Source organism: Aulonocara sp. 'chitande type north' Nkhata Bay, linkage group LG20, assembly GCF_057382095.1.
Source record: "Aulonocara sp. 'chitande type north' Nkhata Bay isolate Kocher_YH1m ecotype deep benthic linkage group LG20, A_spYH_male_GT1.1, whole genome shotgun sequence".
Taxonomy (NCBI): Eukaryota; Metazoa; Chordata; class Actinopteri; order Cichliformes; family Cichlidae; genus Aulonocara; species Aulonocara sp. 'chitande type north' Nkhata Bay.
The window spans coordinates 31,668,681-31,807,729 of NC_141363.1; the positions used below are offsets into that span (position 1 = coordinate 31,668,681).

General features: G+C 40.3%; 12 protein-coding genes across 32 annotated transcripts in view; 4 read left to right on the top strand and 8 right to left on the bottom strand.

Moving 5' to 3' along the window:
- The first annotated feature begins 669 nt into the window (after window positions 1-669).
- Window positions 670-37,689, top strand: LOC147305970 (prickle-like protein 2). Its single transcript, XM_086277117.1, has 9 exons — window positions 670-1,104; window positions 26,276-26,460; window positions 31,391-31,504; window positions 31,616-31,753; window positions 32,041-32,244; window positions 32,859-33,045; window positions 33,633-33,787; window positions 33,918-34,719; window positions 34,810-37,689. Exons 2-9 carry the CDS (start codon window positions 26,329-26,331, stop codon window positions 35,763-35,765), a joined length of 2,688 nt encoding a protein of 895 aa, XP_086133243.1. The 5' UTR covers window positions 670-1,104; window positions 26,276-26,328; the 3' UTR covers window positions 35,766-37,689.
- On the bottom strand, window positions 37,495-46,696 carry LOC147305971 (uncharacterized). Of its 2 annotated transcripts, XM_086277120.1 has the most exons (8): window positions 46,208-46,696; window positions 45,364-45,447; window positions 45,165-45,268; window positions 44,850-45,067; window positions 42,991-43,061; window positions 41,609-41,686; window positions 41,038-41,181; window positions 37,495-40,272 (listed from the first exon to the last, which is right to left on the bottom strand). In XM_086277120.1, exons 1-8 carry the CDS (start codon window positions 46,244-46,246, stop codon window positions 40,090-40,092), a joined length of 921 nt encoding a protein of 306 aa, XP_086133246.1. In that variant the 5' UTR covers window positions 46,247-46,696; the 3' UTR covers window positions 37,495-40,089. The 2 variants fall into 2 exon arrangements, with proteins under 2 accessions (XP_086133246.1, XP_086133245.1); XM_086277119.1 differs by lacking the exon at window positions 41,609-41,686 and having other exon boundaries at window positions 37,497-40,272; window positions 43,003-43,061; window positions 46,208-46,607.
- Window positions 46,697-47,553: 857 nt separating this feature from the next.
- Window positions 47,554-52,014, top strand: LOC147305972 (receptor-type tyrosine-protein phosphatase V-like). Of its 3 annotated transcripts, none has more exons than XM_086276858.1 (11): window positions 47,554-48,129; window positions 48,537-48,616; window positions 48,937-49,036; window positions 49,120-49,210; window positions 49,301-49,377; window positions 49,466-49,600; window positions 50,224-50,346; window positions 50,471-50,631; window positions 50,727-50,857; window positions 51,262-51,323; window positions 51,398-51,598. In XM_086276858.1, the coding sequence occupies exons 2-11, from the start codon at window positions 48,612-48,614 to the stop codon at window positions 51,455-51,457; spliced, it is 945 nt and encodes a 314-aa protein (XP_086132984.1). In that variant the 5' UTR covers window positions 47,554-48,129; window positions 48,537-48,611; the 3' UTR covers window positions 51,458-51,598. The 3 variants fall into 3 exon arrangements, with proteins under 3 accessions (XP_086132984.1, XP_086132982.1, XP_086132983.1); XM_086276856.1 differs by having other exon boundaries at window positions 47,564-48,129; window positions 50,722-50,857; window positions 51,398-52,014; XM_086276857.1 differs by lacking the exon at window positions 47,554-48,129 and adding an exon at window positions 48,145-48,451 and having other exon boundaries at window positions 50,722-50,857; window positions 51,398-52,014.
- On the bottom strand, window positions 49,853-63,683 carry LOC147305973 (transcriptional regulator QRICH1-like). Of its 2 annotated transcripts, none has more exons than XM_086276853.1 (12): window positions 63,457-63,683; window positions 61,614-61,889; window positions 61,439-61,534; window positions 61,211-61,351; window positions 60,346-61,125; window positions 60,076-60,253; window positions 59,800-59,954; window positions 59,565-59,679; window positions 55,189-55,297; window positions 54,811-54,959; window positions 54,620-54,710; window positions 49,853-53,350 (listed from the first exon to the last, which is right to left on the bottom strand). In XM_086276853.1, the coding sequence occupies exons 2-12, from the start codon at window positions 61,866-61,868 to the stop codon at window positions 53,164-53,166; spliced, it is 2,256 nt and encodes a 751-aa protein (XP_086132979.1). In that variant the 5' UTR covers window positions 61,869-61,889; window positions 63,457-63,683; the 3' UTR covers window positions 49,853-53,163. The 2 variants fall into 2 exon arrangements, with proteins under 2 accessions (XP_086132979.1, XP_086132980.1); XM_086276854.1 differs by having other exon boundaries at window positions 49,858-53,350; window positions 60,358-61,125; window positions 63,457-63,682.
- A 1,371-nt stretch (window positions 63,684-65,054) lies between these two features.
- Window positions 65,055-79,202, bottom strand: qars1 (glutaminyl-tRNA synthetase 1). The gene is made up of 24 exons (XM_086277230.1): window positions 79,094-79,202; window positions 78,156-78,363; window positions 77,658-77,808; window positions 72,596-72,705; window positions 72,439-72,514; window positions 72,280-72,344; window positions 72,114-72,167; window positions 71,474-71,537; window positions 71,322-71,396; window positions 70,903-70,988; window positions 70,720-70,806; window positions 70,533-70,632; window positions 70,363-70,441; window positions 70,053-70,292; window positions 69,882-69,974; window positions 69,633-69,770; window positions 67,223-67,310; window positions 66,987-67,133; window positions 66,791-66,892; window positions 66,588-66,680; window positions 66,170-66,297; window positions 66,010-66,076; window positions 65,792-65,917; window positions 65,055-65,622 (listed from the first exon to the last, which is right to left on the bottom strand). The coding sequence occupies exons 2-24, from the start codon at window positions 78,264-78,266 to the stop codon at window positions 65,572-65,574; spliced, it is 2,331 nt and encodes a 776-aa protein (XP_086133356.1). The 5' UTR covers window positions 78,267-78,363; window positions 79,094-79,202; the 3' UTR covers window positions 65,055-65,571.
- On the top strand, window positions 78,534-81,772 carry ogg1 (8-oxoguanine DNA glycosylase). The gene is made up of 7 exons (XM_086277231.1): window positions 78,534-79,014; window positions 79,109-79,473; window positions 79,598-79,777; window positions 80,664-80,842; window positions 80,932-81,079; window positions 81,170-81,219; window positions 81,297-81,772. Exons 1-7 carry the CDS (start codon window positions 78,905-78,907, stop codon window positions 81,510-81,512), a joined length of 1,248 nt encoding a protein of 415 aa, XP_086133357.1. The 5' UTR covers window positions 78,534-78,904; the 3' UTR covers window positions 81,513-81,772.
- A 5,674-nt stretch (window positions 81,773-87,446) lies between these two features.
- LOC147305976 (uncharacterized) lies at window positions 87,447-103,694 on the top strand. 2 transcript variants are annotated; one of them, XM_086276565.1, is made up of 4 exons: window positions 87,447-88,118; window positions 94,678-95,599; window positions 95,803-96,105; window positions 99,427-103,694. In XM_086276565.1, the coding sequence occupies exons 2-4, from the start codon at window positions 94,756-94,758 to the stop codon at window positions 101,445-101,447; spliced, it is 3,168 nt and encodes a 1,055-aa protein (XP_086132691.1). In that variant the 5' UTR covers window positions 87,447-88,118; window positions 94,678-94,755; the 3' UTR covers window positions 101,448-103,694. The 2 variants fall into 2 exon arrangements, with proteins under 2 accessions (XP_086132691.1, XP_086132690.1); XM_086276564.1 differs by having other exon boundaries at window positions 94,681-95,599.
- Window positions 103,695-103,712: 18 nt separating this feature from the next.
- On the bottom strand, window positions 103,713-110,814 carry LOC147305977 (cytosolic sulfotransferase 2-like). Of its 4 annotated transcripts, none has more exons than XM_086276581.1 (8): window positions 110,719-110,814; window positions 108,290-108,428; window positions 108,056-108,184; window positions 104,639-104,739; window positions 104,428-104,554; window positions 104,239-104,336; window positions 103,976-104,150; window positions 103,713-103,895 (listed from the first exon to the last, which is right to left on the bottom strand). In XM_086276581.1, the coding sequence occupies exons 2-8, from the start codon at window positions 108,426-108,428 to the stop codon at window positions 103,783-103,785; spliced, it is 882 nt and encodes a 293-aa protein (XP_086132707.1). In that variant the 5' UTR covers window positions 110,719-110,814; the 3' UTR covers window positions 103,713-103,782. The 4 variants fall into 4 exon arrangements, with proteins under 4 accessions (XP_086132707.1, XP_086132709.1, XP_086132708.1 ...); XM_086276583.1 differs by lacking the exon at window positions 110,719-110,814 and adding an exon at window positions 110,204-110,302; XM_086276582.1 differs by lacking the exon at window positions 110,719-110,814 and adding an exon at window positions 109,617-110,063.
- Window positions 110,815-112,226: 1,412 nt separating this feature from the next.
- On the bottom strand, window positions 112,227-118,144 carry LOC147305978 (cytosolic sulfotransferase 2-like). 6 transcript variants are annotated; one of them, XM_086276572.1, is made up of 9 exons: window positions 117,336-118,144; window positions 116,530-116,624; window positions 115,878-116,016; window positions 115,621-115,749; window positions 115,138-115,238; window positions 114,405-114,531; window positions 114,206-114,303; window positions 113,074-113,248; window positions 112,227-112,967 (listed from the first exon to the last, which is right to left on the bottom strand). In XM_086276572.1, exons 1-9 carry the CDS (start codon window positions 117,412-117,414, stop codon window positions 112,855-112,857), a joined length of 1,056 nt encoding a protein of 351 aa, XP_086132698.1. In that variant the 5' UTR covers window positions 117,415-118,144; the 3' UTR covers window positions 112,227-112,854. The 6 variants fall into 6 exon arrangements, with proteins under 6 accessions (XP_086132698.1, XP_086132704.1, XP_086132699.1 ...); XM_086276578.1 differs by having other exon boundaries at window positions 117,493-117,853; XM_086276573.1 differs by having other exon boundaries at window positions 116,530-116,631; window positions 117,493-117,853.
- A 2,114-nt stretch (window positions 118,145-120,258) lies between these two features.
- On the bottom strand, window positions 120,259-124,581 carry LOC147305979 (cytosolic sulfotransferase 3-like). Of its 5 annotated transcripts, none has more exons than XM_086276568.1 (8): window positions 124,470-124,581; window positions 122,675-122,813; window positions 122,244-122,372; window positions 122,048-122,148; window positions 121,838-121,964; window positions 121,652-121,749; window positions 120,653-120,827; window positions 120,261-120,546 (listed from the first exon to the last, which is right to left on the bottom strand). In XM_086276568.1, exons 2-8 carry the CDS (start codon window positions 122,811-122,813, stop codon window positions 120,434-120,436), a joined length of 882 nt encoding a protein of 293 aa, XP_086132694.1. In that variant the 5' UTR covers window positions 124,470-124,581; the 3' UTR covers window positions 120,261-120,433. The 5 variants fall into 5 exon arrangements, with proteins under 5 accessions (XP_086132692.1, XP_086132694.1, XP_086132697.1 ...); XM_086276571.1 differs by having other exon boundaries at window positions 122,675-122,831; window positions 124,470-124,491; XM_086276569.1 differs by lacking the exon at window positions 124,470-124,581 and adding an exon at window positions 124,220-124,398 and having other exon boundaries at window positions 122,675-122,831.
- Window positions 124,582-125,139: 558 nt separating this feature from the next.
- Window positions 125,140-130,120, bottom strand: LOC147305980 (cytosolic sulfotransferase 3-like). Its single transcript, XM_086276579.1, has 8 exons — window positions 129,976-130,120; window positions 128,948-129,086; window positions 128,584-128,712; window positions 128,130-128,230; window positions 127,919-128,045; window positions 127,730-127,827; window positions 126,230-126,404; window positions 125,140-125,836 (listed from the first exon to the last, which is right to left on the bottom strand). Exons 1-8 carry the CDS (start codon window positions 129,976-129,978, stop codon window positions 125,724-125,726), a joined length of 885 nt encoding a protein of 294 aa, XP_086132705.1. The 5' UTR covers window positions 129,979-130,120; the 3' UTR covers window positions 125,140-125,723.
- Window positions 130,121-134,737: 4,617 nt separating this feature from the next.
- LOC147305981 (cytosolic sulfotransferase 3-like) overlaps window positions 134,738-139,049 on the bottom strand; it is a 7,313-nt gene continuing 3,001 nt past the window's right edge. For 2 of the 4 annotated variants that reach the window (XM_086277062.1, XM_086277064.1), the window contains exons 2-8: window positions 138,842-138,988; window positions 138,464-138,592; window positions 137,963-138,063; window positions 137,751-137,877; window positions 137,572-137,669; window positions 135,971-136,145; window positions 134,738-135,863 (exon numbers count right to left, since the gene is read on the bottom strand). In XM_086277062.1, the coding sequence (XP_086133188.1) occupies window positions 135,739-135,863; window positions 135,971-136,145; window positions 137,572-137,669; window positions 137,751-137,877; window positions 137,963-138,063; window positions 138,464-138,592; window positions 138,842-138,980 (894 nt within the window). In that variant the 5' untranslated portion in view covers window positions 138,981-138,988 and the 3' untranslated portion in view covers window positions 134,738-135,738. The remainder of the gene's footprint in view (window positions 135,864-135,970; window positions 136,146-137,571; window positions 137,670-137,750; window positions 137,878-137,962; window positions 138,064-138,463; window positions 138,593-138,841; window positions 138,989-139,049) is intronic. The other 2 variants (XM_086277061.1, XM_086277063.1) reach the window with 1 other exon arrangement.

The window sequence follows — 139,049 nt, forward strand, 5'->3', positions numbered from 1 at the left end:
TAGAACGGCAATTTTGTGCTTGGTTTTAGCCTTTTTTTCCTCACTTTACAAGGAAAGTTGCCAGGGTCAGACCTTCTTTTACTCAGATGTGTCTGCAGCCTTGATTGAATGAATCATATGCCACAGTGACTCACATCTCACAAGTGATGCAGTTATGATCATTGTACCCTTTTATTATATTTCCAATCGTATATTATATTCATGCCGTATTTCTTTGTAAGCTACTAAAGGAGGTGATGGACTGCACATGTTTAGCGCATATATAACATGACAACGACAAATATATTATTATATATTATTACAAAAATCAATAAATAAACTTTAGCGATTTTCTGTCATCATCCCCACTGAGAGCAAAGTATGCCAGACAATTCTCCATGTCATTTCCATCTTCTTAAAGCAGGAGTGCATAAATACTCCTGTTATTCTTATCGGAGGCTGTGTGCCACTGTGTGATTGGCTGATAGCTGATGACTCATTTCAACAGGCTGGTGTGGGGCTGGCAAAGGAGCGGAGGGTAGGTGGTGGTGAAAAGGGGGAGCAGGAGGTGGGAGTAAAGCTTTCTCCCACTGCGTGTACGCTTATGTGCAGTGCTGTTGTACAGCGCGCCGTTTCGCACAAAAGCACACAACATAAATACTTGCAAACGGAGTCAACTTCATCTATACACTTACTCACTGTGTTTTCTGCTCATCTCTTCAGCCGCGGTTGCCTGTAGCCATACTTGAGGAGAGACATAGAGCCGGAAGGAGAGAGAGAGAGAGAGAGAGGAGGGAGAAAGAGAGAGTGAGAGAGAGGAGGGAGAAAGAGAGAGTGAGAGAGAGGAGGGAGACTTGTGTTGATCAGAGAGTCTGCAGCCCCCCAGCCTTCCCTCTGTTGCTGCTACAGTACGTGTGAAAGGAAGAGGGAGAGGCAGCAGAAGCAGATCTGCTGTTTGACTCTGAGACTCAGAGGGAAGAGCAGAGCGCTGTGAGCTGTGCAGTGCAGAGCAGAGCCAGTCAGTCTTCTGGTATGTGTCCAGTGTGAGCAACTCAGCCGAGTCCCTGCGCACTTCTGTCTGAGCTGCCTCGCACCCCAGGACTCTGAAACCAGCTACACAAACAGGTGAGTGTCAACAGAATCATGACAAAATACTCGACTCACTAAAGACTGCACTGGATGTATCCATGTGATTATCATTATTATTATTATGATTTCCACCAGTCTGTGTTTATTTTACTGTAATGTATGCATGTTACTATTTGAATATTGTAGTATATACAGGAATGATTTCACAAATGCCAAAAGTTCTTCTTAAGAAATGAGGTGTATCCACCTTTGGTTTTGTGCGCGTCGATGTGACAGGTGGGGGTGTTTTCACATATATGTTCGCGCAAACGTTAGTTTGTATGAAGGCTTGTTTACCTTCTCGCTGACAGGTGAGAAAGACCGCTGGGACTTGGGGAAAGCGTTGCCTCTGGAAGGAGTAAATGCATTTGATTTCATCCCTGTTTCCCCATGTGTCCATGTGTCCCTGCTAGAGAGAGTGGGTGGAGTGGAAACTGTTTCTGCCACTGCTCTCTCAGTGTAGTTTAGAAACAGGGGAGAAAAAACAAGATACCCCCCCCCCCCAAAAAAAAAAAAAACAACAACACAAGATGAAGACAGTTTCATCCCAGAAGCTGTGCTTTAGGCGGACTACAGTATTTGATGGAATGCAGATTGCGCCTCCGTTCCAGCCCGCAATTTGTCCGTGTGGACACAGTAGTTTATCAACAACTGTCGGGAATATCTGCAGGAGTTTACACTTCAGATTTACGCTGTTTTTCTTGAGCTTAGCGTGAGCCTTTCGTCTCAACTGCGCAAGAGAACGACTGCATCCATCCCTAATTATTGTAGCATTGGTAGAATGCGATCGCTGTAGTCTAAGACTGTAGCAATATTCTCGCTTTAACATCTAATCTGTTACATAATAAGGTTCTCAGCATACTGGCTTGGTTTCAAAAATAGAGCTGACATCAAATCAAAGATCTCTCTAATGGGCCAGATCATGCATGCCTTTTTTCTGTGGCGTTATATGCAGCAAACAGTCTGCTGTTAATTTGGAATAAGGTTTTTTTTTTGGCTCACATGTCCACTTTTCTCCTGTCTGTGTTAGTGTATCATATCAGTGCTGATTTCTTTATTTGTTTTGCCCTGATTGAGCCCAAACGTAATTATTTGTACTGTGTTGCAAAGCTGGATTCCTCTTTAGCACCTTCTCCTCCATATTGGTGTGTAACACTCGTCACTTGTACTGCATCCTGGGATGTAATTACGTGTAATGGCAGCTCATGAATGTTTACCGCAGGGAATCAGCAGGTTGGTCTAGAATTATTTTCTCCACTGCAGAACTTGCTGAATGGACTTTAGTTCTTTTGAAGTTTGTCTTTGAACTAAGCCTGAATCTGACCAACTTCAAGCCTGTATGATTTGCTTAAAGAGAGGACAGAGAAATACAATCCTTTGAATAAAAGCATATGGCTGAATGAGATTTCACAGAGACACATTGTCAGTGTTTAGATGGTTTAAACCCCTGAGCCATGACCGTGATCTGGGCTGCCATTGACAGCGAAAATTCCCCTCGGTGTTTGCTGCTGTTGTTTGCCTCCAACTGTCAATCTGTCACTGCTGTGATGTTGAAAAAACAGCCCAAGCTCCCCATTGACTGTGCCACCTCCTTTTTTCACCCAACCTCCAGTATATATGTACCGACATCCATCCATCCATCCATCCATGTTTCTCCCACCAGGTTTGAAATTGTCTCTTCACTTTTACCATGCGCCTCCCTCCACCCCTCTCCGCTCTGGTCGCCACAGAAACGGCTGATTCAGGAAGGGTGGGCGGGTGTCTCAGAGCTCTTGCTGCTCTGCCCCATGCGGCGCTTTCACAGTACATTTCTGCTTCTGTGCTGCTTTTATGGCCCTGATATGCTGACAGTTCAGGTGGCTCAGTCAGATGTTATACAATTGTATCAGCTACACAAAGCCTGTTTGTTCACTTCCCTCAAAGGACATGTTCAGAATTTAGACTTGCATTGCCATTCATGTTCAGTTTTTATTCTAACAATGGATCACAAGGAAGCCTCTTGATTGCCCGCTGACAAATCACTAGTGGTGGCAGATTTCTTTTTTAATGGTTTGTTTGTTAAATTTGTGCAGACATTATTTGTGGTTATGAAGTGAGCGGCTGTCTTTTTATGGTCTTCTAATTAAGTGATCCAGGGAGATTGCAGATCTGTTTTATGTGGCACCTGGGTCAGAATCAGAGTCACACTGTGTGTGTTTAGAGACTATACTGAGGTGATTAATAATGTAATATACCATGACTGAGGCGTTAAATAATAGATATTCTATGACCTTTCTCTTACATAAGGTTGATAAAATAGAATAAGAGTGATGGAGTGAAGGATTGCCATGAGTAGGTAGATCTGCAGACTTTTAATTTTTTGGTATGAATTACTTATTTATTTAATTTACACATGTATTGCAGTTGACCTCCCACTCAAACACCAAATAAAAGATTAGCTCCTGTAATTGCAGGCGTATTAAACAGAAGTGTTTTTTTTGTTTTGTGTTGTGGTTTTAACCATTTTTGTTGCATTTTTCCAGATAGCTCTGGTTGCCATGGTGATAATTTGTACAGTAGCTTAAAAACGCCACCCTTTGGAAAAGGCTTCCAAACAGGAAATGAAACTAGTGTTTTTACTGCAGTCAATTCCAAGCAGGACCCCATGAGTTCATCCTGCTGTGCCTGATTAAATTAAAATGGGAATTGTATTCACTTAGGAGATAATGGTGGAGAGAAGCTTCGTGAAAATCGAGCTTTTGATGCTTTTATGTTCGCTGTACAAGCATATTATTGATTACCGAGTCACAGCCTTTCTGTGGCATATCGCTGACGATGTAGCTACTGAGGGAAAAAAAAGTTATTTGCCGTTCATCTTATTTTGCTTTTCAAAATGCAAGAAGAGCACAGTGTAGCCATCTATTTAGTCATTAATTTGTGATTTATAGCACTATTTGGTCGGGTTCTGTTTTTTATTTTCTTCTTTTAGAGCTACAAAATTCATGCAGGTTAAAGTGTTTTTTCCACCCTGCAGTGTTCAGCTATTACAGTCAGTGGTGACGCAGCCCGAGACTCATACAGCACACTGCAGAGCCGTCACGAGACACAGCCAGAACAAAGAGCGCACACTGTCATCTAAGAGAAGAACTCAACACAGAAGCAGCCTGTTGAGGCACCAAAGTGTGACATACAATACAGCAGGACACCATGTGCTGAGACCTAACTGACTCATTCGGCTACCTTGTGGCACTAAAGGTCTCAGGTGGGACCTTGTTAGTTCACTGTTGAATATATTGCTCTTCCTTATTCTCATAAACATGAAAACAAATGGGCACGCAGAAGTTCACAGATGAAACAGTGGTACCAGGCACTTTAATCATGTGTGTCTCCACCCTGATTCCCCAAGCGCATAGCTACAGATTTGCAAAAGCAAAAGCAAACAATCGTGGAAATATTTATTACCAAATAACTCAAATATCTTGAAAAGAAACACAAGTACAGTAAAATTGATTATTATGGGTTTTTTTTGCTGTGTACAGACAAGTTTATGAATACAGTCAATTACCACAAAAAATGTGGACCAACTTAGTCCAAGAACCCACTACCACACATAACAGTGATGCTTCAAATGTTCCCTACAACATACAAAACCAGTGAGTGAACATGAGAAGGAAGTGAGTCCTGAATGCCTTCTGAAGGCAAAGCTTAAAAAGGTGGTTTTACTTCAAAGGTCACATGGCTTTTTAAAGTCACCACAGCCAAGACAACTTGCTTGAGTACAAACCAAACATCAGAATGGGGAAGAAAGGTGATTTAAGTGACAGAAGAACATCTGTGAACACATTTGAATGTGGCATGGTTGTAGGTGCCAGACAGGCTGGCTAAGGATTTCAAAAACTGCTGATCTGCTGAGACCATCTCTGAGTTTTAATGAGCTGCAATTCTCTGGGTGAAAATGTTTTGTTGATGCTAGACGTCAGAGGAGAATGGCTAGACTGCTTGAATCTAATAGGAAGGCAACGGATCACCGCTATGGTATGCAGAAGTGCATCTATCAATGCATAATACTTCAAACATTGAACAAGATTGGCTCACAGAAGATCACACAGCCTGTCAGCTAAGAACAAGAAACCCAGGCTACAGTTCACACGGGTTCACCAATGCTGGTGGACAGCAGATGGATAAAAAACACCTGAGTCTTAATTTTTGCAGCAACATTCAATGGTAGGACCAGAATCCATTTTACTTTGTATCAGTGGTTCAGGCTGGTGGTGTTGTAACGGTGTGGGAGATATTTTCTTGGCACATTGTGAGCCCCTTAGTCCAAATAAGGATTACTTAAATAGCACAGCTTACCAAAGTATTGATGCTGACCATATCTATCCTTTATGACTGCAGACTGCCCATTTTCTGATGGCTGCTTCCAGCAGGATAAAAAAACATGTTAGAAAGCATAGATCACCTCAAACTGGTTTCTTGATTTCAAATGACCCGCACAGTCACCAGATCTCGATCCAGGAACGCACTTTTGGGATGTTGTTGAACCGGAGATTCTCATCATGGATGTGCAACTGTATGATGCTATCATGTCATCATCACGTTAAATCTATGATGAGAAAAATTAACTCAGTTCTGAAGCCAAAAGAGGTTTCGACTTGTATGAGGAACGTTTACCAAATGAAGTGTCTAGTAAGTCTATATGTCCGTGTAGGAAGATTATACTCCTTTGCTTTCATGAGTAGGTTAACTATTATTGGAGATTCTGTGTTGTAATTTCAGGAGCAGGACCACGCCTCCAAACACGCTCCTTTCGGCTGTCATCTATATAAGTTCCCCCAGTTCTGCAAGCTGATCATTCTCGTTTACGTGCCCCACCCTCCCTCCCTCCTTGTTCTCCATTCTTCAACTTCTTCACTTCTATTTAGTACATGGGGATCTGCCAGGCCCGGGAGCCGTCGCCAGTCCCCTTCAAGGCCTTCCCCAAACCGCAGCTCACTTCATGTCAAAGCATTCACTTTTACCTACTAAAACGCTGTCAAACCTAAAATGAGTGTTGCTTTTTTAATTGTAGTAGCTTTACTTTTACTACATACAGCTTTTACCAAGACTTATTTATTTTTTGATAGGTTTCCCACCACCTTTTTACCTGGTCTGTCTTTTTGAAAGACAGGCTGCCTGATGAGATAGGAGACTCAGTGGATGTTGATGTTCACAGAAAACATTGTGGTCTGCAGTGAGATTAGGGAATGGGTGGAACAGAGCCGGGGAAAGTGGAGGTATGCTCTGGAGAAAGGAGTAAGTCAGTAGAAGCAAGAGAGAATACATGGATGTGAAAGAGAGGCATAACACTGAAGATGCAGGAGTAGAGGAAGTGAAAATAGTTTAAATACTTGGGATCAACCATCCAAAGCAACAGACAAAAGAGTTAAAGAAGCAAGTTCATGGACCAACTCCACCCTACCTGACCCACCTGATCTGTGACAGAAGGATAGCAGCAAGAGAGGAAGATGCTAAGATCTTCATTTGAAGTGAACAAAGGGAAACAGGGTTAGAAATTAGTATGTCAGAGGGACAGCTTAGGTTGAGCCGTTTGGAAACAAAGTTAGAGAGGCACGGCTGAGATGGTATGAGCATATGCAGAGGAGGCATAGTGAATATACCGAACAAAAGGTGTTGAAGGTGGAGCTGGGAGACCACAGAGAAAGTGGGTGGGTGGGTGGGTGTAGAGAAAGAAGACGTACAGAGGGTTGGTGTGACAGAGGAGGATTCTAGGGATAGGGTGAGATTGCGATAGATGATTTGCTGCGGTGACCCCTAAAGGGAGTAGCCAAATAAAGCCAAAGAAGAAGCTTAATAAAAATGTAGTAGAACATCCAAAAGATGATCTTAGAAAAAGAAAATAGAAGGTAGGTTTCAATACCTGACTGCTAAAAGGAGAATACACAGTAAGGAAATCATGTGAATCATGTTCCTTATAATGTCTGACTTAGAGAAAAAAGTGATTTTATTTCCATGTGGAATGAAAGGTGAATATTTACCCTCAAACTAGTCGTTAATCAAGCTCCTCTTCAAGTGCACCTTCGATGATTCCCTGTGGTTGCCTGCTGTCTGATGACTAATGTTCTCCCAAGCTTCATATTACAGCACTTTAATTGGTTTGAATAAACCAATCATTAACTTGCTCATTAAAGCTTATTGTAGCGCTGAGACCATTGTGAATTGATCAGACCAAACTTCTGTAATTGTTCCCAAAGCTTCATCGTGGTCCTGTTTGCCCTAGTTACTCAACACCAACATCCTGACTCACTGGTTCTTTAAAGATTCCTTAGCACTTAGTGTCAGTATGCTCCTGCACCAGCTTCGCTCATCTGGCCAAAGCTTCCCATCTGGACCCACTCTTCCTGCCATCTGCTCTTCTGTTTTGCTATTGGCCATTTGTGATGCTTCTAGTTCAAACAGCCCCCGCATACTTTTATTGGACGAAAAGAAGTAAGAAGATGGAAGAAGTAAGGAACAGACAAGGAGGACAGAGAGGCAGAAAGATTTGTACAGCTTGGGGTTTAAGCTCGATTCACCACTATGTGTTTCTTCAGTGCGGCGCCACTTTGCATCTCAGCAGTTTCCATCCAGTCAGTGTGTATCCTGCAAAATGCTGACTGGCATACAATAGGGATCACTAAGAGAACAACTCGCAGTTTGTGCTTAGTCAGAGAAAGGCTGTTTCCCTGAAATTAATAGTTACAGAGAGAATAAGGGACAAACAGAGGCTGCAGTCGTAGTGCAGGTGTATGGATTACTGCCCGGGGAGAGTGACAGCATGATGTAAATGCTGCCGCCGGTGTTACTGTTGTAGATGGTGGTGCAAGTTTGACCTGACTAACTGATGGATATGAGAAACGTTAACTCGAGGGGAATCATCTGTGGTTATGCTGTGGCCTGAGGTTTAATACTCACTCTATACTCATATTAATGGCATCATCATTGGTCTTCTGAAATAGCATTTTTATGTTTATGAAAATGCCTTTGAACACACACGGACCCATGGAGCACATTTTAACATCCAAAATATCTCAAATGGTCATAAAATGCCAGTGAAAGCATATTCAATCAGCCTGGGTGAGAAGTCTATGCACTCATGGCTCTATGATGGTAAACGACATGGATATTTAAAGTACTTCATGCTTAGCTTAAAGTTTCTTAAAGTTAATTAATTTTACGATATTTAAAAGTGAATATCGCAAATGCCACAAAATTACATCTTTATTTTAAGCACTATTTGAAGAACTAAACATGACTTATATACACAACAAATGACTTAAGTGTCTTAGAAATGTAATTTGATTGAGTTGAACAGTATAAAAATATATGTTGATATGATGTGATGAGCCAGGGCCCATATAACAGAGATATTTAGTCAAAGTCAAAGTAAACTATATTGTCATCTCTGCTATATACAGTACAGTATATAGAGAGATGAGATGATGAGGCTCCAGTTCCATTCAGTGCAAAAAACAACAATAAATATAAGAAGAGTAAGAAATAAATATATACTTGAAGACTAAGGTAAATATAAAAGGAATAAATATACACTTTAAAATTAAGGTAAAAAAAAATATCAATAACAGTCTAAATGTACAATTTACAGTTGAATATTTAATGTGACCTTGAAGTGGTTTAAAATGACCAGCGTTGCAGCTTTACAGTATGACACTGAAGTCATGTTTTAAAATATGCTGAAGTTTGAACTGAGCATAAAAATTGGATATAAAGGTGATTTAAAGGAATTTCAATGTAGACAAAAGAGAAATTATCCAACGAGCAGCAGATTTCTTGGAGAAAATGTCTTTTTGATATAAAAAATCAGGGGAGAATGGTCAGACAGTAACTCACAATAACCACTTGTTACAACCGAGGTATGCAGAAGAGCATCTCTGAATGCACAACACATCAAACCTTAAAGCTAATTGGCTATTGCAGCAGAAGACCGTAGCCTATTTGCTATGGTCTTCTGCTGTAGTAAATCGGTTACAGCAATTTGCTGTATTTCTGACAGCTAATAACAGGAAAATGAGGCTAGAGTTTGCACAGACTCACTAAAATCAGACAACAGAAGGCCACAAAGCCATTTCTTGGTCTGATGACTTTTGATTAATGATGTGAAATTCAGATGGTGGGTTCACAGTTTAGCATAAACAACATAAAGGCATGGGCCCATCCTGCATTGTATTAGTGGTTCCAACTACAACCACTACAGTGGTTCAAGTGGTGTAATAGTGTTAGGGATATTTTCTTGGCACACTTTAGCCCCCTTGATGTCAAATGAACATTGTTTAAATGCCACGGCCTTCATGAGTATTCCTTTAAGATCTTCTACGGCTAATTCCAACAGGACAATGCGCCATGCCACAAAGCTCACATCATCTCAGTCTGGTTTCTTGAACATGAACAGTCACCTGATCGCAGTCCAGTACAGCACCTTTCTAGGGATGTTGTGCATCAGGAGAATCATATCATGAATGTGCAGCCAACAACACTGTGTAATCCTTTCATGTAATTATGGACCAAAATCTTTGAAGAATGTTTCCGGCACCTTGTTAAATTTGTGCCATTAGGAATTAAGGCAGTTCTGTCTAACTTGGTAATGGCAAGATGAAAGATAACTTCAAACATAATTTCTACATTCACAAATTGAACCATTAAATAAATGTTAATATATAAACAGTGAATTATCTGAAATAAATAAAATTATATAAAATATTTTCACTAAATTTTTGGATCTTGATATTAATTCAGTCTTAGTTTTTTTTTGCTTTTGCTTGACTTCATTTTAAATAATGCATACTAGATTTTTAAAAATGCATAGGATGCGGTTCTTGCTCCAAGGTCTTCTGTGCTCTTTGTCAGTACCCAAAGGCATTTTTTTTTACTGATTGGCAGTTCTCACTTGATACCCAGGTTGCAGAGAAGGGAGAAAAATGCATAAAAAGCAGACAGAAATCCCATCACCCAAACACCCTCGATCTAAATCCAGAGACCTTTGCTATTCTATGTCACCTCCCCATTCCATGAATTTTAGCTGTCGTCTTAAGAAAATATCTAAATTCAGACTTTTCCTCTTATTTTATCTTTTTCACTTTCCCATTTCTCTCCTCAAATCTCATCTCATGAACTCATATTATACCCCCTTCAACTCCAATACGATTTAGATTGTATAAAAACAGTGTGAACCATATTTCTTCTTATATTTGCATTTTCACTCTATGATTTGGGAAGTTTGGCCAATAAAGTGATCTCTTCTCTCTTCTGTTGGCTGAAGGAGGGTTTCTCAGGAGGTTTAGGATTCAGTTTCATTCAGACAATTTCAACCAGGAGAAGGTGATTATATTGTAGCTGAGTTTTGATTATAGTTGCCAGTTTAGGGTAGCTAAACTGTCCCAATAGTCACACCACAGCTCTGCAAGGCTGTACTTCTGTTTTTTTTTTTTTAATAGAGATGCTATGAGATAAATCCTAATGTCAGGTAAAAGCATTTTTAGCATGTTCACAGTCCTATTCTAACACATGCATAATGCCAAGAAATTTTGACTTCCCCATGGTTGCTAGAAGTGAATAAAATTCATCCTGAGCGGAACAGGGCATGTCTGTATCAAATATCGTGGCAATCCATCCAATAGACATGTTTTATGCAGCCCAGGGGTTCATCAGAGGCATTGGGAAAGCCCTTTTAGAGACTAAATGGATATCCACAAATCATGTTGTGCAGGTAAATGTAAAACTATACTGAAATCAAACACCTTTCATTTTTGTGAAGCTGCAGGATAATTACTTCACAGATAAAATCTTTGGTTTCCTCCTATGAGCTCTGCATCAATGTGGACAGCTTTGACAACACGAGAACATAATGCGGGCAAAGTTGTTAGCTATTATGCCTCCCTTTGTAAAAACCACTCAAACTCAAATACTTCTGACCAACAAATCTGCTCCAAAGCTGCAGCACCTGCCTCTCATCAACCCCCTCATCAAGCAAAATAAGATCACTGTTAATCCACTTGTCTCAGCCCAACAGTGCTTTCTCTGCAGGCTCAACCATTCCCTCTGGGACTCCTGGAAGCCAAGAAGAGTATAGAAAGGTGCTCACAGCCTACACGCTCACTTTCTTTTTCCATCTTTTTATTAACGCCTTCATTTAGGTTTTTAACTTAATGCAGTTAGTGGACAAGTGGTATTCACTTAAAATACGTAGAAGTACTTAAAAGTACTTAAAATATTACCTTATTTGAGTATTTATATTTTCTACTTGGCTATGATACATTTTTAAGATTAAATTAAGGTTTTCCTTGCATTTTGCATATTTTTGCTTTTGCTAAAAATAATAATTACATTAAATTAAATGTGTTATTTGTTAGCAGGTCTACAGATGCAATAATGCTATACTAAAACTTAAATAGAATTTCTGAAACTGTATTTCCATATTGGAACAACAATGATTGCATCTCTGATTTGGCCATTATAATGAGAAATGAAGGATTTTGAATACTGATGACTTTTACCGAAGTAAATGTCAGAGTACCTGTAAAAAAACAAAAAAACAAGCGCTTTCTATTTTTGAATCAAACTTTATTTGGTGTTATTTGGTCAAAAACTAATCGTACCTCATCATTTTGGACTTCATTTATATTTATTTACTTGCTGTCCCCCGCTAACGCCCCCAAATGTTTCTCTGACTCCTTCTGCTTGTGTTGATCCCTGATGGCAGCTGCTAATGCTGGCCCTCTCATCTGGCAGGGGAGATCACAAAGGTGGAGGAGTTACGGGAGTTATTTTGGCTGCAAAGTCCTCCAGAGCACCATCAGGGGAGATCCAGTAACGAGGAAGTAATTGAATTTGAGGTTTCGGCTAATGATTTTTCCAACAGCAGGATGCTCCCCCATTCTCAGGGCTCGCAGCGTCATGCATGGTCTCCGCAGAGCGTTGCTCAGGCAAGCCCTAAATCATCCATTAATGACTTTAGAGAAGCTAAGTACCTCTTACTCTTTTAACAGACATGATTTAATGGCACTTGTTAATCCAACAACATACAGAGCTTTCCATTTTGCGTCGCTTTATAGGCTTCGCTGAACAGATGTTGTAGTAGATTTATTGCCTTTGGACAAGAGCAGTACTGTTAAAAGCCAATTAGACTGTAAAAATCTCAACCAGATCAGGATGTTTTATTATACCTTTGCATTTCAATTTGTTTGTTTTCTGGCTTGGATCGTTGTGTCTGTAAGGGAATTTGTTTAACCAGTCTGCTAATTTCTACCTTTTGCTCCACACCTATGGATTTCTAATGATCTTTTAGCAGAAGAGTGAGTTGCTCACTTTGTATAACTTTGCAGTTGTAGTTATCATTTTGACACCTCAGATTACAAGGTTACATTAATAGTCAGCTTTCACATCTGTAAGAGTATATCAGTGGCAAGATAAGTGTAACAAATTTCCCACGTGTGGGACTAATAAAGGTTATCTTATCTTATCTTATCTTATCTTAATGTAGTCTAAGTACAAACTCTGTTAGACATCATTCTTTCACCAGACAGATTGACAGATTTAAAGCTCTTAAATCTGAAACTTGGCAACTTCGAGGCTGATTGGGCTCCATTTGTAGTTCAGTCAGGAACGGAGACTTCTCCCCTTGGACCCCTTGTCTCCTCACCTCTGTTGGTATCATTTTTATCCTTTTTATCCTACCCTGCATAATCTCCATCTCACTGTCTGCCTTTTCTTACACCAAACCTTATTCAGTTATCTACCCTCTATTAAGGTGCTTGATATATTTATTTTTCTTTCCGTCTGGGAAGCCGCTCTTATCACAAAATGAGGTATCATAATTGTTCCTCTTATTTCACCCTTTGTAAGCCCAACGGTTGCTCTCTCTCACACACACCAACACGCGCACTCACTATATTTGTCCCCGGTGCTATAACCCATTTAAGTCCGACGTCTTGTCACTGCCCTTCAGCTGCAGAATCCCGGCTAATGGCCACCAGGTTTTTCTCATTAGTTAATTATGTTTTGTGATAATGTCTACAGCTTTGAGCTGCTAGCTGAATGGCTTTTAGGCTAATGGTAACTGATCGCCTCGGTACACGGATCAAGATTGGCCTCCTTTTTTATTATTCAAGCAATGTCACAGCCATCTTTTATTCTTCATTTAGCCACACAGACTAGCTGGTGTTGGTCTTATTGTGCTGCATCATATCGCTTGTGACTAAAGGTCATAAGTTAATAAAAAAAAAAGGCTCTATCAGAAATAATGGTAGCCACTGCTGGTCTATATGTAGTCATATTTTTTTTTTCTCTCAGCAAGTTTTTCATTCATGCGAGGGTTAACAGATTTGCATTTTCACTGGGAACACCTGTAGCACCGTTAGACCATCTCACCCCGGTTTTGTCTGGCTCTACTGAGAGCTAATAAATTTGTCTCATCTTGTTGTGTGCTTCTTTTGTCCTGTCACAGTCAACTTGCATTTTTTGTTTGCTGGCGTGAGTCATTACATGAGGTCCATTGTTGAGTCGCTCCACAAAGCATGGGTTTTGGGAAAGTGCTACAGCAATGACAGAGGGTGTCAAATGAATCATGCCTCTATTGGCTACTTTCTCCAATCTTTTGATTTTGGGTAATTTATATATTCAGTTCTGTGTTTCCTTTGTGTAAAACCCGGGTCCAGCGGGGAGCAAATGTTGCTAGTGCACATTGCTATCTGCACAGAGGTCTCTGTTGCTTGCTTTTTGTTTACAGCAAAAATGATGCATCTACTACTACCTCAGTGGACCACCAACTATTTGCTAGAAAGCTGTGTGAAAAGATGTGATTTATTCTCCGTTGTACCACTTATACTTAACTAATCACGGCTGCACTGGGAAGGTGATCCAAAACGTTGCAAAGCACTCACACAACTAAGCCCTGGTCTGAACATGAAAAGACGACTCTTCGTATGGACAGCACTTTACACATGCACTGTGAGAAGTAAATCCTTCCCATATGGCAGCATCCACACATTCATCAGCCCTTCTGCGTCGGTTTAAAAAAAAACATTGCGGCTAGTTCGCTGCCAGTAAAAGGGAGATTATGGAAATATATTGAGATTTTTAACATTATTTCTGGAGGGAGCGATGAGATTGTGAAATTCATAGAGTGCCGTAGCATCATAACCAACCAGTTTCAGAAAAAGAAAAGGGTTTTCTTTCTTGGCCTTAAACATATTTCATCTTATATAATTCATCCCTTTAGGGGTGCACATATACTGGTGTTTCATATGTGTGCAATTGTCAGCGCCGGTCGTAACCCAATGAGCATAGCTGTAGGTTGTATAATAACACTGGGTAATTACACAGGAAAGAAGTAACACGATGAAATTGCTTTTTTTAAGGGAACTACAATTAAATCAGTATACCCCTATGTCAAGTTCCTCTCTGAGTTGTGTTTAATCTGCAGTGTTGCACCGTTTTATCTGAACTTATTGTTAAAGCCAATAAAGCTGCTGTCCAAATGTGCCCCATTTCATTTAGCTCTGGCACATTTACTGCCCTCCCAACAAAATAAATGACAGCGTCAGTCATTTGAGGGAGAAAAACATTACCAAAAACCAAAACTGAAAAAAAACTCTAGAAGGAATAGAGACAGGTGCAAAGGAGTGAAACTCTGCAAAGGGAAGGGGCTGAGGAGAGGAGATTGGCAGAGAAAAAATAAAAGGAGAAAAAAAATAATAAAAAAATAAAAAAAAATAAAAAATAAAAGTTTAACAAAGGTGACCAGCCCTAACTGCATTATCTTAATTGTAACCAAACCAATTATCTGAACTCTAATTTAAACAAAAAAAACCCAAGAAAACTTGCTTATTTGAGAAGCAACAACATTTGTTTTCTTCATGGAAACTTTGCACATCGCTTTGTTTACAGTCAGTGGGAGAAAGGACAATTGTTTCAGTCATACATGCACCTAGTTTGTAAATCGTTACGTAAATCAGAACTTACATAATAGCCAATATAACATTACTCCCCACCTTAGGTTTAACCGCAAAATTACATACTGCCTTGACTCAACAATAAAACACAGCAGTGACTTCCTCATTGCTCTGACCCTGGAATCCTTTGTAGTAATGGAGCAATCCGGCAAAACAACAAGCAATTTAAAGGGGTTCGAGCCCTATTCCCTCACAGCATCAAGACGGCTCTGGGATCTGGCCGACCTCTGATGCTCCGCTGAAGCTCTCCGTGCTTTTGTGGCTAAAATGTTGTTGTATCACAGGAAAATGGCCCAGCTATGTGTGTTCATCTTCTCTCTGCCATGATTTTTCATGTGAAGAGACCAGTGGGAGGATGTGTAAAAGTGCATAGCAACAGACTCTTTCTCTCGTGTTCTCTCGCTCTCTCTCGTTCTCACATACTCGCACAGGCACATTAACACACACACATGCACAGACAAACAAATACAAGGCAGCACAGATATAGCGCACATGTACCCTCTACCCCACCAGCAACACAAGGTGCTGTGGAATAATAACGGTCCCATATTAAAGAGTACACCCTCAGGCAAATGATGTAAATGGCATCACACACAGGAATTAGCCTCAGTTTATGAATCACCAGCAGCTGTTGAGGGAAAACATGCGCCGTTGCCCGCCCAGCTGCCCCACTTGCACAGGTCACAGGCTCGGTCTGGAGACTGATTCACTTTGTGTGTTTATATGTATATATATATATATATATATATATCACAACTTCAGATAGAGTCACTGCGCCTGTGGCAGCCCATCGCTCCTCAGAGCTCTGCTTGTCATCGTACCCGATCGCACCTGTCTGTCTGATCATTCGTTAAAATTCCAACAAATACGAGGATGCGGGCAGTATCCATTTCCATTCCCCGAGTCGCCGGATGGTGCCTGTGCAGCGGTGTAGAGTGTGATTCGCCTGTTGAAACCCTGCAATTCTATTTCAGGCCATCCCACACACAGTGGGAGAGGAGCAGAAATGTGTCACCCTTTAATTACAGCTTTTCAGGTTCTTGTGAAATTTTGTGCATCTGTAGGTAAAAGAGTCCTACTTTGGATTTCAGAAACACACCTCCAGCAATTAGCACATCAAGAAAATGAACAGTGTGTGTGTGTGTGAGAGAGAGAGAGAAAGAGAGAGAGAGAGAGAAAGGGACAGCGATAGAGAGAGTGCTTTATTTGCTTTAATTTTAAGCATTTTGGTCTAGTCGCCTGTACTTTTTAGGATCCAAAGCTTCGGCACATGAAAATCCTGTCCCTCCAGCTATTGATGACAACACTGCGTGAAAAATGCAAACAGCCAGTCTGAGTGTGTGTTATGTTCCCAATTATATCACCAGTATTGTCACTTACTCAGAGCTTTTCTCAGTCTGTTCTGCCAGCTGAACTGCAGAACATTATTCCTATAGGGTCAGCCCCTTTCAATTAATTTCTTGTTAGTCCTGATCCAAATAAGCTGCAGTAAGAATTTAATCCTCATAACTGGATTATGAGCTGATTGGCACTACAAGAGCCGATTGTTATTGAAATGAAGGGTTATATAATTGTGGATGGATGACAAATTGACAGCCACCAATCGTTCATGTGTAAAATCATAAACTTCTCTTCAAGATTTCTAGCTTCTATCCGGAGATGAGAATTAGCAGTGTGTTGGCTGTTTTTTATGAGCGTCCTTGATAATGATTCTTCACGCAGGCCTCAGAGAGCCGTTGAACACACAAACACGCACACACACCTCCCCGTCTGTGCGTGTGTGGTTTAAGAAACAAGATGGAGGAATGAAGGATGCTGAAATAACTTGAAAGATTGCATTTTCAAGATTTATTCCCAGTAAAAGCTAATCTGAAATTTTTTGCCTTCTTGTCATCCTATTCATCTGTGTATCTACGTTTAGAAAAACAAAGAACACATTTCCTGTGAAGCCTCTTGCCCAGTTGCCATGCTGTTGCAGAGGCTTTCCTTTTCATTGAGTGTATACATCTAAGAGTTTCTGTATTTGCACAGCCACACTTACCTTGTGACAACCTGTTGCCGTGCCATTATCCCCTATGGAAGGTAACTGTGCTCTGGCACACTTGCTTCCTGCTGCTTCAGATAATTCCGTCTGTCGTTGGGTGACAGGTTGGAAAGGCTGTGCGTTCAAGAATCTCAAATGTGTGCGAGCAGACTGTGCATGTGTTTATAACCCTTTATTATTAATCAGGGATAACAGTGAGGTCAGCAGGGGAGGGGAAAGAGGCCAAGGGTTGACATTTTGGGCTGTTGTTAGTCCAGCAGGGAGGCTCACACACACCAGCGTCAGTGGAGCAGTAGGTTACTATTTCAGTCCTGCCAAAAGTGCTTTGTTGTGTCACCATGAATCTGTCTGAGTACAGTTAAGTGTTTGTGAAAGGACATCACGTCGTGGCTGATTTCAACACGAGTAAGAGTTCTTCTTGCGTCTTTGAGTGTAACCGAACACGCTCAGTCAGTGCCAAACCAAACTATACCTGCCGAGCCGCTGAAAAGCCATTTGCATGAGGAAGCCGGTCGAGGTGAGGAGGACGATACCAGATTTCATCCATCTGTGGTCCCGTGAAATTGATTATATCAGCTGATTACGCAAGCGAGGAGTGAGATGAGCAACCAAATTAGTTTCACAGTGCAGCACCGGGTGCAAGTTCGTAGGATCCGGATGTCAATGGATGAAACCAACAAACTGACAGCATAGTTTATTTAACTACTTTTTTACTTTTTAAATTTATAACTACATTCTACTGTCCAGTTCCTACACCTCCATGTTTTAAACCTAGACATGTAAGGGCCTTGGGCAGATAATTACCAAAGAACTCTGAGAATGAGGGTCACTAGAAAGTCACTAGAAAATTATTAGTGACACAAAGAGACGCCATCTTTGGATGTCCTCCTCATCGCGTATGATGAAAGAGCTAAGACGAGATGTCTGAAGTAGGAAAATAACAGCGAAGCTGTTTAAGAAAATTTGCACAACTACTTAACAAATATGAGCAAAGTAAGCCAGTGGTTCTTTATCAGTTTTCCATTTTGCATTTTGATCACTCGGTATCTGCATAATTGTGCCACCTTAGCAGTATCCGTCTAATGAATGGGTAAATGAATGAGGCCTGGCTGAGATGTTTAATTGCTGGTCATCAAAACCAGCTACTTTGTATTTTTCCTTACAGCTCCACTGAAGCCAAAAAGCAAATGTGTTTCAGATTTTCCATAACTGGCTTCTACTGCGTATAGCATGCCAATTTGTGTATTTGTGTACCAAGCCCTTCCCAGGGTATTGTCTTATGCATGTAGAAAGAGGCTAACTAAACCACTACCCATTCTTTAACATATGTATAGCTAGTATATATACACAGCAGAAAATGTGTGAGCAGCAAGCTTCAAACCTCCCACTGTACTCTGCCCTTTAATATTTAATCGGATGTGCTGAGTCTTTGAGAACGTGATGCTGTTGAAAGTGGCAAAGTGCTGCCATTACCAATAGAGAGGAGAGGATATGTTGCATCTGATTTTACTGATTGTTTCAAGCACATATTTAGAGGTTTAACATTGTTCCTAAACCCTGAACAGTTTGCTGAAACACTGCAGCAGAAGCCACAACAGGCAAAAGTGATTAATTACTTTATGCTGGGATTATAATTCTGCACACTGTTTGTTTACAATGACATAATTGTCTGCATACAGCACTGATGGTAGCTGACAATCAAGATGCTGTTGAGACAGTTACAAGCCTCTTTTGTCCTGATTTTGTGTAGTAAGGGAGTGATTGCATTCACTTTAAGACAGTTTTTTCAGATTGTAAGATCTAATATTCAGACTAATGTCTTGAATATGAAGAGCTCCATTAAAAGCTTGTTGTTTTAAAGAGAGGATTGTAAACGCAAAGAGGCAGGGAATTTGTTAGCTAATGTAACATTGTAATTACTTTTGGCATTCTGTACATCGGGAACAGATAAAGAGATTAAAAGTCAGCTTAGCATCTTTCTCGCCGGCATGGAGGTAGTCCATTTTAATTGGCATTTCTCTGACCGCGAAGGGTTAACAGAGCTTCGGTCAGGCTCTGTGCTTCAGCCGAGCACCTTCTCTCATGTCAGCTTTTACATAAATAAGAGCTTTTTCTCTCCATCACTCCCTCTCCTTCTCTTTCTCTCATGCACACCCACACAGAGCCTGTCAGAGGCACATGAGGATGGGAGGAGGAAGGAGGGAGGTGGGTGAAGCATGACACGTGAAAAAGGAAAAGCATTGCTCTTAACGCTGCATCTACAGCCCTTTATCTATTGTTTCTTTGTATCTTGCCTCTTTCCTTCGGTTTCCCGATAACGTATGCTTTCAAGAGTCGCTTCTCTCAATAATATTGGAGCTATTGTGCGTCGAGCCTCTTCTCTTTGTTCTCAAAATTACCCAATTTGTTGTGAGGATCTTCTGTCCTCTGGCAAAGAGATGTGGATTAATCTCGATTAATTTATGTGTAAATGAAGGCTCCGCTAATTGGATTCGAGTGAAGAAGAGGCAAATTATAGAAAAACTAAATTCAGGTTCAGAGATTATTTAAGAGTGAAACACAGTGTGCCTTGTCCATTATTTAATAATGTCAACATAGTTAAGAGAAAATATAGTGAAGGGGGAGATTCTCCATCTTTGTACGTTATAATTAAATCAATAAAATCATGGGCCTACATTTCTACAGGCACGCATTGGATGGGTGTTGTTGAAGACTTTGCACACCAATTGGTTGCTATGGCAACTTGCAGAGTTTTTCCAAATGACCTACAGTTGGCTGACTGCAGCCTCTCTGTGGTACACTTCAACTGAGTTGTCTTCTCTTCTGTATACTTGCCGCTGCACCTGGTTAAAATAACATTCGTCAGTATCTGATATTTCTATTTCTATGTATCATTGCCAGTATAGCCCCCCCCCCCTCCACACACACACGCACACACACACACACTTTTAAGTTTAACAACATTTAATACATGTGGAATTAAGTTCCCTTTTTTAGATCACTGTGATAATATCTCTGCTTAATTATCCCAATTAATTACCAATAAGAAACACTTGTTTGCATTTGTGTTCCCCGTATTTATTATGAAGCTCCAAATGAGCACAGATGCAGCCACCAGATTTTAGATGCCATATAATTAGTTGTGGGTGCCAAGGTGTGTCAGTCTGATATAGTCCACAATAAATCTGACAAGCTCAAGTGAGGTCATGGATACAAGAACATTTCCAGCTCAGTGAACCTCCCTAAATAAATTATTTAGAAATGAAAGGATTACACTCAGCTGTAGTTCTGCACAAGGCAGGCTGTCCTCACAAACTCAGTGACCTTTTAAGAAGAAGACCAGCGACGGAGGTCACCAAGAGACCTGAAATGACTCTGAACGGCTCTGTTTGGCCTGGGGCTTCACCAATCACAGACTGAAATCATCAGAGAATGAAGAGAAAGCTTTTCTCACACTCACAATAACACTGAAGGGGTTTTAATCCACATCAAACCTTCTTCAGTAAAGCTCGAACTTTTTGTAGGACCATTATTTTTTAAAGTATACTACAAATGTGAATCATTGTGGGATTGTGGAAGCATGACAATATAAGATATTTACATTTTACTGTAAGGAAAATGTGGTATTTGTTTTAGTCTCTGTTTTCTTCATTTGTTTTAATCTAATCAGCTCCATATTGCATTATTTATGTTTATGCAGTGTTATAGTGAAAGTCAAGAAAGTCACATTGTAGGAATAATGTGATGATTATTCCTGCAACGTGACTAATTTCTAATTACCTTTTTCTATTTCACTGAAAGTGTATCGATTAGATGGCACGTCATTTCTGCCTCAGATCTTCACACACTGTTAATTACAAAAGCCCTTTAACATCTATATACTTAAAAACCCTCAAACCTAAATAACACTAAATGTACATTAAGTAGGCTTTGTGGTATATTTGTAGACCTATTATGCTCATTTCCAGGTTGTTATTTTATACCTTGGACTCTATTAGAGCAACCACAACATTCTTTATTTATCCCAGAGGGGCTCCTTTCCCTTTAAGGCTGCCTGTCTTCTGATTGGCTCCCTCTCAAAACAGAAGGTTTGAACAGGAGAGGGGTGGAGCTTCTTCTGCTCTTACAGCCAGAGCTGTGTGACTGAGATGACAACATTAGGCTAACCTTCTCCTATTGTGATCTGAAACAGAGCTTTAGGAACTAAAAACTAAGAAAAGCCATTATAGGGGCAACTTAAATGGTTAATACACATCTATGAAAATGGTTTAGAAACATTTAAACTTTGTACTTTCTCTTGCAATAAATTGCAAATATATTTTTAGTGAAAAAAAGATTACCATCATGTTTTGAACTGGAAAAAAAATGATTGCAGTACATGATAATTTTCTAAAATCAAAATCAGCCATTAGAGTACTCTCTTAAGAGGCAGGAATATTTACAAAGGCATGTGAAATAAATGTTCAAAGCCTAGAAGGCAATTACATGTAAGTTAAAAAAAATAATAGAAAACTTTGTTAAAATGTTTGTTTCGTCTCTAAATACATTACCCATTTTTTCTGAAAATGCATTATGCCGAAGTTGCCTCCTCCAGGAAACAGAACTTCACAACTTGTCTCTCCTCTCTCTCTCTTTGTGTTGCTGGGGAAGAACAGAGGAGAGTGCTATGACTAACCAGTCGGCCTGGCGAGTGTGTATTACGTCAAAAAGTCACACACTCATCAGCAGCCTTCTGTACCAGCTGAATGTGCATTCAGTCAAAAGTTAGAGTGTAAAGACAACACCCTGTGTTGTCAAACAGTTGGACACTGTGTCTTTGTTTAATAATGCACAGTAGAGACTTACAGTACATCTTAATAAGTGGGGTGTGAAGGGACCATTAATCGAAGCACTGGTGCGAACAGTGACGCTGTCGTCCTCTCAATCTAACAATTTGTGCTGCAAAATGAATCCCAAATGCTCCTCAGTAGCACAAATACTGGGCACAGGGAACAGGATCACTATTGCATGTTTGTTTGTTACGCCTTATGTATGTTTTGTATTCAATTTTTAAAATATAAGCTGCTTTCTTTTACACACTGTAAATGACACACTGTATTTGTGTAATGACAGCATAACAAAGGAACAGAATTAAAATCTTCTGCACTTTTACGTTTGTAAAATCTGAGTAAAACCGAGTTTATTCTTCTGTGATTATGGCTGCCTTGTTAGCTTAGAAGACACAACATGTAATTAAGGTAATATTGGAGCTGTGGGAAGTCATATCATTCCTCATTAGATTAAGGCTAGCTATGTTTCCCCCTGCCTTCAGTCTTTATGACATACTTGGCTGAACCAAGCCAATCTCTCTTTAGATAACTCGGAGATCGGGGTCTCAGAGGTGTTCATTACGTGTCCAAACAAATCACTGACACCAGGCCCATAAGATCAACTGAAGGCGCTATCAGCAGACATGTGTGCTGCTTTGGGATAAGAGGTTCACTTAAAAATGTCAAAACCAGAAACAATCAGCGCGTCATCACAGTGGCTTTGTCTTACTGATGTATATTTTATGCATAGAACATTAGAATGAGATCTATAGTTGTTTTTAATTAACAAAAAGTGTTGTCACTAATCCCTAGCCAGGAACCTTGACTACTTGGAGTGCTTGCTACTTTTCTTTTACAGTTATAACAGAGGTGTCGTTGCTTATTTCCATGTAATAAACTTTCATTTGATATAAAAAAGACAGATCTGGCTTTTGTGACCTCAGTCATTGATTAGTGAAGTCACCGTGTGAAACCTCCATTGGCATCATGCTGTTTAGAAGCTAGACAAGCAAGAAGGTAGATCTGGCATAGAAGTCTAATGGCACCATCTGTTCATAGGGAAACTTATCAATGACAAAGCAGACCTGCCTTGTACTTTTTGACTCTAGTGAGGACTGTGATTTATCAATTTAAGATCATATTGTATTCAGTACAGCTTAAAACTAGCAGATGAAATACTAAAATTATCAGGAAAGATTAAGAGAGCAATTAGTGCTGGCCATTTGTAAGGTTACAAGTCCAGGACACCTCTGTGTTGCTTTTGCTTTTTATCTTTTATATACAGTCTATTATGTTTTTAGTTTTCTTGAACCTCTTTCTAACTTTGAACTATACCTCTTCCCCCCAGCTGCTGGCTATATGTACAAATCAGTCTACTTGCCTTTTGATAAAGCTGCAGTCACACAAAGAAAGCAATTTTGCAGTGACGTGGTGACCAAAGATCACAGAAAGTCAGTGGGTAAAAAAACGCTGGCAGTGCAAAATGTGGGGGTCCTGAGATAGACTTTTGAACACACAGGATACCGATGATTGACATATGACAGGGTACTAAATACCAGAGCCTTCGAATGAGTCATTCCATTCAACAGCTCTGTTAAACACATTAGAGGGTTACCTAGGCAACCAGAGCCTGGGCTATCCACCAATGACCAGCTGATCCTTAAAAGTAATGTGCAACAAGTGACGCCATATGTGACTGTGGGCGCCACTTAAATAAGAAAACAACCATAATAAAAAACAATGAAACAACACATGGCAGTCAATGTGATATATATCGACTGCCATATCAGACTGATCATAATCTCATATGACTTAGAGTACAAATGACGCTTTAATATTGACAATAGAAACAATGGTATCAAGAGAATTTGTCACCATATAAATAATAATGACAGAATCTTGTTAAAATTCAGCACTGAATCACTGATCTGATTTCACATTGCCAGTGGACATCACATTTGAAGTGATGCCTGTCTGGAGCAACAGGCTGCAGGTTACCCAGCAGGCCCACTCTTACTCAGCCTCTGTGCACTAATGACGAACAGCCTCGGGCCAGGCTAGAGGCTCAAGGTTACATACCTGCGATCTTTCTTCACAAAGAAATCAGCAGCACCCATCTTAGAGAGATAAACAGTACTCAGCTCTGCTTGGAAGGAGGCTGACTCACTGGCTCAGTCGGTAGAAATGTCTGCTGTTCCTTGGCCACTGCTTAAGCTGTGTTTTTATGTGATTTCTAATCTGCAGGAAATGGTGTTGCTCTCTGAAATTGCCAGAGAAGACCTGTATCATAGTTTGGGAAAAATCATTTTGAATCACAAATGTCAGGGCTTGTTCACGCTTTCCCGCGACCATCATCTAGTGTTGTTTTCCTCACTCAAGTGCTATGACCTTGATGCACGACCTACAGACACAGAACAAATGTGTCATCTGCTGTCTCATCTTTATGTACATGTCCGCATTGGTCAGACAGCACTATTTAATTGCAACACAATGGGTTTCTCATTTTTATATGAGACATAGACAGCATTATAAAGAACAATTGTTTCTCCCAATTTGCATTAATTAATTGTAATATCTCTCCACTCATCAGCTTTTGAAATAACAATCCATGAGATGTAAACACACCTCCATCCTGTGCTCATTGCCGGCTCACTAAATATCCTGCGAAATGAGTTGCATTTCATTTTCATACTTTGCTGGTGGAGGCGATTTTTACTGCTGTTAATTATTCATGGGCCAGTAATGTGTGCAGCTGTTCTCCTCTCAAACAGAAAGAAGGAGGAGAAGATTGAACTGATCTGTTGTCCATACCTCTGAGTAACACAGTAAATGCAGATGAAACACTGTCTGCTGATAATAAAGTCCTGGGACTGGCGAGCAACTTTGATATTTGTAAATTTCTTTTTGGAATAAATTATTCTGAATGTGTTTCACAGACTTGATTAAAATTTTAAGCTGTTGGTCAGTACACCGCTTACAGACTGAAATATTTATATATTGGATGGATTGCCAGATTTGAAGACTCCCGCAGAGCCAGCCATGACCCCCAGCAGATCAATCCCACTGACTTTGGGGCTCTCCAAACTTTATCTCTAAAAGATCTGTACAAAGATCCCACTGACTTCCTATTAATTCTACTTACTTTGTGGGGCTTCTAGCTTTATCCACTGTGAAGTTTACATTTATGTTTTTATTTTTGTAAAAAAGGGTATCTTGTTGGCTGGGGACCCGAGGAGCTTATGTAATAGCGAGGTGTCTGTCATCTGTCCACAGTTTGCAAGAATCGTTGCTCATCCAAGAACACTGGTCAGGATTTAGTCAAACTTTCACACAGTGGTCATCTGATGACTGCGCTCAAGGTCAACGTCATATTGTTTTTTCTTGTTTTGTCAGCACTTTTCTATTTTCACAGCAGTTGCTGGACTAGTAGTAGTCTTTAAAATCAGACAGTACTATAGGTCGTGGTGCATTGGTCAGATTTGGGTGAAGTGACATTAATTTGGCCTGGATGTGACCGTCAGCCTCCTTGACTTCTTAGTGGATTTTAATTAGTTTGTGCAGTACAATCACCCAGTGACAATAAAACTTTAATCTGTGAAACCCATCAGGAGCTAGTAGTGGCTGCAGACTGATGTATTGATTTGTAAAAACACAAGAGATAGACAGACAGCAAATATTTTTTCACACAAACTCCACAAATTACTTATGGCTGCTTCTTTATTCAAAAAGTGTCACCATGCCGGGTAGCTCCACATGTTTGATTGGGCAGATTTTGTTACCCGTCAAGAAGGATGCCCCATTTGTGTCTTCTACCAGGAATAAAACTGGGAATTCTTAGGCAAACGTGCAAACCACTACACATTACCACTACCAGTTCCTTCAATGCTAAAGTTTCTATCCCTTGATTGATCTGTCTAGATCAGTGGTCCCAAACCCCCGGGCCTCAGACCGGTACCGGTCCGTGAGTCGTTTGGTACCGGGCCACCAGAGTTGAGGCTCAGGTGTGAAATGTATGGTTTTCAGGGTTTTTATCGGTTTTCAGCGTTATTTTGTTATCATTTTTATCGTTAACTCGGTTTTTTCACGTGTCTTATAAATAAATCTTCTTTTTTTCGGTACCGGTACTAGTTTTATTTTGTTGTATTTATCTGCGACACCTTAAAGGCCGGTCCGTGAAAATATTGTCGGGCATAAACCGGTCCGTGGCGCAAAAAAGGTTGGAGACCGCTGCTCTAGATCATCTGTCTTTTCCTTTCTTTTTTTGTTTTGTTTTTTTGTTATTGCAATCTCTTTTTGCCTCGCCCTCATTCTCCTGCCTGTTTCCTCCACAGGAATACCTGTGTCCACTCAAGCGGTTTGGGTAGTGGAGCATGTTGTGACAGCCATGTCTCTGGAGATGGAGAAGACCATCACCAAGCTGATGTACGATTTCCAGAGGAATTCCACCTCTGATGATGACTCTGGATGTGCACTGGAGGAATATGCTTGGGTTCCCCCTGGCCTCAGTCCTGAGCAGGTATATAGTTACAGATACAAACAAACTATGACGCGAATAAGTACTTCATTAGATATTCTCTGTTGTTGTTCAACAGTGCCAGACCGTATCAAATTGAACCAAGTCGGTCAAGAGAATTTAATTATTTGGATAATAAAGTATCTATCGAAGTAATCCCGAGCTGGAAAATTCACTCATCTGAAAACACGACAACATATCATCATTGTTTGAAATCCCCTTCATGGTGCTGTAGTCTCTTACGGGTTAGAGTGGGGAGAAGGGCAGGGATGACTTACAGTAGACTAAGGCTATGCTGTCAAGCATTTCAGGGAGCAATAATTGTAAGGACATTTTACAGCTGTCAGTGTTAATCTGACTTTGTGTAGAAACCAAATTGAGAGTCAGACAGACTGACAACCATGACTGAAATCATGAAAAGCAACCACACACTGATTAGTTGATTGCATTGTCTGAAGAACAGATGCGAAGCAGCAAAAGATTTGATGAAATGTTGAAATGCTCTCTGATGAGTTTAAAGTACAAGAATTTCAAATATATAGGAGGATTCACTTTGAAAAGGCTGTTTCACTGATCAGTATCGAGTAAACATGATGACTATGTGGTCTTCTAGGCACACTAAGCCTCAGTCTGCTCTGTTTTTTACTGTAACTTAGCAAATTTAAACCCAGAGGACTGGAAGTAATTTGAGTCAGTGAATGTTTGGATGAATCTAATTGGAAATGTGTGGCAGCATGTTTATGCGTACCAGTTTCGCAATTCTCTGTCTGGACTCATTTGCAGTTTAAATGCCTTTTAATTGCATGCATGACCAAGCTAATGCAATTGGCTCTGTAAATCCAGAGGAAGATATTTCCTCCTCATTTTTTATTTTTGCCTGTTGTTTTTGTCAGCTCTGACATAAGATAAGCACGGTTGTGTTCAACTATATTCGGTATAAACACTTCTGTCTTTATTTAGTATGAGAAGGACTCCAATGCAACAGGCCTCCTAGTACTCTGTTAACAGATGACAGGATGGGCTGATAACAGTCATTTTCTCCAGTCAGCCATCTTGACAGGATGCTGAAAGAGGCTGCAGCCTCTGTCATCCAACAGGAGGTGCAGGCAATTTGAAGCTGCCCGTTTCTTTTTTTAATACACTTGAACGTAATGAATTTTAAGCCCGTCACATCTGATTTCTCTCTGTACAATTAAAGAGACTTGCATTTTAAAAGATAATCACAATTTTGCAGCATAGTTCATCAAGCTGTCAGGACTCAAATTCCCCAGCTGAAAACATTTACTGTTTCAAAAATGTTTTGTTGTATCAGGATTGGATGGGAGGAATGAACTTTGTTAACAGTAGATCTTTTCAATATTTGTTGTAACATGTTTTTGCTTTTTTTTTGTCTAAACAACTTCCTTTAAGAGCTTCAAGTTAAAAAAAGAAAAAAAAAAAAAGAAAAGAAAGGATTTGGTGGGCTAGAGATTCCAGTAAATTCAGAGCTGAATAACTGCTAGTTTAATTAGTTAGTTTATCAATTTTGCATTTATTGTCAAGGTCACTTGTTCCTGTTTACCTGTGGTTTTTGGACTGGACAAGATGACTAACATGGTAACCAGTAATGAAAATAAGCTGCATTCCTATACAAATTTGCATGAAATGGATCACATTTAAACCATTTAAAGCAGGTATGTAAAACCTAAGGCCCGAGGACCAAAATCAGCCCGCCAACGACTTCAATTTGGCCCACTGGGCGGCTTTGGAAAGACATAACTGAAGGCATAAATTTCAGCATTTCCTACTAAAAACAGCATCCTACTGGCTATTTACACACCAAAGTAAATAAGTAATAAACAATTAAATAACACCAAAAAAAATCAATTTTACATTTTATAATTACAGGACAGTCTGTAGCTTCATATGTCATTTTTACACATGTATTTCTTACAACTTGAGCCAAAAGAGTCGTCATTCATTTACTCCAGCAGCATTTCTACGTTTAACATGTAGAAAATGTCTTTACACTGAATGAATGTGAAGTTTTATCCCTGATTTAAAGTATTTTTGCTTCCCGATTAACAAAGAAATTTCGAAGAGAGTGAAGAAAGTTCTTATTCGTCGATGTGCTTAATATTTTAAAGTCCACCTGTTGCACAGTTGAGAGACAGTTCTCAGAGAAAAGTGGTTCAAGGCAAATGATTTTGGCTCTCATAAGAGTCGGCGTCACCCTCCTCAGCACAGAGTAAAGAGCGAGCGTGACGGGCAACACGGAGAAGAACCACCTTTCTCCCTCACTCTCCACCCTACTGATTAAGTAAATTGAATGAGCAGAAACTTCAGTAAAATAGATCTTTACACTGCACTGAACACTGAACCACTTTGCGTTGAAAGCCTGTTTTGTTGAAAATCCGAGACAAGTAACAAGATTGCTTTCTATCCTTTCAGTGTTTACTTCTCAAACACCGTTCAAGGCTTTTTCTCTGTTTCATCGGCTAGCATTTAATTACAAAAGAGGGTTCAGGGCACGGATGGCAAGTGCTACTGCATCGTGAATTATAATTGCAGTGCAAGTTTAAGATTTCCTTTAAGCAATGCGAATATTAGCTGCTGAAAATTTAAAGAACCTGGTGCTGTTCAAGGTTGTGCCTGCAGCAGCAGCACACATCTCAATGTGCTGAACACTTTCAATTCCAGACACCAACTTCCAAGGGAAAGACATAAAAATTTTTCCATGAATCAGTGAAATAATGTAGATTATTTAAAACAGCCAACTTTTATCTTTGTATAAAGAACAAATTGTGGATATTTGGATGCTATTGTATAGGCCAGCTTTAAAATATACTTTAAATTTGACATAACTAAAGAAATTATAGTTATTTCTTCTGTCTATCATAATTTTATAATTAGAATTCACAGATCAATCACGATTTAAAATTCATTGTTGTAATCTATAAAAGCCACAACCCCAGGCTTCAGACTAAACGATCGGTTTCTACTCTTACCTCTGTATGATGTGAAAAAGAGTAGATATCCTCGACATGGTCATCTCAGACACACAGTTCCAGCTGTGAGCACAGCAGCCCAAACTCATCAGCTGTTTAAACCATCTATTTGTGAGTGCCAGCCGAGCAGAAGGAAGTTGTCTTTGAGGAACTAGAAACAGAACTAAAAATGTTTGTTAGATGAAGAGTGAACTGAGGAGTTCCATCAAGGAAAAGTCTAAATTAAATAAAGATTATTTTGAACTGACTCATGCAAAGTACTCTATGAAAGTTCAAGATCAGAAACAGGAGTTTAAAATGAGTACAGTACTTTCCATTTAATATTTTTATATTTACAGTGGATCACATAAGTGCTTTATTCTTGCTCTTTTTCTGCCCACCTTTACTATTGTGGTTTACTCTTATCAGAGCTGCACTGAATAGGAATTCCTTTCTCATTTCTCTACTGTATTGTTTCTTTCGATAACAATGCGGTAAATTTTACAGTATATAAATTTACAGAACATAAATACAGTATCAACACCTTTTATTCTTCAACACAGTCGCTCTTAGACAAGCTTTCATTTAATTTCTTTAATCTGCAGGGGAAGTTTAGCAGGCTTCTTGAAGGACATTCAAAGCTTGTTTTGAATATTGGCTGCCTTTTTTGCTCCATTCTCTGTCAAGATCATCCCACACTGCTTGAATAATATTGAGGTGTGTGAGGCCAATCCATGACTGATAGGCTTTTCATTCTGTGTTGTTTTATTTTTTGTCTTGTTTTTAACCCATTACTTGGCAGTGTGTTTGGGGTCATTGTCATGCTGAAAAATGAAGCTGCTGCCAACCAGATGCTTTCCAGATTTGTTTTGCATGCTGGATCAAAATAGGATGGTACTTTTCTGCATTCATCCATTAGTTTTGCCAAGATCCCCAGCACCACTGGCTAAAATGCAGTCCCAAAGCAAGACAGAACCTCCACTGTGTTTTTAAAGATGGCTGTAGATGCCCACTGTGGTGCCTATCTTTTGATATTGATGACATTTTGAAGCAAAATTTTGAATTTAAATTCATCACTCCATAAGACCTGTTGCCACTGATTTTCAGTCCAGTTCTTGTTTAATCAGCTTCTTGGATAGTGGTTGTTTTTTTTTTGTCCAGTTTCCTCAAATTTTGTAAGGACACACCGCACCATGCTGATCAAGTTTTTGGCTAATAACTGGTATTCATGTTGTTGGTGCAAAAATACAATTAATATGTGTCGAACAATGTTATCTTTGGCATGTTTTGTAGATTTAACTAAAGATGTTTTTTGCAACAGGCTGCAAATGCCCGATGATACAATTCACTAACTTGCTTTTATGTGTAGACACAACACTGGTTCGTACCTTGAATTGGGTGCCCTTTTTTAAGCTTGAATGATTTATAGGTCAGTGTTAAGTTGTTCTACAAACAAAAAAGACTTCTCCTAAAATGGTGAGGTACAAGACCTGGACTGGAAATGAGTAAAAAAAAAAGCAGTCAATGTCCAAAGAAAAACTCTGAAACAACTCCTTATCCAACAAAACCTTATATTTTAGTGCAAATTAAAATAAAAAAGAATTGTGTGCAATATGCAAATTTGTGTCATAAATCAAAACTTTCAACCTCCAAACAGATGTTTTTACTTCATCCATCATGCTTTTGTGTGTGATGTAAAGAACTTGGCAAATTATGTAGAAACATTTTCTCCGACTTTCCAAGTTGTTATGAGCACCAAACAGCAGACAGATGAGGTTAGCAACTAACATAATCAAGGATTTTGTAACAAAACGCGTAGAATATTTATATCGGGGTGAGTTGAGACTAAGCACACTGAAAAAGGGGTAGAAAATATTTACTTTACCTTTTGTCAAATGTGCTGAAACACATTTTGAAATTGAGAGGTCACTCAAGAGCAAAACCACATGTTTGATTTTCTGTTTCAGGTGCATCAGTATTATAACTGCTTACCAGAGGAGAAGGTTCCTTATATCAACAGCCCTGGAGAGAAATACCGCATCAAGCAATTGCTTCACCAGTTGCCACCACATGACAATGAGGTAAAACTACACAACAAAATTCTGAGTAATACATGAAGGCTTTTCTTTACTCTTATGATTTCCAGAGGTTAGGTGGTGTTTCAGCTCTAATGATGAGTCGTGTTGTTTCAGGTACGATATTGTAATGCACTGGACGAGGAGGAGAAACGAGAGCTTAAGCTGTTCAGCAATCAACGGAAGAAAGATAACCTGGGCCGAGGCAATGTCCGTCCTTTCCCCCTAACTATCAATGGGGCCGCCTGTGACAAGGTAAACCACGCAACCAACATCTTTTCATTCCTTACATAATGACCTACTTTTTCCGGACTTGGGCCATCGTCTGTGTAGCAAATATCTTTAATTCTCCTTCATAAAAGCATGTTAGTCTTGAAAATATTCAATACTGTCTCTTTTCACACCTTACAGCTTTCATTCTTTCTTTGTCTGCCTTTTCTTCCAACACTACCTGACTCTCTCACTTTCTTTCGTACCTTTCATTTGATTTTGTTTCTTTTCATTGAATTTTATTTCTTCTCTTTTCCTTTCCTCTCCTACAGTGTGGGGGTCAGATAAATGGAGGGGACATTGTAGTTTTTGCACCAAGGGCGGGTCATGGAAAATGCTGGCACCCTCAGTGCTTTGTCTGCGGCACATGCGAGGAAGTATTGGTGGACCTCATATACTTCCACCAGGATGGCAAGATCTACTGTGGCCGGCACCATGCCGAGAGGCTGAAACCCCGCTGCTGTGCCTGTGATGAGGTGCGCCTGTCTGGGCTTGGAGCCCTTTGGGGTTGGAAATGGCTGAATGGTTCATGCTCACAGACTTGGATGGGGTTGGAATCAGTCTGGAGGGAAAAGATGTCTCAGTGTCTTTGCCACGTCTTGGAAAGTCCGCTGTAATTTATAGTGAGCGGGCTTGAATAAGTCAGGCCACAGTGCTCTGCAAGTATTGGAAAGAGAATTTCTATTTGATTAAACTGTTTAATTATCTTTAACTGGAAGATATAAATCTGATGTCACGTACATACCTTTTAAGTTAGTTTCTTTATAAGGTAATTTTGTGAAATAATTACATGAATATTATAAAATGCAAGCACAAAGGATGCCTAGATCATCGTTTTTATTCAGCTGAAATATGCCTGACTTTTACACTTAAGAACACTCACGCTTTGGTGGAATTTCTAACAGTTTACTAATCTACCTGTCAGTTTATGTGGAGGTAGATGATCCTATTAAGGGGTAGTATGTCAAAAAGGATCCTATTCTAGGACGTGACACGAATAAAATACAGGACCCTGAGATACAGGATAGCAACATATGTAGATATTGTGTGTTATCTGCTTGCTGATAAATGTAATGTGTTAATCATATAGATCATCTTTGCTGATGAGTGCACTGAGGCGGAGGGCCGGCACTGGCACATGAAGCATTTCTGTTGCTACGAGTGTGAGACCACCCTTGGCGGGCAGCGCTACATCATGAAGGATGGACGACCACACTGCTGCAACTGCTTTGAGTCCCTTTATGCAGAGTACTGTGACGCATGTGGAGAACACATAGGTACAACTTTCATTGTTGTTTCAAGTCCTCTGATATCTAAATGAATTGCTATCAAGAGTGACAGACATGCTATTCCTGTACTTGCTTCGTGGAAAAAAAAACTCCAACAGCCCTTTATTGTAAGCGTGACTCTTATCAGCTCTGGAAGCCTTGTGTGCCGCAGCTGTGGAGAGGCGGGTTCAGTGCAGTGAAATGCGGATAGTTATTATCATCCCAAGCTTCAGTAACAGTGAAAGAGTGTGTTTCAGAGGGTGCTCCCATGTTGTATCCAGATGGAAGCTGTGAAAGATGATTGCTTCCTCTTGCTGGGGAGTAGTGCTGGTGAAATTTATTCATGCTATCTTACAAACTGAGTGATCATCTGTGGGCATGAAATCATAAATATTTTTACTTTAAGAGACAAAGGGCTCTGTTCGCTCATAACGTAAATAGTGCCTTGCAGCATATCGGATAAAAATTAGGTATCATATCAACATATCTGACAAAAATTTGCTTAATAGCTAAAGGTTAACATCAGTTTTTGATGTTTTTTCGTCATGTGTCGATACTAAAAATGGTCAAATGTTTTTGTTCCCATCTTATTAAAGGCATTGACCAAGGTCAGATGACTTATGATGGACAGCACTGGCATGCAACTGAGGAATGTTTTTGCTGTGCCCGTTGCAAGCGCTCCCTTCTTGGACGCCCCTTCCTGCCAAAGCAGGGGCAGATTTTCTGTTCACGGTCCTGCAGTGCGGGACAGGTGAGGAAACTGAAAATACATCTGAAGCATCTCCTCATTTAGTTATGTATATACCCGCTGTTAATTAGTATACATTTTTAAGAGTTTTCTAGTTATGCACATATATATTTTGTTTATTTTAACAATTAAGGATCCCGAGGAATCTGACTCCTCAGACTCTGCCTTCCAAAGTGCTCGCTCACGTGAGTCCCGCCACAGCACCAAGATCGGAAAGAAAGAGCGCAGGAATGCTGAGCAGGATAGGCGAAGCACCGAACCCCGCCAGTCAGCTCCTCCATCGATGCCCGACCGTCTCTCTGCTGATATGGATCCCCTCTCTGGTCAGATGGATCGCTTAAGCCTCACTTCTAGTCAGACTCCAAGCAGGACGCCTAACCGCACCCCTAGCCGCACTCCAAGTCGAGCCCCAAGCCTAAACCAGGTGTGGATGAGCCGAGATGACCCCTACATCCCTCCTTCCTATGAAGGCCCTCAGCGGGATCCCTCCCCTAGCCCTACACCCATTCATCTGCTGGGTCAGTGTAATGCTAGGCAAGGTTACAATCCTAATGCGAATGCTCATCCACCAGCCCAGAGTCCTGCCAACCCAGGAAAGAGGCCTGATTCCTGGGGAAAGGAGCAAGGGAATGCCAAGAGGACCCCTATGGCTGCCCTGAGAGGCTACTCCTTTAATGAAAACTGGATGCAGCACAGCCAGGATGAGTTCAGACCCAACAAGCTGCGCACCCAGATGAGCTTCAATGAGATGTCTAGCCAGAATCAGGGTTTCTCTGACAAGAGAAGTATCAGTCTGCATGGATTCCAGAGAAATGGAAGACCCCCACTGACCAGGAGGAACCCTATCAATGCCATGAGCTTTAACGAGCCCCTCACTCCTCTAGAACAGACCCCTCGTGGATCCATGGACTCCCTAACTATGTCTAATGCTACAGGTATGGGGTTAAAAAGCCTAAAGTTAAGGTCATTTATATGAGATTATATAAAAAAATGACATTTTATTTTTTTATTTTTTCTTGTAACAGGTAACTCTCTAGATGGAGTCAGCAAGCGTCAGGAGCATCTGTCAAGGTTTTCCATGCCTGACCTGAGTAAAGATTCAGGTGTAAATGTGTCTGAAAAGAGCAACATGGGTACCCTCAGCTCCTCAGTCCAGTTCCACAGCACAGAATCGCTGTCCTCCTCCCGCCCATACAACAACAACAACATGTACACCCCTCTGAGAGTCGGCTACCCACTGCAGTACTGGGATGGCCCACAGCCGCTCGGCTTTGATGGTAAAGGTCGTGTCGGGGTGATGGGCAGCAGTGGGAATCTGCGGATGGCTCCCATGAGTGACAGAATGCCCCGCCGAAGCTTAAGCGGGCAGGAATCTGTGACCCAGAACCAGCAGCCACAACCCAGACGCCGCAAACACCATCGTGGGAACAACGGCAACGGCCAGCACCGCAGTGGCCGCCACCACAAACGCTCTCGCCGCTCTCGCTCTGACAACGCCTTGCACCTGGTGGCAGACCGGCCTGCTCAAATGATGGAGCCGCCGTACCGTCGCGTTCAGGAGGATTATGATCGTTTCCCCTCTGGTCATGCTGCACGGGAGTTGTTCGGGCTGGACCCGGGCGGGTACAGGCAGCAGCTTCACCGGCCCTGTCCCCGCACCACTTCTGATCTTACCCTGCAGAATGCTGGCTGGCAACCTGTCGGCCTGGGCGGGCCGTGCTGGGGCGATGGGTACATGGAGGCTGCTGACCCCTGGTGCTCTAGCTGCTCCTCTTCCTCCGAGTCTGAGGAAGAAGAGGCTTATTTTATGGGAGAACCAATCCCTCGGCCCGTGCAGCTGTGCTACATCAATAACGAGGAGCGACGCCATCGCTACAGTCCCTCTGGGATAGGTGGCCATCACGGACCTCTTCACGGACCGATTCATGGCCAGCTGCACACCCGCCAGAGGAGGAAGAGCAAAAACTGCATCATTTCGTAGATATAGAGCAAGGAGTTGGGGAGGGATGAGCAGGAGAGTGAAAGATATAAGAGAGAAAGGTAAGGAGACGGTGTAAAGCAGCAGAGATGGTGGAACAGAGGGAGTGGGAAGGTGAGAGTGAGACAGCTGAAAGTGAGAGTGAATAGAGAGTTTCTGTGTGTGTGTGTGTGTGTGTGTGTGTGTGTGTGTGTGTGTGTGTGTGTGTGTGTGTGTGTGTGTGTGTGTGTGTGTGTGTGTGTGTGTGCTTTTGTGTGTGAGTGGTGGGGTTGAAGAGGGAAAAAAAGGCCTATTTTTTGTGCTTGTGAGCTTACACAACTCTACACCATGTAGTGTTTGTGTACACCTACACAGAATGATCTAATCCTAAGAGGAAGCTCAGCTGGCTTACACAACGGGAGTGTTTACGCTGATGGAGATCAACTGATGGTACCGGGAAGCACTGAAGAATTTGACAACTACAAAAACTGTGGTCAAGGTAAAATAACATGGCATGTGTGCGTGTCTGTGCGTGAACCCCATGTTACAGAGAGATTGAACTATTCCAGCTGGAAAAGGCCAGTGGTCAAACTACAGTGACATGACTGTTCACGTCGCCGCTCAGTGATCCAAGCCCTGGGCAGTAAACTTATTCTGTGTGGACAAACGAGAAATTGTATTGGGATAGTGCAAGCTACGTGCTAGATTCCAAGCTGTGTCATTGTTTACCTCAGTGGAATCCAAATGCTGCTGGAATATAGTGTTGGCTCGCTAGCCCCGTTATCACCTTGTACAAATAGTCTTTTAAACCTTGTGCTCTGCATAGCCGGCTCTCCATTGCTTCACCAAGGACAGAGCGCCAGACAGCCTCTGCTCCTTGACCATTCAGGCACAGTAACGTCAGGTATGGTCCCGTTTTCTCTTCTGCAACATGCTTTGTTTTGGTTTTTTTGAGAGTTACCTATAGTTGATTAATACTACCACTAATAACACTAACAATAATAATGATAACACAAATAATAACTATAAGAATATTAAAGAATAATACCTACTAGATGTATATATAGTAATAAACTTTAATAATGGATGTAGTAATGTAAATGTCCTGTACATATGGTCTTAAATATTTATATATTTTGTAACTAAAGAACCATTATTTGTATAACATGATGTAGAGATAGGGAGGCTTGCATGTTAATTTGTTGTTGTTGTCTCATACTGAAAATAAAGTGTATGTCAATGAACAACCAGGAATATTTTTTTTTGGTTAAAGTGGTTTTGAGTTCAGAGGATGTTTCACTAAGCCATTCTACCATTCCTAAAGAAAAAGTAACTTTCCTTGCAAGGAAAGCTCTGCTGAATAAACGTTCCATCAAGTGTCTTCCACAGCAGTGTTACTGTCAGTCAGATAATAACCACCACAAGCCTTTCCACAGCAGGTCAAGTGTCCTGACCCGACCCGAGGAGTCTGAAAATGAGAAGTTCACTGTCTTATTTCTCGCACATCCAACAGGTTAACTACGAGAACCGAGCATTCATTTACCTTCTAATATATTCCAGACCTTCAAATGCGCCGTTATAACCAGGTAATGACTTGAGCTGAGTGGTTATAATGTTTTGGTTCAGTCTACAGTACTGTGCAGTTTGGGGCCTCCTTTCATTTCTCTATATTTTGCTTTCAAGGAGCCAGAATTTCTTTTCATTTTTGAAATGGTATTGAGCAAGAGTTCTCCAAGCTTTCTTAAGGTCTTTCATATTTTTTTAAATATTGGCTACTTTATCTTCAGTCCAGTTCTTGTACTTGACCATTTTTAAAGGAATTTCTTTCATTTATTTGTTTGTTAAGCCACTGATCCATGACTCATTCATGACTCAAGCACAAAAGTTTGACTTTCAGGCATCTTAGAACTGTACAAAATCTAAAAAAACCAAAAAAAAAAACCAAAAACGGGGTGACTCAAGACTTTATATAGAGCTCGACATTTTACAGTTAATCCTGTTACACTAGCGCCTGGAAAAAAGTTAAAATGTATCTCTTGCATTATTGTGCTGCAGTTTCTTGTCACTGGTCACATTTAAATGAATATCAATACTTCAGTGATAATCCAGCCTGAGCCGTGTCAGTGTTCGAGTCACAGAGTAAATCAGAAATACTTTGACACTGGCCACTTCAGCAATATAACAAGGACCAGTTAATAAACAAAAAAAATAAATTTCTAACATAAAAAGGTCTGAAATTTGGCCTATTAACTACATTCGTTTTTTACAATAGACCTATAAGATTCAGTATATGAATTTTAGTAGCTACAACTATAATTGAGTTGGAAATGGTTTGAATACTTTGATTACATCAAATATACAGTCACGATAAAAAGAAAATACATCTTCCTTCAACTCTTAATGTTTTACATAGGTAAATACAACCATATTATGCTGAAACATTGTTTAACAAAACCAAAGTAGTGAAGAAGTATTCTGTAAAATATAAATTATACCCTCGCTGCTTCCAGTTTAAGCAGGAGCCAGTGCTGCTTATCAGATGCAGCTGATTAGCTGATCATCAGCCAGTGTGATAATCAGTGTGAGCGCTTCTATAAAAGCAGATATTTTGGCAGTTTGCAAGTCTGGAGCATTCAGGTGTGTACACATGGAGAAGGAGTTTTAAAAGTGGAAACATTCAAGTGAGTTACCAGTCTTCCCGCAAGTGAATCTCCCAACAAATTCACCCAAAGATCAGAAAGATGACAACAAACCCAAGACCTACATCTCAGACCTCAGGTAGCTTGTTAAATATTAAAGTTCATGACAGTACATTTAAAAAAAAAAAAAAAAAAAAGACTGAAGCTTGGCTCATTCAGAAAGGTTGCCAGTAGAAATAGACTTCTTTAAAAATAAAAAAGGAGAGGCAACAGTTTAGCTCAGAAGCAGGTGACCATATGAGTGCAGCAATGACTGAATGCAATCCCTTGCTACATGTCTTCCCCCCACACTCTCTCTCGTCACTGTGCTATTTAATAAAGGTTAAAAAGTAATTTAAAGAAATCTAAGCTCTAGATTTGTAAAGTTGCATGTGAACAAACCACAAGACCTGTGGAACAAATGACCAAGACCAAAGTGAAGATGGTTAGCCAAAATGCACAGCACCATACTTGGTGAAAATCAAATGCAGCGTATCACCTTCGAGGCACAGAGATGGAAGGGTGATGATTTGAGCTTGTTTTGCAGCCACGTGATGTGGGAACCTTGCAGTCACTGAGTCCACCATGAACTCATTCAATAGCAAAGTACTCTAGAGTCAAATGTGAGACCATCGGTCTGACAGCAAAAGATTGCTCCAACTTCGGTGATGCAACAAGACAATGATCTAACCTGATTGAAATACTCTGGTGGGACATTAAGAGAGCTGCATATAAAAAACAGCCCTCGAAACTCAATCAACTGAAGCGACCCTATAACGAAGAGTGGGACAAAAAGTGTTCATGACAACATAAGAGACTGAACAAAGTCACAGAGAACAAGATTCAGATTATTGTTAATAAAGTTGGTTGTACACACTACTGAATTACATGGTACACACAGGTTTTCACTCACCGCTTCTGGATTCTGGGTTAATTTTTGTTAAATAAATAATAACATGGTTTATTATGTCATGTGTTATTTTTCTGAGGTTAAATTTAAATAATTTTAGAAACTGGTAAAAACTAGGTGGTGCTTTTTTTTATTATTATGTCCTGATATGTAAAACCTTAGAACTGAATGAGGGTCTATTTTCTTTTTCACACATCCATAGCTTGAACCTCTTCACACAATTTAGTACACTGAACAATGATCGGCAGAGGGGCCGTGATTCAGGCTGTAAGACGAGCAACACTGGTCTATATCAAATATCACAGAATCTACAGGTGTTGAAACCATAAACAATAGTGTGTGTCCAAGTCACGTACTGACCTATTAATGTATTTCCTGCTGTGACCTGAAGTGATCTATATAGCCATGAACACATCACTGAGCATATTTTTGGACCACATAATGTTTAAAATGCTGTAAACAAATTTATTGCAAGCAAAAATAAATTATGTCAAAATATATCTCAGTCTATATGAGACCTTTTTAAAGCAATACAACCAGTGCATCGTCATCATCACCAGCACATTTTCAAAATAACAAGCATAATTAAAACGTTTTCACCAGTGTTCAGAATTACACTGCAGACAGAGGGGACTATTATCCAAGCAGCAGACAGCAATGCACAAGATTATTACAAATAAGAAAACAAAAGCAGCAATAAATCAAATCAAGTTCTCAGCACTTTAAAAGACTAAGAACACAGGCAGCATGGCGTGTCTGATCAGTGTGACAGCTCCCTGGAGTCGTAGTCCTCGATAAATTTCTCCATTGCTTCTACGCAGCGTTTGCCGATGTCCCGGAGGTTCTGCTGTAAAGAGGACTGGATGGGACGCTCCAGAGATGGATCCTTTTTAATCAGCATCTTTACTACAAAGCCAAACATTTCACACTCCTGATAGTACACCTGAAAGACAAATGCAATCATGGTTTTAGGACAAAGAGGGGGACAAAGTGGGATTGTTGGAGGAAAGGAAGAGTGCATTTTCAATTACATTGAATGGATTATTCCACCGAAATGCTCGCACGCTGACTGCTCACAATCTATATGTGCGCACACGTGTGCGTACAGAGTTCTGTGGACATTTTTGCATCAGCTACCTGTTGCCAGACTGTTTTTTTCTTGCAGTGCTTCTATAATCCTGCAACCATGGAGATATGAAAAGCAAGAGGCCATCTTTTCCGTCAAGTGGGTGGAAGCACGCGTACACTCTCTCATACAAACACAGATAAGCAGAACCTCAAGTGACGTCTGTCACATTGAAGGCGGCATTAAAGCACGTTGCCTGTGATACAGGTGAGCCGGCCTCACTTTACATTGAGGATCAATTAGAGAAATAAAAATAAGAATAACGAGAAAGAATAACACCATCTATCATGTAAAACAGTGAATAAAACCTTCTTTGTCAGGCCTGGCAAAGAGAAGCCAGTAATGAGACTCATGTTGCCTCTGGTTCTGCATTTCAAAACTAATGTTTATACTACAACAAACAAATCTTTTTTCCTTGTCTCACGTCTCCTGGCGCTTTCCTCAGATCTTCCCTCCGTCACTCTCGCTCTAATCCCGGCTTTTCTTATCTTTACTTTTCTGTTTATAGCTACCCCTTCTCCCAACACGTGTATGTGCGTGTGAATGTGCATGTGTGTGTGAGTGTAAGGGCACTCCATCCACCTCATCTATCTCTTTCCTCTTCTGTTGGATGGCTCTGTCTCGTGCCGCCGTCTGGCTCACAGTTGAAGGGAGCTCCCTCTCTCCGCTTCGTTCTTTGCTTTTTGTCCCCTTGTGATCTCTCTCCCTGCTTTGATTCCTGTTGCTCTGGCGAATCAGAAATTGAAATAAAAGGGAGAAAGAAAGAAAGCAAAGGGAAGAAAAACAAGAAAATTAGAGGCAGCAGTTGGGCTGTAGTATTCAGATAGTTAGCCAACGACATGGAAGCAAACACTGATGATGAACGAGCTGCTTATGACCGGTAGATAATAAAGCGTAGCGCCACATGTTAACTTTTAACACAGAGGCAAGCAAATTCTTCATTTGTCAACTCTTCTGACTGAGTTCAGGGGCAGAAATACACAACAAAGAAGTGCAGTTCAGTAATGGCCACACTTGTACTCACAATTAAGAAGAAAGAAAGTGTACTTTATTGGTCCCCGTGGGGAAAATCCCTCTCTGCATTTAACCCATTCACTCAGTGAAGCAGTGGGCAGCCATTGGGCGCCCGGGGAGCAGTGTGTAGGGACGGTACCTTGCTCAGGGGTACCTCAGGGTAGCTGTTCAGGGGAATCGAACCCCCGACCTTCCGATCATGGGGCCACCACTCTACCTAAACAACCCGCAGAAAAAGACGCAGTGAAGAGCAAAACTTCAAGTGACTGTTGAGTAACTTTTTAAATGTCGCTTTAAAAGGTCTCTCTGGTGATGCCCAGCTCTTCTTCCCCACCCAACCCAAAAAAATAAATAAAAGACAATATAATGATAGAAACTCAATCATAACAAGTGTATATGGCTTTTTACTTAATTAGCTGTTAATGTGAATTTAAAAAAGAATCTACAAAGAAACTTGCACTAGAGAGAGAACAACAGCCTCTAACCAGAAGTCTTGCAAAGTGGTGACCCCAAACTACAGGTCTATAAACACCAACATTTCCACCTCTTCCCTTTTCACTTCAACTTCACTGCAGCAGCAACCAGCTGTGATTCATCATGTGCTGCTCTGCTCCATGCTGTGCTTAGGTCAGCCAAGAGATTTATGCAACTATTTGATTTCAGGCCTTTCTGCAGCACCTGGGCTTTCTGCATTTGAGTCTACGCCCTGAGCTCACGTTGGATGAGCAAACAAACACACCATCTACCCGGACACCCACATGTTACTACTTTAATTGATCGATAAACAGGGGCAGGGGGGAATCTTGCTCTTTACTTCGAAAATGTGCATTTTTCAGCTCTTTCTGGCATTGTAGAGCAGGAGATTAATGAGGAAAACGGTGTGCAGATAATATGATGATGAAAAGAGCTGCAAGTGGAAGCCCTTATTTGCAACAAACACATGACAGAAAACCAAAGATTCACACTATGGCTTAATCTATTGATTCTTTTTTTAGATCATTATTATCAACTAAGCTGCCAGTTTTGACTGTAATAACTCAATCGACATACAAAATATTAAAAAACTGAATAGCAAGCGCTTCACAATGTAAAACAACACAAGAAAACGCTTTTAAATACTAATTTGTGTCTCAAAAAATACTCCCAAATTTATAACAAAGTTAAATGTATAAGTAATATTCTCACATTTGAGATGGTAGCAACAGTTATTTCACATTATTGGTCCAGTTGCTAATTAATAGTCTTTAAAAAGACAAATTAAGTAAGTGTGGCAATAGTTTATATATATATATATATATATATATATATATATATATATACATACATACATACATATATATATATACACATATATATATATATATATATATATATATATATATATATATACACATATATATATATATATATATATATATATATATACATATATATACATATATATACATATACATATACATATATATATATATATATATATATATATATATATATATATATATAGCAGAGCACCATTCTTACAGGTGAACTTACGGTGAACTGCATGTCCTTGTCTCTGCTGGAGGAGGACCTTGAAGTGAAAGGTCTAGTAGCTGGAAAAACAGAAAAAACACGAGGTCAACACAGAACAGAAGGGGGAAAGAAATGTTATGTCCACTATCTTATACCAAATCGGGCCCCCTTTTTTTCCTATTCCCAGAGTACCCTATCTTTTAGTCGTCATTTACGCTATTCTTATGCCTCCTTCTGCTTTGTTTTGTTTTTTTTGTTCTAAGTATCAGGATCTGGAATCAGAGAAAGTTTTGGCAGAATCTGCTGACATTTATGTGATTTTGGACTGCATTGTTTGGCTGCAGCGTCCCTATGTGAGGCAATAGCTTTGTCATGGCTCATTATATACCGCTGGCTAGTCGCTCCCTCTCTTTTTCCTCTCTCTCGCACTCATATATACACACAAATCAGCGATGAGTCACCATCATCGCACCATCACTCAGGCGCGCGCACACACACTAACAAAAAAAAACAAAAAACAAACCTGTTCAGTACTCACACATACACAAACACACACCTCCACAGTGCTGCAGTGTGCACGCAGATACAGTGCCTGCGTGCAAAATAAAAACATACAGTAGCTCACCCGTTAAACAGAAACAAAGCATACCGCTTTATACTAACAACAAAACAGGAAACGTGGACTTCACAGTTAGTGTTAAAACTGAGCGGAACATGACCACAAGATATTTTAAACCTCTGCCATTTACTTCCTATGTCACAAAATGATGAAGTAAGTAATTAATCTGTTCTATCTGACTAACTAAATCACACAGTTACACTGTCAGCAGGCCATATGACATAATCCATCTATTGAGTCCAATAAAAGTTCCTTAGTTATCAGCATTATGTAACGTTGGTTTGTTGCTACCAGAGTGTGACTACCTACCAACCAGCAGATACACAATGAGCAAATGCCCTCCAAATATTTGTAATGCAAAGTGCTTCTGAATATGTGCGTCTGCCTCTGCTTGCCTATACTGCCACCCAGTGGTTATTTTATAGTGCAAAGAGGGACGTGTACAGCTTGTGCAGTACACTGTGGATTATGTGTGAACATGATAAGAAATCCAGGAGGGAAAGGCAATGACAGTGACATCTTTTTCATGTTTACAGCGCTTGATTTCTCGTTGTGTCAGAGGGTTATTTGTTTCATCGAGTGGTTTGTAGTGTTTTTCTAGCTCTGCCATGTGCCTGACCACTATTTACAAGTACAAAAGAGCCTGTTCTCCCACTGACGGTGCTGAAAATAAATGGCGTGGCCATAAAGAAAGCTGACATCTAAAGATATCCGATTGCTGAACGTCATATTCCTCGACTGCGATTTTCCACTTGACTACAAGAATTTTGTCCCAATTAGCCACAGTATCTCCAAATAAATCCATACAGCTTAACACCATGTGGTTTGCAATATTTCAAACATGATTGTTTGGACATTAAATAGTAATGACTTCAGACTTTCATAGCTTACACTGTATTTTACCATCAGTGTTATTTAATGCGCACCTTCTGATAGTCACAAACTAAAGTTTAAAGTTTAAAGATGTAAAAAAAAAAAATGCTTTTGTTTAAGATTTCCATCATATGGAAATCAAGCAAGAAGAATACTGGAAGCTGAATTATTAATAACAGTCGAATTTGTTCCACGCCAAAGTCTTTAAGACATGTCTTTATGGGCCTCACGTATATTTTTTATGACCTTCACATGTAATAAACACCTTGCACAAGTCCTGACTTTATGTCTGTGTAACTGTTTAAATAAAACAAAGGCAGTGTGTTTGTGTGCTATAACCGTCTGTATTATCACAGACCTCTTCTGTAGAACTTACTGTTTTCTTGCTTTGGAGATGAGCTTCCTTCGGTGCTCTCTCTCCGCTTGTACTTCTCCTTCTCCTGCTCCTTCAGCCTGACCCTTTCCTTCAGTGGAATGTGGTGAAGTTTAGAATGGAAGTGATCTCTCCGGTGGACGTAAGCCCAGTGGCTCGTGTGGTGGTGCCGCTGGGTGCCAAAGCCGGCTTTGTGGAATGCATGGTCATCCCTTGTAAAACTGCATCATTTAGGGGGTTAAAAAAAGATGTCAGAGCAGACAAAATGATTCTCAGGCTAGGTATCAGTACTCCCAGTTCCCACCTAGGCATTCTTACCGAGGCTTGTGGAACCGCCCTGCAAACTTTGGTTTGTAAGAAGTGGACAACCATGCCCTCGGTCTGGATGGACTTCGCACTCTTCTGATCGCCCTCTTCTCATCCTGAATTGACAGGGGTTACCCAAGTCATCACAATCTGGTGTTTTACAAGAACAATCTATAAAGCTTTTTGGTTTTTGTTATTAAACACGATGTACCTTAGCCGGAGACACAGTGTTGTCGGTAGCCCTTTTGTCAGTGGAGTCATCACTGTGTTCCTTGTACCGCTGTGACACTGACCCCTGAAGACAGCATCACAGTTAATCACAGTTATAAGGGTGTTACATAAAAGTAGGACATGATTTTATAAGAGATGAATTAGTCTGGGAAATAATAAATTCCTAAATATTTGACATTTAAGCTTCTTATATTTGCAGCATTTTAACTAAAATTAAATCTATATACTAAAATGAGATTGACGTGACTAAATTTTCTAAGTGGACAAACAAGTTGATTATAATAATGATAATTATTATTATTAGTAACAAACGCCACTCCCTAAGAAGAAGTAATAGTAATGGATTAAGTATCTCCACGCGGAGCTTTAAACACAATGTCATCTATCCGGAACACTTTCGATTTCGTTTTTGGAGTTCTGAGATCAGGACAGGAAAACCTTGCTATACCACATTCAATCAAACATTTCACACATTTAAGGGGGGAAAAGACTCTTGTAGGTGAAATAAAAATATTGACGCTTATTTGTATCACTGGCTTTCTGGAAAATTAACAAGATTTTAAATAGTGCCCCCTGTGCTTACAAACGAGTCTTCCTTCCTGTTATATTTGGAGTTTTTCAGATATCGCAGCAGTACTGCTTGTGTCATTTCCTGACATTTTGATTCCTTTATTCTTATTGGAAATGATTGGAAATAAAAAAAAAAAAGGAAAGGTCAGTCGAGTCTACGACACTCAAAGCATGCGCACAAGAAGTGCATTTTGACAGCTTACAGTTTGTAACTCATAATTCCGAGGGGGGTTTTGCACGTTTGTTTCTTTTACCTTGCTTTCCTGTGTGGTTTGGGGTCGTGCTTGATCCATTTCTGCCCCTCTGCAGAGTCTGGCTTATCTTTATGAATGACACGCGGACTTTTATTTCTCTTTGCGTCCAACAAACCAGGAAGCGGCGTCTGAGCTCTCAAATGAATCCCGAGTGTCCATATGTAAAGTGAACCTTTTGCATTTCCAGCTCTCGCACGCTGTAAGAGCTGGCCTGCAGCTGGTAAAAAGGGTTTAGTGTGCAGTTACTTATTTCACATTGTCCACAAATATCCTGCGTGCCCTTAGTTAATCGTGCTCGGAAAAGCGCAAAATGTTTTCACTTCCTTTTTGTAAAATGACCCAATCAGGTTGAGCCTACGGTCGCACAGGCTTATCAAAAACAGAAGAAAAAAAAAAGAAGAAAGAAAATCGGGCGTTTCTCCTGAAACCACGCAGGCGCAGTCCATGTATTATATGCATGTGAACGACTCTAAACCCTTAGATTATCAGGATTTACAAACTGATAAATGATAAGATGTGGTCTGACACACACAAATAGTTGTAATGGGGGGGAAAAAGTCAGTAACAGTAACCATTTCCTGCCTTACTGTTTTTAGGGGCTGTTAACATCTGTACTGACAACTTTTTCAAAGTAATGAAAATGAAATTTGATGTGTGGATTGAAGAAGTATAAGTAAAAGCTGCAGCTTTTCTCCAGTTTTGTGCAGTTCTACATGCACAAAGCTGGAAAAGGCTGCAGCTGCATTTCTAAAGACGCAGGTGTTCATAAGTCCACAAAAAGATAAACTGGCTACAAATGAAGGAACTTCGGGAATGTTGCTGCTCTACCTTTGTGTGGATATTCTGCAAAGATCACACTATGAAAAAAATAATCCTTGCAGTGCAGGTAGAGCTTTTGCTGGGTGTCATAACGCAGGAGGCAGTATACACCCTCAACAAGTCACGAGTCCATCTGAGCAAACTGCTGAACTCTTTATTTAGTGGTCACCATACACAAATAAAGGAAACCACTCTGCTCGAAAAGAAAAAAATATACATCATTATCCCAATTTAGCAAAAGACCATCTGGATGATCTGCAACCATTCTGGGAAAGTGTGGACAGAACGATGAGACAAAAGTTTTTGGGCATATGCACAGTACTGTGTTTAGAGTAAAACAGAGACATGTTCACAGATCAGCACCTAACCCTTCTCCCAGCAGTGAAGCATGACTGAGGGAATATCATAGTTTGAGGCTGTTTTGCTACCTCAGAGCCCTTTGCATTCAGAGAGTGAACAAAGTATTCAAAATCAGCATAGCAGTTCACGACCTTAAGCTTAGCACAGACTGGGTAATGGGACAAGCATTTGAACTACAGAACACAAGTAGAATGCTTGAAATAAGCCAGCCAAGATATCCCAGAAATAGTGATAAACTGAAATGTAAGTGTCAGGGAAAATCTGATTGAGATTATTGCTGACGTTCTAAAAATTAGCCAACTAAATTTTACACATCATATGTCAAGCTTGCACTGGAAACTCCCTATCTACCTACCTACCTACTTACCTCCCTCCCTCCCTACCTACCTCACTACCTACCTATCTATCTGCCTGTAGATTTGTACTAAGAAGATTACGTTTAGAGGTTTACTTGAAGTGAGAACATTTTGTCTCTCAGGTACAAGGAATTTTATGATGTATTCAAAGAATCGCTGTGGTATACTGACATCCTTCCTCTGAAATTTAGTGTTCCTCTCTCCACCCACTGTCCCCACCCATCCCACTTCTTCCTGCCTGAAGAGAAAGAGGGACAGAGACGGACAGAGGGAACATAATTAAAAGCAGACACCTTTAAGATGCCTTGGAGAACTGTAGTATTTTACTCTTTTTCTTCAGCGGACCGTGGCGGACTTAAAACATTTATCTGAGGCCCATTTACAAAGGTAAGCCTGAAAAAAAATACAAGACACTAAAGCTTCTGGGACTGTGTTTTGTGCTTCTGCTGTTGGGTGTTTGGGGTTGACAACTTGTTGGAGCAGGTTTTTCTTCTTGTCAGGTGAGTAATACTAATTGTTCAGTGTGAATGCTGGGCTGTGCTCGACACGCCAGCACGGCCTTTTGTCTTGTGGCAATAGGAAGAGACGCTTTTTGTACAAAACTAATAATTTCTGAAAAACCAAAACTGTTTCCTGGTGTCAGCTGTCTATCTTGCAAAGGTACAATTAGTTTTAGTGGATGAGGTGGGAGGAGAGGGGGAAACAAAAGGTAAACACAGTGTTGACCGCTTTCAGTTTTTAGTTTTTAACATTCTGTTCTTAATTTATCTTGTTTGTTTTTCTTTCTTTTACAGGATCAAAACTAGAGTCATCTTAGTGATATTGACGCTCAACTTTTTTTTTTAAAGTGCGGGATTTCCTGAAAAGACATGAGGTAAGGATATAAAGAGTGCTTATAGGATCATGAGAATATCAGCTGAGAGACTATACTTGATGATGTTGTACATTTTTCTAATCCAATACAAGACAAAAAAGAAAAACACTACATTCTACTCCTGTCTGTGACATTTTAAAGAATGTGTAAAGTAAAGTATGTTTACTGGGAGCATTTTCCTCACACGTTAATGTTTACAACAGCTGGTCAGCTGTTCTATCATGAATATAGGACAATGACAAAAAAAAGAGAAAGGTTAACTGTTAGTTACACAGTGATAAGTTATTTTTAGTTTTTCTTTAAAAAGTTGTCTTTTACAGGGTGCAAACTCTCCCAAGAGCGCAAATTTTGCAGGAGTTTAATTTGCAGTGCCAGGCATTGGCTGCTAATAGCTACAGAGGCTTTAAACGGGAGTTTGAGGTAACTCTTAAGTCTAAAGCTTGAAATGCAAACAGATTTATGATTGTGCTTTCATGCATGTTAATGTCTGTGGGTCCATGCAGGAGCTCAGTGAAGTTGGAAAAGATCTCCCCACCAGGGCTGGGGACTCTGAGGTCAACAGGGAAAAGAACAGATACCCATTAATTTTACCGTGTAAGTGCAATGCCTCTTATAATACAAAGAATAACAAGAATGCGTAGCAACATTTCAAACTTTTGTCTGTTTTTCCACATCTGGTTGTAGATGATCACTGTCGGGTCAGGCTCTCTGTTCAAAACTCCTATCCACACACCGACTACATCAATGCAAACTTTGTGCCTGTAAGATCTCATTTACTTCCTCAACTTCAATCACTTCTTCCTACCTACATCTGTCTGCACCTGTTGTTAAATGTGTGCCTGCATTCAGGGTGGAGGATCAGAAAGAGACTTCATTTGCACCCAGGGTCCTTTGCCCAACACCATAGCTGACTTCTGGAGGATGGTGTGGGAGCAAAACGTCAGGATTGTTGTCATGGTGACAGCTCTGAAACACAAAGACATAGTGAGAGACACTTACTCATTTTGTGTTTGTGTGTGTGTGTGTGTGTGTGTAGGTGTGTGTGTGTGTGTGTGTGTGTGTGTGTGTGTGTGTAGCTTATTTTATTGTTACATTAGAACTTCAAAAAAACAAACAAACCATTTATTTATTCATTTCTTGAATAAATAAATAAATGGTATATAAAGACTAAAAAGATAAATGAATATGTAGGCAATTTATTTATTTATGACATTCAGTGTTGTATGCCAAATTATTTAATTAAAACAAAGTGAAAATAAACCATGTACAACTTAAAAATTAAATCGATTGTTTATCTATATAATTTTTTAATATGCTCAGACTTTTACCTATGTTGCAAAGAAGAATGACCCAAACTTACATATAAATCTGTGCACTGTTTTAGCTAAAAGTACATTAAATATTCAGCAAATGGAAAAGTATGTGGACCACAGGATTAATGGCATTAGCGGCAGATAATATGACGTCCAGTCTATAATATAATTAGACTGATAGTTGGAGCTGATCAGTTAATGCAGGTAACCTGGTTATTCTAGAGGATTCACATTCACTTACATAGATAAAGAGGTCATTTGCTCTAAACTTATCAATTCATTCTTTGTGTGCAGGTTTTCTGTGACAAGTACTGGCCACTGGACCCAGGGACAGTTTATCATGGACTCATCCAAGTCACAACAGTGACTCGCAAACAAGGGCCAGATTATTTTATCACCACCATTAACCTCCGGCATGTAAGTGAAAGACGCATGCATTATGCTCTGTGCCCTCTTTAACCTGCCGCAGCGTACTCCTGTGTGCATTGACCATACCTGTAATCCATCAAAGAGATAAACGCTTATGGTGTTTGTGTTTCAGAGAGACTGTCCAACAGACAGGATAATCACACACTATTACTACCCCTCCTGGCCTGACAGGGGAGTCCCTAAGAGCCCATCTACTCTCTGCGTCTTCACTGAGCATGTGCGGCAGCATTTGGAAACCATTCCTCGTATGGGACCGGCTGTGGTGCACTGCAGGTGTGACCTCTAACAATGTCTTTGTCAGTATTGTTCTTGTCGTTTATAATGAATTATCAGTCAAATGGTGAATTGTTTTTGTGATTTCAGTGCAGGTATTGGCCGGACAGGAACATTTGTAACACTGCTCTGGCTGCAACAACTGTGTGCGAGGGGTATCCGGCCAGATATCAAGGCTGCTGTGCAGGACCTTCGTCTGCATCGAATGTGGATGGTCCAGACTCTGGTCAGTCCTTCTTTTCATATTTTATAAATTGATCAGATGTTCTGTCTTTTAGATCTTGATCTGAAAATGAAAGCTACGCCAGATTAAATTGATTAATGTCTGGTTAAAATATAAAGTACAAGTAAAATGGAAATACTTAAGTACAAGTACAGCCTAACTGCAGCTAAACGAAGTACTTTCTGTACGCCCCAAGTCTGCTCACCCGTACAAGGTCATCAAACATAAGAAATCTAATGTCATAGATTATTAATATTAAATTAATCTTGATATGTAATGAGGCATTGCAAGTATTAAAATACATACTTGTATTTATTACTAATCTGCACATTTTGCGCACTTTTGAGTCATGCCAAATATAAGGATGAGCATCCACATAATTTTCCCATTGTTCTGTGTCTATTCAGGAGCAGTACGTGTTTGTTCATCAGTGTCTGTTACACTGGCTCAGTGGAGGAACCTCAGCATGGTGAGCATGGTGGAAGTGTATCATTTATCTCTGTATTGTATTGCGACTTCTAAGTGGGAACTTGTTGTTTATAGGAGCTCACAGATCCAGAGAGCCAGTTTAAATGCCAACAACGACATCCAGGATCGGCCTAAGAGCTCCTCAGCACGGAGAGCGCGATCGGGGAGGAGCCACCGTCACCAACCCCGACAGAAACCTGCAGCTGACCCACCACAGAACACAATGCAGCAGATTTTAAACCCGGGCAACCTACTGAGGCGATTACTTCCTTCCTCTTCACTGCTCAATCCAGCCACACACTTCAACTGAACAGGCATGCTGGAAGATGTATATATGTAAAGAAAGACTACATAAAAAATTTTGCCATCATACATCAGCTCAGACAGAAGGACGTGTATACTGTATGCGGTCGGGCCCTGCAGGCAGAAAACTGGCCTGACAACATGCAGATAAAAGAAAGAGCAGCTTCTATCGTCATTAGAAGAGAATGAATTCAAGGAAGAAGAAATCAGGTCAAACCTGTTACCCTACCTATCGTGGCAAAAAAATATTGAGGCTGGTACCTGTATATACTGGCACATACTACAAGTTACTGACAAAATATTTAATGTTAGCACAGCATGTCTTTCTATCTCATTTTTAAAGTTTTTATTTTTATTGTGACTACTGATAAAGTGCCATTGTAAGATGACTTTTATTCAGCTCTTTGTTTTTCCTGAAAAATCATTGTGCATCATCTTATAATCACACAATGCAGGCTATCGGTACTTAAAGACGCATGTGCAGACTTCATACTGGACTGGCTAGAAAGGCAGACACATGGTATAGTGGCTGTACAAAAAGGTCATGTTTCAAAAAACACCCAGGCACTGCCATTCTCCTTAGATGAACCTATTACAGTACATGAAGGAGGCATGAGTTTTGTACATTATAGAACATTAACGGCTAACCCACTTTTTTAGAGTCTTTCACCTCTCCTGTAATAGACATGTATAATACAACAGATGCCTCGTCAGGTGAATTTTGGGAAGAAAAGAAGGTCCAGCAGCAGTCAGCATCCAAAACCGCACCTCCAGCGTGTAGCAAATGCGAGCAGAGCAGTGACGCATTGTTGCAATCAAAACAGGAGCAGATTAAAGTCCTCCTATTTGATGCTGCTGAGCGAGTCCGACAGGTGGTGCTGCGGTTTAAGCAAACAATGTAAGTCACCTCCCAATTCAGAGTGTGTGCATTAAAACTCAGTTCCAGACAGGCAAGAGTAAAACACAAAGAACTCCCACAACTTGAAAATGAGCTCTTAGCCTACGTTTGGCTACTTAATGCAGTTTTAATACCACTGAGGTATTCACTGTGACACTTAATAGTGACCAAGGCAAAAGAGGAAAACTAAAGCAACAAAAAAGAGATGTCTAAGAAAAGCAGCATAGCGCAGGCCAACCCCAGTGAAAATATATATATGAAATATATTACAGGTTAAAACAAAACAGGAAAGAAAATTATTATTAAGCTGTTCCAGACTGTTGGTAAAGAGAACCAACAGTTAAAAATAACACTTAAATTAGAGTTCAGGTCCAATAAAAAGATTAGATACTAAATCCTTTGGCCAAAACAAAAAAAAATGATTGCCTCAGTAAGACAAACAATCTATTGGTTGTACGTGTATTTACAGTCCGTATGTGTGAGATATGCTGACACATAATGAAAATAAACATATACAATACATGCCACCCTTAAAGACCACAGGAGGGTGTGAGAGTATACAAAACTACTCATAAAGAGCAATCAAAGGCTTGGTGAAGAAAGAAGAGCTGAGTTCGTTTTTCATTCTCCTTCAGTCCAACTAGTGCACGTTCTCGGACATGTTAATGGCTTCCTGGATTTCACGAACAACAAGGATGCGGGCGAGCATCTGCTCCAGCTGTTCTTTTGGGATTGGCTGAGTTGAGTACCAGATGGGGCTATTTGGAGCCACCACGGGCTCAGGTGTCAGGTAGAAGGTGTCATTACGACCTTTAGCACTCTGTGGACTGAAAGAGACAAAGAGGACATGGTGAGGACATTTTCAGGAAACGCTTCATATAACAAATCAAAGTTTAGTTTTATTCCCCCCCTTACAAAAAAAAAAAAAACTGCATACAATTCTTTTCTGTGTGGGAACAGAGGCAAAAGGTTTAGTGGTGAGGATTGCTTTCACAACAGATTTTTACCTTTTAACAGGACAGCAGGTAAGATTCAACTTGTCCAGAGTACCTTATATGCTCAAAACAGTACACAACAATGTCCACAATCTTAAATTTAGTAATATGTCAAATAAATTAAATAAGCTAAATTAACCAAGTGTAACACACTGTGTCACAATCAGAACAGTGGAGAGGCACAGGTGTACTCTCGCTTCTCTGGTAAACCTTAAGAGGAACCAGAACGTCAGTAGCTCATCTGGCTCATGATCTGATCACAATTCTCATGAATATGTGAAGTACAGAAAGAAAAATAAGTTTTGTTGTCATTGGTTGGCTGTACTGCATGGACTAATAACGATTAAAAGCCCAGAGTAGTTAAGGAGTCTAGCACAACAGTCATCCCCAGTCACCTCTGGCAAATGTACATAAAAAAAAAAAAAATCCCCTGGAGTTTATGCTCGGTGTGGGGTCAGTTTGAAATCCAGGCATTAATCTTGTGAATTACGGTACACATACTGATTACAGAGCACAGTTTGGGATCATACAACTGCAAATTTTGAAAGTCCATAAATACAAAAAAGACAATATCCATACAGCCCCTTGAATCCAAGAATTTTCACCATTTCCTGAAATAAAAAAGGTACCAAAATCACATATTAATGTGATATTAATAACATAACATTTGTTAACAATGGAGTGCCACTGCAATGTAATGCCAACGAAAGCCAAACATTTGTAGCTTTTATCACTGGTAATGCTCAAAAGTAGGAAACAAAAAATTAGTCACCTTTTGGAGAGAAGAGCAAGAGAAAAGTTATATAGCATATATATATTTTGTCAGTTGCCTAGCAACAGTGTTCTCACACCTTTAAGAACCTCAGCACAAACTGCTCTATATACTCCGCTTCCCATATGATTAACAGAAATGCAGTTTTATTTAAAGGAGGCAACCACTAACCACGGCCAGAGTGAAAAAGCATGAAAAGCACCACATTGTTTAAAATGTATTTACTTTTTACTGGTTGCATAGATTATCTCTTTGAGGTAACATTTTACACTTCTTAATATCTCATTCACCGATTCCCTTCAGTGTCCTTCATAGTGTTTTGCATTTACCATTTGAAGAGGTAGAAATCATAGAGTTTGATGGGGCACCGCAGTGGGTTCTCAGGGTCCTCAAGCTGCTCTGAGTACATATCATCTGTCACTGAAAAAAAAAAAGTGTTCATACAGTCTCCATTAGTTTGTCCTTAGAATCAAGGTTTCCTGTGAAATGCAGCACAAATGCAATCCCAGCATGCTCTTACCTTTCTGCCCTATGAACCTTTCTGTCGACTTTAGGTATCTAATGCTGGTGCTCTTATCTTTAGGATTGTTGGGACTCTTCCGGGTGTGCCTGAGCACCTTTGAAAAGGCGACTTTTAGATGCTGATCCACTGTTTTCAGGTGGAAATACCTGTAGAAACAGAAAAAAAAAAGGAATTGCAAGCAACCATGAAGCCAGTACAGGAGGGTGCAGAATCTCGTTTAGTATTTTGTAGCTCTGTGGGTTAAGAGTTATTTGTGCTGTAGATGAAGAGTATCTCTTATTTACAGGGGTTTATCATGCCCACTTAAGCATGAGACAACCACATAAAGTTACTCCAGTAAGCATAACACTTCAGAGCACCTAACTTGGTACTCACTTGGTATTGAAGAACATTAAAGTTGTTAGCAGTGTCGAGGGAGAATGAGCTCCTAGTTGTTTACATTCCCACAACATCTCCTCTGTCACATGACTGGGAATAACATAACCTGTCAGGAGAGGGCAAAGAACACATTAGAGCAGCGGTCTCCAACCTTTTTTGCGCCACGGACCGGTTTATGCCCGACAATATTTTCACGGACTGGCCTTTAAGGTGTCGCGGATAAATACAACAAAATAAAACTAGTACCGGTATCGAAAAAAAGAAGATTTATTCATAACACACGTGAAAAGACCCAGGAAAACAGAGTTAACGATAAAAACGATGACAAAATAACGCTGAAAACCGATAAAATCCTGAAAACCATACATTTCACACCTGAGCCTCAACTCTCGCGGCCCGTACCAAACGACTCACGGACCGGTACCGGTCCGAGGCCCGGGGGTTGGGGACCGCTGCATTAGAGGACCTGTGTGGTCTTTTTAAAAAAAAAAATTTTTAAAACAAAAAAGGTGCTTCATCGCCTTATAACCACCACGAACAAAACTTTATGGTAACTGCAATTAGAAAGTTTATAGATCTAAGAAACAAACCCCAGATCAACAGTTAGAAAGAAACCTAAACATAGTATTTATTAACGCTAACTGCTCCAAAGTTAGAGGTCTGGAACTTAAAAAATAAACTGAATTGCCACCTTACATTTACATGCTTTGCCAATCAGTGAAGTTACAAATTACACTGACATCTGATCAGAATTTAAATCTACCTTCAATTAAGAGTTCAAAAGGAACTGAATCGAGATCTTTCAGCAGACAAACATTTGATCAATAAAACTGATTCTGACAAAACACGAATTGAAGCCATGACACACAACAAAGCTTCAAATATGAATTTTCCAGAAAAGAAGCTATAAATACTTGAAATTGATGTAGCAAAAAAATTCTATACAATCCACATACCTATCATCTTACTATGTGACCTAAGGCAGCGGTCTCCAACCTTTTTTGCGCCACAGACCGGTTTATGTCCGACAATATTTTCACGGACCGGCCTTTAATGTGTCGCGGATAAATACAACAAAATAAAACTAGTACCGGTACCGAAAAAAAGAAGATTTAGTCATAACACACGTGAAAAGTTCCAGGAAAACTGAGTTAACAATCAAAACGATAACAAAATAACGCTGAAAACCGATAAAAACCCTGAAAACCATACATTTCACACCTGAGCCTCAACTCTCGCGGCCTTTTACCAAACGACTCCGAGGCCCGGGGGTTGGGGACCGCTGACTTGAGGTCACCATGTCACCTTTCTCTTATACATTTAAAAATTGTAATGTATAACACCATAATGCATAACAATATGATGGTCCAGTGAAGCTGACTTGGATTTAAAATAGCATCACTTCATTTTATTCTATACATCGTTTTCAATTGAATGACCAATTCACTACTCTGGTGGGCAAGCATGGCTCCATTGTAACGGCCAATAGTGGACAGTTGGCAGTACTGCGGGGCAAGAGGTTTATTGACTCTCTTGAATCTCAAGCCAAGACTACTTATGTAAATTTTATGGAATAAATATTCTGTTCTGGCAGCTTTATTCAAGTCCATAAAAGTGGCGACATCTCTCACACAGATGCAGTTTGTTGACATCTACGTGTAAAGAATCTATCACCGGGATAAAAGCTTTCAAGGTGTGTACATCTACATGTATTTTGATCTGGATGGGTAAATAATTCTGTCATGTGAGAGGTGAAGAACAAGAAATTTTTCAGAATTAACGCAAAGGTAAGCGCTACATAGCTAGCTCAACCCCCCCCCCCCCAAAAAAAAAACTACAACACATAAATCTTACATTTTGTTGAGTTGAGAAAAGTTACACTAGGATTAATTTGTCACATTAATGTCGTGTCATAACAGTAAAGCTGACTGAGTGTTTTTCCAACGTCAGGTAGATCATTGCTACAGTTTACATGAGCCACCACTGACAGTCTGGGTTGCTGTGGAGAAGCAGGGATTGGTGCAATTTGACCTGTCGGTGCCATACTCTACACCATTCTGGCAGCTATAAACAAATGTTGCTTAATGCATCCGATAGCCCAAAGTCCCACAGAAGAGGTCAAGGGACCGCACAGGACCATTTTGCCTGCCAGGTGGACAAGTACCTGCTCTGACATCACATGAAAACTATGGATTAGAATGTTGTAACAATAAACAGAACAGAGATCAGACTTTTAAAATAACAAGCATCTGTATGTAGAACATCTTGTTAGGTATATTTAGGGCTGCTCGATTATGGCAAAAATGATAATCACGATTATTTTCACTGAAATTGAGATCACGATTATTTGACGATATTTATTTAACCCTTTAAGACCTACTATAGAACCAAGTCCACCAGAGCTTATATTATTTTTTTACATGCTGTAGTGCCATTTGTGGGAGCATTTCAAGTTGCTATACATCAATACAACTGTTATAGCCCATATTTTAATAATATGTATGCATTAAGTCCATAGTAATTACATAAATTGCAAAAAAGTGCAATAAACTACAAAAAAATTTGAAAATCGCTTTTGTTTTGTTTACATATATTTCTACTTGGAGAAATTTAAGAGGCTTATCCCTCAAAACTTTAAATACAATAAAGTTGCAAAAAATAGTTTCCCACCACAGGAAATTTATTTTGAGTGTCTTCATAGTTTTATTTTGGAGATACAGCAATTTTTATATACTGCAGGAAAAACAAAAAACAATCCTATGATGCAGATTTGCAAAGAAAACAGCATGTGCATCATTTCACTGTGGGAAGTGTTACGAACAGCTGATAGGAACGGCAAAGCGTGTTTCTGGAATATTATGTTTTTGTTCCTGCAAGCGCTTTTTATGCAATTTTTGCAAAGCTATATGTGGAACGAAACCGTGACCGAGGACAAGCTGATGGCATAAGATGTAAGTACAACTCCTCCGGTTTCATATGCAAAACAAATTATTGTGCTAGCTTACGCTGTTCAGGTTCTACAGGGATTTAAAAATAGTTACACAAAACGGAGCGTGCTGCTCTGACCGGCTTTAAAGGGTTAACAATGACTTTAAAAAAATTATATAAAAAAGTGTGCAACACCACTGAAGTTTTTTTTTTTAAACTCTCTTTTCAACCAACGGCAGTCACTCTCCAAATAACTTCTGCTTAGCTTTCCGAGCTTCCCTCGGGTCCTCTTAATCAGCGGTCTCCAACCTTTTTTGCGCCACGGACCGGTTTATGCCCGACAATATTTTCACGGACCGGCCTTTAAGGTGTCGCGGATAAATGAGGGAGGGGCTAATAATCGGCTCTGTCATTTTTAATGATCGTTGAAAGCCCAGATCGTAATCGTGATTAAAATTCGATTAATTGAGCAGCCCTAGGTATATTACATTCTGCTCTTAACATGACCACAGCAGCAGTTAAATTAATATGCAGTTCAGGTCAGAGCCTGTATGATATATCTGTTGATTTTTGCTAGGTTTTAATATATCACTATCAGCATTTATAACAACCAATAAATAAAAATGAAAAATGTAAAGAAGAGATATGAAGAAAATGCTGTGTGTTTATTATGTTGCATAGCTTATCCACCAGAGGGCACTCTGCCATTTGCCCTGTTAGAAAAATATACTTGGAACACTGCAAACAACAACCAGCTGATCTTAATGTATTGATCAGAGCCTAAACGACTAGTCCCGTGACGAAGTTAAGCTTATTTTTAAACTGCACTGTGATCTTATCTTAGTAAAGACTCATAAGTAACTGCACATAACAAATATTTGGGAAATATGTTTATGATTTGTGAAAAAAAAAAATTGGCTGACAGATTATTAAATCACCAAATAGGGGTATCGGTCTTAAAAGATCCTGTATTAGTCAAGCTCTAGTTCAGGGTTTCTGCCAGTGTGCTGCAAGCCTGGCAGGTCCCTGAGCCTAAGTAAATACAGACACACTAGAACCGTTTGCACTACACTGAGCTTTTCTAGACATTACCAAACAGAAAAAATGCAAATGTCAGATGAGACATTAAGCTGTCTTTACACCACCACCTCATTAGTGCAAAATCTGTGTAACGTCCAATTGCACCCATGTGAGAAAAGCACAAGTAATTGTCTGGAAAATTTACACCAAGCCAAGGAGGCACTGTGCACTGACTCATGCACGCTCTTTCACCTAATCCAAACAAAGGATTCCAATAGTGAGAATGTATCTGAAGCAGATTATCTTCTGCTGTGCTACCCGTGAGATATAGCAACTTTGTATATTATCCCAGGCTGATTCTCTGACACCATCCTGAGTTCATGTGTGAAAACAGCTGAGCTTTGGTAAACACGTGCTGCTCTCACCTAGTGGATGGACAGATGGCCTCCAAGGCTCCAGGATCTGGTGTAGACTCTGAGCAAAGCGGGTGTAGTACTGATCTGAGAAAATGTCATCCACACGACCATTATCAAACATGTACTGTAAGAAGAAAAAAGAAAAAAGGAGGAGTCAATTGTATTAACACACCAGATAAAGATCAACAAATATTTAACGGGTGAAGATATGAAGATAAGGGGCAAGCCTGCACAGTGAACTTACTTTTTGTATGCACAGAAAAACATAGTAAAGAACATCAGCCTCATAAGTCTCCCCTTCCAGTCCCCGGGCCTCTGTTGTCATCAAAGAGAGACCCATACAGAGCTCAGCAACTGCACATGACACCAAATCCTCCTGAAAACGCAGGGCCTGTCGTCCTAAAATACACAAAACAAAAAAAGTGACTGGGAATAAAAAAAAAGAAAGAAAAGGAAATGGCAACACATGCCTTATCTAAACATTTTAACTCATGTATAATCATTGGGTATGCACACTTACTGCCAATTGGCGCAAGTTTATTTTTGTCTGATTTGTCCAATTCTGCATTTTTACGCTGAGCCCAAAGCCGCCACACCTCCAGCCCCTCCTCTGGCTTCAAAGTAGCAGGCAGCAGCAGTTCCTGCACCTGCACCTGCTGCTGGCCTTGACCATCTACCTCTGCTACGACTGTCTGACCCTGCATAGGCATAAGCACATAAACAATGTTATCTCAATCACTGAGGACTACCATATCTACATTTCAAAGTGAAAATAAACATAGCTGAATACCTGTGTTATTACCTGTAGCTGCTGTGCGTCCTGTCCTGTCAACCCCTGTGTATGCAGCACCTGCTGCTGTGGGTCCCAAATAAGGGACTGTGTAGCATTTGAGTAGCCCTGTACTGCCACGGGGATGTGGATGTTTCCATTCATCAACTGAGCAGGGAACAGTGTGTTTGCGGCCAGCGTGTGCACCACTTCTTCCTGGCTTCCCATGGCTCCAGAGCTTGTTATGCTGGAAACAGCCTGTGCTGTCTGGCTTTGGCTGGCAGGGATTTTCAGCTTGTCATTTTCAATAGTAACTTGTGTTGGCATTGTTGTAGTGTTTGTTCCCGCAACTTGCACTGTTCCATAAGCCTCCTGTGGGATGGCAATATGCGTTACCTGCTCACGGCCTCCAGATGCAGTGGGTGCAGAATACACAGGGATGGTCCAGGTCTCCCCTGTGGGACTGGTAATAGTACCTGTGGCACTGTAAAGGTGGGAGCTGTCCACAGTTAGGAGGTCTGGCCGCAGAGATACATAACTTTGCTGCTGACCTTGTGCCTGAGGGATAGCCAGGACTGTGGCTACCTGCTGGGCAGGTAGGGCATAGGAAACAGTGATGGGCATGTCCACTTTACGCTTCTTAGCTGGCTGGAGGACACCTGCCCCCTGAGATGTGGCAACTGTAGTTCCCATTACTCTCCTCTCTGCACTGTCTTGATGCTGGGTGGGAGAGAGGGCCCCCACTGTCTGAATTTGGATCTGCTGTCCCCCTGCAACAGCTGCCACCAACTGCGCTTGCAGCTAATACCAGTGTAAAGATGAAAAATATTAAATTCAAAGTGACTGACTAAATATTTGCAATCCTGAGAATTTGTTTTGTACTTACTTGTTGGTGCTGCTCTTCTGTAAGCTCCCCAGACTGAATCAGCTGTGCAGTAGTCACACCTTGTAGCTGTTGATGGGAGCCAGAGGGCACTTGAAGAACCTGGCCCAGCATCTGACCTTGCTGCTGACCCTGGATCTGCACCTGAAAATAAAAGCCAGCAGTTCGGGAAATTAATTATTAACAAGTTTAATGATATACACAGCACAAAGACCTAATAGAAGTACAGACCTGTACTATCTGCTGCTCTGTATTCTGTTGCACAGGCTGCTGCTGAGACGTGTTCTCCTGTATCTGTTGCTGCTGTGGCTGGACCTGCACCTGCACCTGCATCAGAAAGCAGTCCAATCTTCATTTTTTAATCTTTTTAAAGACTGGGTTTTAATCATTTAGAGTAGTTATTTACCGGACATGCCAGCTCAAGCAATGACCCTGCCACCTCTGTGCTGTCTGTGTAGATGCAGTTAGTCTCTTGCTGGTACACCATAGTAGTGGTAGTGGTTGTAGTGTCTCCGCTTTGTTGGCTGAACTCTTGCAGGGCGTCTGGACCTTTGCTGGCCAGGGACTCCAGGAACTCCTTCATGCGATGCTGAGGAATGCTACGAGCTTTCTGCCTAACTAGCTCCTCATAGGAGCCTGTACCGTCCAGTGAGTTATTCATCGCTGCTGACAGTTTTCTCTCCTGTGAAGGAAAGTTAATTTAATTTAGCACAGTTTTAAATCAAAGCCCATTAACAGTAACATGAACAGAAATTTCAGTAACGCTTGACAACACAGATGTACTAAAGATCATCCTTTTTTTCAGCCGCTCCCTCTTGGGGTGGCCAAAGCAGAGTATCTTCCTCCATCTAACCATAGTCCTTGCATCCCCCTCCACCACACCAATGCCCTGCATGTTCTCCCTCACTTTAGCCATGAATCTTGTCTATGGTCCTCCCCTTTTCCTCCCATCTGGCAGCTCCATACTGAATATCCTTTATCCTGTCTACCAACTATTCCTCTGCACATGTCCAAACCACCTCTCCAACTTTGCCTCTTGAATCACTCATTTCTGATCCCGTCCTTCAGTGCCAGTGTCTCCAAACCATCCATCATAGCAGATGTCACAGCCATCTTGTAATTCTTGTCTTTTACTCTTCCTTCTATCATAAATCCTGTGCTCTCTTCTTCATTTCAATGGTGCATTGTCCCTTGCTTTGGATGGTACACCACAGGTATATAAACCTATCCACCTTTACTGCATCTCCTCCTTGCAGCTTCATCTTTTCATCTGTCTCCCCCTCATTCACACATATGTAGTCCATCTTCCTTGAACTGCCTTTCATTCCTCTTCTCTCCAGATCATACCTCCACCGGTTTCCTGCTCTCACTACAAATGTCGTCTGCCATCACAGTGCACGGAGACTCTTGCCTGACCTCATCTGTCAGCCTGTCCATCACCAGTGCAAACCGTCTCTATTACGTCGTGATCAACTCCTTCAAGGTAAACACCCTATAGTGCTCTTTCGTGGGATGAAGTCATAGAGCTGCTCGCCGATGGTCCCTCTCTTTAACAGAGCTTCAACAACTCTTTCCCGTATCTTCAAAGTACGGCCTATCATGTTTATCCCTTTTATATTTTACAGCTTTGCACATCACCCTTATTCTTAAAATCGGTACAATACACTTCTCCATTCATTTCTCAAATGCATTAAATACAGAAGATGATAATCGCTGCGCTGGCATCGGTTTCACTAGTGTTTACAAACTGACCTACAGCTCACTGTCCAGCTGCAGCGCACAGCGATAGTAATAGGAAAGGGTTAATTCTGACTGACTGAAAACGAGCTGGGACAAAAGCGCGGTCACTTTCCAAATCTGATGCAGTATTCAAGCCACCGATGGAAAGCGCTGCATAAGGAAAAGATGCAAGTTTTAAACAGTAACTGTGTTATGATTAAACGTATGGGTCGATATTTTGAAAGCAGCCAATCTAACAGCTGATTACACAAGGCGCTAGGTTAGCCAGGTGCACTGCTAACTAGCCGCGTGTTGTTTGCAAATCAGATGCAGTCACAGCTGTGTTTGGAAACGCGTATAAACGCCACCGTGCACACAAACAGGCACACGTCGGCATCCACGCAGGCGACATCTAAACAGGAAGCAGCGGCAGCTCGGCTAGCTCTCTTGTATCGGTAACGTTACACCGACTACATTTTTTCTGTTTTCTCTAAAGCCAGCAGGCTAACGTTAGCGGGCGCGTTAGCTACCTCTCTTCCTCAACCGGGCCGAGGTCTGAGCCGCTTCTCTGCCCTCGAAACGCCACTCCTCTTACAACAAGCAGGAAATCGAAGTGATTTCGGTGTTTTCTGTGGCTGGGTTATTCTTTATTTCCCCTCGATTTTCGTTAGATGGTTAGCTGCAGTTTTTCTTTCTGTAGACCACTCATATTTCGTTGGGCGCCATCTTACAACAGTACCCTCAGACCAATAAGCAAACGAGTTGCAACTCGGTCGTGCTATCGCGGGATCTCCTCTTCAAGATATCGCGGTAACTGACACTTCTAGGGTTGTCTGTTAAAGGCGACACACACAGTGGAGGTAGCTGGCAAGATCAAGTAGATGTCAGTCCACCTTAAAACACAGTTATACCAGACAGACGCTCCTAGTGGTTCACTGGCTTCTCAATCTTTTAAGGTGGTCCCACGGAGATGTGCTGAATACCTGGGTGGTATTCAGAGGGCTCTGGGCAACTGAGGGTTAATTCCCACGCACTGCTCTTCAGCATGGTCTGCTGCTCCCACACGGACATTTGTTATGGACCACATCTTCTTAATTGTATGCTTCAGTTTTCTCTTACTAGAAAAGTGGAGGAGAATGAAGGTTGGAGTCTGTACCAATACATAACATCCTTTTACTTTTTATACTACTTTGCTTGGTTAGTGTGTCTTATAGTGAGACAGTGGTCAAAGGCTAGATGGGTTCAAGGTGGTGATGGGATTACATCAGGAATTGGCTCTCTTTATTTGCAGTGATGATGGACAGGTTGACAAATTAGGTCAGGAGTCTCCGTGGACTATGTTTTCAGATGGAAGAAGAATATCCAGGAAGGCGAGAGCTGCAGGTGGCAGGATTGAAGATGCTAAGATCGGGAGTGACCAGGATGGACAAGATTAGAAATGAGCACATAAGAGGGACAACTCGGGTTAAGCAGTTTGGTGATAAAGAGGCAAGGCTGAGATGGTTTGGACATGTGAAGAGGAAGGACAGTGGCTATACTGGACAATGGATGCTGAATATGTTTCCCGGCAAGAGGAAAACCTCAGAAGAGGTTCATGGATGTAGTTGTGGTGAACATGCAGAGGGCTGATGTGAAAAGGACAGCTTGGGATAGTGGGAAATGGAGGCTGATGATTTGTTGTGCTGACCTCTTAAGGGAACAGCCAAAAGAAGTTTCTTAGCCATTATTGAGGTTATTGTGTTTACATTAAACTGTCTGCTATAACAGCTAGTGTAGAAAAACTGAAGGCAGCTGTTGTCTTAGTCTTGAGTTTTTGCTGCCATGTTACAACATGACATCAACTGTATAGCAGTTCATTCTTGCTGTTGCTCACAAGCAATATAAAAATGTCTCCAAGGTCCACCATGGGCTCACAGGTTGCACTGCAAGCACCACTAACATGCTTAGTAGGTATCAATAGTGGTCCAGTATTATATTTTTTCTCAATGGTTATTGTTATGTTCCTTCCTTCTTAATAAGCATTCCAGCTAAGAAAAATACTCAATATTAATACTGATAGAACCCCCGATGCGCACGCACACACACAAAACTAAGTATCCCGAACCAGCATGAATACACATGGACGCTGCAGTTTGTAGAATTATTTATTCTTTGCTCCAGTCCAAAGGACACATGTTCAATCTGCCTAGTCTTAAAAAACATGATGCTTTGGCAGCCTCTGAATCTATATATATAAAAAAGTCACGTGTGGCATTTGAGAGCATCACATATGTGTAACACCAGCTTCACATAATATACACAAACAGCCCTTGTTGAACAATGATGAAAGCTTCATCCATTCAAAAAACAAGAGAAAACACTGTAAGTGAATATTATTGTGGCAAGTATAGAAAAAAAAAAAAGACTTAATGATTACTGAGCAAATGAGCTAGGTCAAAGTCATGCTGCAGCGCTTTTGTGATGAATAAGATCATAGCTGAGGAATATAATTTTGTTTCGTTTCTGAGTGATAAATCCCTGAAAAAAATATTCCAGTATCTCATCTGACTCAGTCTGTGCCTTTGCTGATATTACACATTGATGTAATGCAAGCAAATCTGAACATGCATCTCTGAAGCAGGAAGAGTGGCTTAATCTCAAGTCAATCAGATCTTCCCAGGGTCTTCTTTCAGGGTAACTGTTCTGTTGAAGATGAGCTGCAGTGAAAGAAGGAAAAAGGTTTCAGCTCATATTGCATAAATGTTTTTAATCCAGACCAAGACTATCAAAGAATTAACTAAAGTTAATTGAAATAGAAGCTTCCACAAATTTGTACAAACCTCGTTTTAAATAAATAAATAAAAAATAAAAAAAATCTTTCCGTACCTTATCTGCAGTGCTGTCTGAGTCCACGGAGAAGTAGCCGACTCTTTCAAACTGGAATTTATCAAAAACCTTTGCTCTCTTGACTGAGGTGTCCACTAAGGCACTACTGATCACTTGCAGGGAATCCTAAATTTAAAAAAAAATGAAGAAACAAATTAAGAAATCGATGTGACTGCTGACACTTCAAAAGCCTTCTGTTGTAGTTCAGAGATACTCACAGGGTTGATGTCACTCAGGAAGCCATTAGGCACTTCAGATGGATCTTCTGGATGTTTGTGCAAGAAGCTACGGATACAAGGAGATACTTGGTTAGGTGAATTCTCTAGTTATATTATTTGTGAAATGTTTGTGAATGATGGGTAATTGTTTGTGACTTACAGTCTATCATAGAGGCGCACTTCACACACCAGTGGCTCACTGACCCAGTGGATAAAGGCCTTCGGTTTCTCTGCGGTCTCAGAACTGCAGCAGGTCACCTCCAGTTCCACCACTTTGCCCTGAGTGTCCTGAGAAATGGTTCAGAGCAACATGTGTGTCATAAACCAGATAATGAAGTAATAATGACATTTTACTGCCGCAATTGAATATTCTAGAATACAACCTCTTGTTTAATATAACTAGATCATATTTTTATAAAACTATGTCGTTTGACTGGACAGATATATGTAAAACCTTCACAAATATATTGTGATGAAGAAAAGTTTGAAGGGCCTGTTTATGTTTTTACAGGATTAGAGCATGGAAAACACATTTTAATTTTATTTTATATTGTCTACTTGGTGAAACTGAGTCTTACCTTGATGATTTTCTGGACAGAGATGACATACCCAGCATGCCTCAGGCCTACAGGTTGTTCTGGAGTCAGGCGCTTGTAGCCCTTTTCCATGACCTGCCAAAGAAGAGAATAACCTCATAATCGTTGCCCATCTCAAAACCAAAAAGAGCACAAAGAATTGCTGCTTTTTAAAATCATTTATTTGGAGGTTTCTCCTCTCTGACCTCTCTGAAGTCACTTTGTTCAATGAAGACTGTGCGCGTGAAAGGAACCGTGTGGCTGCCCTTAGCTTCGTCGGCAGGGAAGTCCGGGACTCGTACATCTGTCTGAAAGAGAAGACAGAAGGATTATTTTCTCCTAAAATATAATGTGAAAGAATATACTAGGTCAAGCGATTTGTTTTATAAGCAATGTACAAACCTTGAAGTTGTCAGGAAGGTTCGTTATGGTGACTTTGAGTGGTTCTAGCACAGCCATGGTTCGAGGTGCTGTTTCATTCAGCACATCCCTCACACACGCCTCCAGTAAGTGGGGCTCGGTCGTCGTTTGGGAAACTGTGACTCCCACCTGTGAGATGTGTACAGTGTTAGCACAGCACTTATGAATGGGACTTGTTGTGGCATCCAAAAGTTCATCATTGCATTCATTTTGCCTACTCGTGCACAGAAGTTGTTGATCGCTTCTGGGGGAAACCCTCTTCTCCTCAGTGCAGTCAGAGTGAAGAGTCTGGGATCATCCCAGTCTCTGTAATTAGAAACAAATATTTAAGAGTTACTTAACGCAGGCTATGCACAATGAAGACATCACAACAATAGCTGTGGTCAAAAGGCTGCATCAATTCCCTACAATGAAGTAATTAACTAGTTTGTTTTAATAGCTTTTAACATGCTTGGGGAAAACTAAGGTCCTACTCAGATATGGAGTTTAAAACATTGGTGAATCCAGAGAGCTGCTGAAGTCAGCTTTTGTTGGATGTGCTGCTTTCGGATAAATGTCATGTACAGGTTTGTCCCAATATTTTGTCCTGTTATATCAGGGAAAAACTAAGTCTGGAAAAAGTTTTTTTGCATTGCAAGCCTTAGAAATGTTTCTATTTAGAGTGCTACACAATTAAATGATTTTCGAATTCTACTAACTGAATACAGTGGGGCTGAATTCTTAATTTGAGTGGTCTATATCTGGTGGAAGCTCTGACGTAAGGGTTTTTACTCTTAAGCCTAAATTATGGTCCTGCAAACGTGTTCGTCTCCGTGCATGTTTCTGTTCAGACAGCGAGCGGAAAGGGTTTTAAACCAACACCAGACCTGCTCCTGTGCAGTCTTCCAAAATCCCCACTGCACATTACTGGACGCAAATGATGTGTCTGCCGAATGCTGATTAGTTTACAAAGCTAGATCAAAAATCAGTACGAAAAGCAGAGACAGCTGCTGCTCAGTTTCACTTCAGCTCTTTGTATGTTATAACTTCTCCATGGACCAACAACAGCCCACAGACTGGTTATACCACATACTTTGTACATCGCCTCCATAGAAAACAGAGCTCTGTGCAGATGGACAGGCCATCCCCAGGCTATGAAACTGCTACCACTGCTGAACCACAAAGTCTGCTTTAGTTTGTCTAAACATTTTGTGCAATACAGCATCTCATGCGACATGTGAGGGGAAAAAAACCAAAACAAAAGCATACAGCTAACTTTTCTGTAAAAGTTTTGATTTCTACAGCTTTTTCAGTTAATCTCAAGGTATCTAATTAAAAGGAAATAGTGCATAAAGCCTTTTATGTTATTCTAACAATGAAATCAGAAGTGACTTTAGAGTTTATCTCTATGACAATTAAGTAAAAGGGCTTTAGTTGAATGGTAACAAAAAACTGGAAATATAAAACACTTTACCAGGTAGGGATACACAGGTAGACATTTAATATGTAGTTATATGCCAGTGTTGACTTTCAACACAAAGTTGATATTATTCTCAAATCTAAAAGACAGACTTTCAGCTACATTTTATGTTAATGACATAAGGCCACTGATTTAAATAACTAAATTAACCTCCTAGGACCTGACGTCCACATGTGTGGACATCACATTTTGGGTTATTTAGACCAAAATACTCAATTTTGCTCTACAAGGGCCTAATATCCACTTTCGAGGACATTATACTGCTACTGTTCTATCAAAATTTTAAACGAATATCCTCATATGTGGCTTTTATTTTTCTTAAAAACAAAGGTAAAATAAATAAATAAATCTGGTAATTCTTTGTTTTTACATTCATCGGGACCCAATATGCCCAAATATCAAAGAGAAATTAAAAATGCATGCCGTGGAAGAGTTCGGGTCTTAGGGGGTTAAATAAATAAAATTGGCTTTATCTATGGATCTCCTTATCCAATTCAGGACTGTGGGGCTGAAGCCTATCCCAGCTATTACTGGCTAAGAGTTTGGGCAAATCCTGGGCAGGTAACGAGTCCTTAATAGTGATTAATAACCAGTATGTTCAGTTTTTTTTGCCATGTTAACATAGCTAACCTTGTGTTTTAGATTCAGCTCTGTGCTTAAAATAAGGTTATTTTAAATTAAATTATGAATAGAAAAATAAAACTGTTGAATCATAAGCATAGTATGTGAATATATGTACAGTCTAATAGTTGAATTCTAGCCTTTTTATTATGATCTATTACAAATTCACATTTATTTTTTTATTTTTCCACACTGCTTTGTAAAATATTTTTTATATAATTTCTTTGACATGTGAGGGTCTTTGTTCTTTGATTACAATCCCCTCTAGGGGTCACATACCTTGCTGCAGATTTTTTGTTACCCATGGCCTTTAATCCTCAATGACTTTATGTTTACCAGACTCTGATTAACACTTAAGAGTTGAAACACGTTGGTCTATCTTTTCCTGCCTACACCTAAAAATAAACTTGTTACATTATTTTACAAAGAGATGGAGTGCCTCAGCAGCCCTTAAAAGCAGCATATTTCCTTGCCACTTCTATTAATTTGCATTACAAAGTAAATAATTAAGTCTGAAAAAAAAATGTCAAAAAGAAATCCTACTTTACCTGACAACGCCCGTCTCGACCAGTTTGATGATTTTCCTCTTGGACACAACAGTGTAGGTGAGGTTCAGCCGCCCATATTCCCACTGCACAGGGCAGTACAGATCCAGAGCGTTACACAGCCAGTAATATGATGAACGCCTGACAGAATCACAAAAAGGTCAACAACAAAAACAGTAATGTCATTCTGTAAGAATCCAGCAAAAGCTAAAATGAACCTAATGAAGATGGGGGGAAAAAAGTCCTGTATACCTGGCTTGAAACTCTTTGGTACACAGTGAGTGTGAAATATTTTCAATGGAGTCACACAGACAGTGAGTGTAGTCATAGGTAGGATAGATGCACCTGCAAAGAAAGATAAAGCAAGTTCACTAGGAATACATTGTTGTGAGAAAAGATGTTGTGGGTTTTTTTTATTTATACCATTCATCTCCTGTCCGATGATGCGGTGTGTATTTTATTCGGTATGCCACAGGATCCATCTTTCCATCCTCCATGACCATCTTCATCCTGAGGGTGGCCTCTCCCTCAGCAAACAGGCCCTTCTTCATCCTCTCAAACAGCACCAGCGACTCTTCGATGGGTCGATCTCTCCACGGTGATTGAGGAACATTATGGCCTTTCAGCTCCTCGCCTTTCTGATGGCACACATACGCGTGACCCCTGAAGGCGGAGAAAAGAAATGAGTCAAACACCATCCGTGCACCAACATCTCCACATATCCTGCACTCACCTGCGAATAAGATCCACAGCAAGGTCATAGAGTTGCTGAAAATTGTCAGAAGCGTGTGTGACGGCATAAGGTTTGTAGCCTGTGTGAGCAAAACAGGGATATGACAATGGCTCCATGAATGTAGAGAATGTGCCCAAGAACATCAAAACATTTATGCACAAAAAACTTACCCAGCCACTCCACCATATCCTTGATGGCAGTGAAGTATTTCTCCTCTTCCTTCTCAGGATTTGTGTCATCATACCTCAGGAAGCAAATTCCATTATTTGCCTATGGGGGAACACAATGTTTAGAGTAAACACCTGCACAAGAGAACATTCAAAAGCTTATATGGTGTTGAAGAAGAAATTAACTTACCTTTGCATAGCCAAAATTAAAGTTGATAGCTTTGGCATGCCCAATGTGAAGGATACCGTTGGGCTCAGGAGGAAAACGGGTACGTATCTAAAGACATGCCAAGACAGGTAAATGGGATCAATGTTTTTTTTTTTAACTATGTAAGATTTGTAACAGTTCATTCAAGTCGCGAAAATATTATACCTGTCCACCTGTGAACTCCAGGTGCTTTTTAAGCAAATTCATTGTATTCGGTGTGATCACGTAGCCCTCAGTTGTATAATTTTCTCCTGCGCGGTCAAGAACAAAGAAATAAACATAGTTCAAAGTCACAATAACCAAGTAGACACATTGACAAAAGTCCCCCTTTTCACATGAATGCTAGAAAAGCTGGTGGTGAGGAGTGCTCCATTCTTACATGGGCTCAATCTGACTTTTTAAACCAGGAAACCAGCAAGGGAAAGTCTGTCTAATGTCCGAGCACATTGATACACAAATAAGCATTCCCATACACATAGCTTTGTTGGTTAATTTTTTAAGAAACATTGAGGGCTGCAGTGTGAACAGATTAAGGAAACCTTTTTCAGGTGCAACAAGATCATTTCATTTCTAATTGCCCTCACCTGGTTTATGGAACTTCAGTGCCTCTCCTCTGAGCTGCTCCATTAGTGACTTGCCCTCCCCAGAGACTGCATCACCTAAACAATCAATAAACAGTTTTAAAAAGTACTTCAAGACAAAAGCACCCCTGTCTGTTTTTGACTTTGCTGCTTACCGTTCACCGCCACCTCCTCTTTCTTCACCTTCACGTCATTCTCTGTGACTTTAGCTTTCTGTGCCTGAAAGATGATTATATATTGGTAAATGGTAAATGGCCTGTATTTATATAGCGCTTTACTAGTCCCTAAGGACCCCAAAGCGCTTTACATATCCAGTCATCCACCCATTCACACACAGGTGATGGCAAGCTACATCGTAGCCACAGCCGCCCTGGGGCGCACTGACAGAGGCGAGGCTGCCGGACACTGGCGCCACCGGGCCCTCCGACCACCACCAGTAGGCAACGGGTGAAGTGTCTTGCCCAAGGACACAACGACCGAGACTGTCCAAGCCGGGGCTCGAACCGGCAACCTTCCGATTACAAGGCGAACGCCCAACTCTTGAGCCACGATCGCCCCCATATTAATTACAGACCAAAAAAATCATGCAATGCATTTCTACCTCAGCTCTACACAGAACTTACAAAATTAACTCATTCTGAAGCTTAAACACACTACATATCATTTAGTTGATTGGCTTTTTGTGTGTGTAGATTAACTATCTGCTGGACAATGTTTTACCCCAAGACAGCAAAGAATTTGCATAAAAATGGCTCCAGAAATGTTCAACTTTTTAATAAGATACACCACTTTTACCTTGGGCTTCTTTTCTAGGTCAGCCTCTGTTTTGGGTCCTAAGAGGTGCAGAACCTTTAAGATGAAAGCCAGAGCTTTATTATTTGAAAGAATCCCAGCGACCTTCACTGCAAATACTTAACCACAATGACATTGCAATAACAGAAGGATCTTTTCCCAGACATACCTGCATGTCCACCTCATTCTTGATCACCTTGCCATCAGCCCATTTTAGAGCAGTGCGTGCTTCACCTGCACCAGACACAGAGGCTCAGTGAGAAATTATTTTTGGCTGATAGGCTTCAGCAGCTGCAATAATATTTAACCAAAAGGTGGGAGCTCATACCCATTAGCAGTCCCATGTTGAAGTGGTACCTCTCCTTTAGCAGTTGATCCTTGTGCTTTTTAATCACAGCTTCTACCTACAGTACATTACACAGTTACAGTGCATACCACACCCAGTACAGCACGTAAAAAGACACACTTTTGGCTAGAACACTCACTGCTTCCTCAATCTGCTCAGGTGTTATGACTACACCCACTCCACATGCTTCGTCAAACTCCTTCTGGTTGATGGGGTCTTGTGGATGACCCTTCACAAAGTCCAAAGCAGCTACAAAAAAAATATTCAGGAAGTGGTTTATGTAATCTCGGTTTCATATACACGCGCGCGCGCGCACACACACACACACACACACACACGAGTAGTATCTGACAAGTCGAGGAACCCCACGACTGAGTGTATCGGTGCAGCACGGAGAAAGAATGCCTTTGGAATCAAACACATAACTCGTTTTGTGACACTATGATCAGCTGACCTGTGCTGATAATCTGGCATTCACTACTTCTGGTAATTTTTTTCTCAAGTTTCATAGGGTATATTGCTGATTTACCAACACCTAGATACTATAAAACTAGTACAAAACATAAAATTTGGTGAGTGAACCTAATCCATTCATCACCTTAAAATAATCATTTAAATAGGCGAAATCACAATGTTTGTGTGTTTGCTGATATTTGAGCAGCTTGAAGAGTTACATTTCAAATTACATGCCACTTAAAAACAGACAAACAAACAAAAATGTTATGATGTTTATGCTTGCTCCTCCTCAGTTGCTTTCTAGATATTAAAATACTGCAACTGCAACTTTACATGTGCACCATGAACGCATCACAAAGACGAGAAGCAATAAGGATATAATGATGATGTAACTGAGCTGTGGGATGTCATTATTTTCTAATTAAGGATCTCAAACCAAACAACCAATTTACAATCAGAATATACCACTCCACATAGTAACAAGGAGAAAAGATAAGTAACTAAAATAAATGAGGCAAAAAAATAATGGATCCTTTTTCAATTAACTCCAATTTCATTCACATTCTTCATATTGAGTTATCATTTTAGACATGTAACACTTTTTAAAACATTTAAATGTATACAATTCTTTAAATTATAATGAAGAGAGTTCCACAGTCGTATACCCCTAACCGTTGGACTCATTAATCTTTGTGTAGTCCTAGCTGCTTAAAATAAAATTTCCTTCTGCTGTCTTCTCCCCCCGAACACATTAAAAATACTCTTTGTAACTTAAAAGGCAAAATATTATTTTTAGCCTTAAACATAATTAATAGTGTCCGTAGTTTCACTAAATCTCCTAATTTTAATAATTTTGATTTTATAAAGAATTTATTTGTATGTTCTCTATATTTAACGTTATGAATCATTCGTAGTGCTTTCTTCTGTAATAAGTTTAGAGGTTTTATAGTATTCTCATATGTATTCCCCCAAACTTTGACACAGTAACTAAAGTATAAGAAAAAAAGTTAAAAATATAAAATGTGCATTGTTTTGTAGTCTAATAAATCTCTTACATTTCCCAAAATATAAATGTTTTTAACCATCTTCCTTTCTAATATACTAAATATGTGATTTCCACGTCAAATTTTCATCTACTATTACACCCAAAAAGCGAAATTCAGTAACTCTTTCAATCAATTCTCCATTAATGGACATAATGACTTCTTCCTCCTTTACACAATTGCCAAATAACATGAATTTCGTTTTTGTCAGATTCAAAGATAATTTATTTATATCAAACCATTTTTTTAATCTTAACATCTCAGAAATCATAATTTCAACCAAATCTTTCAAATTCTCTCCAGAGCAATAACAATTTGTGTCATCTGCAAATAAAATAAAATTTAACCTTTTTGATACATCACAGATATCATTAATATATAAATTAAAAAGTTTAGGTCCCAAAATAGAACCTTGAGGAACGCCACATACAATCTTCAATCTTTCAGAGGTATTGCCGAGATAATGTACATATTTTCTAAATAACTCCTTAACCAATTCAATGCCACTGATCTCACACCATAATTATACAATTTAGAAATCAAAATAGAATGTTGTAACGTGTCAAAAGCTCTTTTTAAATCAACGAATACCCCAACTGTGTATTTATTATTATGGGTTGCAGATGAAATATCGTCAATGATGCTAATGCCGTTGATCTATTTTTACGAAATCCAAATGGATTTTCATTTATTAGTTGATTTTTTTTCAATAAAACTATCAAGTCTTTGCGCAAAACGTTTTTCAAGCACTTTTGAAAACTGTGACAAAAGAGACACTGGCCTATAGTTGTTAAAACTATGCTTATCTCCTGATTTATATAAGGGTATCACTTTTGCCACTTACGATCAGGAAATACTCCTGATTGTAACGAGAGATTAAAAATAAAGCAAAGAGGAATACTTATACAGTCTAAAGTCTTTTTAATTATAACCATGTCTATACCATCACAGTCAGTAGATTTTTTATTTTTAAAGTTTTCTACAATTGCTACTATTTCTTTTATGGTAATATCAGCTAAGAATAAGGAATTAACCACTCTACTTTCTCCTTTCCAGACTTCCTCATAGTCTGGGTCGTCATATTTTCTAATTAAATTTGCTAAAGTAGGCCCAACATTTACAAAAAAGGAACTGAATTCGTTTGCTACTTCAATCTTGTCATCGACAACTTGATTATTCTTAATGAAATAAATAGGCCGATCTGAGGGTGTGTTCTTGTTACCCAATACTTCTTTAAAAATATTCCAAATGCCCTTAATATTATTCTCGTTTTCCTGAAAAAGTTTATTATAATAGTCTTTCTTGGCTTTCCTCAATATTAATACCAACTTATTTTTATAAGTATTTATATCACCTCCTGCAACCACTTTTCTGAGTATACGCACTTCTTTTGCGGTTCGGACTCTTTCTGGCATTTCTTTGGAGGTGGAGGACCACCAAAGAGAACTAATGTAGTGAGAGATTCCCACCATGCAAGCTCCTTTAATTGCTTAAAGGAGCTTGCTTCTTTGACATCTTTAAGAGTTCTAATCAAATGTCTGTCCTCCTCCAGAAAATCTTATGTACGCAAACTGGCGTTGCAACTTCTTATCTGGTGCGCGTCTTTTATTTTGACAGCGAATGTGCACCTGCAGACCACTTATGTGCACCCCTGTATATAGTTTAATCACACACACACACACACACACACACACACACACACACACACACACACACACACACACACACACATATATATACAGGGAGTGCAGAATTATTAGGCAAATGAGTATTTTGTCCACATCATCCTCTTCATGCATGTTGTCTTACTCCAAGCTGTATAGGCTCAAAAGCCTACTACCAATTAAGCATATTAGGTGATGTGCATCTCTGTAATGAGAAGGGGTGTGGTCTAATGACATCAACACCCTATATCAGGTGTGCATAATTATTAGGCAACTTCCTTTCCTTTGGCAAAATGGGTCAAAAGAAGGACTTGCCTTCTTCTTAGTTCTATTTACAAAGTATAAATCGTACCCTTTGATACAAAAATGACAACCCCTATTCTCATCTAACCATGTTTCAGACAGAGAAATTATTTGGAACTTGCCTCAAACTATACAGAAAATCTTCAATCGAAGCAAAACTTCTATAAAGACCTCTGCAATTAATATCAATTAATGAAAATGTATTAGCTATTTCAACCTTATCCCTGAATTGCTCCTCTGTATAATCTTTACATGTGACATTAATTGTATTAAGCACATTCCTTTCAGGGTCAATACCTGCTTCAAAATCATATGGTTTATGATCTGAGTCATCGAGCATTATGCATAATTATTCTAAGAATATCTATTTGACCTCAAAAAAGAAAGGGATCCTTAACAATCGCACATTTATTTATCGACATATTTTAAAGTCCGTTGATCTTATCTTCTTCCATGTCCAATTTACAACTTCCTTTTGTCCTTTTCCACCCGAAGTAGCATCTGTTCTTGTAAAGGATGAACTAATTGTTTTTAAGCTCATAGTCATGATTGGTCGTAACCGTCTGCCTATCTTGGTAATGTTATCTCGTATAAATGTCCAATTCCCCAAGATCCTTAATCGTTATAACCTTGGCTTCTACTGGTGTTCCATTAAGTTTAATCATCACTTTACAGTTCCTGGTCCAGGTTGCTTGAATCTTTGTCTCCTTCCGTAATATGCGAGCTTGTCTAGCAATATCTGCATTTCTTTTTATAAGATGTTCATTCAAATATACTCCGCTTCCTCTCAAAAGGCTGGACTGCCTCAGCAAGTCAACTTTGTGTTTACGGTTTACAAATCTCACTACAATTGCTGGAGGAGCATTAGTGTGCCTCCTAGGAAGGGTATAGCATGCAGATATATTATTACTATGCAGGGGAAGTTTTTTATTCGAAAAGAATTCCACAACCTCCCGTTCCAACGACTGTAGCTCCTCCGTCGAGGGCTCGTCTTCTCCTCTTTTTGCACCGGTCCCAGACTCGGTGACTCTCGCATAACTCCTGTGTTTAGTTTCCAGACCCGTAATAATCACTTCCTCAAGTCGAGCCTGCTGTTCTAGATCGTCCACCTTCCTTTCCAAAAACTGGATTGTCTTGTCTTTCTCCTTAATTGGGTTTTTTAGTTCTTTGATTTGGTCCATCATCGACATTAGTATTCCTTGTTGCTTTCAGAGTATTTTTTCCTGAGCACTTTATATTTATTTCACAAATATTGTGCTTAAAAAGAATTTGTGAAAAAAATTTGCAGTAATTTGACTCAGATCATAATATAATTGGAGCACAAATTATGTTTAAAATATTTTTGGAAAACTTTGCTGGTTAAAACTGGGTCCACAACAGACCTTCTTTCAGTCGCTCTCTTTAGGGGTCACCACAACAGATCATCTACTTCCATCTCACCCGATCCCTAGCATCCTCTTCTATCACACCAACCCTCTGGATGTCCTCCTTCACTACATCTATGGATCTTCTCTGTTCCTGGCAGCTCCTCTGCTCACTGCACACTCAACCTGACCTGCTCTTCTGATATACTTATTTCTAAACCAAATTATCACATCATCTTGAAGTTTGCCACCCCCAGCTCGACCTCTTGTTATCTTTGTGAGTACCATAACTTCCAAACAGCAGGTCTCACTAGTATCTTGTAGACATTCACTTTCACTTTTGCTTGACTTCCAAAACTTTGATAATTTACCTGCAAGCTGTAGTTCTGTGCAGATCTTACGCTGAGCTATACTTTCTGAAAGAAATGCCAGGCGTTTGGTGTCTTTAAGGCGAGATGCCATACTGTACAGCAATGTACCCATGGCTTTGTCCACTCCTGAGGCCCCATGGACACGTTGGGCCTATTGAAAACAGAGAGGAAATTTAAGAATTATTAAGAATTTGTTAAAGACAAATAAGGAAATTGCTAATAATCACTACTTTCCTTATCTTGACCCTGGGGGCCTAATAAAGATAAAATAATGGATGGTTTACTACCAACTAAAGAAATATGAAAGTAAAAGTGTAACTATGGCGTAATGTACACAAAAGTTACAAGAAGGTCAGGGTAGGTCTATCTAAAACTATAACCAGTGTAGCATAAATAAATGAGAAGTTTGTATACAGCTGAGCTGTACAGTCAAGTGTCAGTCGTTTTCACAGCTGTGCATTCAGGTAGTTGAGTTACCCCATAAGCGTTAGGACCAACCTGAGTAATTGCCTCCTTCAGGGAAGAACTCAGCGAGTCATTCTTCAGAGTTTCTTTCGCTTTCTGCTCGCTGAGTCCAATGGACGTGAAAAGTGTCAGCGTATCTGCCATTATCCCGCCGAATTCACCGGTTAAAATCGGAACAGCACAGACACACCACCGCCACACACGACTTTGCTTCCTAAAGAGAGACCAGAGACCACTTCCTCTGGAAAGAAAAAAAACGTGAAGTACAAAGAATATTAGCCAATAGAACTCTGCGGGTTTGGATCTCACTGACCAATCGTAAAGGAGATTTACTAAGATTACCGCCTACTACGATCGTAAGAACCAATCAGGATTTGTGTTGACACCAGTGAGGGACGGGTTACCGGAATCTGGGTGATGTTGCATCAGATTTTAGTAATTCCTGACAATATGAATTTTTGAGGATCATTACTTGTTATCTATACTAGATAATATTTTAAACAATTATTACGGAAAATTTATACTTTTCACAACTTTTCATATAAAATAATTGCGCCTTTCCGACTCAGTGTAAGGTCTTTGTCGTCCATCATAATCTATGCCAAAACATCTCCGTGAAAGTTATTTACTGGAATGCCGCGTAGCTTCCTGGAAAATACTTCTGTATTTATTATTGTAACCTACCATACACGCCGGATTACACTACTATGCGTTTAAAAAGACTTTACTTTACTGTAAAGTTTGTTATTAATCACTAAACAGAAACTGTAAACAGCAGAATTATGGCCAAACATGCGGTGCTGTCATCTGGATCAAAAATGTGGAGGTCTATGTCTTGTTCGAAGTCCGAATTGCGTCTCGATCTCACTCTTGCGTGTGGACAATCCTTCCGGTAAGATGGTCAAAATCACGTCCAGCCTTTAAACATCAAATGCAAGTTGAAGCGGTTTAAAGTCTTTGAATTAACTCACATCTCATTCCCGCAGATGGAGGGAAACAACAGAAGGACACTGGACCGGTGTGATGGGAGGGCTTGTTTGGACTCTGACCCAAACAGATGAGACTCTTTGGTACCACGTGTACAACAACCAGGACAAGCAGAAGGAGGGAAGTGACAGGAAGAGAAGAGTTGGTGTTTCTGTCTTGGACAAAAATACAGCAGAGAAGAGATTCAAATGTGCTCCAGAGAAGGAAGAAGATGAGCCTTTGGCTGTTTCTTCAGTACAGAATAGAGAGCTGGACGAAGAGATGCTGAGAGATTACTTCCAGCTGGATGTGAGGATGGGGGACCTGCACAAGGAGTGGGGAGCAGCAGATTGTCACTTCAAACACATTGCAGAGGTCTTCAAAGGTCAGTGTGTGAGTTTGTGTTTGCACAGCCTTGCTACTACATATCACTTATTACACAGTAAGGTGTTACTGCTATGTTTTATCAAATTTCATAAATACTTTTTTGTGGGGGGGGTTTCCTGCAGGTGTGCGAATGCTGCGCCAGGACCCCACAGAATGCCTGTTTTCCTTCATTTGCACTTCCAACAACCACATCTCTCGGATTCAGGGCATGGTGGACAGACTGTGTCAGGCTCTGGGCTCACCCCTGTGCCAGCTTGATCAGACCTCATACCACGACTTTCCTTCCCTGTCTGCGCTTGCAGGTGCTTGAAAAGTTTTGCCACAGAACTTAAATCTATGTTTGTAATCTTATCAAAACCTTTACTGTCAGATGAAGACGATACTGAGAGTCTGAAGATATTCATCCCACTAGTTTTTTTTATTAACATTAACTGACTCATCTATTTTTATATTAATTTTGTTGGCATTTGCCTTTAATGATAGTAGAAACAGATAGGAAAGTGGAGAGAGAAAGGAAGACATAAAGCAAAGGGCCTCAGGTCGGGCTGCTGATTTCTGGCCATATGACTTATGGTCACCTGCTCACTAAACCAGCACCCAGTGTACATCTTTAACGACTTTAAAAACAAGAATCAGGTGGACAAGTTTGAATTTAACTGTGTTCAAGTTTCAGCTGTTGATTTGAGATGAAGTTGAAGAATTTGGAGGTAGTCCTCCTCCATATTAGTCCATCCACTTTGTGCAATGTACCAGTATCATTTGCTGCAAAACAGACCCAGAGCATCATGCTGCCACCACCACGCTTGACAGCTTGTACAGTGTTTTTAGGTATGAAAATCTCACCTTTACTCGTTCAAACATAGCTACTGTCATTGTGGCCAAAAAGCTCAATCCTCATCTCAACGGACTATAAAACCTTTCCTGCAGATAGCAGTTGGTTTGTCCATGTGAGCTGCAAATTTCTGAATGTCCTAGCCAATTTCTTCTCATCCGAGGGTGACAGTTTGGGTATTCTTCCAGGCCTTATAGTAATAGAAAAGTAAATAGTGTTTCCACATCTGTAAAAAGAACAGTTCAAAGAAATCCTTAAAAGCCCCAAATTACCACGATATTCATGCCCATGATGAGTTTGTGAAAACTTCTGACCACAACTATGTTCTATGTTGTTTCATTTACTGTTCTTATCAGACAGCAGCATAGAGGCACGTCTTAGGGATCTTGGTTTTGGATACAGGGCTCGGTTTATCCAGCAGAGTGCGAAGCAGATTCTGGACAACCATGGGCCTCAGTGGCTTGAAGGTTTACGCAGCATCCCATATCTAGAGGCCCGTGATGCTCTTCGCACTCTTCCTGGCGTTGGTACAAAGGTACAGCAGATATTTTTGGGGGGAGAAAAGGCAAAAAAAATGTGATGTTAACTGCTAACATACAATCAAGGCTTTGTGTCATATTTTAGGTGGCAGACTGTGTATGTCTGATGTCCCTGGATAAGCCAGAGGCTGTACCTGTTGACACACATGTGTGGCAGATTGCTAAACGTGACTATAAATACGCTGCCAACAATGGACAGAAGAGTATCACAGAGAAACTAAACAGAGATATTGGTCAGTATTCACATACCTGTTTAATGGTATGGTTTAAGCCCTGGTTTTAAACACTGGTAATAAAATGTTCAATCTAATATTTCTACACAGGAGATTTTTTTCGAAAGCTGTGGGGACCCTACGCTGGCTGGGCGCAGTCTGTGAGTGTCAATTTCTGCAAACTGTCTGTCTCTTATAGCAGGTCCCCTGTAACCACAGAGTGTCTCTCTTGCTTCAGGTTTTGTTTTGTTCAGACCTCAAGAAGTTCCAAAGCCTCAAAGAGATGGCACATCTAAAGCAACCAGTGAAAGATGAAGATGGTGAAGAGGAAAAAATGCCATGCAAAAAGACTAAAGTAAAAACTGAATGTACAGGAACCGTGGGGAACTTGAAAGCCAAGCCAGCATGTCACAAGAAAGCAAAGATTTCTGTTAAGAAAGAGCCGGTAATGTGAGGTAAACACATTACCGGCTTTGTAGCCTGAGATTCAAATCAGGCTACAAAACCACACATTTGCACACACTGTGCTTGTTCAGCATCATGTGACGTGAAATGAAATGTGGCGATGATTTATCTTTCAGAAACACGACAGAAAATGGATCATTATCTCTTTCTCTGGGTTTTTATATAATTGTGTTGTAGCATCACTTCACTGTAACAAACAGAGCACACTAATGATTTTTTTACAATAAAAAATAAGTACCTCGCACTCTTTTTCTTCTCTGTAAAATGTTGATACCAGCAGAATCACAGCCATCATACATACAAGTGTGAATAAATTTCACACTACATTTTTAGGCAATAATTTACCAAAAAACATGCTGGATATAGAAATATGATACAAATTAAAACTAATATATGCAAATTCATACTTAATTTATATATTTTTCAAAATTTCATCAGAAGTTTGAATTTTCTGGCTTTTGCTTCATGGTTCAATTCTGAAAATACTAAAGTCATCATGAGCATATTGGCATTTAGTTTTGCTAAAACGTTGTCAGAAGAGGGCCCCTAGATGGCAGTACACAATGGAAGATGGTGCTCTCCAAGACATCATATGGTGGGGAATTCAGTTTTAGACAGTGTTTTAAAATCTGAGAACAAATTGCACTTTCTTCCTGGGTGAATACTTTCTCTCAGGCCGCCTGGCTCTTGTTACAATAAGTACTAATGCGTCACGGCAATTGCGTGCACGCTGGAAAAGGTCACAGCATGGCAAAGTGGTGCTGTGTTTCTTTAAAATGCATTCCTTACACCAAAATAATATTTTTGTCTGTTAGATCATGAAATGCCATTAGAACGGGCTGCTGTGAAGGGCTGTAGGGTCTGTATGTTATGTATAGGCACTGGCTGACTGTGTCAGCTGGTCTTTTTATAGCAGGGATTGCAGTTATCTGCTGTCAGTGCTTGGGGTGACTGTGTCTAGTGACGGCATGTTAATGTCTCTTGGGCTGCCTGACTTCACTGTCCCTTTACAGCAATGACTATGCATTATTCTTGTTTCTTGAGATTATACGCAGCTGCATACTTTAGTGTGAAGCTCCAGAAATTATTTCTCATATGTACGCTTAAGCGTGTAGGTGCATCATATACAAGTATGTCCAGTTTTGGCATATGTGTGCGCACGTGCGTGTGTGCGCGTACATCCATAGAAGTGTTTTATTTGTGGACGAGAGTGCAGCCATGTGAGTTAATGAATATGTGAGTCAGCTTTCGTTCCCATTCCGGTTGAGCTGGGCAGAAGCTGGGCCCCAGCTTTAGGGCAGAGTCACACTGAAGAAGAAAGACAGAATAAAAATAGAGCCAAGAGAAGCAAAAATTAATAAAAGAGCACAAAGGGGAGATGGGTGAAAGTACGCTGGAGGTAGGGGCAGGATATTCAGTTGACACACAAAGGCTAGAACAACACAACAGTGGCCTGTGTATTATGTAAGAGATGGGTCTCAGCTTGTGTTCTGTCCTTGGGGTATTGTTCAGTTAAAAGGACATCTCCATGTGCCTACTTTCTGTAATAAGAAGGTCATTACTTTTCAGAAGCACCAGAGGGCCCCACATTTAGAGCTCAAGTAAATGAGGAAGGCCTAACTCAATTTCCTGAAACAGATCATAAGCTGCATATAGTAGCTTGTTTTTATCGCACCTGATCTACAGAGAAGTTTGGGAAACCTGTTGTCATATCAGATTCCCAGATTAATGCATGATACTGATGAATTATAATTATACTACTGAATTTTCTCTCATATAGGTACATTCATAGATTTTAATCCGATCCAGTACAGAAGCTTTGGCACACTTGTATAGTTAGTAGTTTATACCATAATTGTATACATAGACCTAATTCACCTGTGATTTTATTTTAATTTTGCAGGTTTTGTCCAGATGGTTATAAATCAAAACTAATCTTACAGCAGGAAATGATTAACCACAGTATAAAAAAATATGTCATTTGAATATAGACATTTCAAGTACACATATACTATTAAGAATATTTTAAAAAATGTGCGTAGCAGTGCTGTGAAAAGTCTCAAGCCACCCCTCATTTCATTATATTTTGTTAGGAAAATGATTGGAGTGATTTACAGAAATGAGCAAATGTGGAAATTTAGTATATAAGACAAAAACAGGGCTAGTATAATTCTAACTGAACTCGCTGTCATTTCTTTAAGTAGTCTTCAGGACTAGTTCTGCAACATTTTGTGTACCATGCAGGTTTTTCCACTTTGGAAAAACAACTGCCTGGAGGGACAATAAATCTTTTGTCCAGTATAATGACCATTTTCCCGAAGCCTTCGTTACTCACTATGTTTAATGGACACACATTTTTGGCCAAAGGAACGTGACTGTGTTGAAGATTTCAGTGCATCTTTGTGAGGTGGATGGAAACATCGTCGTATCGTACTGGCACACTTTTATGTTTGTCTGAGTTGATGCTGGACGATTCACGTTAGCAAACACTGCACTGTTTTACTTAGAGACAAGCTCTTCAGCGTCTGCTTTGCAGGACATTTGAGCTTTGGTGTATATTTGTCTTTTCCCCCTCATTCTTAAGGAAATGACTTTCAGATATCATCAGCTATAAATATGTTTGGAAATCTTTGGAAATTTTATGCCAGTGGCATTTTTTGCAGATTTGGTGAGAGAAAATTTGCAACAAATGATGTGTTTTTGTAGCAGATTGTTAGTAACAAATTGAAGAAACTTTTTTTTCCCTGTTTGCTAGGTTTTCTGTTATTTGTAGACACAACACTGGTTCATTCCAGTTGAGTTTTCTGTGCTTTAATGATTCACAGGTCAGTGTTAAGTGGTTTAACAACTACAAAACATTCCTCTGAAAATATTCAGGTACAAAACAAAAGCGAAAACCAAAAAAGGTGAAAAAGCAGCTAATGTCTAAAGAAAAACTTTGAAATACTCTGTCTGAAGAACTATTTTTATTTGAGCTCTGATTCTGTTTCTCCTCTTTGTGAGCTCAAAAGTGGTCTCTGTGTGCTTTACCTCCACATTTTCTGTCTCCCACTAAAAGTGATGGATGTTATTATTTCTGATTAGTAACAGGCAGTATTATATAACAGTATCTGACAGACTAGCTAAACTGGATCAAATTTAAAGAGAACTGTGTTGATTTACTAGATGTGGTGTAATCTAATGCTGTTGGATGCAGCTGTGATGGACAGGATAGCAGTCCCCACATGGAAGTCTGTTTTGGGGGCCCAGAGATGGGGAGATTATTCTTTAGAGCCTAGACAATCTTATGGGTGAAGGGAAGCCACAGAGAGAAAGACTTTGAGCAGCAGTGTTTTAGATCTTAAGCTTTTCTAACTCATGAGTGTGTGGATGGACGTTAGCATATGAAGGTGTTGGCTGTTCTTAAAGAAAGAGGCTTATTTTGTGGAGAAAATTAATACTTTCTACCATCTGATGGGATCTATGCTTGGCTTGCTGCGATTAAGGTTTAATCCCTTATAAATTGGGAGGAAGAAACAGGTTGTCTGCTTCAGGGTTATATTTCAGCACCCCTACCAGTATCAATTCAAATGACTAAGTGGAACGTATTCACCACATTCCTGTACAAAGGTGGTATAGAAATATGACCCACAGTATTTATGGGTGTGGGGTAGCAGGAGCTTTATGTGTGGTTTACTGTTTGCCATTAAAGGCAAGTTAAATTAGTGAGGTTTAAATACAACCCTCCTCTGATTGTATTTAATGCCCACTCAAAATCTCTCATATGATTTAATGGCTTCCAGCTCCATATACATGTAATCTACATGGTTTGCTTGTTTTAATGGAACAGATGTTGTGGATGTAAGCATAGTCATGCAATTTGGGTCATTTCTTTCTCCGTCAAGGGAAATTATAATTATTTAACTGAAAATGAGAACATGTTTTTTCAGAGTGGTTCTTGTCTTTGTGAGGAAAATCAGTAATGTGATACTTGTATAAAAGCAAACGTAGAGGTATGTCTTAAGCAAATAAAATCTTCATGTTTAGACAATTCAGGTGAAGATGACAACCACGACCACACCTGGCAAGTCTTCTGTGTCAGCTGCTATTAAATGCTTGTGAATGCTGTGGGTTAATGTCTAATGGGGAGAACCGTTGAAAAGACACTTCTTGTTGGGGCATGCCTTTAAAAAAGAAGAAGAAGAAACTTTCAGTTTAAACTCAACATGATTATGTGAGAAACCGACCTCTTATGAACACCCCTGAGGTCCCGCCCGTTCAAAGTTCAGACGAGAGAAAGCGAAAGCATCTAGGCATTTTTTTTTTATTAGTTGACATACGCAACATCACAATGATAGAAATACATCTTTGCTAACAGGAATACCACAGCCTCCATATGAGCCAGAAAAATACTGCATGAAAGTAGCAAGAAACATGAAAAACTCATATGTCATGTTGAAAGAAAAATATGAATACAAATGTACCTGAATTTCAATTTGAATTTCTTTTTAAATAATCAACAATAAGTAAACTCCTTATAATACCTGTAATGACATAAAATTGGTATGGAAATATTTTAGAGAAAACTGTTTTTTAAAAAACGTATTTTTTTATGTGCCACCCCAGAATTTGATCGCACCCCTGCTGTGTAACCAAGGGTGGAAATTATAGCATGGCCAAAGAGGTTCATTATGTAAATATGTGATTATGTAATGATGAATAATTATTACATGCAGTTAAAGTGACAAACTGGCAAATTTTGCGGGGTGTACCCTGCCTGCCTTCCATGACAGCTGGGATAAGCTCCAGAGATGGACTCCCACTCATATACTTTGCAGTGGTTTGGTCCACTATAATTCCCTAATTCCTTACTTTGAAAGCTGTAAACAAAGAATGTGTAAGACACTGTTATTTACTTTTACTTCTAGTAGTAAAATGACACACATTTACTCTTGTAACCACACTATATTTTATTAGCTCCATTACAGGGTAGCTGTGTCTCCTAATGCGTTTTTATGGAGGCAGGTGGTCTGTGCACATTAAAATCAAATTTTCAGCCAGTTTCCAACTGCTTTTGTTTGCTTTTTATATTTTTTCAAGTTTTATTTGTTATTTTTAATTCCCGACCTGTTTGTTTGGACTCCCTAGTGCCACCTGATTGTAAAAAATTCTGGAAACACCCCTGGGTCCCCATGTCTGGTAGGAAGTGAAGTAAATAATAGAGAAGGTGACAGACCCAATAAGAATATATTATATTGGCCACAAGTTATAATAAACGTGTGAATTTAATCCCTTACTTACATCGGCAACACTCAATTCAGGCTATATAGTACTCGTGAGACGCAAAAAATACCTGCTGTACTTATATTCTAATCAGGCTGACACCCATTGCCTAATCTTCTATATTTGGTTGGTGCTTTAAAGTATGCAGGGTTAGGTTACTCATTCCCTACCTGGATTAGATATAATCCAGGTAGTGTACAATAATGTGATAACAATGCAGAAATGTGTGTGCGCCACCTGTCCAACCCTTACGTGTCTCCTGCTTGCTCAGTAATAATGTAATGGCATTAGGAACAATCCTCTGAGCTGCACAGGATATTTTAGGACTCAGATGTACTGTCCAGACAATATAGCGAAAGTGACAAATACACAGGTGATTGGGAATGAGACCTGCTCCTAAGCAGGATTAATGTCTGCAGTAAACTTGTCAACTTATGTCTGTGTTTGGTCTCAGTCACCGCAAAGCTGCAGCCTCAACAGCATGTCCAAACTAGAAAATGTTTTGTTTGTGCAAGAGAGAGAGAGAGAGACAATCAGGCGAGGGGTGGGTGAAGGAAAGGCACTGAGCCAGGGTGCAGCACGAGGAAACTGTATCAGCTTGGCTCAGGCTGGCTTCCTCCCCTCTACAAAAGCCCGGTTGGAGGGCAGTGAAGAGGAGCTGGAGGCTAGAGTTTCAAGCACCGAACTGACAGTCCGTACTGCACAGAGAAATGTCAGGTGTATCCTCACCTGTCCACGCAAATATGAATTCGTTTCCACTCCTCTTCCCGGCCACTTTATCGGCTAGGTTTAACGCATAACAGCCAATTTTCAGCTATAATCCAAGGAAAAACCCCAGAACCTGGATACTACAGCAAGCTGTGTGATGATGTCAGTGGCAGTGTCGTCATATTTCCACTGGGCATCGTCTAAACACGCTGCTTTGTAAAGGTAGACGGGGTGACAAGGAGCTCAGGTTCAGCTGCGCGTCCTATTGCTATTGCGTAACAGGCGTGCCAAGCGGAAGGTTGGCAGGTAGGCCGTCGCGTTTATCCGCTTTTGAGAGAGGAAAAAATGAGAGGGAGGGAGCGATCTGGAGAGAGATGGAGCAGTCGGAGGGGGCGTACATCTCCTCAGTCGCTCGTGGCTAGAAAGCTGGCAACGATACAACGCTGCTGAAAGGCAACCTCTCTTTGTGCCCATAGAGGAGCGGTTTGAACCTCCACCGCCGGCGGTTGTTATCCTGCGTGCGAGGTAAACCCGGACGACACCTTTGCTTTCACTTCAGGATGTCCTAGTCCTGATAGCCCTGCCGCAGCGGACGCCACCGACTCGGAGCCTCGCAGACCCGCAGGTATGTTTGTTTGTTGCTTGTAACGGACAAACCCTCACGGTAACAGTTATTGGTTGACTGCTATGCGGCTAGACGTCTTTGCGCAGTGATATGCGTGACGCTGTCTCTACCTGTGCCGCGATGTCAGCCGTTGGCTCGGGTTTACAGGCGAGCATACGCTGCACGTTAATCTTTGCCCTCTACCTGTACCTGGTTTCCTCTGCGGTACTGAACTTTATGTGCGAAGTTAGAGGGAGTACTGCCTTATCACCCCCATCTCACATCGTGTAAGAAAAAGCGGCAGTTTGGGTGAATTTTGCCAATTAAAGCCATTCGCGACCGCGTGTCCCCGCAGTCAGGACGGCAACGTGACGTCGTTACTACTGCTCATCATAACCAACAACATGAAATATATACAGCTGGTCTTAAATCACCCCTATCAAGTAATAATAATAATAATAATAATAATAATAATAATAATAATAATTGGGACGTAAAAGGAAATTGTTTAGGCTCAATAGGCAGTAAGCATGCAAAAAGGCTGTTTTCTTTGTTGACACAGCAACAAGTGGAGTGCGCCCTGTTATCTCTTTATTTGTCCCTTGCTGCCAGGTGCTCGACATGTGTTTTTAAGTGTGTTTACACAGGATAGCAGGCTCGTCCAACAAAGCCATATGCGCAAAAGCGCTGCGGCCCTAGTTTAGATGGTCTGGATTCACACCCATGCCTCATCGGGATTTAAGTGGAAGGTGAGGAGGAAGAAGTGGAGTGCGTCTTTCAATGAGCTGCTCCAGAGTGCTGGTGGATGTAGTCGAGCAGAAAGAAATGCAACAGAACTAATTTTCAAAAAGGAACCAACACACAGAGGGGGAAAAAAGGCCTATCCTTTTCCAAAGAAGCTCCATAAAGACAATAAAGCCCATAAAAGGTGCGCTATAACTACAAGTAGTCACTCATATTCGACCAGAGAACTTTAAACAAGCAGGACAGTTAAAACATCCCATAATTATACAGCCCTGAACTGTCAGCCTTTTAGAAAATAAGGCATAGCTTAAGATATTAGTGAAGCATTCATCCCAGAAGATGATCTGCCCACATCTCTTATTTGGGTCTTTATTATCTGTGGGAAGATAAAAGATGCAATAAATGTTTTGTAACTATAAATCAAAAATGTCCATGCAGATGATAGCTGCTTACATTATTTTGCACACAGCCTGCTTGCAAAACTCAGTAATTTGCCACGCAACACAGTTTTATTGCATGCATGTAACAATGTGAGTGTCTGGGGTTTAAGTAAAGCCGCGGTTCAGTAAAAGGCCAAGAGTTTATGACTTGCGATGCCTGCAGTTGATTTTCCTGAAAGTGTTTTGCGGCTTGACACGGTTTGGCAGTGATCTTAGTCTGTCATCAGACTCGCTATCTTTCAGGGCGTGTTTAGTGTTTAACGTGTGAGTGCTAATTTGAAATTAAGGTTCCTCCCAAGTTGTGAATATTTGTCCAATCTGGTTGACTTTTTCACCATTATCACCTCTCAAATATTAATATTGGCAATCTGTGTTTTATTTTTGTGTATCTAGATGTGTCTCTTTGTATGTGTGGAGTGCGGTTTGGGGCCTTAGCCTTTATGCCTGACCTTCAGCCTTTGATCTGTGGCTCGTGTGAAGGCGTAACATGACTCAAAGATGTTGTGGGGCTCAGCAATTTTAAGCGGGACATCCGCTTCAACTGGGGATCAAAGACATAGGCGATTGGTTCAGGACCCTCTCCTCCTCATATAGCATGTCTATGGTGTGTGGTCGGTTACTCTACTGTAGTTTAGACCCCCCCCCCCCCCCCCCCTCTCCCCGAGAGAAGCATCTTTAACAGGCTGTGGTTTGCATCAAGAGATAAATGGATGGTGTTAGTCTATAATGTATGTAAAGAGTTTGGTCATGGCTTTAAATGTATCAAAATAGTTTAAAAAGATCAGTTTAGGGACTTTTTAATAAATAAATTTTATGTGGTGGCAAGTTGAGAGTTGTTTGTAATCCATATGTTGTTTCAAGGTGAGGAATTTTTTAACGGTCAAACCAGCGACCTCCCCCACTTGTTGCATACCAACGTAACCACACTTACTCCCTCTTTCATTTCCCCCCTCTGACTTTTTCTCTCTCTGTCTCACATACACACTAATTCACACACACTGCTTCACAGTCCTACTTCTCCACCCACCAATATGCAGTACAAACAAGTTATACATCTGTAGAGTATGCTGATGTGTGAGCAGTTACACAGTGACACACCAGTCTTTGGTTATTCATTCAGCCTCTTTCTTTCTTTCTTTCTTTCTACAAATTACATTTTTTTTAAAGTTTTCTTCTCATGAGATTTTCATTGGGAGTGGCCAGTTACCAAGCAAATCTGAGATGGTTTGGGTATATGCAGAGGAGGGATAGTGGCTATATTGGATAATGGATGTTTAATACTTTGCTACCGGACAGGGGGAAAAGAGGAAGACCTCAGAGGAGGTTCATGGAGGTAGTGAAGGAGGACATGCAGAAGACTGATGTGACAGCAGAGGATGCTGAGGATAGGGTAAGATGGAGGGAGATGATTCGACCCCTGAAGGGAGCAGCTGAAAGAAGAAGAAGAGGGTTTTTCCAGAACGAATCATAACAAAAACGTTCATTCTTGGCTGAGTTCTTCTCTGAGGATGAACGCTTCACTGATAAGTAAGCCTTCTTCACAAGACGCTCACATCAACACTGAATGTTACAGGTCAACTAAGATATCAGAGATCTTTGTCTATAGTTGAGAGGTCTACCTATACCGACATAGATGTAGCACAAGTGATCGTATCTTCACATATAAACAGATTGAGACTATGTTTGATTTTAAGCCATACGAATGGCAGTGGCAGTAAGCTCATTCCATTTTTTTCCACTAGCGCCACAGGGAGGTTGTATCTGAAATATCTTGCCAACTAATGGATGGCTTGTCATTAAATTTGACTTATTTTCCCTTTTAGACTTATTTGGGTTCAGAGATGACCCAACAAACAGCCTGGTTGCTTGAAGGTATCAGTTACTGAGAACAAAAACATTTTTTTTTCTTTACAAATCTTTTCAGAAGAAGTACGAGCCAGCATGAAAGACTATCACCTAAAACAATCTACTCTAAATAAATAAAAAAATGTGATTTGATTTGGAAAAATTCAAGTAAACACAAGTGCAAATCAGACCTTGGTGTTTGAGTGCTCACTTTCAGCACTGGACAGTTATCTATACTCTGTCCCGATGAACACGTTGCATTAAGAAGTATTGAAGTGTGATACCTGACAAGTGCACATTAGACTGAAAGACACAAATCCTTCTGTTCACAGACTTACACTGAAATGTCCACTCAAATCAGTGGGAATGTTGCTCTGCCAGACTGTCTTCAATCTGGCAGCAAGTGAGAGAGAACATAAGCAAGAAAGAGGGGGATTCTCCAAAGACTTTAATGCTCAAAGCCCCCGCCCGGTTCCCTACACAAACTTTAAGCAGTAGCTTGCATTGTAATACATTACTGTAGACGTGACATCACAATTGCAATGGTTAGTAACTGATTAGTAACAGCTGTTGTAGTACTGAATCATATGATTGTATAACCAGCAGGTCTATAGTGTGGGCAAGCAGTTTACAGTAATCTTCAGATTGTTGCATGCTGCTGTACTATTGGATATATAATCCATGGGCATTTCCTGCTCTGGACAAAGCACACATTGTGCAGGAAAGCGTGACGACATCTACACACCATGCTCAACACAGTGCAGATGAAATACAGAGTGATGTGTTCTGTTTGTGGCCCCCGGGGGCTGAACACGATAAAAATACTCAGACCATGCACACGTCTGCCTTCCCTCCATGGACAGTCACAGAGAGATGCACTGTCTTATTTGTGTATGTGTGTTGACTGTGTGTTAAAAATGGGCTAAGAGGATGCAGTATTCACACTAGCCCGGAATTGATGATCGCACTGATCTAGGCTTTGTGGAGTATGTGCTTGTTCGTAGGCTTCGAGGAGGTGTCTTTCTGCTTAAATTTACTCCACTCGTATTAGTTCAGTGGAAATTCCTAGTCACGCTGCTCAAATCCAGTGAAGGAGAACATTTTTGGAGAGCCGCTTCAGTGTGTGTTACTGTGTTCTTTTGGATGATGTGTGGAGATGAGATTAATGCTGACAGCGTTTCAAATACAGCAGCAGAATGTTACTCCCTCGCCACTAAAGCCAAATGCCATTTGAGACTCATTATTCTGTTCTGCTTCCCCTCATACACACAGACTGACACATGTTGGTTTGCTTTTAGATCAAGATAATGGTATGTTTACTAAACGATATGTGGTAATAGTCAGGTTGTTCATGTTCTTGTGCCAGAGATTGCACACCTGCCAGTTAACCTCAGAAGAAAGGTGAAGTAGGATCAGTTTCTCCACATGGGTTCCTGGATAAATGGCCGTGTCAGCTCTCCATAACAAACCCGTTAATCCTGAAACATAGTTTCTGTGTGACTCTCTTTTTTCTCAGATATTTATATCCTTACTATCGGCATTCACTCAATCTTAGTCTAAATTTTACAGCTCTCACTGCTTTTCTCAGTCTTAATCTTGTCCCGGACCCCTTTAACCGAGGCATGTCCAAAGTCCGGTCCGGGGACCAATCGCGGCCCTAGGTCAGATCTTTTATGGCCCCTCGATTTTCAGACCATGTGTTTTATCTAAGTCTCGTTTAAAATTGACCTGAGATACTGATATTCAGCGGCTTCACTGAAGTTACAGGTATTCCCGACAGCTTGATCTTTATGTTATTTTCTCTCCATATGTGAATGAAAAGTACATTTTTTTTGTTAAGGCTTAAACTCTCCTGATCACCGTAATGACAGCTCTTGTGTTATTGAAAATAAATTGTATTTATGCTTCCAAAAAGGCAAGAAGAATTGTTGGCCCCTGGGTGATTTTCCATTAATAAATATGGCACCCTTGGAAAAAATTTTGGACACCCGTGCTTTAACTTATCACGCCATCTCCCCTCCTGGCCAAACTCTTTTTGAACCACTTTCCTATCTCCACATTCTTACATCTACCATCTTTTTTCCCCCCACTCATCGCTCTATTGTTAGGACTCTCTCAGTAACCCCTTTGCTAAACCAGCTCTGGTTAAATAAGGGATAAAAAGAGAGAAAAGAAAAGGGGGGGAAATTAGAGTTGGCCAAAATCTGACAAGACAGAGCAGAAGAGGTGGGTGAGACTAGAAAGAAAATAAACAGAGACTGCTGTGAGTGGGTGGAGATTGAGATCTATAAGCACTTATGTTACCATACTCATTGACAGTTTTTTCCCTTCAGAAGCTCCCGTGTGAGAAATTGTGTTTTGCAAAAGACCAGTATACGTTTCCTCACATATCAACAGTGTGTTGTCTCACCCGTGGTGCAGACTCACACATACTTATACACATTTTCCGTACACTCACACAGATTACTCATACACTACATATGTTCATGAACACAAAATGAACGTCAGCCGTGGAGCTGCAGTAATTCCTCTGAGACCTAAACATTGTGCCTGTGAATGGACCCTAGGTGATTCATCAGCAGCAGAATGAATTCCCCCATAGGCACCGATGTCTATTTTCTGTACTTTCCCTCCTAACGTTTCAGCAGTAGTGTCCTGACTCTCATCCCTGAGGTTGTCTTCTGCTGTGAGTCATAGGTAGAAACTGGTGTGAAGGGAGATTTATATAAGTAAGAGAGAAAGAAAAGGGGTGTTTTTTTTTGGACAAGAGCAGCTTGTTTAAGGGACGTGCCTGCCAGCTGTTTGGCAAGATGACTCGTAGGATTGTGTAATCCTCAAGGGCCTGGGGGTTTCTACGTGTCACTGGGCTCCCTGAGCTTCACCACACTCGGTGTTACAGCTGTCAGCTTCTGGCATCCACGGCTTAAACATAACAGCAAATAAAGAAAGCAGAGTCCTGATGCTTGGACCGAAGATTATTAAGGAGAAAGGAACTGATACTCTCCCCAAAGAAGTATCAGTTTTATGGAACAGCTAGTGAGGACAAAAGTTAACAAGTCCATCTGCCACGCAGTAAAACCATCTGTGACTTGATTTTCTTTTCTGGCTCGATCGTTTTAATGTGACTTGTTATATAACTTACAAGCTGAACTTATGCTTTTATGTGTCCCATGTCCTCTGTAACCATACACCTTACCACACCCTGTGTGTCTGCTGTTGTCATGCTCCTAAAACAGTGGGAGTTTCACCGACCTACCTTCTGAATCAGTACAACAAAGGCTACAGCACATAATCTTTAAATCAGATATGACCAAAAATTCTTGCTTCGCAATTCCTGTTATGACGCGCTTCAGACCTCTGCTGGTAAATCAGTAAGAATACTGGAATCGCCACTCAGAAGTTAAACCTTTTAGAATGATCTGATGCAATATAAGTAGGTTTTGAAACACCTTTCCCGCACCTGTGTGGTGTGTCTACATATTCGCAGTGCTTCATATATCTGTGCTTGTGTAATGTGTTCATGAAATTAACACAATTCCTGTTTTTCTCAGCAGAAACGCAGTGAAAGGATGGTGTGACAAACAGACTTCCAGAGGAACCAGTCACTGCTCAGCGCTCAGAGGGAGACCATGGCTCCCATGTCCCTCATGCTCCTGGTCTTGCTCACCTCCATCATCGATTTTGCCGATGCTCAGACCGTCATCGGCTACTCCTCCTCCTTCTCTTCTCTGGACCTGCCTAGCGATTCTTCACCTCCACCAACCAAGCAGACTCCTCGTTTCTGGCCATCTTTGCCTCCCAGGGGACGCAGTGATGTGCCCATCAGAGTTACAGGACAGGACAGGTTAACAACTACAAATACAGTGGAGCAGAGGGAAAGACTCCATCCATCGGTGACACAGTTCAACCGCCCTCTTCAGTCTGCCCTTCCCACACAGAACCTTAGCAGTGGACTAATTGTAACCCAACCAACTGCCTCTAGGCCCAGAACTGACACAGCCAGTTTAGCATTCAGCAGGGCTTTCAGAAAGGGAGTTGCCACTACAAAAAGCTCAACTCCACCTCCACTTGCGTTGGACTCTGCCGAAGTGGCTGAGCCTGCAGGTGATAAGACAGTGACAGGAGCGAATCCAAAGGAGGAAGCAATTAAAGAGAAGCAGGGTGTTGATTCACAAGGGTTGGGATCAGGTATTGCTCCAACAGTAATGTTTGTGAAGGAGGAATCACCCGATCCTCTGTCAACAGTTGATGATGAAATGGCACAGTATCGACCGCAGGCACAGACCGCGGCCTCTAAAGTTTCTGATGTAAAAACTCCACCACTGGACAGTCAGACCGTGAAGCCTCACCTGTTTGCGTTGACAACCACCAGCACAACCAGAACCACTTCTACAACAGTAGCGAGTGAGAAAGTGATGACCCCACTGTCCTCTGTGGTAACGCAGCAGACACTTAAGACTGTGCAATTAAAAGGTGAGAAATCGAAAATGCTTGGTTGTTACATGAGAATCATAATCATGATTATGCTAGTTAGTATTAAGATTGGGATCATTTACTGAATCAGTTTATCTCAGTTATCTTGTTTTTAACAATTGTTTGAAGCCTTAAATGTAACTGAATTTAAGTTCAGGTAAGGGGTTAATGCTCGATGTGTTTCCTTTCCTGGAAAATTCTAGGTGAACTGGGACCAAACACTCCTTCCACTGACAGAGTTACTCCAAAGCAGGACTCTGATGCTGAGATGTTACCCCAACCAACATCTACCGTGACTGGCTCTATTGCTAAACAGCTCCAGCCTGGAGCACAGCCGGTTACTACCCAAAGCAAGAACAGTTCGCATTCAAACACCACAAAACTACAAGTGACAAATACTTCTACACCCAGTGTGCTTCTTTCTGCCAAATCAACAACTCAGCTCAGCAAAACAGTACAGCGAGGAAGACATGCTGCAAGCACAACAGTGCAGTCACTGAAGATAGGTAAGAAACAAGAGCCTTGTGTTCTCTGTTTCCTGTGTCCTCTGGTAATTCAAAATGGAATTATTTGTGCAGCTGGGACTTTTTTACTGGAAGAATTTAAAAAAAAAAAAAGTCTTCAAAGGAGGGGAAAAGTAGACACACGTTTCCATGGAAAGTGGGGTTGTAATGTGTGGGTAGACACAGCAAGGGAGGTGAGAGAGCAAGCTTAAGAGGGGGTGGGCAGAATTTCAGCCAGGCAAAGAGATAAGAGAAAAAAAAAGGAAGGGGGGGGGGGCAAGGGCCTAAAAAAGAGACTATTGGGAATACCGATGAGAGAGTAGACGGTGTGGGTGAAAGCAGAAGAAAGGTACTGGCATAGGAAATGCAGGGAGTGGAGATGGCAATGAAAACCAGATGCAGAGAGGAAAGGGGATGAAGGGAGAGGAGATGAGGAAAAGTAAATGGAAAAGGAAAAGCTTGACACGTGGGACACATGACCCAGTCTCTTAGATACCGTAAGAATAACATCATTATGACTTTTAAACAGCAGGACTCTCCTTCAGAGCACCTTTAAAGGAAGCGCATTCAGGTTTTTGTTCTGTAAGCATGAGCCAACTCTTTTTCTTTTCAACATTAGCTTACGTTGGTTCAGCCAAAGCCATTTGGCCGCTCTTTAACCGTGACATAATGGGCAAGGGTCCGAGGTCTGTTTTGCTCTTTCATACTCAGTCATGACAGCGGTAGCAGCTGCTGCGCTCATAATAAAAAGCAGAACACTGGCTAGTTCTATCATATGAACCTCAGTTCGTGCACGTACATTAGACCTGCAGAGATAACCTGATGAGCACAAACAACGATGCACTCAGACTCAAAACCCATCCGTATATCAAACAGTAACGTTAACTACCATAATGAACATGCTTACAGTTATGTACACACACACACTGGGAAGCTCCTCGAAGGAAATTGGCTAGTTAGGCTACAGCACAAGTGCGTAAATGAAAACTTCACCATAACTGTGTTTCTAGTGATTATCGAAACTCCATCAAACTCCGTCTCTCAGGTGGAGAAAGGGAAGACTGAAGTGAGAATCCTTCTCCCATTTACTTGCAAAAAGGATTAAAAGTAAAATAGATTTTAAGACTTTTTTTAGTTTACAGGAGAAAACTGATCTGAAATGATGATAAAAATGTTGTGTTCACTGTTTTGCAGCCACTCCTTTTCCCATAGTTGTGTTTGGAAATATACCTTTTTTAAACATGTGAGTCATGTGATGATAAATTTAGGCAGATTTGTCATACCAAAGCATTAATTTTAGGTACGCTGTATATATTATCAAGTAGTTCCTGAAGTGCTTACTGAAACAGGAACTACCACAACGATTATTTGTGTTCTTTGTGTCTACATACCTGACTGGGGACTGATTTTGTCAGCACAGTAGATTTTCAGTAGTGCAAGATGCAAAAAAAACTTCATAAGTGTGTGCTTGAAATTAAAAAAACAAAACAAAACTCCTTGCCATAGATTCTTTTTAATTTCTAACGTATCTGTATCTTCCTTATACGAGGTATCTTTATCCGGTGTTCAAACATAAAATATTCCCAAAGGTGGGTGTGGTCCGAGAACTCACAGACTTCTTGGCCTGCGTTATCCAATCACATGGTGGTCTCCAGTTATTTTTCACCTCATTTCAACATGTGGACATATGAAGCCATGTTGGCAGTGCATATGTGAAAGAGGAAAAAAAACTCAAGGGCAGGGGTAGGTTTAAATGTATCCAGCTGTGTAATGTGATCACAACATCTGGAATGTGTCTGGATCTCGCTCCTGTTAGAAAAAAAAAACTAGAGGAAAGTAAAACATAGCTTTTGTATAAATAAAGAAGTGTGCCTGTGATCTGCATGCAATGCTCAAGTATGCAAAGCATTTTTGTGTGTGTGGTGTCTGCGTGCGTGATAAAATGAGGCAGCGAGGGAGAGGAGTGAGTCATTATTTAGTGTGGCAGTTTTATGGTTGTCTTCTACAGGGTGAGGGCGAGCTTAAAGTCTTCCAAGCAGTTGATGGTTTGAGTGTTTTATTGTATCGTTCCACCATCCATCAGATTTAAATGTGTGTGAAACAACTCCACATATTGTGTATCTTTGCTGTCTTTCTTAAATTATTTCTAAATTGTTACACATGGTAGTATTGTTACTGTGATATATGTACATAAGTGGCTTCCAAAGACCTCGGCGATGAATGAACCTTTGGTAATGTTGTTGTGTGTTTCAGAGTCATTCCAGGAGGAAAAGGTGGAGTGTATTGAACAAACAGAGTGTGTGTGAACATGACAATATTAAAGAGAGAAAGAGAAACACAGACAGAGATGTTATATTGCCAAGATGTCTTGTCTCATTAGGTCATTTTGCATTGTATAATACTTTAAATGTGAACAGCAGTTTCCCTGGATCATACATGTATTGTGACACATCACTGAGTTGCATAACACAGATGTCCTTGTTAATTACATAATCTAATCCAATTAAGTCAGACAATTGCTTCCCGGTTATTCAGAGGAGCTCTTTTGTTAGTCAGATACATTTACAATATAAACAAGAGGATCGGCTTGCAGTGCTGTTCACATAGAATATTAGGGTTTTTGGGTGATTGACATTTCATCTTTAAAACTGGTTTTAGAAGAGGTGCCTTGTCTTTGGATTCCATATTTATGTGCATTTTTACTAAGCGATATGCAGTCTCTAGACTTCTGTTTTTATACATGAACACTTTGTTATTTCCATACTTAGAAACAGTTATACATCTGATGGTAGTGAAAAGAGAGATGAGAGTGACACGAAAACTGATGCTAATGCAATGGTGCACAGGCGATGTTGCTCCTCACCTTCTGGTGACCCTGAATTGGATAAGCAGCTGAGGAAGTGATTTCAGAGATTTTGAAGAGAGAAACGTGGCGCTCAAAAGATCCTGATTTTAGGAGATCTCCACAACAGCCAAGATTTGAATAGAGGTAGAACACCCAGGACTTTTTTATTATATTGGATGGTGATTCTAAACAAGCAGTTTTTATGATCTGGAGCCTGGAAAATAAAGTTGATTTGATTTCACAGTTTGGCGTATTTGAGTAGATAGACCTTGGACAATGCACCTCTGCAGAGCTGATTAGGTTACTCTGCACAACTGAAAGGTCTCAGCTGTCTAGCTCATGACTGTGGTGGTGAACTAAACCCCTCTAGTGGTTGTCCTAGGTTCTACATCTGTATTAATATCACTTCAGAACAATATAGCATATTTTGTGCATTTCAGCATTTGAAAATCAAAACACTGTTCTTCTTTTTTTTCTAGGGGTCTCTTCCAGTCTTACAGCGAGTGTTGTACCAGTCATCCAAACACGGTTTCGTCCCACATATCAGAATGGTATTATTCAGAAGAACCACTCTCATCAGCTATCGAGGAACCCTCACTCAGCTCCTTATTCCACTTCTGATCCAGCTCCCTCTCCCAGTGCCAATTCCTCACCTAATGCCACACTTCTTTACTGGGGTGATCTAAGCCGGACACTTGCTTTCGCCTGGGAACTTCACGTCTACGGATCTGCAAGCCTCTTCCTCTTGCTGTTTGCTGGAGCTGCTCTTGGCCTCACACTGTCCCCTGGCGCAAACTGTCCTCATCGTGGTGCTCTTGCACTGGCCAATGCTCTGCTGTTTCTGGCTGGAGGCCTCAGAGCAGCTCTATTTCTCATTGATCCCTATGGCACACGAAAATTCCTCCCTCGCCCTGCAGTTACAGCCATCTACAACCTGCCTCTGCACCTCCTGGTATGGACACATGCTGCCCTGGCGCTGCTGGCACTGAGGGTGGCAGGAATAAGTGCGTTACCGCCAACCATGGAGCGGCCTCCTCTGGTGGCTGTGCTGACTGTGTTGCAGTGTACCCTGCTGCTGGCAGCTGATCTGCTCTCCCCAGCCCTCTCTCCTGTGGTGCCTGTTACCCTACAAGTCCTGTCTCTGTGTTGGGGTCTGGGTCTCTGCCTGGGCTTTCTTTGCTATGTCTTCCCACGTATACGCTGCCCTGCTGTTCCTCAAGCCGGAGTTTCCGAAGAGGTACGGAGAAAGGCTTGGACAGGGAGCAGGAGAATAGGAGTGATTCTGGGAAGAGTGCTGGCAGTGTGTGCAGTTCTTGGGGCTTTGTGTTTTGGGTTGCATGCCCATGCTATCTTGTGGCTTTATGGACTGTTAGGTGACTGGACACGCTTCAACTGGGGATGGTGGCTAGTGCATTTCTGGGCCCGACTCCTGGAACTAGCCTGGGGGTTCTCCCTGCTCCTCCTGAGCTCGTGGGTGTTCTGGAGGCCTCAGAGTTGCCGTGGAAGGGAAGAAGGTGGCCAGGATGGAAGAGCAGCAGGAGACCTGGCATCCCCTAGTGATTCTGCAGGCTCCCCTCAAACACACACCTGCTGGTCCAAGATAGTCCAGAGCCTGAAGGGTAAGCCCTGCAGGAAGTCTGACAGTAATGGCGTAGGAGGAGGAGGAGGTGGAGGAGTAGGAGAAGTGCCTAACAACTGGGCTGGCCAGGAGCGTCCTGGGGCTGATATCAGCAAGAGTCTGATTAGAAATCAGAACCATGAGCAGGCCGTTTCACAGCCACTTGTCAAAGACAGCAACCGGGGACGGAACCATAGGGGCCACTCTGCAGAGCGAGGCACATCTGACGGCTCTACTGGCTCCCTCCTAAGACTGCAGACGTTTGGCCAGCCTCCACAGCGCTCGGTGAGCGGCAGCCTGGATCAGGATAGGGATACTTCCCTGTCTTTCTATGAGTTTGACCTGCGGCCGCCCTCCCCCATCGACCTGACCCGCAGCATCGATGAGGCTCTGCACAGAGAACACCTGCTTGAAGGAGGGAGCCTGTTTCATCCTTTGAACCAAACCTTACAGTCCCCTTCCCCAGGCTCAGGGGTCAGTCAGGGGCCCTGGCTCCGCAGGAACAGTGATCCTCAGTTGCTCTCAGAGAGTAGCGAGGCTCCAACAGAGTCTTCCATGCCACTGGGGGGAAGCATTCTCAGTAGTGTACCCAGTAGGCAGGTGACTGCTCCCCCAACGCCATCCCACCAGGGTCACAGATGGTCTGGAAATGGGACAACAAGTGTCCCTTCATCAGTGTCCTGTCCTGTGTCACTCCGTCCCTCCAGAACCTCAACGGGGCATTTGGGAGACGATGGAGTGGACGACACACGACCGTTTATCACCCCAGACTCTGAAAGTGTGCGAGGGAGAGCTGCGAGGCCAGTGGGGTCACGCAGTTACCTGGAAGTCAGTCGACATGACGATTCTGCCAGTGTCAGCAGTGAGATTATTGACCTATGAGCCTAACCTTGGACATGAGGACCAAATGACTGCACATCTAACGCATTCATTTAACAGGAACTAATCCTAACCAGGGATGCTGCAAATATTGGGATAATAGTATTATTAAACTGTGTAATAATACTTTTTGTCAAAAGAGTGAAAATATAAAAACAAGGATCTGGGTGACAAACTTAAAAGGTGTCACCTAGCTGCCTTTTGTCTTTGTTGATCAGATTAGCTGTTGATTAGCATAATTTATAGACAAACAGCACACTCACTTTCCCATCTGTCTATCTTTTTCTTGTCTGTTTAACACTGGTATGACTTCAAGTACACTGAGAGCACACTTACATACAATTCCTGAGAATGGCTCTTTAGCAGGTCCGTGCTTGTGACTGGCTTCAGACTTGTGAAGCTGATGAATTTAATCTTTCAAGAAAGTAAGTAGATTTAGATATTCAAGTTCTTGCTTGGAAACATTACTTTAACAGCGTTAAGTTTAAAGGGTAAAAGACAAATGATGCTCCAAGTGTCTTTGTGTCCTGTTCAAATGGTTTCTGCAAAAAGAAAAATACATGACTGCATATGATTGCTCATCAGTTCGATTCCTTTACTAGAGTTTCTTTGCTGTCTTTCATATTTCAGTTTGCTTCGTGATGTAAAGTTGTGCCATACGTAATCAAAGTTGGTTTTTGTGCTATTATTAATGGTTTTATAAACCCATTATTTGGGTTAATGGTCTCTAGCATCTTAGCATTATGACTCAGCTGCAGATTACTACATCTAAGCTCTTAACTTGCTGCTGCCATCATTGTACTTGTCCAGTTTGCCTTGTATTTTAAAACCGGTTACATAAAGAGGCAGGCGATAAACAACAGCCAGAGACACAGCTGCGGAGCAGACACCTGCTAACATGTGTTCCTGAGGTTTTTAGCTGTTGATCAAATTGACAGACTTTAAATATGGAACTCAACTATGATGCATTTTGTTGAAGGACAGAGCTTTGCAATCAATAACCAAGCTTAACGTAACCCTCTCAATAAAAATTCAGTTCAATATGTTTGGTATCTAATTACATGCTTCATAGCTTTGCAGGGCTGCAGCACACAAGACCGGCTTAGCATGAACCTCAGAATTCCTATAGTTAGGCCTGACTCAATAACGGAGCACTTAACCCCAAGCCTGAGCACTAGACTGAAGTATTTTATTACTAAAAAGGAAAATATCTTTGAAATCTATGATGTATAAGCAACAATGTAAATAGTTATTTTTGATGTTTCATGAATAAAGGTGTATTTGAAACAGTTATAGTTGTTACTGTGAAAGACAATCTAAGTGATATTGCTTATGCGTCTGAGCTGTGCAGACAGTTTTGCTATTTCGACGTCAGATTGTGGCCTGTTTAGTACATGCAGAGCTGTGACAGCTGATGCTTGACTGCAGATGTTATGTTAAGGACTTTTTGGGCTATGCTCAGAATTTAAAAAAGATGGAGGTTTAGCGAAGTGTACAGTTGACGGTCAGGATCGGTTTGATTTTTTATTTTATTTCAGCTTTTCCTGTCGTTAGCGGTGACAAAATTATTGGGGGGAAAACAAACAAACAAACAAAACAAAAACAACATTTTGGTGAAATCATATTTCGTCCATTAATTCATTTGAACTGTTTCTGATCCCAAAAGATAGCCCAGTGGTTCCCTCTGAAACTTGAACGGTTTTGCTCCAACTTGAGATATACTTTATTATAAATGAAACTTACAGATTTATCATTGTGATTCAGTCTTTGAATGTTGTTTTGAATATGTGAGGATAAAGTGACATTTTGTTTTGCATTATTTGGGAAGAAACATAGTTACTCATGCCTCTGTTCCTGATTAGAGCCAGTCCCTTACTTGTTTTCCGGTTACCTCAGGGTGACTTGCAGCACCTCCCAGTGATGTGAGACGCTTGACTTATATAGTATTTACAGTACAATGGCCTTTTGTTGCTGTCTACATTCCAGTGAACCTGTATAATTTTACCGTATCAGCTCTCGCCATTACCGCCATTACCTATTTTACTTCATGGCAGCCGTGGTTCCTCCAGCAACTGTAGTGTTGTCCTACGGAGCAGTAAGTCCTGTAGAAAATGTGCCCCTTTTGGTCTTTAGCCATTTTGCAGAAGTGCAGTGTTAGCGTCATCTGTTTACTTTGCTCACTGAACTTTTGTTCTCGTATTTCTTGCTGCATTTTTTGTTTGAATTTAAATAAAAATGATAAAACTCAAACCCACCTTTGTTATCATGTTTTTCTTTATTTTTACTTGCATATCTAACACAATGGCAGATATACTGTTATACTGTTCTGTATAATCACCTACAGAACAGTACGAAATTGAAGATCAGTGTTTTTCATCTTCTTCTTGTAGTCCTCATTAAACTGTTCATCCTGCTGTACAGTGAAGTGATTATTCCAGTCGCCAACCCTTCCTGAAAATAGAGAAATTAGGAGCAAAGTTAACATCTCCTTCACCTTTCAGCAAACAAACTTACAGGCGAATGTACCCGACCTTTGCGCATGAAGGGGGAGATTTTTAAATCGAAGACTTCATCAGCGGAGCCATTCACCATCTTGTTGTTCTTCATGTTGTCAAATTGAACTTTTTCTGTGACTTGTTTCTTCAGCTCTGTGGTAGGAGACAATCCCAGGAATGAGCAGATGCGGACGAGTTCTTGTTCAGTATCCTGCAAAAATAAAACAAAAAAACAAACCCACAACCCCTTATTATGTGTTTATGTCCACAGCCTCACAGACAGTAACTTCAACACTCACCTCAATCAGGTCCTCATAGAACAAATACAGGATATTAGAACAGGTCTGTTTCTTCTCCCACCATCCTCTTACATGTTCGTACCAGGAGCCAAACACCACTGACAGATGCCAGAAGACAAATCATAAGTGATAAAATAACCTTTCGCATTTAATGTATTCAGTCATTCATGCTTATGGTTTGTCACTCACTTTTTCCCTCCATGAATCTCTGGAGGAAACTCTCCCAGCTGCCAGGCTCTGGCTGGACCTTGTTCATGCGATCAAAGTGGAAATAGGATACGGCACTGTCCTTGGCATTACGAGCCACATAGATTATCTAAAACCGGAAAGAAATGACAAACAAACACTGAGAAGATTGTCTCCGTGAATCGTACCAATAGCTTACTTGTGAGCCATGTACCTTGGAGTTCTGCTCCCAGAATGATTTGGGAAGGAACTGAACTGGTAGGTGTGTCTTGATAATGCGTGGAAAGCTGGTTAATTCATTCAGCACATCCACTCCTAGTAAAAGAGATCATTATGTTAGCGGAACGTCACAATGACATTGATCTATATCACCAATATTACAGTCACCAGTTACTTTGCCAAATACACTTTACTATTATTAGGTTAGAGCCTAGTTTGCCGTCAACTGTCTAATTATTCATGATACAGATTGAACGAGGTACTAGAAAGATTCCTCAGAGATTTTGGTCCATATTAATACATCCCAAAGGTGCTCTATTAGACTGAGTACTGGTGACTGTGAAGGCCTAGTCCTAGGCCTTCATGGTCAAGAAACTAGTTTTATATGATCTGAGCTTCATGACAGTAGCCATCAGAAGATGGGTAAACTTTGGACATAGACAAAAAACAACAAAAAAATACTCAGGTAAGCTTTGGTGTTAAATATGATTGGTAACCATTCCAAAGTGTTTCAAGAAAATATCCCTCACACCATTGCAGAAGAAATCAAGCGTTATGAGACCAGGTAACATTTCCACAGTCTTCTATCACCTCTTTTGGTGAGCTGTTTGAACTGTAGCCTTAGTTTCCTAAATGGAGGGATACTGTTAGGATGCCTGGGTCGTTGACCCAGGGTTTTTGAGTTTATTATATTATTTATCATTTCTAGTCTTTGGTTTCTTTGTTAGAGTTCTGTCTTATGGTTTATGTCTCTGTGTTCGCTAGTTGCTCTGTCTCCCCTGTCAGGTGTATCGCTTTGTCAAGTTCGCGTCTCTGTGTTATGTTTCCTGTTTTACTTTGAAAGTCTGTCTCATGTATATGCGTCTGGTTTTGCTTCCTTTGTCTCGTTAGGCCTGATTTGCCCCAGCTGTGTTTCCCTCCTGTTACCCATTCCCTGATTGCTCCCTCTGTGTATTTATGTGAAGGCTGCACACAGCTGTCACATAACAGATACTTGGTGTGCTCTTGTGCTTCTGTAGCACATCTGCTCCAGGGTTGGATGCGTTGTCAGGGGCGGACCTAGAAGGGTGGCATGGGGTGGCAAGTGCCACCCTAAAATGATCCCTTGCCACCCCAAGTGCCACCCCATTTTTGCATATGACAGTGTTGTTTATTAAAATAAGATAGCATTAACACTTTGAGCATAGTTACAGTCAACAGTGAATATAAATGCTAAAACTGAATACATTCCATAGTGTTCCCCCCTCCACCATTAACAAATGGATCAGCCCATAGCAGGACTTTTTTCTTGTTTTCAGTAGCAAGCATGCTTATGATTGTGCCAGAGCACATTTTGAACAACACCATGGGAATTTCGCTTTTTACACAGGTGGTTGGATGTTACACTCTGGAAATGGAAGGAAGGTGAGTGTTATTAACCCTCCATGGTCCACGGACATGCTGCACCTCCAAATCACATGACTATTTTAAGCTGACATAGCAACAAGCTGCAGCCATGCTGAGTCTCTGTTTCAGCCCAAATTGAAAGTTCGGACTTCAATGCAATGTTTTTAAATTTTAATTACAGGCCAGTAAATCCAGAGTTATGATAATATATATAAGCCACGCTTTTTCTAAATACTGTTGTCACGTTTTTGTGTGTGTGTGTTTTAAGCGTTTTGTAAGAACAGCGCGAAAACAGTAAAGAAAGGGGAAAAGCCACCTCTTTCCTATTGGTGGAAAAATGTACCATGTCGACCAATTTAAAAAAAAAGTCAACACGTGGGATTTGGTTGTTTAGGAAGAGGGGAAAGTTTTGGGAGTGACGGTAACAACAGAGCTAGCGAGTGAGAGATTTTAGATGTGGGAAATTTGTGATGTTTAGTGTGGAGTGTATACTTAGTGTGTTGTGTTCTGTTGTGTAGTCGTTTTGTTTTGTGTGTCGGTGAGGGCACTAATGAATGTCACAAAGACACATTTGTAAACACTGTCACCAAGTAGAAAACCAGCGGAGTGATACACCTCCTGTTGTCAGGCCTGCAGGTTTATCCCTGTTCTCCTCTGTCTTCTGGTGGACAAACTTATTTTTTACTGGCACACATCATTTGTGGGGCATCTTATTGTGACACCTGATTGTTCTCTCATTTTAGTTTTAGTAATATTTTTAAATGGTTCCATAAAATGAAAAAAAAAAACAGCAGGTGTATTGGCTGCATTTTTAGATAAATAGTTGTATATGTTTACAAAATGTACAATTTGTATTTGCATTTCAAGTTATAAAAATTTACTCAACATGTCTGTGGTTTTTTTTACAGTAAAAAAATACTACTAGGATTTTAAGTTCTTTGTGTGATTTCAGATCAGTAATACTAATGCAGTATGTCAGTGAAAAAACAACTAAATTCAGTTGAGCGGAAGAGATACCAAACAAGGCAAGGGGGGAAAAAAATAAAATGAAACAATCTGAGGGTGAAATACAAACGTAAACTCAAAAGGAATCAAAAAATGCCAGTTGTATTTCAGACCTCAGTGGATGAATCCAACAAATCATGAAAAATTAGGTTTAAATTTTTGTTCATGATAGTGCAGATTTCTGACATTTTGTGTAATTTAAGCTGTAACAATGTGATTGTTTTCTAACAAAAAACAGCGTAAAACTAAAGTTAGACTTGTGTTTGTAAATGAACCACCCATGTTGTGTAGCTTTCTGGATTTTATACTCATTGGGCTACATATTTATTTATTATACAGGCTGTACAGTACATAACATCAAAACTCACATGTTTTATGTAACTAAAGTGTGTACTTACTGCATTGGAATCATTTGACCATATGTAACCACCTGCATATGTGTTTGGGGGGGGAAAGGCTTTGATTTTGCCACCCCATTTGATTTCTTTGCCACCCTAAGAAAATTTCTCTAAATCCGCCCCTGTGTGTTGTGTGTTCAGATACTCTCATACTCTCAGCTTGCCTCTAATGAATGGTTGTTTGAGTTACTCTTTGCCTTCCTATCTGCTCAAAGCAGAATAGTGACTCTCCCCTGACTCCTGGCAGCAACAAGGTATTTTCACCTAGAGAATTGCAGCTCACTGGATATTTTCTCTTTATTGGCTCATTCCCTGTAAACCACAGAGACAGTTTTGTGGGAAAATCCCAGTAGATCACTATTTTCTGAAATACTCTGAGATACCAGTCCATCTGGCACCAACAACAAAATCACCCCCCCCCCCCCCCCTTCTGATGCTTGACCACGTCTACAATCCTAAATGCATTGAGTAGCTGTGATGCAACTGGCTAATTAAATATTTGAGTTAATAAACAGCTGCACAGCAGCAGCTGTACCTGATAAAGTGTCTTTATTAGAGTGTCTAGAGTTTATCAGAGTGTCTTTATTATGCCTGTCACACTGTGAGCCTTTAAAACAACTTGCCTGAGGGGTAACCAGACATTTGTATCTCCAGGAATGGCACTCGTTCATGGAGTGGGACTGAGCCTTGACGCTCAGGTGAAGTCTGGCCAAAGTACAAAAGGTCCAGGATGTAAGACACCCATGTGTTTCCTCAGGAATTAAAAAAATTGACAGAAAAAACACAAGTACTTCCTCAAAGATGCGAACAAAATGTGTGTGTGTTTTTTTTTTTTGTTTTTGTTTTTTAAAACCTACCTGCTTTAGGGTAAGACGCTAAGACGATATCATCTGGTCTTGCTCTGAAATTCTGGACGTTTTCCCATTTGTCAGTGAAGTAATTGGTCATGCAGACTCCATGGAAGTCAAATAGTGTAGGTCGTGATAGTGACTCCATCTTTTTTTTTTTTTAAAAAAAAAAGAAAAGAAAGAAAAACAGCGTTTGTTTACCATCTACAGACCAATTCAGAGCAAATTCGACAACACTTTGTTCCTTGTAGCCACATTACAGAAAACAAAGCTTACTAAGTTATTGGAAACGCCCTTTAAAAGTAAAGTATAAGGTTTGACTCAAGGACAAATAGAAAGTCTCTGTGTGTGTGTGTGTTTCTCTGTGTTTGGATCTATTTATTTTATTTTATTCCTTTTTTCCATTTTCATTCCTGTAAAGTATAAATAAATATGGGTTCTGATCTTATCACACCAGAAGAATGCATGTTTGATTGATTGATTGATTGATTGATTGATTGATTGATTGATTGATTGATTGATCATACTTTATTCATCCCGAGGGAAATTGGGTTAAGGCTGCCAGCCGTGCCAGCGCCATCTTACCCTTCCGACCATACATACATTACACAAACATCACATGGGTTAGACAGGTCAGAGAGGTATAACAATGGAAAATACACAACATGAGGAAAGACGAGGAGAAAAAAGAGCTCCCCCCAGACTGAGCTCCAACAGGGAGATCAGTTTGAGAACAGAAAAACAAAACACCTCAGCGCATACAAAAAGCACATGACTATCAATACACCGTAGAAACACAAGACAAGCAACAGGGACGGGTAAAGGGTAATAGAGAGCCGGTGTAGACAGCGCATTGTGCCCATCCAGGCAAAATTTAATGGTGAAAAATGAATTAAATTATCAAATTAATTAACTGAATTATTAAGTATAAGAATGCATGTTTTTCCATTTTGTAGAGAATGAGCATCCTCTACTCTGAAAAGCCAGGGGGAGCTGGTCGACAGTATGCACGTCAGCCAGAAGCCTGGCTGCAGACCCCATAACCATTACCGTTAAGCCTTGATTACATACCGCACTATGGAGGCAAACTGGAAAATACCACTGGGGCCGCTTACATCGAGGGTTAATGGGAGGATTAGTACGTGCAAAGTATTTAATGGATATTTGGACTGTACCCCCGGGGGCGTCAATTTGGAACCCTTCATAAAGCCTTTTTAAAATACCTCCCTATAGCTATATTGATCCAAATATGAAACGTTTACTGTGGACTAGGACTATTTTACTAAATATACATATGTGTGTAGAAAAGAAGACAACTTAAACTCAGTAACCATACTGCTGCAGACGTCGGGGAGGGGGTCCTTGGAGGTAGATCACCAGTAACAGCGGATCCGCGAATCTCACCTTACTCCAATAAAAGTCAGTTTTTTTCCGAGTAAAATGGTCACTGCACAGAAAGCTGCTAACTGATTGTGATCCTCAGTTCTCCATCATTGTGGCTCTTTACCAAAACAGTCAACCTCTTCTTCCAAATAAGGAGACAGAGCTGTTGTGCAGATTCCGCAGTCCAGGAAACACCGGGAGGAAGGTGCAAGGAGACTAACTTTTTTCCCTCTTTAGTCAAACTTTATTTAAAACATATAACGGTGGTCATGTCCCAGCAAACTAAATATGGGGCAAAGATATGTTTACGTGAAGTGGGACATTATTATATTATTCGTGGTGGCAGGTAGCCTACTGTAGCAGGAAACAAGATAAAATCAAACAAAGTCTGCAAGTTAAGTTTGGTATTGATCGTCATTGATCATAGACAAAGGCTTTTCACACGTTTTCTTTGATCATTTTCTAACGTGAACAGTTGGTTTAAGTTAAGTTGGTTCACCATGTTCAGCTGGATGCAGTCACGTGGGGTACTGTACTTACTTTTATGGCTGCATTTGCAACGTAGACTGGTAGGGGCAGATAATATTTAACCGAGGAAGTCTGCCTTCAGGAGATCACCAATTCGCTACTACACTTTATTCAACTGGTCAAAAGCTGGAATTCAGCTGGAAGATCCCATTTATACAGCTTGTTATCTGACCTACAAAGCCGTAGATTTCATTAGAGGATATGTGCAATATGACTGTAGATTATTCGTTAAATGAAAACAGAACTATTAATCAAAAAGTATCTAACACCTTCATTCATATTGTTTGATTTCACTGTGATTGTTTGTGTAGAAAAAGGTTATTAACATAAAATTTCAAGTGCACAACACACACATGAACATAGCGATGAAAGGCCAACACTATTATGATATGAGGTGCCAACAGTTTTATTGTTCAATTACAGAGTTTAAGGGTCACCATAAGATTTGCTTTAAGTCAAATTTAACAGACTGTAAATTATGTATTTAGCCTTATGTAATTTAGAAAAGTAAATAAGCGTTAACTCACCTGCAGTTCTCTTTATCTGTGCTCTGCTCTAATAAACAGTCCAAATTCAACTTTGTACCTGACGCACTGCAGCTTAAAGCAGATGTTCAGTGTTTCCTTTGCCTTACAGGATGTGACAGAGTTCAAAAAGTACTATGAACCATCTGCACCACTCCAGGGAAATATATTACAAGTAAGACTATTCACGATGGGAAGGACCGCAGACTATCTACTGATTCAAAATGAATTTAGCTGTTGCTCTTTTTGCAACAGAGGAGCAATGAACATTAAAACGTCTGTGAAAATATTTTGTAGCGTGAGAAAATTTGTTTTGATTATAGTGTTTAACTCCTTAACACCTGGTGTGAATAGTCATATCTTTTCTTGTTGCTGTTATTGCTGAGTCACAATGATTAAACTGAAATGTGATCACACTTATCAACTGAACTTTGACTATGAGAATTCTTTGACAGCATGTTCAAAACTTAATTTTAATAGTGGGGATAATCACGCCCGTTCTGTTGCACATCACACAATCAGCTGGTCGTGTTTCCTTGTTTTAACTAAATAAACTGTAAATACATCTCACTTCAGTGGCTGTGACTATTTCAAAATACATTTGTTTTCAGGAGTTACATGCACAGACTTTATAAGCAGACCACTTTAGCATTAACTACCCACCAATAACAAGTTGGATGACTACTGTCCTGTAATAAATACTAATTTCCAACAAGTAATATCAAATTGTGACTTGTGAAATCCCAGGATAGTTTTTTACCTTTTCTCAGTAAAGTGGATCATGTTTGTTTTGGTTTTCTTTCTTTTTTTCTTCGTCTAAAGGAGCTTAATTTCCACTTGACACTGACAGTGGTTTTCAGAAGTGTCCCTAAGATCACAGTCATCTACTTTCAGTGCTCTTTCAGCAGCTTGAAGATCTTAACCAAGTATTTAAATCTCTTAATGTACCGTACCACAGGTTATGAAATCCCTAAAACAGAATTGTAAAACTATTTACATGAAGTTTTCACAAAGTGGGGAACTTCTACTGACTTTAATTTTGAAATGTCTGGCCTCACTGTGGCCCTCCTCCAGTTGCCCCTTTCCTGTTTTTCAGCTGAAAGGACATCTCAGCTGAGCTTTCTTTAAAAGGAGGTCATTACTTTCCACAAACACCAGGGGGCATCGCTCTTTCACTTTTGGAGCTGAAGTGAAAGAGGAAGGCTTACATCTATTCCCTGAATCTGATGTTATTTATCTGTGTTCATAAATCTCCAACAGCATTGGCTAAAACGCAGTGCCAAATGATGCCAGAACCGGCACTGTTTCCTTGTTTCACTTCCTTGGGTTTTTGACAGATGACACACCTTCACATGTCCAGCTTCTTCAGATTTGTTAAAGACACATGGCGCACTCTCCTGAGATATAACTAGTGTTCATTTGAAGACTTGGTAGATTCAGCTAAAGAAATTGACTACATAGGTGTTTGCGTGCATAAAAGAAGAGGCTCCTAGTAACAAAGTGCCAACAGATACAATTTCTAATCGGTTCTTTAATAAGTTATCTGTACACAAAAGACTGGTTTATCCCTTGAGTTAGATGGCTTTTTAATACTTGAATAATTCACAAACACACAAACACATTCCTCAGTAGCTGATGTCCAATAAAATACTTCCAGAAAGACAACAGAACTACTGCTCAAGATCTCTTCAAAATTACAAGATGGTCTGGCTGCTTGGAAGCGAAACATAAAGAAAATAAGGGGTCACATCACTGGAAACTCATAGAATCAAAGAATCAAATTAAACACGTGGTTTAACATCGAGAGAAAGGTAATCTGCCTCACCGTGGTGGGACGGTGTGGTGAGAAAATTAAAAGGTTACAGTCTGAAACCTGCTGTGTCACGGGACTCTTATACCATAGCTACGTCTAAGGACAAAATTTCTGCTTATGAGCAAAGAGGTCACAGTGTGTTTTTAGAGAGAGAGAGAGAGAGAGAGAGAGATTCTTAATAAAGATTTGTTTTAATGATCTGATTTGTACACATCAGCATCACAATATAAGGAAATTGTGTTTTTTTTTTAACTTATAATTTGATTATTTGTTAAATATTTAATCACATATTACTTCTGAGGACTATATTACACCCAGCCAGGACTCTAAATTTCAAAGCGAAACTTTAAATCAGGATACTTCATCTTCTTCTTGTAGTCTTCATCAAACTGCTCATTCTGGGCCACAGTGAAGTGGTTCTTCCAGTCACCAACTTTCCCTGGAGAAAGGAAAATATTTAGAATAAATAAATAAATTTGATTAAACGAATGAAAAATGGAGCACACACTGCTATACATATAAAGAAAAAAATGTTGCAGTTGTACCTTTTCTCATGAAAGGAGAAACCTCTTGGTTCATCACTGGAACTGTGGAATAGTTGGTCATCTTGTTTTGCTTCATGCTGTCAAACGTCACACTGGTTATGACTCTTTCCTTCTCTTCAGCTGAAGCAGAAATACCAAGGAAGGAACACAGTCGGTCTATTTCCTGTCCACAGTCCTGTTCACAAAAATATTGAAAATATTTCTTACTCTTAAAGGAACCCCAACGATTGTTTTCGTCCCTCGGGTCTGTAGTTCTATATTCATCACTGTGGATTTGGTGTTTAAGAAAAGAAAAAATAAATCTGTTATTTATAGAGAGTCATTCTGAATTAAAAGAAGTCATTGGTGTCTTTGTGGAAAAGATATTTACTTGCATCCTCTTCAGGGAGTAACATGAGAAGACTGATACAGTGATGGCCCAAATATACACTTCTTTTCTACTGCTTTAATAAGTTTAATTCATGCTACTACTTGTACAGGAAATACTGTTACATCTTTTGTGTGCATTTCCACTTAACAAAAAGCTCTTATTTTCTGTCATTCACACTAATGGAAGAAACACAGCCTCAAACTTCAGACACAACTAAAACAGTTTCTTTGAAGCAGTGCATGAGCGCAGTGATGGATGCACGCTTATTCAAATAGCTGGGTACTACAATAAACTGTAGTTGTGATTTTGTGCTGTATAAATAAAATCGAATTGAAATTAAAGTGGATGCAGCTGATCTTTCAGAGTCTGTTGTAGCTCCTTGTTCTATTTTTTTGACTTTTGTCGTCTAAAGATAATTTTTCTCATGTAACATCAAAAAAATGGATCATGCGGTTTTATTTAAAAGCACTCAGTGACAAATTTGTGACACGCACAAGGTGTGCCAACTAGTTTCCTGCTTCTGTTATCATCTAACTCCTTCCAGGAACAGAGTTCAGCGTGTCTCGGCTTGGCGTCTTTACAGATAGCACCTGTTGTGTTTTGTTTTTTCAAACCACTACATTTATAACTAGAAACATTATTGAAGGCTTTTAAACATATCCTCTAAGAGATATGAACAATTAAAACATGTAAATGGAAAGAGTCAAGACAATTTTAAACATGAAGAACAAATGTTACACATGTTAGCCCAACTCACCGCACCTCAATCAAATCTTCATAGAACATGTAGTGAAGATTTGAATAACTTTGTTTCTTCTCCCACCAGCTGTTCACATGGTCATACCATGATCCGAAAACCCCTGAGGCCACAGAACAATACACAAAGTAATATTAGTAAGTATACAGACAGGAAATTAGATCGCATTGTGATTCTTTTACATTAAAACTAAACTGAACTCACTCTTTCCTTCCATGAAATCCTGCAGAAAGGTGCTCCATTCTCCTGCTTCTGGCTGAGCATTGTTCATCCGATTAAAGTGGTAAAAGGACACTGCATTGTCCTTTGGATTGCGGGCCACATATACTATCTACAGAAAGAGACAACACAATAATCTCAGGGTTTCATGAATTGCAAATTTCAATGGCTTCCAGGCAAGGCAAGCAGCTGTTTGGGGCCCCAAGTCAGTGGGAGCACTCACAGGGGTGACACACTTTAAATTAAAGCAGTGGCAATTCAGCAGAGAGAGTAAGATCGATCTGACCTCCCTAACGTTCCCCCACTTCGCTCCATTCATTCCTACTACAGCTTGAATCATTAAATTTGACAAAACCTAATGACAACAATCGAAGCTATTCATATAAAATCAAATATAAATAAAATATAATCCAAAATAACTAAATGATGCTAACTTAGCCTCAACTATGGGGGAGAGTCCCAGCAGCATCACACCATTTTTTTTTTTGCTTTCTCTGACACTAAAACCCAGTTTTCTCCACTGGCAGAGTAACCTGGTGTTTCCAGCTCTTCTGGCTATGATGTGACTGAACTGAGTGTGCGACTCTTTTATTGGTGTCACATTACTTATAACATAATTTATAAAATAACAGTGATAAATGCTTAGTTGGAAGGGCGTCCTGAGTCTTTTTGCATAAATCTCCACTGCTGGCTGTGGGTGTTTGTGCATGGCTTTTACCCTGCTGCCCTGCTCCCAGAACGACTTGGGCATAAACTGGACTGGTAGATGACTCTTAATGAGACGAGGAGTGGTGGGAAGTTTGTCCGCCATTTCTGCACCTGAGTGATAAGAAGGATTAGTTTGCGATTGATAACATGCAACATTAGACTTATTTAGATAGCACAGAACAATAAAACCGATTGCCTAAAAAATTCTAAGGTGTTTCTGAGATGTTCTGATTCACCTAACACATTTACACACTAATAAAACTGCTACATTTTAGGAGCTTTTACATTTTGTAGCTTCCTTTTCAGCATTTGGCAGAGAAAGATGCATGCAAACAAACAGAATGCAACAGGTTGAACCTGTTTTCAGCACAGTTTCTAGAAACTGGTGACTTGCAATAATCCTCTGAATGAACTGAGTACACGGACATAAACTTGGTACCTAGCGCTTTTTATTCTGGCGTATTTTAAATTCAGAGTGGCAACATAGTTCAACCTATAAGCATAGGAGGTACGCAGAGCTCCAGGAAGGGCACTCGTTCATGAAGAGGGAGGGATGTCTGACGGTCTGGACCCATGTGCCCAAAATACAGAAGATCTAGCATGTAAGAGACCCACGTGGTTCCTGCAGTTGAAATGAATAAATGTTGTTAAGCTGTAAACCTATCAACTCAGACACCAACAGGAAATTGTTTATGAAAAAAATGTATTATGATTACATAAGCTACACATGATTAAATAACACATCAGTACCTGCTTTAGGGTAAGTAGCAATGACAATATCATCTGGTCTTGCTTTGAAGTTCTGTATGTTATCCCAGTTGTCAGTGAAAATCTTGGTCATGGAGACTCCATGGAAGTCATATAGTTTTGGCCGAGGTTGCATCTCCATCTGTGGAAATTACTTGCCTTTAAAATCCTATATGGGTCACATTTTTTATACATTTTTCCTGCCTACATACTGTTCATTTCTCCCATTTTTAATTTACTCCATGACATCATATGTCGTGAAATGTACAAAATAATCTATTATTACTAATTAAATCTTAGATGGGACTTGAAAACACGTGTGTGTGTGTGTGTGTGTGTGTGTGTGTGTGTGTGTGTGTGTGTGTGTGTGTGTATAAATAAATACAGCATATTTATTGTTGGCAGCCAGTGTTTATGAAGCTTTGATGGTCGCTTACATGTATAAACGGAATCTCAGCAGTGACTCAGGCACTTAGTGAATGAGCTTAACATTTTCTTTGTAAAAGCTGAACTAACTTTAGCAGCATGTTAGAAAAATATATTTGTTTTCATTTACTGATATGCCAAATAAAAAGTTTTGCACATTTTAAAACGTGCACAGCTGACAGCTTGGTGTGTTTGTTCGTAAACATTACTTAAAGGACTCCACACTCACCCTGATGATTAGTATTACACTTGGGCTGGATCCGGATCTCCCAGAAGTCTGCTTGTTGCGTAACACTCGCTGTAGCACACACGCTGCACAGCGTCCTGAAATCTGCGTAGAATTACGCAGACTGTTGTACCCTTACATTCATACTGAGCCTGACAGTTCAAATATGAACACATGCACCAGTGATATAAAGTCACATGATTGGGGTTAAATAAGTTCATCCAAACTTGCCAGTAAAAATATCAAACAGGAAAAACAAGAAGTTTGATTGTTTTGCTGTGCTATGCATCCTGATACTGGTTTTCTGCCATGTTTTCGGCTCGCTGTTTTTTCTCAATCGCTGATTGGCTATAAATATTAACCACATTTTGTATAAGGCTTGAAAAAGCAGAACAAGAGCTTTCTCTTTCCCTCCCCCCTCGCTCTCTCTCATCTCCACCAGCACAGCGTTAATTTGCAGCTGCTGTTGCAGTGCTGGTTATTGTTACTTGGATCCGGATATCTTGTTTATGGTTTTGGTTCTTTTTGTTTAATTTTGCTAATAGTAGTTTGGGGATTAATGTAGAATCCCGATCGCCAAGTGTCTGGTTGGTTAATGATCTTTCCCTTTTGTTTGTTTATGCCCCAGCCTCCCATCTCGGTCTTTTTATGTAATTATTTTTCTACTATTAAATATTTGTTGAACTATAAAAGCGCGCTGGCATCTCATATGTTAGGTCCCCCTGAGCCATGGCTTCAGGGATCATAACATGTTGCACGAAAGATAAAATACAATAATGACTGGGATAAAATGTAAATATATATATCACCAATCAACACAGCCACGAGGGGGCCACAAGCCAGAGTACTCCCAGTGCCGGTGTTCCCCGTCACAAATTGCACCCCCATCTTCGGTCGGGAAGGGCATCCGGCGTAAAACCTTTGCCAAATCAAACATGATGATCATCAATTATGAGATTTCCATACCGGATCGGTCGGGCCCAGGTTAACGACGACCACTTCCAGTGGTGTTGGTTACCAGGGTGCCGGCGGAAGCTATGTTACTATTGACCGAAGACAAAAGAAGAGCAGAGGGGGAAGGCGTGTTCAGAGGCAGCGAGAGAAAGAGAGGCAGGAATGCGGAGATGAAAGTAGGGACTTTAAATGTCGGGACTATAACTGGTTAAGGAAGAGAGCTGGATGATGTGATGGAGAGAAGGAAGGTAGATACTGTGTGCACACGAGACCAGATGGAATCAAGGCGAGGAGCACTGGAGGTGGATTCAAGCTGCTCTACCATGGTGTAGATAGGAAGAGAAATGGAGTAGGAGTAATGTTGAAGGAAGAGTACATGAATAGTGTTGCAGAGGAGAAGAAGAAAGTGTCAGACAGGATCATAAGTTTGAAGCTGGAAATTGAAGGCATGATGTTGAATGTTGTCAATGTGTATGCCTCACAGGCTGGATGATAGAAGAGAAAGAGGAATTCTGGAGTACGCTGGATGACTAAGCTTGATAACTGGAGCAGACGTCAATGGATATGTAAGTGAAGAGAGCAGGGGTAAAGAGAATGACAGATGGTGGCGGATATTGTGAAAAGGAAGGAAATGGCTATGGTAAACACATATTTCAGGAAGAGGGAGGGACACGGGATAACATATAAGAGTGGACACAGACTATATCGTAAGCATAAGGTGAAATCTGAAAGAGAAAGCTGTCTGCAAGGTGGTGACAAGGATAATGTAGCTAGGCAGTACTGGATATGGAAATTAAGATAAGGAAGCAAGTGAAGGTCAGAGGCAAGGGTGTTGAAGAAGAAGGAATGTTGTGCAGAGTTCAGGGAGGAGTTGAGACAGGCTCTGGGTAGTAGAGAAGAGTTATCACATAACTGGGAAAGGACAGCTGAAGTTTTAAGGACAGAAGAAAGAAGGCAAGGACACTTGGTGGAGGAATGAAGACGTTCAGGAAAGTATTCAAAGGTAGAGTTTAATGAAGCAAAAATGGGGTAAGTATAGAGATGAAGAAAGTAGTCAGGAGTACTGGGAGGCTAAGTGTATGGTTAAGGTGAGAAAAGGGGGAGAGAGGTGACAAAGGAAGAGAAAGAGGCCTGTAGCGAGCTGTAAGTGAGACTGGACAGGCAAAGAGATTGAACTGGAAAGGATGTGCAGCGGGTTAGGTTGATTAAGGATAGAGATGGAAATGTACTACTGAGTTAAGCTAGTGTGCTGAGAAGATGGAAGGAGGATTTTGAGGAGCTTCCAAAGGATAAGTCAGGAGGAAGTGAGGGCAGCCCTAAAAAGAATGAAAAGTGGAAAGGCAGGTGGTCCAGATGACATACCTGTGGAGGTGTGGAGAAGTCTAGGACTTTTTAATCAGATTGTTTAACAAATATCTTGGAGAATGAGAGTCACTTGAGGAATGGAGCAGAAGTGTACTTTACCACTTTTAAAGCACAAAGGTGATGTGCAGAGCTGTAGTAACTACAGAGAGATAAAGTTAATGAGTCATAGCATTAAGATATGTGAAATAACTGTGAATCTAAGTCAAGAACAAAGGAGATGATCAATGAGCAGCTATATAGCTTCATGCTGAGACAGAGCACTGCAGATGTTTCTCTTCAGGGTGTTGATAGAGAAGTGTAGAAAAACATGCAGAAGGACTTTCACTGTGTCTTTATGGATCTGGAAACAGCATTTAATATGGTGCCAAGAGAGGAACTGTGGTACTAAATGAGAAAGTCAGGAGTGACAGAGAAGTATGTGACATTTATGAGGACATTGAGATAGTAGTGAGCAGTGGAGCTGGAGTGACAGTTAGGATTAAGGCAGGGGTGGGATTACATCAGGGATCACCTCTCAGTCCCTTCTTGTTTGTAGTGGTCATGGGACTGAAAGCTGAACTGCTGACAGATGAGGTTATATGTGAGTCTTCATGGACTATGATATGATCTGTAGGGAGAATAGGGAGGAGGTAGAAGAGAGCCTGGGGGAGGTGGAGGTATGCTCTGGAGAGAAGAGGAAATATAGTCAACAGAAGCAACCAGTAGAATACTGTGAATGAGAGGGAGACACGTGGGCAAGTTTAAATACATGGGGTCAATCATCCAAAGGAAAGGATGGTATAAAGAGAGATGAAGAGTTTCACAGGTGATTTGTGACAGAAGGATAACAACAAGACTATGATGTATAGTTTGATGTTAGTGGCATCACAAAAAGAAGATTTGAGGCTGTGGTTGGTTAGAGAGGAAAAGCTGAGATTCTTTGGATATGTGCAGAGGAGGGATAGTGGATATGTTGGGCAGAGGATGTTGAATGTGAAGCTGGGCAGGGCAGGATGAAAAGAGGAAGACCACAGAGAGGATTCATGGATGTTGAGAAGGAGGACATTGCTACAGTTCTACTTCGTAGAAAGACAAAGCTTCGTCATAAGTTCACCGTATGTCTCGAGAGAAAGTTAAGCTCGATGGTTAAAGTTTAATTTCAGTCACAATCATTGTTTATGGTCTGATTTATGTCTATGAGCATAACATTGTGGATACATGGCCTCCACTAAGTCTTTATGTTATATAGTTGTATAGTTATGTTGATAAAATTAAAAATGTATTCCTTGACACAAATATCACATCAGAGCTCCATCATGCCCATCCATATTTCATAAAGACACAGTCTGTGTATTTCTTGTTCAGAGCCCTGTTCATATTAAAGAGTTTCATCATCAAAAGGCTGTGGCCCAAGTAGAAGAGACATACTGGTGATTTTTTTTAATTCTTTATTATTCTGGTTAAACCTCAGTGTCAATGAATTGTTTTTCATGTTTTGTTATTTATATGCATCTGCATCACAGTGGAAGAAAATTACATAAATCAAGTATAACATTTGATTTTTCTTAACTTACATCAGATCAGAACTCCATCATGCCCAGCTGGGGCTTTAAATTTCACAGCGAAACTTTAAATCAGGATTCTTCATCTTCTTCTTGTAGTCTTCATCAAACTGCTCATTCTGGGCCACAGTGAAGTGGTTCTTCCAGTCACCAACTTTCCCTGGAGAAGGAGAACATTCAGAGTATTTGATTAACCTAATGATAAATGGAGCACACACTGATATAGATATAGAGGAAAAAAAATGTTGCCCAGCAGGAAGTTGTACCTTTTCTCATGAAAGGAGACACCTTGTGGTTCATCACTGGAACTGAAGTATAGTTGGTCATCTTGTTTTGTTTCATGCTGTCAAACGTCACACTGGCTCTGACTCTTTCCTTCTCTTCAGGTGATGGAGACAAACCAAGGAAGGAACACAGTCGGTCTATTTCTTGCTCAGAGTCCTGTTCACATTAAAATTAGATATGATTTTTTTCTACCCTTTTGTGTTTCCTAAATTTCAGAACCTTTAGATTAGCATGCAATAAATTAATTTACTTTATCTGTGGTTTAGTAATGTTGATAATAGATAAATACTCACATGTAGCACATTCATAAATGTTTAAACTTTTGGTAATAAGTCTACAAGGTTTACAACAAATCATTGATCCAATACAGTCCACACAGACGGTTAGCATCTCAGGCTAAAAACTGATATGTTGCCAGGAACACAAGAGGAAAAATCTTGCTGGCTGACTGGCCAGGTCCCACATTTTAGTGTGCATATGTGTATGCTGAGTGGGGATTTCCCCTTCACATAGCAGAGATGTTTGCTGGATGAGGATTTGGTGGAAAATAGTGTGTTCTCTATTTGTTACTTATGCATCAAAAAGGATTCAATTAACAAAATATACTGGACATGGTTTAGAGAAATTTTTGCAATCAGTGAATTTCAGAGATACCAAACATTATAAAGTCTTCACGAGTCATAGCTTTTTTTCTTTGTACACCCATCTGCAGCTCTGGCTGGCTTTTCTTGCACTGTGGAATTAAAATGCACACCACCCAGTGCTCGAAGAACGAATAAAATACAGCCTGGTTTGAGAAATATTACCACGTATCATCAGAAAAATGTAGTAATTGGATTAGAATATTGATGCATGTCATTTTTAGACAGTATTTCTGAGTTGAACTGAGAGTTTGGTTTGGCATCTTCTAAAAGGCGCGTGATGATTAAACAAAGTGTTAGAGCTCAGTTGGAAATGGTACACATGTTAGCCCAGCTCACCTCAATCAAATCTTCATAGAACATGTAGTGGAGATTTGAATAACTTTGCTTCTTCTCCCACCAGTCGTTCACATGGTCATACCAGGATCCAAAAACCCCTGAAGCCACAGAACAATACACAAAGGAATGTTTATACAGGAAATGAAATAGTGTGGTCTCTTTGCTGTAAAACCACACTGAACTCACTCTTTCCCTCCATGAAACCCTGCAGATAGCTGCTCCAGTCTCCTGGTTCTGGCTGGATAAGGTTCATGCGGTCAAAGTGGAAATAGGACACTGCATTGTCCTTTGCATTGCGGGCCACATAGACCACCTACAGAAAGAGATAAAACTAATTTATGGTCTGGGAGTTTCATAAATCACATATCTGTGTGGCTATGGGTGTATGTGCAAGACCTTGCAGCGCTGCTCCCAGAAGGACTTTGGTACAAACTGGACTGGTAGATGAGTTTTAATGAGACGAGGAGTGGTGGGAAGCTTGTCTGCCAGGTCTGCACCTGAATTATCAGGAGGATTAGATACCACAGGTTAATATACTAAACATTGTAATTGTCTGATGTATTTTAAAGTGACAGTGGACACGTGATTCAACCTGAAGGTAGAGGAGGTGCGCAGATCTCCAGGAAGGGAACTCTGTCATGAACAGGGATGGATGTCTGACGGTCTGGACTCATGTTCCCAAAATACAGAAGATCTAGGATGTAAGAGACCCACGTGGTTCCTGAGGTTGAAATGGACAAAATGTTTTGTGTTTAGCTGTAAACATACAGTGGCTTCCAAAAGTATTCGGCCCCCTTGAACTTTTCCACATTTTGTCACATTACAGCCACAAACATGAATCAATTTTATTGGAATTCCGCGTGAAAGACCAACACAAAGTGGTGCACACGTGAGAAGTGGAACGAAAATCATACATGATTCCAAACATTTTTTACAAATAAATAACTGAAAAGTGGGGTGTGTGCACACACAAAAAAATACTATGACTACATAAGCTCCATACTTTTATATACAGATCAGTACCTGCTTTAGGGTAAGTTGCGATAAGAATATCATCCGGTCTTGCTTTGAAGTTCTGTACATTGTCCCAATTGTCAGTGAAGATGTTGGTCATGGAGACTCCATTGAAGTCAAACAGTTGTGGGCGAGGTGGCAGCTCCATCTGTGAGAATGATTTGCCCTTAAAATCAAAGTGTATGTCGTGTTTTCTCCAGTCCTTACTTGTGCAACAACATAAAGCTATGCTTAAAACATTTTTAACAACTGCGTAGGCTGACTTCTCCCCCCACAGATCAGAAGTGATATTTTTAACTTCCATCGGTCTAGAAAACATGATGCATTTTTGTTCCATAAGAGAGGCACTGGAAGTTAAAAAAAAAGGTCCTTGGGAACTGTCCACATTTAAAAAACTGTTTGTGGGTCTTTGATTGAAATAACAGATTATCTGCAAAAGTAAATCCTTAAATCTGTATTATTTTTAACGGCCAGCAGAGGGAGGTTTTTGGCAGAAAGTGGCACGATAGCACAGAAGTGTAAAAGAAAATCACTCTAATCCTAATATATGCCTTCATTTAACACTTTATGTTATAAAAAAAAAAAAAATTTAAACAGTATATGCTTCATGCTGTGGACTATTGACTGATTATCATCATGCAGTGGCAGATGTAGCTCTAGCTTGTGACCTCAGGTTTTAAACATCAGAGGTGATGAACAAAATGCTAAACTGGAATTTGCATGTTAAAGGCACCTCTGATATACATTTAATGGCTGTGATTCAGTTTAAAGATCAGTTTAAGGATCAGAATCACATCCAGTTTCTCGTTTTAATAACAGATCTCATAATCTGATAAAGTGTAAATCCCAGTGTTAGAGTTTGCTAATCTAAGATTCTGGAGCTGCTGTTTCTGCTTGATCCTGCACCACTAATCAGCTCTACAGTAATTATACCTGTAAGTTCACCAACACCACCTTTGCCACTTTAACCTTTGTGACTGCAGTGTTACTGCTTTTTAGTTTTTATGTTTTTACTAGGACTGCTCCTGCCTCAGCCTTCTGTTGGTTTGCTCACGTGGTTTTGTGTTGCTTTAAACTAACTTAACATTATTTTGAAATTGTGAATATTGGGCATATTGACATGATGCAAGATGGTATAACGAGTCATCAGTAAAATTAAACTAGTAATTGCAATAAAAAAAAATCAGTAGTTAATGTAATAATAATTATTAATTAGTTGATGATTTTAGGGTTAACAGAGATTTATAAAAAATAATAAATAAATAATAAATAACAGCTTGCCATACAACCAGAGGTCAAAGTACACACTGCAGCATTGGTAAAACTGAGAAACACAAGAATTACAACATTTTCCTTTCAGCTGTGTTCACCAACCACACTAAGCAAGACACATGGTGAAATTTAAAGAATAACTTAATTAATATTCAAATTAAATAAAAAAAAAAGAGATAATAAACATTTATATTTATTTTGTTTTCTAGATAAAATAACTTGTATATAAAGTAAAAACCACAGATTTATTGTTGGGGACTAAACATCCTGAAGCTTGCTTACCTTCTTGCGTTACTCCTGCTGACTGACATAATCTTGAAATTGTGAACAAGAGGCGTGACTCGCCGGTTTAACCATTAATTTCAGCAATGACTCAGACATATAGTGAGTGAGCATGAAGTTAGAAAAGTTTGATTTTTCTGGCCATTTACGCCAAACAAAAACAAAAAAGCACCACAGTTTTAAAAGATACACATCTTTCAGTCTAGCATGTTTGTTCTAGTGAATATTACTTGATGTACTACACACTCACCAAGCTGAGTATTTCTGTACTGCGGTTGGGTCTGGATCTTCCAGAAGAAAGAAATCTGTTTGTTGCACAACGTTCACTTAAACACACTGCACAACTTCCTTAGATTTGTGTCTGTGAGTATTGCTGTTCAAACATGAACACAATAGTATACAGTGAGATCAGACCAAAGAAAAAAGCAACCAAACCTGTATGAGTGCACAGGTCTTATGAAAGGCAACACAGTCTGGTTCATTGTTTGGAAGGTGGAGTAGTCGGTCATTTTGTTTTGATTTATATTGTCTAAGGTCACACCGGCTCTGGCTGTTTTCTTTTTCTTCAGCTTATGGAGACAAATCAAGGAAGGAACACAGTCCGCCTATTCTTTCGCCACAGTCCCGTTCACATTGAAAAGTTTCAGCATCAGCCTTGTTTTGAAGAAGTGCAAGAGAGGTTTTCATTATATTTTAAAAGGCTGTATGTAATTATTCTGAACATCCCAACATAACAATAAGAAGATGAGAAGACTGAGAATGCTAGCTCTCTTGGTCTATGTGGCCCGCAATGCAAAGCACTCTTTTCTACTTCTTTTGCTTGATTCATACCAGGTCTGTGTGTTGTGTCTATATTTACAACTCTATTTACCATATACCTTTTTATTCTTTATTTGTTACTGAATGGTTAGTGCAAAAACAGCAAAACGAATGTCAGTTAAATTGTGGTTAATTCTGATGATCCATACATATATTTTTATTTATTTGTTGGGACATGCACACATCTGTTCAATGCTCCATCATGCCTAGCTGGGCTTTTTAATGCCAGACCCAGTAGTATAAATTCAGATAAACCAGATTAAATCTGTTAATTCAATGCTATCAGCAAAAATCGCAAACAGTTTTGGTTATTTTGTTGCACAAAACATTAAACACACTACTGAACAGCATGCTATCCAAGGATAATAACAATAACAGACATAATAACAATAACAGACATTTTTGCATCTCTTTGAATACAATCAAAATGGGAGCATATCAAATAAAAAAATCAAATTAATTTCAGTTAATACGTTATTTGGCACCATGGTTGTGTGTTGGTTAGCACTGTTGCCTCACCCTATGATAGCTGAGATGGGCTCGAGTCGCCACACAACCTTGAACTGGATAAGCATTATAATATAGGAATACTAATACTACAATAGGGATACTAATTAATCTGTCTCAACACTTGATTTATCCTCAACTAGTTAACTTCAGAGCTCCATCACGCTCAGCCAGGGCTCTAAATTTCACAGCGAAACTTTAGATCAGGATTCTTCATCTTCTTCTTGTAGTCTTCATCAAACTGCTCATTCTGAGCCACAGTGAAGTGGTTCTTCCAGTCACCAACTTTCCCTGGAGAAAGAGAACATTCAGAGTGTTTGATCAATCCCACAGTTATACTTGTCCTGTACGCTCATGCTCCACGACACACCCACCTAACACTCCTTCAACATTAAGTGTTCGTGTGTGTCATGTGTCATTAGTGGGTGAAAGTGAGTGAGTAAATGGTCTGTGTGTGTGTGTGTGTGTGTGTGTGTGTGTGTGTGTGTGTGTGTGTGTGTGTGTGTGTGTGTGTGTGTGTGTGTGTGTGGCTGGGGCTGGGGCTGGCACCACAGTTCATTTAGATCACAATTCTGATCACAAAAGCTGCCAGACGGGACAGGGTGTAAGAAAAAGTGTATTTGATCAGCACTACTGGACTGCGCAAATACTGAGAAACAAATGTTGCCCAGCAGGCAGTTGTACCTTTTCTCATGAAAGGAGACACCTCTTGGTTCATCACAGGAACTGTGGAATAGTTGGTCATCTTGTTTTGTTTCATGCTGTCAAACGTCACACTGGCTCTGACTCTTTCCTTCTCTTCAACTGAAGGAGACAAACCAAGGAAGGAACACAGTCGGTCTATTTCTTTTTCATAGTCCTGTTAACATCAATATTGAAAATATGAATAAGTTTAGAAGGGACAGTTCACTCCAACATGGAATGCATGTTTTTTTTTCTTCTGCTCTCTAGTGCTATTTATTCATAGCACTAGGGAAAATATAAATTGACATGTGAAAACACATTTTAGTTGTCTGTGTCTTTGTTCATTCTCTGTGACTTTTCAATTTAAAGACGTCAGACTTTGACCATTCTTTGTATTTTATTTATTATTATTAAACCTCGGATCTGAGGTTTTCTTTTTTTGCAGTTTATGCATCAGAAACAATTCAGCGAACTACAGTTTTCAGACATAACCCAATCTTTGCCAGATCAAATATGCAGATTTTCAAAATTAAGATTTCCATACCAAACAGGTCAGGGGCTGGGTTAACAATAAACGCCTATCGATTGGTTAGGCGGGCGGTTAAGGATAGAGACAGAAATGTATTAACAAGTGAGGAGAATATGCTGAGTTAATGAATGAGGAGAAGAGAGGAAGGAGATTGGATTGAGGACTTATAGTGAATCAGGACATGCAGAAGAAGTAGTGCATCTATGAAGTGGATGAAGAGTGGAAAGGCAGGTGGTCCAGATGACATACCTGTGGAGGTATGGAGATGTCTACAAGAGAGAGGAGTGGACTTTTTAATCAAATTGTTTAACATCCTGGAGAATGAGAGTTGCCTGAGAAATGGAGAAGATGTGTTTTCAAGAACAAGGGGATGTACAGAGCTGTGGTAACTACAGAGGGATAAAGTTAATGATCCATAGCATGAACATATGGGAAAGAGTGACTGAAGCTAGATTAAGAAGAGAGGTGGCGATCAACGAGCAGCAGTGAGAGCAGCAGACAGAGCACTACAGATGTAATGTTTGCTTGGAGAGTGTAGAGAAGGTCAAAAGTAGTTGCTCTGTATCTTTGTGGATGTGGAGAGGGCATATGTGGGAGACAAGAGAGGAACTGTGGTACTCTATGAGGAATTCAGGGGAGTAGTTTGTGAGGGTGGTGCACAACATTTATGAGGACAGTAAGTCGGTCAGTAGGTGTGAGAAATAGGTTCAAGATGCAAATTATTTCAGGGACTGACTTTGTGCCACTTTTTGTTTGCAATGGATGACACAGTGGATCACCTCCCCTATCCCTAGCATCCTCCTCTATCATACACATATGTCCTCTTTTACTAAATCCATGAATACTCTTTCTGGTTTTCACATTTTCCTCCTGCCTTGCAGCCTCATATTTAACATCCTTTGTTATATGATAATTTTAAATATTAAGATCTCTGTCAAAAATGGCACACATGTTAGCCAAACTTACTGTACCTCAATCAAATCTTCATAGAACATGTAGTGAAAATTTGAATGAGTTTGTTTCTTCTCCCACCAGCCGTTCACATGGTCATACCACGATCCAAAAACCTCTGCAGACACAGAACAACACACAAAGGAATGTTTATACAGGAAATGTGATAATATGTTTTGTCCTTAACACTAAAAATAAATTAAACTCACTCTTTCCCTCCATGAAGTCCTGCAGGAAGGTGCTCCAGTCTCCTGGTTCTGGCATGCCACTGTTCATGCGTTCAAAGTGAAAATAGGACACTGCATTGTCTTTTGCATTGCGGGCCACATAGACCACCTACAAAAAGAGGAAACGCTGAATTATACTCTGTGGGTTTCATAAATCCCATGTCTCTATGACTACAGGTATGTGTGCTTTTACCCTGCAGCGCTGCTCCCAGAAGGACTTTGGTACAAACTGGACTGGAAGATGAGTTTTAATGAGACGAGGAGTGGTGGGAAGTTTGTCTGCCAAATCGGTACCTGAGTAAGGTAGAGATAAGAAGGAACCGTTTGCAACAGAACATGCAAAGATAGATTTCTTTATAGACCACAGATCAACAACATGAATTGCCCAAACATTGTGTTTTTGAGGTGCTATGACTAACTTAACAGATTTACACACCAATAAAACTGCCAGAACCATCACAAAGCTATTGAACAAGGCTGTATTTGTAGTTGTAACTATTTGTAACCTGATTCAGAATGTTTTTTGAATTTCTTTTTGACTGAACAGTTCTAATGACAAATAAGTACCAAAGTGAAATTAGGACATTGAGCTTTTGGATCTGGTCTAATACAAATATGGCTAATTGAAGGTGGTCACAAGATTCAACCTGAAGGTAGAAAAGGTACGTAGAGCTCCAGAAAGGGCACTCTGTCATGAAGAGGGATGGATGTCTGACGAGCTGGACCCATGTGCCCAAAATAAAGAAGATCTATGATGTAAGAGACCCATGTGGTTCCTGGGTGCGAAACAGATAAATGCATATTGTTTGGTGTGATATCAGCACATGATGATATAAGCCCCATAATCCAAATGAACACAGTCAGATAGCATCCTTATAGTGTCTTTCAGCCAATGCACACTGTAAAGTCGGAAACCTATTAACTTGCACGTTAACATTAAAATGGGAAAATGTTATTTAAAAAGCACTAACAATTTTATAGCCTAAGTAAGTAAGTAACTAACTAACAAACCTGCTTTAGGGTACGTAGCGATAACAATATCATCTGGTCTTGCTTTGAAGTTCTGTACGTTGTCCCAGTTGTCAGTGAAAGCGTTGGTCATGGAGACTCCATGGAAGTCAAACAGTTCTGGCCGATGTAGCCCCTCCATCTGTGAGAATTACTTGTTTTTAAAATGAAGTTGTCTTTCATGTTTTCCCCATCCTTCTGTTACTTACACAGTAACTTATGTTTTGCAACCTCTGGTTTTTAAAACCAGAGTTGATGACTATGCTGAAACTAGAAGTTTCATCGGGACTCCTTCGGTCACACACTGTTGCAGCTCATCTGTGATTTAAAGTCATGGAAGAATCCAGGTGCGTGATTTGGTTTCTTCTTTTAATAAGAGATCTGATGAAGGTCTGCATTAATCTATTAATTCAACATTCTGGAGTTGCTGTCTCTGCTGTTTGTTTGGTTGTTGTTTCCAGGTTTAGTGAAGACGATTTGTTCCTGCACCACTAATAAGTCCTATTGAAATTATACCTCTAACTTACAATCATCACCTTTGCCAGTTTAACCTTTGCAACTGTAGTGTTTTCTTTTTTATGAGAGCATTTATGTTTTTAGTATTCACTTTCTGATTGCAGTTTGGACCTTGTCTGTCTGGATTCTGCCTGAGCTTTGTGTTGCTCACCATGTTTTTTTGTTTGTTGTACTAGCTTAATAAAACTCTGAATAATATTAACATTGCTCTGTGAATATCGGTCATGTTAGTCACAAAGAGGTTCATTCAAGTAAGTGCAAAAACAGTCAGCTGACAGTACATGATAAAAAACAAGATGCAGTCCAGCATTGGTAGAATCAGGAAACACCAGAATTACAACATTTCCCCTCCAGCTGAGTTCTCTAACCACAATGAATAAGACACATTTATTTCATTCGTTACATTTTAGTGTTTGAGTATTTAAAACAAGGACATTTTAATGCAAACAAAGTATTTTTGTAAAGTAAAGGCAGAGATTTAATGTTGGTAACACATGATTACAAAGCTTGCTTACCATCTAGGATCACTCCTACCAACTAACGTAATCCTGAAATTGTGAAGAGGGCACGTGACTCTAGAGGTCTGCGCGGGAATGTTTTTTTAGTCCCGCTCCCGCCCGCTCCCGCAAGGTTTTGTACCGCACCCGACCGCTCCCGCTGTACACTGGCGTGCACAGATAGAGACGAGGTGGTGCTGAAGCACTTGCCCTTTTGCCCTCAGTCCAAAAAAGTGCCCTTTTGAAAGACGTGATTTTTTTTTTTTTTAAAGCTGCGCGATTTAAAAAGGTGTGAAAATAATGGCTTGATTTGTGCCCCTTCTTCAAAGACACCCGAACCCTGTCGCTTTTTCACTGTCACCGTGTCACGTGAACACGCTTGCAGTTCATTTGTTGTGAGGCGTGTAGCAGCGGCATGACACAGGACTACTTGGAGTAGGCATAGTAGGCTAACTATAGCGACTGGGAGCCACGGCGGACAACACGGCAGCTCTTTCCCTTCCCAACCAGTCAGGTAACCCATGAATCGAGTGAAATTATTCTGTTTGCCCTCTAAGACCAACCTGCAATTGTTTTGTTGTGAAGTAGCCTGTCAGAAACTGCACATGACAAACTTTGCCAGCTTACCCCTCCATCCATACATATGGATAAACAAAAAAACGACACATTTAAAATGTAACCTAAACCATTTAGGCAACCCCACTCTCCATCAATTCCGACCTTTTTGCATACACTATTGAAAATATCACGTTATGCTATAGGCTAAGGCTACATGCCATTAGGCAGAGGGCTCTTTTGAGCCCATTTTTCGTTACAAATTTTAGGATGATCTCACGGAAATCTGTGAATAAATACAAAGTTTTCAAACTGAAGTCAGTGACGGGAAGACATCACACTTTTTAGAGATGGAACTGCAGAAAAACCTAAAACCTTGACATGATTATGAATAATAGAATTATGGACGTTTCTCCGTTTTTGTGGATTAGCCTTTCCATAACTAACGTCAACTACTGTCCTACTTTGGTAAGATTGAAATTAATGTCTTTGACTGTCTTTAGTAGGTGTCTCCTGTGAGAAAGTTAGAACACCGTCCAACTGTCTAAAGATGCAGTCTTTAGCCTAACTGGTTGTTACTGACTCAGCGATGCTCGCAGACATTTACGCACTGTGTTGTGACCTGATTGTGACAGAACAGTGACGTTGTTATTGGTAGTTTGAAGGGTACGGTGTTGGGGGTGGTGCATGTTAAAAGTTTTGAGAAGCACTGGTTAGACATGTTAATTTTTTTTGGTGTAACATATTGGCAACATTAACACATTAATTTGCTAAAGGAAAAATAGGCAGTTCCCAATTGCCTGTGAAAACGACCATTCTGCCCTGTTCTTGTAATGACCACAGTCAGTCTTATTCGTTCTCATACATTTTGGTCTATTTATTTACTAATTTCAGCAAGCATAATGCCTAGGAAAGAGAGGCTGAGAAAGGAGAAAATAAAAGTCAAATTGCATTTAACCTGTGCGATTTTTTTATTATACAAAGAAAAGGTTTTCCACATATGCAAAAAGTGCCCTTTTTTCCCCCTGGAGCACTTGCCCCCCAAAATGTCTGTGCACGCCACTGCCGCTGTATATTCAGTCTTTGTTCACCCGCTGCCCGCTTAGAATAATTTTCTACCCGACCCGACCGTTCCCGCTAAATTTAGATCTGGTTTCCAAAATCTCACATTTAAATGGGGTACCACCAAAAAATAGAGATAACAGATAAAACTGCAGGTTGTGCAATGATTGTATTTATTTTTCTTAAACAAGATGCATTTATCTGTCAACATGCAACATTTATCTTTTAACATGGAAAACGTGTTGCAAAAATAAAATAAATAAAAACGAATACAGCATTGTGGCCTACTTGTTATTTTTATGTAAAATACAAACGTAACATTTTTCTGTCAACACAGTAGGGAAAGTGTCACGAAAAAAAAAAAAAGTCACTTAAAATTGTAAACAAAAGAACAAAATAGTTGGCCACTGCGAAATTAAATGGTTGTTTAAACTATCAGTTTAACGAAAAAATGTCCCAATGTCGAATTCAAGGTCTCTCCTACAAAAGAAAATATGCATATATAAATACAACAATAAACGACATCTCAAAATTATAAACTATTAATCAAATGAACGAAACTTACTTAAAAAATCCAAATTATTTTAAATTTCCATGCAGGAAAAGAATGTCACTGACTGATGAGGGTTTCAGTACTGAACGTCTCTCCTCCAAAATCCGACCACAAAGGCTGAATGCTCTCTCGGAAGGTGCACTCGTTGCCGGGATGCAGAGGACAAATCTTGCAAGGTTGCTCAGGGCAGGGAACTGGGAACTGTTGGAATTCCACCACTGCAAAATGTTTTGTTGACTTGATAATTCAAGTTTCATGGTCCTGTACTCCTGAATCTGAACATCTAGTGATTTTGATCCACATGATTCTTCCTCTTCCTCCCAATCTGAAAATTTATGAAGAACAGTAGGCCTTTTGGCAGGTGTTGGTTCAACATCCTCATCATGTGCATGATCAAACTTTAAATCTTCGATCATCTCCTTGACTCCCTGTATCACATTCTGTCGCCCTCTTTCATCTAACATTCTCAGACCTCGCAGATTTGGTGTCAGAAAGGTTGCTATTTTATAAAGCATGTGAACAGAATGGGATGAAGTGCTGTCTGCTGACAGTAATTCTTTCAGCCGTGTTACACAGACGGTTGCAATTTCAGAGAGCAGAGGGTCTTTTGTGGCTGATGTACAGTGCTCAATTAATCGCACAGACCACGGAAGAACAAGTGAGGCACTGGGAGCTGTGTTATCAGTTTCCAAGTCGTCAGTTGCCTCTTTGAAGGGTTTTAGGAATGATACTAGTAACTTAAGAGTACTGATGCTAATGCGTCCGATCTTGTCATAATTATTGCTCTCAGTCAGCACAGATGCAATGTCTTCGTACTGTTCCAAGACAGAATTTAACATGTCAAAGTTAGAGTTCCATCGTGTCTCTATGGATTGTTTCAGTGACTTTTTAAGCTTGCCCTGCTGTCCTGAGTGTTTGAAATATGTAACCAACTTTTTAACATCAGTCAGAAGGCTAGCGATCTCTGGAGACTTTTCGATTATGGCAGTACCAAACGCACTGGAGAGAGTCACGTTTAGTATGTGCGCTGTGCAGTTTAGCCTCGTGTATTCTCGTAAGGCACTGATCATGTTGGCTCCACGATCTGTGACAAAAATAATCTTTTTGCCCATGTCTGTCGCATCAATGCCAAACACTCTGAGATTCTGCAGCAGGTGCTTTCGAATGTTTTCACCTGTCTTTGAGGTGCTTGGGTCAAAAGGGGCAGCAAAAAGCACTCTTGAATGTAGCTCAGATTGCTCATTAACGTAATGGATGGTTGCAGACAAAAAGGACGTTTTTCGATATGTTTCTGTCCATATGTCTGCTGTAACAGCGCATCCAAACTTCGATATTGTTGCAGTGATTTCCTCCACAACATGTTTACGTAGACTCTGAGCCCTCATTTCAACATTTCTTGACACCGTTGTGGGGTGTGGTAGTATCTCACAGACATCGAATTTTCCTATTCTTGCTGCTGTGTCGACCAAATGTTGGGCCAGCTGTGTGAAGCCTTTTCCAGAGATGGTATCATACGGTCGAATGTCTTGGCAAACAAACTGAACACATTTGTCTCTGGTTTCTTTTTTAAACTTCTCTGGCACCAGCAAAGATTTAGTAAATGCCAGTTTTGTTTGCCCCTTTGTGATGGGACATGAGTGCCGCCTTAAACCTGAGGTTCCAGTCTTGTGACTGCAAAAGGGTAAAACTTTGAGGCATTTATCGCATTGTACAAAGGGTAATTTTTTTCCATTTGCGTCTATGACGCATGAAAAAGACTCCCATACATCAGACTTGCCTGATGTGGGTTTCCTTAAAGTAAACTGACCGTTGTCTAATCCCAGCTGAACGTCCTTCAAGGAAATTGCATCGTCAGTTTGCTCTGCCATGTTGGTAAAGCGCGCTCTGATGCAGGTGATGCGCGCACAGAGTCACAGACTGTGCAAGTAAAATGCACGTGCAAAAAGCACTGATCCATGCGCTCAGTGCGTGTAACAGGCGTGAGCACTGGCTGTACCAGTGCTCAATTAGAATGAGGAAATCACAGATATGCTGTTCCGAAAAAATGTCGGGCACGCTATATTTTCAGACCGCCCGCTCCCGTTCAAATTACACCAGAGTTACCGACCGCTACCGCATTTTATTTGGAAATTTATTCCCGCGCCGCAAGAAATCTGGTCGGGTCCCGCGGGACAGCCGCGGGAATGCAGACCTCTACGTGACTCGACGGTTTAATCGTTAATTTCAGCAATGACTCAGACCTAAAGTGAAGGAGTTCAGTATTTGCTCAGTATATTTGGACCAAACTTTAGAAGGATAAAGTTAGAAGTTAGAAAAATAACATTTTTATTACTGTTCATTAACATGTCAAATGAAAAAGCAAAAATGCAGCACATTTAAAACATATACATCAGACAGCATGGCATGTGTATTCTGTTGAATATTGTTCAAAGTCCCAATGTAGGTATTTCTATTGAGGGTCTTTTTCTGTCTTCCAAACAAAAGACCTTTGTTATTCACTGGAACACACCGCACCATTTTCTGAAATGTGTGCATTTATACTGATCCAGTGCTATGAAGTCAGATAAGCTAGGTTCATTCAACTCGACCAAAATAAATAAATCAATAATGAACAGACTGAAGGCTGGATTTATTGTTTTGCTGTACAAAAGAGTAAACACTGCAATAACCTGCACATCGATGACAGAAGAATAAAAACACAAGTCTTTTAACAGAATTAAAACAGCTGTGTTTAATAAAAATGAAATCCAACATACAACAGCAGCCTACTATCTCTACACAGCTGAGAGCTGCTTGCCATAACTGTGTGAATGTAAAAAGTTTTCTGCTTCTCTTTCTTGATTTATACCAGATCTATGATTCTATATAGGCAACATTCCCACATTACACTTTATGTGTGGCCAAATTATTAAGTACTGGAACATATTCATTTGAGAAATAAACAAAGTTTAGTTTATTCAGGTAGTGTAGTTTTTAAGTTGAGGATAAATGTTTTTTAAGCTGGGAAATTACACAGAATGAACTCTGGTTCCTGTGTGGATTCGCTCCTGGTACTCCAGCTTCTTCCCACCGTCATGCCCAGCTGGGTCTCTTAATTTCAAACCCAGTAGCATAAAGTCAGACAAGCTAACCATTAACAATCAGTTAGTTAAATATGTTCAGTAAAAATGACACATGTTCCTTCATCCTCCTTTTTCTTAACCTCCTAAGACCCAAACTCTTTCATGGCATGCATTTTTAATTTCTCTTTGCTATTTGGGCTGATTGGGACCTGATGAATGTAAAAACAAAGGATTAGCTGATTTTTTTTTTTTTTACCTGATTTTTGTTTTTGAGAAAAATGGGATCCTCATAAGAGGACATTCATTTTAAATTTCAATAGAACAGTGGCAGTATAATGTCCTCATTAGTAGATATCAGGCCCTTTGTAGAGCAAAATTTAGTAGTTTGGTCTCCACAACCCAAAATGTGATGTCCACATATGTGGATGCCAGGTCCTGGGAGGTTAAGCTGATAGATAGCCAACAGCACCACAATGTAAGAGAATTCAGTTGTTCAGGCTTAATATTTGATTTATTCTTAACTATTTAATTGCATATCACTTCTCAGCTCTAGCCCGCTCTTTGAATTTCACAGCGAAACTTCAAATCAGGATTCTTCATCTTCTTCTTGTAGTCTTCATCAAACTGCTCATTCTGGGCCACAGTGAAGTGGTTCTTCCAGTCACCAACTTTCCCTGGAGAAGGAGAACATTCAAAGTATTTGATTATCCTAATAATAAACTGAACATATATTGGTGCCTATACTGAGAAAAAACTAAAGTTTCCCAGCAGGCAGTTGTACCTTTTCTCATAAAAGGAGAAACCTCGTGGTTCAGCTTGCGAGCTGTGGTATAGTTGGTCATCTTGTTTTGCTTCATGCTGTCAAACGTCACACTGGCTCTGATTCTTTCCTTCTCTTCAGCTGATGGAGACAAACCAAGGAAGGAACACAGTCGGTCTATTTCTTGCTCAGAGTCCTGTTAACATAAATGAAAATATGAATGAGTTTAAAAGAGATGTTTCATCCCTAAATTTTATTAATTTTTCTTCTTTTGGTCTGTAGTACTGTATGACTATAATACTTTTTCATCAAGACAAATTTGGTGCGAGATGCTCTCCTTGGGAGATATTAGGATTCGACAGACTTCCCTTTAAATATGTGACAATTTTGATTTTTTTTATGCATCTTAAAATGTCAAACCTTCAAGATTAACAAAAAAAACAGATTTCATTTATGTGTTTCTTTATTTTTTATGAACTTTCAATTTGAAGATGTCAAATTTGATCTTTTTTTCTTAATTATTAGTGATGATGGCAATAAATAAATGCTCACTTGTAGCTGGTTAATGTTTAAACTTCTGATACTACATCTACAGTGGCTTGCAAATAGTATTCGGCCCCCTTGAACTTTTCCACATTGTGGGGTGTGCGTAATTATTCAGCTCCCTGAGTCAATACTTTGTAGAACCACCTTTTGCTGCAATTACAGCTGCCAGTCTTTTAGGGTATGTGTCTACCAGCTTTGCACATCTAGAGACTGAAATCCTTGCCCATTCTTCTTTGCAAAACTCCTAATGTTGGGTCCAATCCCAGATAAATGGGGAGTGTTGCATCAGGAAGGAAGGAAATGTCATAAATCTTTTACCAAATTAAGCATCCATATCATCAACAGAGATAATATGGATATCGGAGATTTCCATACCAGAGTGGTCAAGTTCTTGTCAAGCTGGAGCAGGATGGATAATTCTTTGTTTTTGTTGTGTTTTTAACATGTCTTTGAGTTTCACGTGGCGTGGTAGGCTCCACCTTTGGACAGAGCTTTGCTCTCTGATCAGTCCTTCCTACACCTTCCTTTCTTCCTCCACTGTATTTGATATCTGGGTGGGCAGCAGAACACCACCAGGTCATCTTCACCTCAGTGATGGTAATCAGACTTTCATTGTTAGAATTCTGCACTTAGTTTCCTATGAATCAATATTGTGTTCTCTCTGCTGTAGCCACTTCATTCCTCATCTGGATTCCTATTCTATGTTCTGTCCTGCCTTCAGTCCCATCAATACCTGTAACCTGTAAAAGGACTTACTGGAGCTGGAACACTCACCTGCTTGCTAGAAGGATCTTGCTGGAAAGGATGTGTAGCAGGTGAGGATGATTAAGTATCGGTATCGAGATGGAACTGTACTAACAAATAAAGAGTGTGTGTGGAAAAGTGGAAGGAGTTCTCCGAGGAGTTGATGAACGAAGAATATGAGAGGTAGCGGACAGATGGAAAACAGGTAGTGAATCAGGAAGTTCAGAGGATTAGTGAGGAGGAAGCAAGAAGTGCTATGAAGAGTGAAAATGTGGTTGATGCAGATGACATAACTGTCAGTCGGCACACGTTAGCCAAACTCGGTGCTGTACCTCAATCAAATCTTCATAGAACATGTAGTGAAAATCTGAATAAGTTTGCTTCTTCTCCCACCAGCCGTTCACATGGTCATACCACGATCCATAAACCCCTGCAGACACAGAACAACACACAAAGGAACGTTAACATGGGAAATATGATGATATTATTTTTCCTTTACAACAGAACTCACTCTTTCCCTCCATGAAGTCCTGCAGAAAGGTGCTCCAGTCTCCTGGTTCTGGCAGGGCACTGTTCATGCGGTTAAAGTGGAAATAGGACACTACACTGTCTTTTGCATTGCGGGCCATATAAACCACCTACAGAAAGAGGCAAAACTAAATTATGCTCTGTGGGTTTCATAAATCCCATGTCTCTATGACTACAGGTTTGCATGATTTTTACCCTGCAGCGCTGCTCCCAGAAGGACTTTGGTACAAACTGGACTGGCAGATGAGTTTTAATGAGACGAGGAGTGGTGGGAAGCTTGTCTGCCAAATCGGTACCTGAGTAAGGTAGAGATAAGAATGATCATTTGCAATCAAGCTTCTCTGCCAAGTCTTTCCCTAAATGATAAGAAGGAGTAACTTGTAACTGTTAAAATGCAATGATTGGCTTTTTTATTATAGCATAGATCAACAACATTAATTACTACACATTATACTATACTACCTTATACTACATTATATTATAACTAACTCTGACAAAACGTGTCACAAAATGATGGCATGCAAGCAAAACAGATGTCAGACAAAAAGACTGAACCTATTTCAAACATTTTTGGAATATTTTTCTGTCTGAACAGTTCTAATGATACCTTAATGTACAAGTACACCAAAGTGAAACTAACTTTTGGTTTTGACTTAATACAAATATGGCTAATTGAAGGTGGTCACAAGATTCAACCTGAAGGTAGAGGAGGGCGGCAGATCTCCAGGAAGGGCACTCTTTCATGAAGAGGGATGGATGTCTGACGATCTGGATCCATGTTGTCAAAATACAGAAGATCTATGATGTAAGAGATCCATGTGGTTCCTGAGGTTGAAACAGATAGATGCATATTGTTCAGTGGGATACCAAACTATGAAGATATAAGCTCCATAACCCAAATTAAGACACTCAGCATCATTTTTGTATTTTTCAGGTCAACACTGAACTCGTGGATGCATAGTGTTTAGTGGGAATCCTGTGAACTCAGACACCAACATTAAAATTATTTTTTAACAAAAAAAGTTATTTTATAATTAGATAAGCTCCACACTCTTGCACACACCACATCAGTACCTGCTTTAGGGTACGTAGAGATAAGAATATCATCTGGTCTTGCTTTGAAGTTCTGTACGTTGTCCCAGTTGTCAGTGATGACGTTGGTCATGGAGACTCCATGGAAGTCAAACATTTCTGGTCGACGTGGCACCTCCATCTGTAAGACTGATTATTTTAAAAGTCTTTCATGTTTTCTCCAGTCCTAAAAAACGATGAAATTGCAAAC

What these genes read in the sequence shown, in the direction of transcription:
- LOC147305980 (XM_086276579.1), bottom strand. An exon ending in CGCTACGTACCCTAAAGCAG is followed by an intron (nt 128,713 to 128,947) that starts GTTTGTTAGTTA and finishes TTTCGCACCCAG; the next exon opens with GAACCACATGGGTCTCTTAC. An exon ending in GTCTCCTTTCATGAGAAAAG is followed by an intron (nt 125,837 to 126,229) that starts GTACAACTGCCT and finishes CTCTTTCTCCAG; the next exon opens with GGAAAGTTGGTGACTGGAAG.
- LOC147305971 (XM_086277120.1), bottom strand. Translation starts at nt 46,246, where the DNA reads ATGGATCAAGCACGACCCCAAACCACACAGGAAAGCAAG. An exon ending in GGGCGGTTCCACAAGCCTCG is followed by an intron (nt 45,068 to 45,164) that starts GTAAGAATGCCT and finishes TAAATGATGCAG; the next exon opens with TTTTACAAGGGATGACCATG. An exon ending in AGTTCACCGTAAGTTCACCT is followed by an intron (nt 41,687 to 42,990) that starts GTAAGAATGGTG and finishes CGGGTTGTTTAG; the next exon opens with GTAGAGTGGTGGCCCCATGA.
- ogg1 (XM_086277231.1), top strand. Translation starts at nt 78,905, where the DNA reads ATGGCCAAACATGCGGTGCTGTCATCTGGATCAAAAATGTGGAGGTCT. An exon ending in GCGTGTGGACAATCCTTCCG is followed by an intron (nt 79,015 to 79,108) that starts GTAAGATGGTCA and finishes TCATTCCCGCAG; the next exon opens with ATGGAGGGAAACAACAGAAG. An exon ending in TTCCTGGCGTTGGTACAAAG is followed by an intron (nt 80,843 to 80,931) that starts GTACAGCAGATA and finishes GTCATATTTTAG; the next exon opens with GTGGCAGACTGTGTATGTCT.
- LOC147305979 (XM_086276566.1), bottom strand. Translation starts at nt 123,002, where the DNA reads ATGGAACAAAAATGCATCATGTTTTCTAGACCGATGGAAGTTAAAAAT. An exon ending in TCTATGAAGATTTGATTGAG is followed by an intron (nt 120,828 to 121,651) that starts GTGAGCTGGGCT and finishes TAATGTGAACAG; the next exon opens with GACTCTGAGCAAGAAATAGA. An exon ending in GTCTCCTTTCATGAGAAAAG is followed by an intron (nt 120,547 to 120,652) that starts GTACAACTTCCT and finishes CTCCTTCTCCAG; the next exon opens with GGAAAGTTGGTGACTGGAAG.
- qars1 (XM_086277230.1), bottom strand. Translation starts at nt 78,266, where the DNA reads ATGGCAGATACGCTGACACTTTTCACGTCCATTGGACTCAGCGAGCAG. An exon ending in ACTGAAGTTCCATAAACCAG is followed by an intron (nt 70,989 to 71,321) that starts GTGAGGGCAATT and finishes TTGACCGCGCAG; the next exon opens with GAGAAAATTATACAACTGAG. An exon ending in TTAATTTTGGCTATGCAAAG is followed by an intron (nt 70,633 to 70,719) that starts GTAAGTTAATTT and finishes GTTCCCCCATAG; the next exon opens with GCAAATAATGGAATTTGCTT.
- LOC147305978 (XM_086276572.1), bottom strand. Translation starts at nt 117,414, where the DNA reads ATGGGGGTGCAATTTGTGACGGGGAACACCGGCACTGGGAGTACTCTG. An exon ending in TCTATGAAGATTTGATTGAG is followed by an intron (nt 113,249 to 114,205) that starts GTGCGGTGAGTT and finishes TTTTGTGAACAG; the next exon opens with GACTGTGGACAGGAAATAGA. An exon ending in TTCTCCTTTCATGAGAAAAG is followed by an intron (nt 112,968 to 113,073) that starts GTACAACTGCAA and finishes TCCTTTCTCCAG; the next exon opens with GGAAAGTTGGTGACTGGAAG.
- LOC147305977 (XM_086276581.1), bottom strand. Translation starts at nt 108,428, where the DNA reads ATGGAGTCACTATCACGACCTACACTATTTGACTTCCATGGAGTCTGC. An exon ending in AATGTCTGGTTACCCCTCAG is followed by an intron (nt 104,740 to 108,055) that starts GCAAGTTGTTTT and finishes CTCTTTTACTAG; the next exon opens with GAGTGGATGTGCTGAATGAA. An exon ending in TCTATGAGGACCTGATTGAG is followed by an intron (nt 104,151 to 104,238) that starts GTGAGTGTTGAA and finishes TTATTTTTGCAG; the next exon opens with GATACTGAACAAGAACTCGT.
- LOC147305970 (XM_086277117.1), top strand. Translation starts at nt 26,329, where the DNA reads ATGTCTCTGGAGATGGAGAAGACCATCACCAAGCTGATGTACGATTTC. An exon ending in CTGGCCTCAGTCCTGAGCAG is followed by an intron (nt 26,461 to 31,390) that starts GTATATAGTTAC and finishes TTTCTGTTTCAG; the next exon opens with GTGCATCAGTATTATAACTG. An exon ending in TGCCACCACATGACAATGAG is followed by an intron (nt 31,505 to 31,615) that starts GTAAAACTACAC and finishes GTGTTGTTTCAG; the next exon opens with GTACGATATTGTAATGCACT.
- LOC147305976 (XM_086276565.1), top strand. Translation starts at nt 94,756, where the DNA reads ATGGCTCCCATGTCCCTCATGCTCCTGGTCTTGCTCACCTCCATCATC. An exon ending in TAAGACTGTGCAATTAAAAG is followed by an intron (nt 95,600 to 95,802) that starts GTGAGAAATCGA and finishes GGAAAATTCTAG; the next exon opens with GTGAACTGGGACCAAACACT. An exon ending in AGTGCAGTCACTGAAGATAG is followed by an intron (nt 96,106 to 99,426) that starts GTAAGAAACAAG and finishes TTTTTTTTCTAG; the next exon opens with GGGTCTCTTCCAGTCTTACA.
- LOC147305973 (XM_086276853.1), bottom strand. Translation starts at nt 61,868, where the DNA reads ATGAATAACTCACTGGACGGTACAGGCTCCTATGAGGAGCTAGTTAGG. An exon ending in AGCTACAGGTAATAACACAG is followed by an intron (nt 60,254 to 60,345) that starts GTATTCAGCTAT and finishes ATGCCTATGCAG; the next exon opens with GGTCAGACAGTCGTAGCAGA. An exon ending in AAGGTTCATAGGGCAGAAAG is followed by an intron (nt 54,711 to 54,810) that starts GTAAGAGCATGC and finishes TTTTTTTTTCAG; the next exon opens with TGACAGATGATATGTACTCA.
- LOC147305972 (XM_086276856.1), top strand. An exon ending in ATACCCATTAATTTTACCGT is followed by an intron (nt 49,211 to 49,300) that starts GTAAGTGCAATG and finishes ATCTGGTTGTAG; the next exon opens with ATGATCACTGTCGGGTCAGG. An exon ending in AGTGGAGGAACCTCAGCATG is followed by an intron (nt 51,324 to 51,397) that starts GTGAGCATGGTG and finishes TGTTGTTTATAG; the next exon opens with GAGCTCACAGATCCAGAGAG.